General features: G+C 47.6%; 1 protein-coding gene and 1 long non-coding RNA gene across 6 annotated transcripts; both read right to left on the minus strand.

Moving 5' to 3' along the window:
- Positions 1–8933: 8933 nt before the first annotated feature.
- CAB39 (calcium binding protein 39) lies at positions 8934–80957 on the minus strand. 2 transcript variants are annotated; one of them, XM_037063558.1, is made up of 9 exons: positions 80582–80957; positions 52310–52465; positions 31631–31795; positions 29407–29525; positions 23928–24096; positions 16722–16781; positions 12857–12922; positions 12015–12158; positions 8934–11448 (listed from the first exon to the last, which is right to left on the minus strand). In XM_037063558.1, the coding sequence occupies exons 2-9, from the start codon at positions 52421–52423 to the stop codon at positions 11260–11262; spliced, it is 1026 nt and encodes a 341-aa protein (XP_036919453.1). In that variant the 5' UTR covers positions 52424–52465; positions 80582–80957; the 3' UTR covers positions 8934–11259. The 2 variants fall into 2 exon arrangements, with proteins under 2 accessions (XP_036919453.1, XP_036919454.1); XM_037063559.1 differs by lacking the exons at positions 52310–52465; positions 80582–80957 and adding an exon at positions 38549–38662.
- A 20406-nt stretch (positions 80958–101363) lies between these two features.
- On the minus strand, positions 101364–103475 carry LOC118999175 (uncharacterized). 4 transcript variants are annotated; one of them, XR_005069053.1, is made up of 4 exons: positions 103316–103475; positions 102726–102876; positions 102304–102537; positions 101364–101485 (listed from the first exon to the last, which is right to left on the minus strand). It is a non-coding gene; the product is annotated as an uncharacterized LOC118999175 (long non-coding RNA). The 4 variants fall into 4 exon arrangements; XR_005069052.1 differs by adding an exon at positions 103017–103051 and having other exon boundaries at positions 101364–102537; XR_005069054.1 differs by lacking the exon at positions 102304–102537.
- Between the last annotated feature and the right edge of the window lie 40704 nt (positions 103476–144179).

Consider the following 144179-nt stretch of genomic DNA (forward strand, 5'->3'; position numbering starts at 1 on the left):
AACAAATCAAAGCTATAGAAGAAATGTAGCTAAGCAATGAAGAGAGAGCTAACCTATCAGATGCACAGTTCAAAACAGTGGTAATCAGAATGCTCACAGAATTAGTGAATATGTGTGGGGGCGATTTTCCTCGCAAGTCCCCCCAGCCACCAGGGATGAGAGTAATCATGACTGAGAAATGATGTGATCTGCCTGGGGAGGATAATTGGCCATTTTCCCAAAGGAGAAAGGTTGTGACCAGTGGCCAATTTCTCAGGGGAAAAAGGCCTCAAGCCCCTTCCTCCAGGGGCTTTTATTGGGTTGTAATACACAGGAATACAGGGCGGCAAGGATCAAACAGTAGATAACATTTCAAAGAAATCTGAGGGCTTAGTCTGAGTCAGAGTCTGTCAGGAAGAGTTTCAGGGTTTCTTGCTCAAACCCTTAACATATGAATGAAAGCACTCTTAGCAGAGCAGAGTTCACAGGTTTATCAGGAGGTCTTTGTGGTGCCAGATTTTTCCCCAGGACATGCCCTAGCAAGGCAAGGAGCTGCATCTTTCCCCAACAGGTATTCAGGCTCAAGGGAATTAGAGCCAGGAAGCACTTCTCCTAGAGAACATGGGGACTCGGGCTATGCCAAAGCCGGGGGGCGAGAGTCCATTGCACCCTCCTTGTTGCAGCCCCCCGAGTCTTTCCATGAAGGCCTCCCAAGTGATTGAGTCTGGCTTAGGTTGCACCCCACTGTGAGGGGTCTTACCCGTCATTGACTTCCGACCAAGCTTTGGGAGCAGAGAGAGGAAACTGAGGCAGCCTTTGCTACCAGAGACAAGCTTTGTCTTCTGCGGCTTGCATTCCAGAGGTTGTCCCTCACCCTTAGCCACAAGGGGTCGAGATACAGTTCCTAGAACCAGGCAGAGCGGTCTACAGTATGGTTGCAAATTAGAGGAAAAAATAAAGGCAATGCTAAGCAAAATAAAGGAAAATGTACAGGGAACCAACAGTGATGGGAAGGAAACCAAGATTCAGATCAACAGTGGGGGCCAGAAGGAAGAAAGAAACATTCAATTATAACAGAATGAAGAAAAAAGAATTCCAAAACATGAGAAGAGGCTTAGGAACACCTGAGACAACTTTAAACGTTCCAACATCTGAATCATAGAGGTGCCAGAAGGAGAAGAGGAAGAACAAGAAATTGAAAACTTATTTCAAAAAATAATGAAGGAGAACTTCCCCAATCTGGCAAAGGAAATAGACCTCCAGGAAGTCCAGGAAGCTCAGAGAGTCCCAAAGAAGGTGGACCCAAGGAAGCACACACCAAGGCACATCATCATTACATTACCAAAGATTTAAGATAAAGAGAGAATCTTAAAAGCAGCAAGAGAAAAGGAGATAGTTACCTACAAAGGAGTTCCCATCAGACTGTCAGCTGACTTCTCAAAAGAGGCCTTACAGGCAAGAAGGGGCTGGAAAGAAGTATTCAAAGTCACGAAAGGCAAGGACCTACATCCAAGATTAGTCTATCCAGGAAAGCTATAATTTAGAATGGAAGGGCAGATAAACTGCTTCCAAAATAAGGTCAAGTTCAAGAAGTTCATCATCATCCAGCTCTTATCATAGGAAGTGTTAAAATGACTTATCTAAGAAAAAAAAGATGAACAGTAAAATGACAACAAACTCATAGGTATTAACAACTGAACCTAAAAAAATGAACTAGAACAGGAAGAGAATCACAGAGATGGAGGAAAAGGTACGTAGGTAGATAGACAGGGGGAGTTAAGAACAGTATAGGAAATGGAGAAGCCAAAGAATTTATATGTACGACCCATGGACATGAACTAAACAGGGGGAATGTGGGTGGGAGGTGGTGTGCAGGGTAGAGGGGAATAAAGGGGGGAAATGGGACAACTGTAATAGTATAATCAAGAAAATATATTTAGAAAAAGAGATTAAGACACAGACACGTACAGAGAGAAGTCCACATGAGGACACGGGGAGAAGTGGCCACCTGTGAGTCCGGGTCTTTGGCGACACCAATGTCGCTGACTTGATCTTGGACTTGCAGCCTCCAGAACTGTGAGAAAACAAGGTTCTGTTCCAGTAAAGCTCGTCTGTGAGACTTGTTGTGGCAACTAACATGCTTCTGCGCATGCTGTCTTTAGAATAACTCCCAGACATCCAAGTGTCACGGCTGAAGTAAATGCCTTAGGGTAAGAACTGTTTGTCATCATGGGTTCAGAAGGTTGGGGAGCACCCTGCTAGAGCCCGGGCATGAAATTGGAATGTGGTGAGACCCCAGCAAGCTGGGACCTAAGCACTCCTGCTGCGCCTGCTGTTAGTGGGAAGGAGGCAGACCACAGAGATAAAATCCCATTTGATATCGAATACCGTCAGCCTGACTTATCCCTGTGGATGTTGACCTTGATCATCTGGCTGAGACAATGTTCATCAATGTTCCTGGACATCCTGGATTTTTATCCGGCAGCCCTCCCTAGCTGTCCTCTTGGCTTCTGCAGATGGCCTTTGGGGACACCCAGCCTCTAAAATGAATCTTCACAATATTGAAATCCTTCCTCAGTAATTTTTGTCTGCTGTAAGAATATTCTTTTCTTGAGTTCTCAAGGTCGCGCTCCGCCCGCAGAGCTCTCAGCCCACTGTCACGAGGTGCTTCTCACAGGAGAGGGCACCTGGCTTCTGCCAGAGCTCACGATTCTCTGGGATTTTCCTGACGGAATTTTTGGCTTGTGCTCCGCGGGTGTCCAGCCTGGCTGGTCCGGCCATCTGCTTCGGGAAGCGTCTCCCTTGACTTAAAGGGCACATCCTCTCCAGATCCGACACTTGGCGAGTGCTCATTTATTTTTCATGCCGCTATTCCGGAAGGACTTGCAGTCACGCTGGTGCTGTGACCTCTCCCTTGCTGCATGTTTTTCTAACTTCAGTGCAGCTTTCTTGGTTTGAAGACTTCAGATGTGAGCGTACTGATCATTTCATCCTCCTCAGCTAATTTAACGTGCATTCGATTTCTTATACAGGGTTTAAAAATAACCCTTTGAGTGACATCAGTGTATTCACAAGTCCTGATTAATCTGGAAAGTCTATTTTCTGGTGCACGCGTTACATCCACCCCCAAGTTCCTGTCATCTTGTGGTCTCCCCCCAGGAAGGCCAGCCAGTGGCTCCTCTTCAGCAAATGGCCACCTAGAGGTTTGAGCTGATTTTCTTCTGGGTTTCTCCCTTTTGGCCTCTTGTGCAAGCTGCTTCATGCACCCCCAAAGATCACCATTTTCATCCAAAGCATCTTCTGGTCTTGTCTGAAGTGTTCCCCGCCCCCTCCTCTCCTGATGTATTTCCATGGCTGTTCCAAGGGCAGGTAGATATGGGACGTGTTTTGATGTGTCTTCTAGAAACGAGATGTTTCTGGTGACGTCAGCCTTCTGCAAAGCTCGTCCTGGGTGTTTAGGTTTCTTTTTGAAACATCCTTTTCTAAAAGCCTCTATTTTAAGCTCAAGGAAAGAGTGGGTGGTTTCCAGCTTTTTATTAATGGTCTCCAGTTTTTAAGATTAAATTTTTTCCTTAGAGGTAGCTTTAGGCATTTCAATATACTTCTTATCACAGTTTACTTTGGATTGATACTAACTCAATTCTGGTAAACCACAGAAATTTTATTTCACTGTAGTTCACTTCTACCCCTCCCTTTTTTTGGGCTAATGTCATAGATACTCATCCATCACTTGGATGAGTATAATTGATAACTATCAATTATCCAGCTATCTATCCATCCATCCTATCTATTCTTTTTAAAATAAAGCTTTTATTTATTTATTTTCAGAAAAGGAAGGGAGGAAGAGAGGGAAACATCAATGTGAGGTTGCCTCTTGTGCGCCCCCCACTGGGGACCTGGCCTGCAACCCAAGCATGTGCCCTCGACCGGCAACCCTTTCACAGGCTGGCACTCAGCCCACTGAGCCAGAACATTCTATTCATCTGTCTATCCCATCTTTCTGTCATAAACACGACAGCTCAGTGTCATATGTATCACCTGCATCAAGTGCAGGACACAACAAGATTACTGCCACCACATCAGCCACTGAGGCTTTCACCAGGCAGACTCAAAGTGGCAGCTTGTGAGTGTCCTCCTCACATGCCCGGTCCCCCTGGGCAAGGATGGGCCTCCACCGTGCCGCCTGCGAAGGCGAAACACTGGTGCCAGCCTTGTCTCTCCTCTTGGGCGTTCAGTGCACACGTTGATCGTAGCGGGCAGGATTCTGGGACTCCCTTTGCCACTGCTCACTGCGCCTCGAGTATCTACTCTCGGCAATTTTGGAGGAAGGCAAGCACGTGGAGGAGTGTGTGCAGACCACTGGAGTAAAGAGAAGGGATGCTGCCTCCCGAGTCCCCTAAAGGCTCTGCCCCTGCCGCTGCGTGGCTTGCCGAGTGCCTTAACCTCTCTGAACCCTCTTCGGCGGAACCGGACTACAGGACAGATCCATGCCAGTCTCATGAGGACCAAGTCAGCTCTTGTAATGCGCTGGGCAATCACTGAACCCACACTGAGGCTTACTGGCAGTGAACAGAGAACCTTGAAAGGAGGAGAACGCCCTGACGCGGGTGTGTGAGGTGGACTTGGATGGAGAAGGTTAGCGAATATTTCCCTTCCAGCTGCCACAAAATAGAAATGTAATCGATACTTGTTCTGCACTGTATCATCATACGATGGAATTTCTAATTGCTTCCTAAGAAGGGAAAAGAGCTTTCTTACCATTTTAGAAGGCTTGTTGTAACTGCTCCAAGGAGATCTGACCTGCAACCTTGAGACTGAAGGGTCATCCTGAGGTGGGACAAACGAGATTTGCCGTGGGCTGGATGAGGGAGGAGGTGGATGCCGAGGTGGGGACTCAAGGATGACCGTTGACATAAGGAACTAGAGGCCTAAGCTTGGAGGGCCCGGAGGTGGGCCTGTGGTCAGTCCCTGTTCAGACGTAGGGATTCTGGGGCTACTGGCCATCCCCGGGCAGGGGTCCCCGGGCAGCCAGAGAGTGAACCCTGAAGGGACGGGATGTGCCACCTGGCCCCCCCCCCCAGCCTGGAAACCTTCTGCCCGGTACTCGGTGGCGTGCTGGGTGCATACCCTCCCGCACTCTGCTCCTGCAGCCATTTTTTAATCACTTGTTTTGTTTCCACCATTTTATTATAAAACATTTTAAGCATACAGAAAATTGAATTTTACAGGGGAAGATGATATAATGGGGGAGAAGAGATAAACCTCCCGTGCAGAAAAGTCCAAGTAACTGATGTAGATAATCGCTCTCAAGGAGGTAGAGCCCCCCCACTCCCCTGCCCCCTACTTCTGGAGGGTGAGCGCCTGTAGAGACATCTTTGCCAGCCAGAGGACAGTGGCCAACACCCACGGGGTGCGGTGCTGGGCACCCTGGTGGGATGTAATGACCATGGCACTTGACCTTTGTGCTCAAAGCCCACCTTGTTCTAATCATGAACAAGTCCCAGCCTGACCAGTACACCTGGAGCTGATGTCGAATCCGAGGACAGTCGGAGAACGCACAGCCAGAGGAGCCGAAGGAGACACGGTGACTAGTGTTACATGGGGTCGTTGCCCAGAAAGGGACACTAGGAGAACACTAGGGAAAACCAAATATAGACTTTAATAACAATAACTCACCAATAGGGGTCCACTGATTATGGCAAAAGTACCAAGCTAACTTAAGATGTCAATAAAAGGAGAAGCAGGTGTGGTTTACTGGAACACTTGGTACTATCTTTGCCATTTTCCTGTAAACCTAAAGTTCTTCTAAAAAACAAATAAACCACCTCTCCACTATCTACTTTTGCTCAAGAAGATTCTCAGGAAGCCTGGCAGCCTAGCCCCCAGCCCCCAGAGCGTCTCTGGTCTTTTCGAACTTGTCCCTGGGTTGTACTAGGAATGCCAATGCCCCGAGGCTCGGCGGCGGCTGGAAAGAAGCTCTGCTGCCACCCAGCGGCCCTTTTAAATCAAAGAGTTGAGCCTGGCTGGTGTAGCTCAGTGGATTGAGCGTGAGCCTGTGAACCACAGGATCGTGGTTTGATTCCCAGTCAGGGCACGTGTTGGGTTGCAGGCCAGTTCCTGGCAGGGGACTCATGAGAGGCAACCATATGTTGATGTTTCTCTCCTTCCCTTCCTCTCGAGATAAATAAATAAAATCTTTAAAAAAATCAAAGAGTTGAGTGTGTCTGAGCCCAGGCTGCCCTTGAACCCAGCCCCTCCCCCATGAACACCCCATCCAATGCTGGGCTTTTCCTAACTGCCCCAATTCCCAACTGTGGAGTCACGTCCGTGCAGCAGGCGTAGCCTGTCCAGTTGCCTTTGAAATATGAATATGAGAGTCTGGAGGCTTCCGCTGACTGGACCTTGGGGGTGGGGGCCAGTGGACCTGGGCCTGGGGCCTCTGGCGGGCGGCCGGAGCAGTGATCCTGAGCTGCCTTGGTGTGTGCTAGGCCACAGGGTGCCTGTGGTCAGTCAGGCTTTGATGCGCACACCGAGGCCAAAGGTGAGAGGGACAGGAAGCGTGCTTCCCGAAGGGCAGTCACAGCGTTTCACCTCCAAGGCCTCATCCATTGGAGGGGGGGGGGTGCGTAGGCATGGTTGTTCGTGCCTCTGGGTGAGAAGGCACAAAAGGAGCGCGTCTAGCTCAGGTTTGCCCAGAAGCTGAGCCTGGGATAAGGGTTTGGTCCCAGGAACCCTTGGCACAGAGTGAGACAGGAGGGAGTCAGATAAAAGCTGTCAGTAAACCATTAATGGGGTGGCCCTGGGGATCAGTCCTGCTGGGGAGCACTCATTCCAGGTGCAGTACTAGGCCCTGGGGCTTGGGCTGCTTCTGGGGACATTAGCTTCACTTCTGATGTCCTGAGCCACAATAAGCAGCTTTCCAAGGCAGAAAAGGGTGCCCAGGGGGCGGGGGGCACTGCCAGGTCCTCTTATGGCATTCACTCACGTGATGCAGTTCCGCACCCACCTCATCCTCAGTGGAGGGAGGTCCAGGGGCGGGGAAGAGTGCAAGGCCACTGGGAGATTCGGTGGAGCACAGGGCGCTGTACGGGTCAGGAGTGGGCCCTTGTCGCCTCCTGTGCGTGGGTGAGGCTTTCTCAGGTGGGGAGATGCAAAGGCCTTTGGAATGCGGAGGGAGCAGGCCTGCTGGGAGCAGCCTGGCGGGAGCCGGCCTCTGGCACCGTGCACTGCTCCGGTCAGACCCCCACCAAACCGAAGAACCAGCTCTTGTCCACTGGAGCAGGACCGCGTTATTTCCTCGGATCACCGAGTATGTAGGTGAGAAAAACGTATTACCAAGAACAGTCCTGACGAGCTGAAGCTCATGTTGTGAGGACTGTTGGAACTAGACCTTCCCCCCCAAATCTCCCCCGAATCTCCACCGTGTCCCTGGAGCACCACCCCACCAAGGATGTGCTCTCGCTCAGAGGAACCCGGAGTCGCCACCTGGACGACCTAGATCCCCGGGAGGGGCCAGCACCCTCAGCCAGAGGACCCCGCAGGGAACCAAACATCCCAAGGCCCCTGTGGGCAAACAGCGTGGAAGCCTCCTGCCAGCTGTGGGGGGCCACACCCTCATGCAGCCATCACTGTCGTCTTGTCAGCGTCTGCTCCGGGGTGGGGAGGGCGGAAGTCCCCGGGAGGAGGGTTGAGGGCTCTTGTCCCTATTACCCATGTCTTGGTGGAGGAATGCGGGTGGACCAGGAGTGAAGGGTTGGCAGGCAAAATCCCCAGTCCTCAGTGGAGAACTGAGGTGCTGTGTTTAGACTGCTCCTGGGGGAGGTCCCCCCGAAGGCTGGCTTTGGGAGCCAGCCAAGATCACGTTCAACTTGTGGTGTGAGGGGAACTTACCTTGTCCTTTACGCTTTCTGGAAACCAGATGGCCAGAGAGGCCACCAGGCTCTGGAAGATGTGGTAAGGACACAGACATGGCCGGGAATAGCCCCTATAAACCCAGAAGTAGCTGAAGGCGCAGTGCGTCCGGGCCCCTGTCCTCTGTCCTCCAATTCGCAGGCATTCCTGCGAATTCTCAGGTGGGACTGCTCCGAGCCTCCAGAACACACAGCTGGGGAGCACTGCAGCCTCTGAGGGCCGTCATGGCCACCACCTCGTTCCACCCTTACCCCTACGGCGGGCGGGGAAGTAACCACACTACAGGGAGCAGCCTGAGGCTCAATTTCCTTTCTTTTTTTGGTGGTGGGGGGACACCTGATTGGTGACCAGTAGGAAGTGGAACTTGCGCTAAAGCATGATGCAGCCCCCCATGTGGCCACTTCCTGTCTGAAGTATGACTCTTGGTTCCCACTCACAGAAGGGCAGGGTCACCAGTTCTGACCTAAGGGGACCCTGCCGTCTTGGAGAACTGTGACATACAAGTAGAGTGAACCACCTAGAAGAAACGGCAACAAATAAGATGTCATTCTGACAAAGTGTTCTTGCCAAGAGCACATTGCTACTGTCACCCGAGAATAGGGACCCTGCTCACGGACAAGGGCTGATGCAGGAGCCGAGGATGGGTGGTGTGCCCAGGGGCCACGGACTCCCATGCCTGCGGTGCCCTCACCCTCGCTGTTGTTCCCCCCCGTGACTTCCCACACTCCTGCCAGGGGCCCTAGTTCCACTGCGTGTGAATAACGGGGGGCCACAGAAGCGAGGAGGGAGGGCCTGCTCCCCGAGCGCAAGCGCACTTGGCTGAGAAAGGAAGGGTGAGGTAGCAACCAGCCCTGGGAGGCGAGTGAGAAGCATGTGTGACACCCAAGACAAAGCCCCGAACAGAACAGAAAGGCCTCGGGAGGTGTGCGCGGGTGCGGCCTTTCTGGTGTGGCGTTTCTGGGACAGCAGCCCCGGTCTCACGCTGGGGCTGCTCGGAGGGACGCGGACACGGGGCTCTGCCAGACTTCTGACAACACAAGCAGTGGTGTTTCTCCAAAATTTTATTCGAATTTAAATTACAGGGCCAGACAGTCGGACAAGAAGTTTACTTTCCCTCGGGAGAAAGGAATGCCCTCACGACACTGCCAACAACTGCGTACATCTCCACCTTCGTTTTCTTACGGGTTAAAAGTCACACGGAGTAACTGACTCATGTAAAATCAAACCTCTGTAACACAAAGAGAAACCACTTCCAGTATGACAGTTTTGGTAATATGAATATATTAAATGGTCATAACTTCAAATGCAACTTTTCAACCTTGAATGTTTTCACATTTTCGTTAAAAGCAAACAAACAAACAAACAAAGAACCCTAAACCGTAACTCCCTCCAGACTCCTGGGCACACTGTGCCCTCACCGCCCCCACACCGAGCGCTGTGATGGCAACCCCCGAGTGGAAGCTGCTGCGTGTCTCAAGTTCTAAGAACCAGCCCGGCAGGGAGACCTTTCTTCCACTTGGTGTGACGTTCTCACGTGAGACCCTGACACCGGCCCTAGAGCACGAGGACCAGGGAGTGCGTCACAGCCAAGCCTGCCGTCCTCGACACCTTGGTGTTTTCATTTCGAGGAGCTGAGGTCGCTTTCCCTACTGCCAAGGGGACACATGAAAGATTTCACCCAGACGATGGTCAAGACAGCCTCGGAAAACCAATCTTAATGCAGGCTGCCATGCAATTAAATAGAATGAACTACATCTGTGTTTTCCATAGCTGTTTTTTTAACTGGTGTTTTTACAACCTGCTGGAACATCACTTGGGAGTCTCATTTTACTGGCCGATAAATAATTCAATTAGTAAGAGAAGCTAGCAAAGAATAATCATATAAAGTTCCTAGTCAGCCACAGCCATGCCGATTCGAACTGGCAAACTCTGATCTGTAGGTTGTTAGTTGCGGTCTTTGCATCGCTAAGATGAACAGACATCATTCTAATAACTTCGAAGAGATATATTTTAGGAGACACTGCTCTGCTGTGGTCACAGTAACAAAAAAGTGGTGCAAAATCAGTTACTTTATAAATACTGATAATTTGCAGCATTAAGGAACAGGACATTAAAAAAAATACATTTCCCCATAGAACACCTATGACTAGGAACTCTTCCTAAGAGAAGCCGAAGTCTTAGCTACTCAGTTTCACAACCATGGTACTGGGTTCCTCACTCTAAAGGAGAAGAGGTGCTCTACAGGCTTCCCCCCCACACAGAGATCAGCGTTAACTCAGCACAGTCGGTATCATCCCCAGATCTAGCAAACTCATGACTCCTTCTACACGGATAAGGCCAGTGTTATGCAGGAAAGTGGAGCTGAGTTCCGAGTCTGTATCGTACCCTACTGATGGCACCCCATTAGATAACTGAATACGAAGGACTGGTTTACTTTTTCCTTTTAATGCTGTGATACTTAAATGTTAAATCAGCATTTTCATGTGATCTGAAATATTTCAATTACATATAAGCATTCATTTTTTGCAAAAACTCAACATTAGGTAATAGTTACATACTAATACAATAACATTCCTCTGCTGTACAAATTAAATCATTTAAAAGAAATGAGCATTCTAAGAATTATGTACAAAAGAAACCTATAAGCATCATTGAAATGATATGCAAGGTGTCGTTGCTAGCTCTACTGTTTGAAAAGACCTTCCAAAAGGGAAATTAACAAACACCTTCCAACATATCCAGGTTTACAAGTCTTAAGAAAATCAAATGTCAAAAAATTCTAGAAAGCTGTGAAAAGCATATATACATTTTCCTCATGACCTTATGAAGCTTCACACTTTTAAGAAGTTGCTAAGTTTCAGTATCAAGTTATTCTCATGTCAATTTTATCCACCCCAAAGCTCCCATCGTGGGTGCGGACCCCCGATTCCAAACGCAGCACCATCTTCCTCTGGTGAAGGCGACCTTTGCACCAAGAACCCACGCCCCGCTCTTACGAAGACCAATGCAAACCCGTAGGTCAGTCTGGCCCCATCGACGCCTTCCGCCCCTCCGCCACACACCTTCTGCCCTCAGGAACCTAGCCGTGTCCACGGCTCCTACAGCAAACAGGGTCTCTGAATCCTGAAATGACACAAAGATCAAGAAAAGTCCACGTGTGCTCTAGTGTGCAAGAAAGCAGCAGCTACCTTCTCCAGGTTCGACTAAAACAAAACAAAACAAAACAAAACAAGGTAAAATGAAAAACCGTTCACTTAACAGCAGATGAGCAGTATTGTTCCTCATGAATCGGAAAGAGTGCCTGATGCTGAAGAGCTAACAGCAAGTGCTGGGTTTGGGTTTACTAGTTTGGATGTTTACGGGGGGCAGTTAGGCCTCTTGCTGAGCTGGTCTCTTCAAGTCCCTGATCTGTTTGACCAAGTAGGTCTTCTCGTCATTAAACTGCTCGTCCTCGGTCCTGTCGTTCTGAAACTTGCTGAGGAACTCGATGAGTTTGGTCTGGTTCTTGAGCAGGATGTCTAGGATGGGCTGAGTCTTGTTAGGGTTGGCAACGAACACCTGCAGGACAGAAGCCACCTTCAGCTGCGGGAAGGAACAAGAGGCACACGCAGGACGAACCCAAGGGCTTCCCTCCCGGGGCACGAGGTGGAACGAGGTGGCACAGTCTATCACTCCATCAGAGGGCTGTGCTCTGGAAAATCGTATTTTGCCATTTGAAAATTTAAAAAAATCTTATGTGTTTTAGCACAATAAGGACTGGCATGTTCATTCATGCTCTGAAACTTGGTAGTTGGCACTAAATACAGTTGCCGATTTTAGGATAAAATGGGCAGAAATCATTTCTGGGCACAAGAGATCAGAATGGATTGTGAGAATAAACCCCCCACGGAAAGCATTAAGACACAGATTAAGCCTAATCTGGTGACTGATACCCTTACGGTAAAGACAGATGGCACCCCTCTGCAAATAAACTTGTTGTCAAACCTAAATGGTCTTCCCTGTTTCTGGATCCATTTTTGTTTAAATGTTGTACCTCATTTAGACAGAGAACATGAAAACTGCCTGAACTGAATCGCATTACTTAGCTTATCACACTGAGGCCAGCAATGGTTTCAGTACTCTACCTTGAAAACGTGAAAGGCCTCAAACTGGATGTTGCGGCTTTTGTCTCGTAGGAGATTCATCATTAGTTTGAGGTTCTCGGGTTTACTGATGTATTTTGTCATGATTGTGAAGTTGTGTCGGTCTAGTAACAGCTCACCAAGAAGCTGAGAAGACAGGTAAAGAATTACTCTAAGATCCGAAGAAAAACCAAAGTTAAAACAACTCACTCAATGATCACCGTCCTTAGGCACAGAGTATCACTAGCTGTTCTGAAGACACATACACTACACGGTGAACTAGACCATGAACTAGACCTCGGCCTAGACCCCTGGGCACCAGGCTGACTGTGTTAGAGTCCCGGCTCCCTGCTCCTCATGAGCTACTCGACCTTGAACATGCTATTTAACTTCCAGTGGAATTATTCATAACCTATTTCGATACAAGCAGCCAAACCTGTCTACGGTCCCCAGTTTCACTGCTCACACCATGTTCCCTCCCCACCCCCAGCAAATAAGTCCCTGCATTTGGGCACCATCCTGGGGAGATAACACCTGTCATGTCTTCATCTAGTTGATACAGTTCTAAGTTTTTAAAATATGCTTCAAAATCTAAAGTGCTGCATTATTAAGAGATAAAGTCCTCTTGAAAATTCTGTATATTGCACTTCGGTATTTCTACGTTACAGGAGGTGGGCAGGTGCCTCGTGCAGACCACTGATGAACCCATCCACACCACCTGACCATGGACAAGTGTATTTCCCCCTGAAGGCCCAACACCCACATGCTAGGGTAGTTCCCTTTTCCCCCAGATCAAACACAGGGTGAAGAGAAATGAAGTACATCAAATAAATAACCTGTCATACCTTGAGTGACTGTCTTTTTGTCACATAGTTTTCTGAATGAAGTAACTTCTCATATTCACTGAAGAACTAAGACAAAAGATATATATCAGAGTTAGTTAGTTTTTGAAGACTGGCAGATAATGCTATAAAGCTTGAGCAGAAACCTCTAACCCCACGGAGGCCCAACGAGGCCCAACACTGCCCAGGCCAGCCTCCTCCCATCTGTTCCGCACTTCCTGACGGCTCGGGAGCCCTTGGGGCAGGGGGCGGGGGGCAGGGGGTGGGGGGTGCCTGCTGAACACGTCTATGAAGAGCACTCCTGGAATGACCCCTTCCCAGCTCTGCATAGGTCCATGTGTAGCTTAAGTCTGGTCCTCTTCTGCTCCCAAACTCCACGTGCATGACACAGAACTCCTGTCCCATTTCCTCACTGTTGAGTCAGCTATCATTTCGTGGTGTTATATCAGAAGAGTCATATTCTTTACAGATGAGAACTCAACAAGCTCAAAGCACAACCACAAAGAAAAAAAGCTACCTATTCTTTCTACGCATCAAACAGAGGAAACATTCAGCACTGTGTGGAATCTGCAGACATCCGAGAGAGAGCAGGATTTCAGCTCAAACTTGAATAATGGGAGAGATTTCATTTAGAAATGGGGGGGGGATTCTTGGGGGATAAAAGGGAAGGACCCAGCATGAGTAGAGGCCCGGAGAATACAAAATGCTATGGGCATAAGGATTGACAAGCATCTGCCAGACTTACAAGATGGTGCCCCTGAACAAGAACAGCACCACCAGAATGGTGGGCAGGGAGGTGGGAAATGAGGGGCCTCCCGGGGCCAATGCTACATGTTGAGAAAATGAGGACAGAAGGCCAGCCAGCTTTCACACACACGCACACAGGCGCACACACTAGCTTTCACACACACGCACACAGGCACACACACTTGCTTTAACACACACACACAGGCACATACACTTGCTTTAACACACACAGGCACACACACTAGCTTTCACACACACGCACACAGGCACATACACTTGCTTTAACACACACGCACACAGGCACACACACTAGCTTTCACACACACGCACACAGGCACACACACTTGCTTTCACACACTCGCACACAGGCACACACACTAGCTTTCACACACACAGGCACACACAGCTTTGACTGTAGCAGGTTTATTTAAAAGTCCCACGACCGTATGCCACCAGCATGACTGACGGAGAGCAGCACCGTCCGGAGGCTGTCCTGGTTGCAGTGGGTGGCAGAGGACGCTGCTTTGGGATGTGTCCCCCCCCCCGCCAATTGCCTGTTCCTGTGCTCTATGCCAGGTCTTTGGTGGCCACTCAGCTGTGGGTTAGAGGAGGGGTAGGCAAACTACAGCTTACAGGCCAAATCCTGCTCACTGACTATTTTTATACAGAAAGCTTTATTAGGGCATAGCCATGCCCACTCATTTATTGTAAACAAGTTTGTTTATGCATTTTTATTTCCGTTTTTGCAGCATAACAGACAAGAGAGCTGACTGAGACCGCGGGGCCAGGAAGCCTCAACTATTTACTGTCTGGCCCTTTCTGGGAGAGGTTTTCCGGCCTTGCTTCGGAGCTGCCTGTGCGGTGTTTCTTTTAATGATGCGCAGCCTCTAGGAAGAAGTGGGATGGCCCCCTACTTACTTAGGTAAGCGAGTCAGACATGTATTTCCAGAGAGGGCTGTTAACCCTACCTTCTCAAGTGATCCTCACACTGACGGTGAGAACACTGGAACCGCCTTTCATTAGTAACACGGAACATGTGCACCTCAAGTTCTTAACAGAAAAGCCAAGTCAAGATACTTCTGCTACCTAATGCTCAGTTGCAAGGAATCACTCTCACGTATTCCCCAAGATGCGTTAGGCTCCATCCTGGATCGGGGCAGAGCGAGGACAGGCGCTGACTGGGCTCCCCAAAGACCTGCTCTAAGGGAACCGCATTTTCGTCCAGCGTCTTCTTCACTGGCGAGTCTCCTTGAGGGCTGGTCTGCTATGCGACACTGTCATTTAATTCCCCTTGAGGAGTGCCAACACTCGTTTCAGGTCTCAGTGCTGGAAAAGGCTGTTGTGAGCAACAGGCATCTCTTTTGCTTTACACAGACTGGGACCCTTTCATTGACTTTGGTTCTTACAAAGCTCAGGGCCATGATGTCTAGGATTCTAGAGCACATATTTTGTGCAACAAACTACCTCTGGCTTGATGTAACTTGCCCACCCCCCACTCTCCTTCTTCCTCCGTCAGCTCTGCCTGCGCTGCACACATTTCTGCTAGCTGCCTCACCTGAGTCTTTCTAAAACCCTGTTAACTAATGTCACGCATTAATAACACACAGGGACATCTCTTACTGCAAAATTAAAGTGATGCCACTGACTGTAGTCAAGTTCTTGGACACTGGTCACCATTAGCTTTGGTGGGCTTTAAGATACTGGCATGTTGAAAGCTGTTACCACACCCTCTGAGGCCATGTGGTAACAGGCATGGCGCAGCAGCATGCCTCGCACTTGACACACACTCTCTTTTAGCCTCCTGACAGCGCTGCAGGCAGGTGCTGGTAGGAGCCCCGTGTAAGGCTGAAGGCCCTGGAGGCAAAGAGGGTGAATGAAGGCCATGCCCACGGGCTGGGGGCACACGGTGGGGTTGGGACTTGAAGCCAGACTCCTGGAAGTCTGGTGCCAAGGCCCACGTTCCTGACTACTGTAAAAAGGCACCGATGAGATGACCATGCTGCCACGTTAGGCCAACAAACAGAAGAAGAAACACATTCACATCCAAAACACACAGGCAGAAGCAAAGCTGAACGCCTCGCCGCCGCACTCACACCCTCTCTGGGGCTGTCCGAGAGGGACTTCCTAGGTGCCGTGCGTGGTGTTAGGAGGGTTCTGGGAGTGGGGGGGAAACACGGGGAAAGGGAACATGAAAGAACTAGCACAGATTTTGATTATTTTAAGATTTCTATAAAGACTTTACAAGAATCTTAATTTAGTTGAAGAACAAAGTGAACAATGAAGACTAACAGTACCCAGAATTTCAAAAATGCAAATGACTAGTGGAAGAATGACACCTAAGCCAAATCCTGCGAGATGAACAGAAACCGTCAGCGGACTGTTGTTATCGGAGGCCTCCCGGAGCACCTGTGGGATCTTCAGTGTGGGAGTTAAACTCGGGTGGCACCTGCAGGTGCTTGTGGGTCTTGTGGAGAGCAGAGCCTCGAGGGGTGGAAAAGAACACCTGGGCTGGGGCCTGAAGGCTGCCGTGACAGTCAAGGTCAGCTTATTAGCACGCTCAGAACCATGGACAAACCTTGGGGGCTCTATTACCAGGAAGTCAGGGGCCTCACTGCTGGGCTAGTCCAGTGTCCTCACTTAACAAATAAGGATGGACTTCTGAGTCCTCTAGCGCTAATGGCTTTGGTGGGGACAGGAGTCGGCCGAGGAGCAGGGCAGAAGCAGGCCCTGCCTCCCTTGGGCTGGAGCTTTTGCTGCCGTGTCCTCCCTCTCGAGCCAGTGCCAGCCCCTGACGAGCCCGACGGAAGGGAGTGTGAGGAGGTCAGAAGCTTCCCCTTTTACCTCAGCCGTGTATTACATGCCACTCGGCACAAAGCACTTTCTTCTCTGATTCTAAAGCAAGAAAAGATTCAAAGGGCAGTGTATTGATCAGAAAGATCAGTCTGCTACTGACCAAATAAAGCTCCTTACCCCACACTTTAGTAGAGAAATGATTACATCACCATCTTATAACTTCACAGACACAAACCAAACATTCTGGTACAAAATATAACATAAACCTTTTAATCCTGGGAATAAAACTTAAAATTTGCTATTTTAGGATAGTATTTCACATACTTACTCTATCATAATGCTGTTCCAAAAATTCTGCACTGAGCAATTTATGTCTTGTGAGCAAATCCTAGAAAAAGAAAACATAGTCAAAAAGCTGTTCTGCATTCAAGTTAATTTAGAAAAGAAAATCCTGAAACACTCCACACCATTTTAGCGAATATGAACTGTTGTAAAACTACTGTACTTAAAACACATTTGAGCACGAATTGTACGGGAAATACTGATTCTGAATACAAGTATATAAAATCAGTATTTTGAAATCATGATTTTTTAGTGATTATGATTAATCACACATCTATAGCTCTTAGAAGAAAAAATTTAAAAACAAATATGTAAGGCAATGAAAATATACACCCAAAGAGAATGAAGAACTGCTGTGAAATAAAAGTAAATAATTGTGATAAAATTTCAAACAGAATAATGCCCCGGTGGAAAAAGAGGACATTCCTTTAATTAGAAAAAGTATCAGAGGCTCCATCTCCTTCCTCCTAAGTTCAACTGCACTCAGTTTTACACCGAATTCAATCTTTGGCAGAGGTAGAATGCTTTTTAAAAGCCTTGTCATTTTATAAACATTAGCTCCTAAGTAAGCAGAATAATGCTGCACACATGTACAACAGAAAATTATTAAGATCCTGCATCTAATTCTGCATTACCACAAAATACAGCCTATGCTTCACACCCCATGAATTTCCCTGGGAAAAAAAGTCAAGGATCGTGCATTCAGAAAATATCTACTACGTGCCAGGTAAAGCTCCAGGTGCCAGGGTTACAAAGAAAGGCGATGTGGCCCATGCCTTCAAAGACATGGAAGTCGGCAATGACTAGCCAGGTGGGAAAAAATGGGCACATGTGATGGCAGGACTGGCCAGTCGCTGTTCGGGGAATGAAGGAATTAAGTTCCTGTGCAGCCCCTACTGGAGAGGTTGGTGCCAATAACCCCCCTTTCTCAGACCAACTTCCCTTAACTTGCGCTCTCTGCTCTTTATGTTGGAGTTCCCTAGGTGACACCAAACTGGTGTTTCCTGAGATGTCCAAGTCCCACGGAAATGGGAAATGCCCTTAGAAAAGGTCCACGGTCACACCGACGTGGAAGGCGCTGCAGCACTGGCACCTCTGTGGGCTCCAGCAGCGGGGGGGTTCGCAGGGAGCTGTCTGCTGCCTGTGTGCTAGGGCCCTGCCCTGACCGGCCTCCAGGCACAGGCGCCCCCCCCCCCCCCCAGGAACCTACTGCCTTTGGTCCTCAACACGAGCACCACTTCCACGGGGAACCCTTCCCAACTGGTCACCAGCACGAAAGCATGGTCACAGGTGACTCCACACCTGGGGGATTACTCAATGAATGTCTCAGGTGAGACTGTACATTCTATAAACACAAGGGTCGAGTCTATTTTCACTAATCTCTGAATCCCCAGCACATACGCAGTGCCCAGCACATAGTAAGAACTTAACATCCAATGAAGGAACCAACCAAATCAGGGAACGTTGGAGAAAATGTCTCATTAAGCAAGGTTCAAAGTATGCTTTTAAGAAGGCTTCTAATTCCATCCCAAAGATTTACAGGTGTTTAAACTGCTGGATAGAATATATATTATATGCCTATGAAAGACCTACCCAATTTATTCTAAATCCCCCTTAGGGATTAAAGAGGCCAAATTAGGAAACCTGGAGTTTATTTTGAATACTGGTACCTGAGGAGTCACATAAGAAATGCTAGGAGGCGCCTGACCCCATGTAGGGGAGGAGGAAATGGAGGGGTAGGAGAACTGATATTGTCTCAGTGTTATCTTGGGGCCAGAGGTAAGGAAGAGAGAAACAAGAGAACTTAAGTTATGGGCATATATACCAAACATGCTCGTTAAGAGCACTTCCCTCCTTCTCGTGTGCTGCGGTGGCCTGTTCACAGTGGCCTCCGTGTGCAGGGGCCACACAGGCAGGACTCTGTCTGCACGGGGCCTGTGGAGCCCCACACCTGGAGAACAGGGCCCAACACGGCAGGCACCGAGACTCTCGGAATGAACGGAATGAACAAACGAGTGAGTGAGTGAAGGGATTAATGAGTTGGGATCTGCAACTTCTACTTTTTTGTGGTACATCACTCTAGACCCCAGGGCTCACTGCTCTGCCATAAGCTGAGAACGGAGAAGGCCAGAGGGAGGTGTCCGAGAGACGGCAGCCCTCCGCGGGGGCCGGGTTCTTAGGAGCAGGCAGGTGGAAAGCACTGCTTTGCAAAGCAAAGGTCCTAAGCGTGTTGTACCGCAGACCTGACTGCAGGTCTGAGGAAGGGGCTGTTCTGCTCTGAGGCTGTATCTCAAGTGGGGGCAAGAGACTCACAGTGGGGCCACACAGGAAAAGAGGGATCGCCAGCATCTCCCCATCTAGGGGTGTCTACTTGTTATCACCTTGTTTAAAGAGATGAAACTCAGAAGACCGCTGACAATCTAGGAATCAAATCCCAATAGCCTTGGGGTAGGAAAGACAGAGGGGTGCTCTGAGATGACTCAAGTAGGAGCTGAGCCCTGGGGCCCCACCTGATGGAAGTCTTTAGTTAAGAAGGGCCATGCCAGGGCAGGTCCTGGAGGGGACAGTCACACATGGGTAGGAAAGGAGCAACTGCTGAGAGCCAGCACAGAGTCAAAGGGCTGATACTAAGCTGGGAAATGAGGAGATGGGACTTAGGCTGTGCCTCTGTCTCCTGAGAGATGAGAGGGAACCTCACCTTAGGACTGGAGCCCAGAGCTTTGGACAGCTCGAACCAGGGTGTGAGGACAGAAACCAACAGAACAGAGGCTGAAGGGAAATGGTATTGCAGTCGGTACCTGGTCAGCACCCTGCACAGTTTACAGAGTTGCTGGCTGGCCGCCAGGGGGAGAAAGGGATCGCTTGTTTCCCACCTGTCTAAATTCCAGTGCATCCAAGGCCCTGGTATAACTTGGAGAAAGGTCAGGACTCATATCCCAAGTCCAGCAGAATAAGCAGCCCACTTTTAGGATAGGTTGAATTTAAAAAGATGTCTAAAAACTAGCCCTGGCTGGTGTAGCTCAGTGGATTGAGCGTGGGCCTGAGAACCACAGGATTGTGGTTTGATTCCCAGTCAGGGCACAAGCCTGGGTTGCAGGCCAGTTCCCAGCAGGGGACACACGAGAGGCAACCATACACTGATATTTCTCTCCCTCTCTCCTTCCCTTCCCCTCTGAAGATAAATAAATAAAATCTAAAAAAAAAATCAATTCACCACAAAAAAAAACCACAACAAACTATGTTTAAGTTTGGGCCCCAAATTTCACACAATAAAGACAGCCCTGGAATCCCGGGGGGAATGGTGCTGGGCCGGGGCCCGGTCCTTACGGAGCCCTGGCAAGCCACTTGGCCCGACTTCGTACCTGATGCTTGAGTGTGTGTCCAAGGGCAAGAAACTCAATTCTGCTAACTGCACGGTCCCCCTGGAGCTCTCAGAGTCTGTATGTTTTTCCTGTGCTACAGCAGAGCCTATGCCCGGTTACTTCCAGAAATAGGTTCGGTCCGCTGTCTAGAGCCCCCCACCCCCACCCCAGCGGTGCTCTCATGGCGGGTCCCTGCCGAGCCTTCTCTTCTCCAGGCTAAATACATCCAGCTGCTGAATGCCCCTCACCATCTAATGACTCCTGAAAGTCATCCACTGGTCTGTGTGCCTCTCAAGGCGTTGCGCCTGGAACGGAACACATGCACGCTCTGTTACCGGTAAGCTTAGAGTGGACCAAGACCACCGACAGCTCCTTAGGCCACACACTGTGTGGCCACACATTGCTTGGGGGCAGTACCATCAGACTGTTTAATTTTAATGGATGTGTGCAGAATTTTGTTTACTCGTAGTAGGCTCTGTCGTCAGTCAGACTGCCTGGATTCAAATTCTGGCTTCCCCATTTATTCTCCGACTTCACTCAACACCCCCGAGGCTTCGGTGTCCTTAGCTGCACAGGAGGTAACAACAGTGCCTCCTTCACAGGGTTGTGTGAGTATGAGGAGAAGTTACCTACATGTTAGTAGTTGTTACCTAAGGTTCGGTGTTAACTATTATTCTCATGCCCAGACCCCGACCTCCATCCCATATTACTCAGCATGCAGTTGGGCCATCAGGCAGAGAGACCCCACTGTGTGTACTTCATTTCATCCTGTGACATGCTGGCCTCGCTGGGTCTCAGGAAGCCTTATTTGAGGCTCACAGTCATTATCTTTCCCATCATGGCTGTCACCTACGCATCTGCTAAGTGTGTCTTGTCACCCTAAGTCATTTAATAATGACCGACCTGGCCGGGCGCAGAGCCAGTGGAAGTCTCCCTCTAGGATGACGGCAATCCCTTGTCCAGCACCTTCTGGACACAGCACCCAGTGAGTCCCAGACCACCACACCGAAATCCCACCCAGCTTCTCATCTTTTCATTGTCCACATGACAACAGGCCTGTACACGATTCACCATCTGGGGTACACTCACTGTCAGAAAGGAACCCTAACAGCTGCTGTCTACAGCACAAATACTGTGTGGGGACACGATAAGCTGACATACTAGTATTAGACCCTCATTTCGGCAGATGAAGACACCCCTTCAATCAGCAGCAGAGCTGGGAACTGAACCCAGGCAGCCATGCCCTTAAGCCCCCGGGTCTACTGGCATCAATGAGATCAGTCGGACTGAGCTTACTCTCAGTGAACCCATGCTGCCTGTGGGCACTCGGTTTCCTTTCCAAAATGCTCTGATACCATCTCCTTAGAAATGCTCTCTAGAACCTTACACGGTAGAGCACCAAGCTCCACGCTCCACCAGCCACTCTGGGGGATCTACCTTCTTTTACTCTGGGAAATTGGAAATATATTTGTTGGCTTTCTGATGCCCCTCCCAATCTTCTAATTCCTTAAAAAAATCACTAATGAATATTTGGTCTCTGATTTAACTATCTCAGTATGGTTCATTCAACCTACAAAACTCGGACACATTTACAGCAGGTAGTTTTAATCTCCTCCCGACTCGGCCCCTCCCAGAGGCCTCAGCTCCAGGGTGAAGGACGAGAGGCATCTGCCTGAAGTTTTTCTGTGCAGACCGCCTTTTCTGGGGGAGCTGCTTTGATCACAGTCTCAAAGGACAGCATGAGCCATGGGTCTGTCCTCCTTTTCCTTACAAAAACATGCTCTGCCAAGAGGACACCAGTAAAGCTGGAGGCAGGTGCCCCCCGCCCCCACTGCCAGCAACTGCTGGGTGCGGCAGACATGGCCACTGCTGGTCTTCCCGCTGTGCCAACTCTGGGGGGCTTCCTCCGGCTGGTGGGAGGGGGCTGCAGTCTGTTTGCTAGGCTATGGCTGCCTCTGTTATCCTGGGTTTGGCCTCTCGTCCATTTTGCTTCCAGGAGGGCTCCGTCTAACCAGCTCGCCACTTTCCATGCTCTCGGGAGCAGCTGAGCTGTGCAGTCCCCACCAGCTGCTCAGTGTGTGCCCTTCTCCGCTCGTCCCTAGACTCCTATGTGGTTCTGAAGTTTCCCCTCTTCAGGCAGAGACCACCGCCTGGCTGTGCCCAACCGTGCCCTCTGTGGCACCAAGACCTGGCAGGGTTGCTGTTCCCACAGTGATTCCACCACCCAGTGTGAATTTAACTCACAGAAGCAATCCTAACTGAGGTGACATTATCAGCAACGCCAATCAAGACTTAGTCAGATACCGGGACTCACATTTCTGGCTTACAGTCAGCACACCTGTCTCACCTGTTGGTCACTTTTGCCACCTGTGCCAGGTGGGTGGTTGGGTGGTCTGGCTGCATTCCCCACGCCTCTGCTGCCCCTCTCTGTCTCTCCCTCATCCTCCTGCTCCACAGAGTTGCCACTCTGGGGCTCACAGCTTTCTTTCCACACAGGAGTATCTTCTCTTCTTGACACGTGGTGCTGCTACACCTCCCTCCACAATGGGCCTGTGGCTGCCCAATGGTGCACACCCTCCCTCCTAAGCATGAGTCCTACCCCACCAAGGGTGCCAATACCTAACGCATCGTCACATGTACTGTTACCATCCTAAATTCACTCCATCTGGCTTTGCACACTGACATATAAACATCTGAGGTCTTACTTAAAGCTTCTGACATCCTCTTTAATGGTTTCAGGGACATAAATCCCTGGGCACCTCTCACACTATTATTTTATTCTTATTCAGTGTGAAATTCTGAAGACCAGATCGCCAGGCTTTCATCCTATTTCAAGGGTGTTCATTTGCTCTGAGGGACATATCTACCCAGAAACCAAGGCCTGTGTTCATCTCAGGGGCTCTTTATAATCATAAAACAGCCCTTATAAGAAAACTGGCTACTTCTTATTGTAACAGTGTTCATGGTTTCTAAGCACAGCAGCCTGCAGGTTAGTATACTGAATTCTGATTTTATTAAAATAGCAGTCTTACAAGGTCACATATTTACATAAGGGAACGCAACACAGAAAGACTTGCTCTCACTGTGAAAACCACTGACAAAGATTACTGTTTTATTTACACACCTTAACAGTGCGGGACGCTGCAACCCCAAACAAAAACGTGCACGCTGCGTAGCGGTACCCCACCACGCATGCACTGCGTTCAGACGAATACACAGCAGGGAGGTACGGTGGATGGGGAGGGAGGCTACACAGTAGCCTGCACAGCGCAGGTGACTCTGTCTGCCCCACCCTCTGCACTGAGCAAATGACGTCTGGCATGAGCGTGAAGTGGGAGGGCTAAGTCCACTGTTCTCGGGGGCCCAAACAGAAGCCAGCTCCTTCATCTGGTGCTTAACCAAAGACACTGCAACAGTATGTCCAACACAGGAGAAAATCCTGGTTGTTACAGCTATATACTGTGCTTGATGGGTAATTTAGCAGGAAAAGATACTTCTGTCCTTTAGAAAGACAAAAAAGCATCTAATTTTTCTACCCTCTTAAAGCTATGACTCTACTCATACACTTAAGTCATACAGACATATATGGGGGAGGGGAAAAGTAAGGTTTACAGTTGTTTGTATGGAAAATAATACAATAATTAATAAATAGTAATATAAGAATAAACTGTTTCATGGGCTCACTAAAGGAAACCTACTTTTCCCTACGCTGTACATAAACTGTCTTCTCTCTTCCCACTAGGGGGCAGCAGTGTATAGGTTTGGGAATCGGCATACCTGTATATCTGACTTCTAAGTACATATAAAATTCTCTGGTTTCTATATGTTACCTTGAATGTGGCAAATGCATCTGAAGCTATGTCAAATGTTGACATTTCAACATATCGGAAGAAATCATAAAACTGTTCTGACCACAGAATAATTTTTGCAAGTGGTTCATGTCTGATGCACTCTCGTAACATTATTCCACAATTTAGAGCTATTTCCGGAGATTCATACCTGCAAAAAGAAAAAACAAATGTGACTGCTCTTTTAAAACTCCAACACTGAACAGTTCACAGTTTCAGACCAGGCAGTGTTAGACGTGTCCTAACCGAGGGGCACAGCAGGTGACACGCAGCGCCTGGTAGGTCGCGCACACACACCAGCCGGTGGTGACCGCTCTGACCCAAAGAAAAATCAGAGGCCGAGAGTGATCGTGTGACTAAAAGTTCATTATTTAAGCTAAAAACTTTGAGGAGAAAGAAGTATTTAGGGCCACACCTCCCAACAGGGGTTAGTTTTACATGTGGGATGCTTTCAACACTTTAGAAAACCCAAAAGCTGACTCAAAAAACTGTATGAAACAAACAGAAGAGTCTCCTGAACCCACAGTGTCTGAACAGCTCTATCCCACACACAGCACTGACACTTCCCTTCCAGTTCGGCACTCACAACAGTCCTTTCAAGACTCTCGGTGGTACTTAAAACCCCTCAGACCTGGAAGCCCGGTCCTGAGATGTCACAGTCCACGAGAGCCCTCAGGACACCCCCAGGCAGCCCTCCTCTACCCCCCTCAGCGGCTCCTGTGTCTTCCTCCCCCAGGCTCAGAAAGATCACCTCCTTTGTCCTCAGCCCAGCAGCCCTGTCCCTGCTGCTGTGCACCAAGCCCCTCGGACCGGCTCTGGCCCGGGCCTTCTGCCCAAACACAGTGTCCTCTTCCTCCACCTCCTTTCAAGCTGCACACACAGATTTAATATCTTTCCCACTCGCTCAGTCTCCTCCAGTCTCTCGTAATCAAATCCCACTTCCCAACTTTCTACCAGCAAAGACCTCTTAGACAATTCAGCCTTTTCTCCTAACAGATTCTACCACCTTGTGTCCTGCCAGCGCTGGCCTTTGCATCTCTCTCTCAAAGAAAAAAAAACCAGTTTTCCTTTCTACCTCTGACTGTTCTCATTTTCTGTCTGGCTGAGGTTTCTCCTCGATTTCTGCCGGCTGCTAGTGGACACCTGTACACTCTCCCAGCCACCAAGACCCCACCCCGTCTCCCACTCAGGTCCACACCTGAGCTATGCTTGGGCACTTTCTGTGGTCTCTGGACGACTTCAGTTAAAGGTCTGCCACAAACTCCACATGCCTAAAATCAAATCTCATCTCCCTCCACGACACAGGCCACCACCCCAGCCTCCTCGTCTGTGAGCTGGCACCACTGTTCTGTTTCAGACACGCGAGCCTCAGACAGGTCTGAGAGAACGCTCTGTGATGACGGAACTGCTTTCTATGAACTGTGCTGTCCAGGATGGTAGCTGCTGCCACAGGTGGCCGCCGAGCACTTGCGATTTCGCTTAAAATAACAAAGGGATTAAAATTTAAATATTATCTCATTTAAACTAATTTGAAATTAAATAGTTCCATGCGGTTAGTAGGTACTGTATTGGACAGCACAATTCCAACCTCACTCTCTTCATCTGCTCCTAATTTCTCCATCTCCAAGGTACCAGTCCTTCCCAAATGCTGCTTGGGGATACCTCGGTTTCCGTTCCTGTTCCTGCTCCCACCACTGCACTGACCCACACCTAGAGCAATGCAGTGCCCTACCCGGCACCTGTGGTACAGCTCTGTGTTACCACAACTACCCAACACACAGGTGTATCAACAGCACCTCCAGCCTGGGAGTTCACAACGATTTCTTCTTGCTAATCAAATAAAGACAAGGGTAAGACGGTTTGGTTCCACAAGTTGGGCAGGTTTTGATGGTGGTTAGTCAAGCTTATCTTACTCCATTAAACCATAAGCCAATGATTACAAGGCAAACAGTTATGCTGTACAACCTGTTAGCACTAGAGTGGAGAGCACATTAACATGTAAATCGCCAGCGCAAACACTGTCTCCAGATGCAGCCTGGCACCAGCAACAAGAGTATTTGCGAATGCAAACCGAAGGCGGCAGCATAATTCCCCGAGTATCTGCCATCAGAGTACTCGGTAAGAGCAGGGCAGATGATCACACGGTGTGAAAGTAGTTTAAGCTCATGACCAACAAAAGGACAGAAACCTTAAAAGGTAGTGGATAGGGTTCCTTGAAGAAATGGCTATTCGCAGGTCTGAGGAAGGAACCCATACAAAATAAGCAAAGGGGCATCTTGTGTCAGAAAGCACAGGACTGGTCAAAGACCAACGTGGTCTGGCTAAGAGGACAGAGGAGCTCCCAATGGGCCAAGGTGGGGCAGTTTGGACATTCAATTTGAACATGATAACTGGAATGGATTGAAACACATTAAATACATTTTTAAAAACCCAAATCCTTGAGTTGTTCATAGATGCCAGGGATGCACATGCACAGAGCAAAGCCCACGTGAGTCCACACAGCAGGAAGGTGGACACCTGCAAGCCCAGGAGAGCAGCCTCAGAAGAAACCAAACCTGCCGACACCGGGTCTTGGACTCCCCGTGATCCAGGACTGAGAAAATAAATGTGTTTTTAAGCCACCCAGTCCGTGGTATGGTGTCACGGCTTCCCCACCAGCGAATGCTCTGAGTGCGTGACATGAGTAAGCATGGGTCTCCTTACCGTCCTGAGCTCCCGCTTCCCCATGTGCAGAACGAGGCTGTTCACAGCCTTAACCACAAATTTCAAGGATGGAATCAGACTGTCATTATCACAGAGCCTGCCCCGTAGTAAGAGCTAAATGCTAGTTATTATTACTATTGCTCTAATGATAATAATGATCATTGTTGTTATTAGTGTCTCCAGAGGGAAAGTCATCAGGTCCCTTCTCTATATGGCTGAAAAGTCAGCAATATTGTTACCTCCTCAAAATGTTGTATCTTTCTGTAATCACAAGCCTGCTTTAAAAAAAATCCTCACTGCCTACTCCCCCCCCCCCCCTAAATCTTCACTTGAGAGCATTTTTCCATTGCTTTTAGAGAAAGAGGAAGGGAAACAGAGGGACTCTAATGCAAGAGAGAAGCATCACACAGCTGCCTCCCATCACATGCACGGGGCTGGGGAACAAACCCCTAACCCGGGTATGTGTCCCGACTGGGAATGGAGCCCATGACCCTTCAGTCATGGGTTTCATCCACTGAGCCCTGCTGGCCAGGGCTGCCAGTCTGTTTTTATAGATAAGGAAATCTTTTAAAAGATTTTTGGGGTCTGGTAAGAAGGCTTGAATATAAAAAACCTCAAAGAACTATGACTATAAGACATAAAAGACAAACAAACAATCCCTTGAGATCATAATGCCCTGATCACCAATTTAAGAGAAGAGAGGGAAAGAACATGTAAGTGAAATTATAAGGATGCATATCTAAAATACGTGATTTTTCCACACACACACAAAATGATCCAGTTGCTTCAACAAATAAATGGAGTATTTTTAAAAAGGGGACCAGAACTATTACACATTAAAAGAGAGTTAAGAATCATATCAACTGCCCTGGCCAGGTAACTCAGTTGGCTAGAATGTCGACCTGATACACTGAGGTTGCGGGTTTGATCCCCAGTCAGGGCGCACACAGGAGTCAACCGCTGACTGCACGGTAAGTGGGACAACAAATCAATGTTTGTTTCTCTCTCTCTCTCTCTCTCAAATCAATTTTTTAAAAAAGAATCACATCAACCAAATTTAGTTTTTGGGCTTTGTCTGAAACCTGATTTAAACCCCCCCCCCAAAAGGCTTTTTTTGGGTCAAAATAAAGGAGATCTGAACACAGACCATTAGATAGTGTTAGGTTTGTAAATGGTATTGTGACTGCGCAGAAAAAGTCCTGAGGTGCATCACCTACTTACTAGGGTCACAAACCAAAGCGATGCCGCGTCAGGAGGAAGAAGGAACGCAGAGTGCAGTAACAACCAGTGACGCTGGGTGATGGGGAGGGGAGGGTCTGTCTATCACTCTCTCCGCTCTGACGCACCTGTGCGCAGTAAAGGCTACAAGGGGTGGGGGGGGGGGGTTCTGTTGGGTCCCGACACCAATATCATTCTCCATGCACCTCCTCTCTTTTCCAGCTCAAGTTTTTCTGCTTTGGCTGGCTCAGATGGATGGACGAACAAGAGCTTTAAACTTTTTCTTTAAATTGTATCTTCATATTCTTACTTACATGATGTTTAACATGGTTCCTATCATACCCCTGGCTACTCTAAAGCGAAAATGCAGGCAGAGGTAACTATTTTTTAGATTTTATTAATGATGGCTTTCCATGGAAAAGGAATTATCGGATTTAAAAATACACAAAGCTCTTGTGAGTTGCTTGCAGAACACCAAAATTTCAGACTACTCCCTTCATGTTACACACACAAGTCTTGGGTTGACACAACAGCAAAAAATTAGATGCCAGTAGTTCTGTGTGGCAACATCTGAAGAAGCAACACACAGACAGTCAGCAACAGAGAAAAGGAAACAGAACGCTGGCACCCACCGCAGGCACTGACTCACGCTCTGTCTGAGCAAGTCTGCACTCGGGGCGAGGGTTACACCAGAGACAGGAACCGGAGTGGGCATGCGGTGAAGGCAGGGGCAGCGGAGCAAGCTGATTCGTACCAACAGTCATGCCAGTGACAGGTCTGGCTGCCAGTCTAACAGAGCGCCACCAATGCTGGGACACACGATGCACACCGAGGCCAGAGGGGACAGGCAGCTCTGGTGCGGGACCACGGGAGGTTACCTTGCCAATCAGGGAGGCTCAACGATGAGGAAGGGGATTTGTTCTGTTTTGCAGTTTAAGTATTTAGGCTTTTTTGATTTTTTTTTAAACCAACAAACTATCCAAACATAGATGCCCACTTAGTCTAGCAGTAATTCTGGGAAGTTGCACCAAATCACCAAATTGAGTTGGCTAGAAGAGTGGGTACACAGGTGAAAAAGCCAAGGGTACTATTTCATGGACAAGTCCTTTGTAGACCGACCAAAGTCAGGCTCTGTAACATCCATGCTCCATCCACTAGGCAGCTTTTACTGCCTGACAGTGTGTGTGTCCATCCAATGATGTCTTTAAATATGCAATTTAACTGACTTCCACACTCTTGAACTTTTTAAATCGCAGATAACAGAAACAGGGTCACAGAGGACTTTTTTCTTCAGTCATGTATGATTTAAAAATTTAATGGCGTATGATTCACCTACCTTTATGCTCGCACGGGCATTTTCAAATTCAATTTGGCTTACAGGCTGAATTTTAAGGAGGGAAATTTGTTCAAGAGCTACCAAAAAATGAGCCAAGTGAACCACAGAGAATGCTTCCCCATATTCAACACACTGTCTTGCCCAAGACCATCTTTCCTTTTTACTTTTGAACTGAGAATATACATTTTATTACATTGTACATACCCTTTCAGTAACATGAACAAAATGTTCTGTTGGGTGCAGATGTATTCAACAGTAGGAGTCCTTGTACCAATTTGTCTTCTGAGAATATTGTTGAAAATTTGAGCCACATCTTTTTTGCCCTATTAGGAAGAGAATCATTAAGATATTTACCTGACTAACCATCAAAGAGCCCAGCCACCCTCCCCGTTACACTTAAATCAAGGCACTGCATACTTATAATTATGACTAAATATATAAGCTTAAAACATTCACAGACATTGAATTTCTTATTTCTTTGTAATTTCACATTCTCAGTTTTAATGCTATTTTTAACTCAAGTAGTGTGTTGACAAATTGAAATCTCACTACATATAATTTTAGCCATTCCCAACCCTCAGAATCATGCTGACTCATCACGAAGAGCAAAACCTTGCTATGTGTTTACAATGTTCAGAGATCTAATTCCCACTCAAATGGAACAGGGAGGCTAAACAGGATGCCTGTGCTATAGACACTACATGTACTCTTCTCTTTTACAGTGGTGGAAGGAGGAACTATAAGCTATTAATGATGACAATGAAAGAATTTCATAAGAAGCTGAGCTTCCATGGTACGTGGACATGTGCCCGATTAAACTAGGCCTACTTGGGAAGGACTTCACATACATTAATAATGAAGGTGTCAAGTGTCTCGTGATGCAGTAGTTCAGACCAGAATTACGCCACTATATTTGACTAAACAAAATAGAGGGACATTGCCACTCTACAGTGAACTTTACAAATTTTCTAAGAAAGTAACAAATATAGCATTGGATGCCAAGAGATGCTTCAGAATGGCTACTTGTTCATAGGCTCACAGAGGCCTTCAGGAGACTGAGCGAACAATCACTTTCCATCACCAGAGACCATCCCGGGCTTGTGCTGGTCAGAAGTTGTAATAGCAATCTCTAAGAACCCATCTCAAGGGTGTACACTTCTTTCAAATATATGTCTCTGAAGTGTCGAGTGAATGTTAAGTTGAGTGACCAGGTTGAGGAATGGGATGGATGGACAAAGGAAAGACCTGGATGTCCACTGCATTCCCAACACTGCAGAGAAAATAAAACTGCTGTTGTTGAAAGCTGATACCCTATTAAAAAAAGATGAAATCAGCTATATAAATGGGAAATGGTTCTACTTGTTCTATGGGGCAGAAGTCCATTTCTATTCTCTTCTCTCATCAATATTATATTTGAGTAAACTATGAACCCCACCCTCAAATCCCTCTCCAAAACTGAACCTGGCACTACGCCTGCCATTTTCTCCCTGGTTTTTCAGGTGCCTGCACAGACATCAAATCACTGATGATGACAGTCCCTGGGGCTTAAAGCAAAGCACACCCATAATAAAGAGTCAAAGGACCTTGACCATGCCAGAGCCCCCATTAGCATATGTGTATTTATTTCTTAGACGGGTATCAAGGACCATTATTCTCACTGTTACACTAAATAAATATTTAACAAGACCCGATCTGGCTGCATAAGCTCGGGAACCGATCTCATCCACCCACCAGAGCGGGGTAGGAGGTGCAAATGGGCAAAGTAGGCCCGAAGGCGGAAAAGCAGGCTGAGCTGGCTGCCGTACACCCAACTGTCACCTCCTGGGTCAGCTGGGAGACCACGGAGGACTACAGGCTGAATGTTACCAGAGCCAATATTTTCAAGAGAGACCAGAAATCCAAAATTGTGTATAAAATATCCTACTTTTGAAACGACATCCTAATTTCAACATTTATAAGCAGTGTTAAGCAGAACACATATTATCTCTGCTGTAATGAATTCTCAATAGGTAAAAACAAAAACCAAACAAACAAAAAAACCCCTGGATGTTCTTGGAGGTATCACCTACCTCTACCACTCTCATGTTCTTTGGGTGCCTTTAGTGTTTATTCCTTGAGAACCAAAGCCCGGTGAGTTACGTAAAGCGGCATCTGTTTACTAAACATAGCCTACACGGGAGGAGGACATGACGAACACCTAATCAACCTCCTGCATGATGTGGTGAAAGAAGGGGAGAAAACTTGGCCCACGCCCAGGAGGCTCTGAGCTCCTGCCCTGGCTCTGCTACCGAGCAGGCAGCCTGGCCCGGGCATGCTCACAGTCTGCCGCCCGAGCCAAGAGCTAGGCAGCACCTTTGGCTGTTCCGGGGGAGGGAAAAGGACTAGGAAGAGGGTGCCGCTGGTGAGAAATAAGAGGCTGACTCGTCACCTCGAAGTCGATGAGCTGCAGGTCCGCCACCAGGGTGCTCAGGAGCCCGCTGTTATACAGCTCTTGAGCCAGCTGCGCCACTGCCTCCGTCTGCGGCTCCTTCTCGTTGGTGCCATAGAGAATTTCCTTCATGGCAACCAGATTTTTGGAAACTTCCTCTGTGGCCTGATTATGGGAGAAGGGGAAAAATTCATTTTAACAAACATATTTAATAAACACCTATATCTGTTAAATAGCTTCTCTGTGTATTATAAACCCATGGGCCTATGTACAAGACACAAAGGTGGACAAACCCCAAAGCTGCCCTCGGTAGCTAACAATGTGCATGTGAGTGCACACACACACATGAACCAACACACGCGCTTGGCCAGGAAGACAGCAGATCCCCAGCACGTGCACCTGAACCCTGAAAACAGTGTGATGGCAGAAACAGAACGGGGAGAAAAGGTTCTATTCTGCCTCAAATGGGAGGAAAACAACATGGAAGAGGCACCTGAGCTGACCCCAGAGACTGGGAAGCTGAGAAGCAAGACGTGGGGGAAGGGGGGTCGAGGAGCAAGAACTGGCAAGAGCCAGGAATGAGGGGGAGGGGGAAGTACAGGGTCTGTCCAGAAAAGGTGTAGAGGGAATAAGGCGGTGACAGCAGAAGATGAAGCTGAAAGAGGCTTTGAATGCAGAGGTAAAATTCTCAGCGATAAATAAAATGTCACTGAAGAGCTTCCACTTCTGGACAAGATATGGAGGAACAGGGGCCAGATTTTACCTTTCCCCATGAAAAAAGGGCTAAAGAATGGAAGAACATTATGAAAGGACAAATCTTAAACACTGAACTTCAGGCAGCATAGGACAGCGATCCCTGAGAGAAGGCGCACAGGAAGTGAACTTCCCAGGCAGAAGAGGCGGCCTTTGTGAACTGAGCTGAGCCGCCAGAGCTGGGCACCTGCGGAGGCCAAGGGGACCAGCCTTTGCAGCAGGGCCGAGCCTGGGAGGACAGAATGCAGGGAGGTGAGGGGGAGAGCTGCCAGGCAGCTCACTGCCTCAGCCGATCACTGCCCGAGAGGCACATGGTGTGATGGAAGCGCCCGAGGCCAGGGAGGAGGGGCTCACACGGGCGGGACACAACTCCGGTCCCTGCCAACCTGAGGAAAAGCTCGGTTCACAGGGTACAGAGCAGGGATTTCAAAGGGCTTCATCTCAGTCAATGAGGAGGAGGAAAAGCAATCAACTGCAACAGCCCTGCAAGTGATGTGGTGACCGAATTAATAAACAAGGACATTCGAAGTTACTGCAACTACCGTCAGTATGTTCAGGAAAAACTGACCCGGTTAGGTCGTTTTTTCACCTAGAAATAAACTACACTTAGAAATAAATCAACACCTAGAAATAAAACTGCCATGTCTGAAATAAAAATTACACTGGATAGAATTAAAAGTGGATTAGACACCGCAAAAGAAACAGTAAATATAAAAACAGAGCAATAAAAAGCACCCCCAGTGGAACCCAGAGAGAGGGGAACAACAGCATACCCCAGTGAGCTGGAGGGGACAGAAAGCAGTGGAGTGTGTGTTTGACGATCCCCGGTGGGAGGAGGGGGGGGGAAGGCAAGATAAATGAAGACATAATGGCTAAAAATTTACCAAATTTGACGAAAATGATAATCCCATGGAGCCAATAAATTTTTTAAAAAACTAAGAATAAAAAATAGAAAGAAAACTACATCAAGGCATGGAATAATAAAATGGTTTTAATTCAGTGAAAAAAAATTTAAAAGCAACAAGAGGGTAAAAATATTGCCCCCAAAATCAAAGAATTACACGGTTCTTGATAAAAATGAAGTAAAAAATAACAGAGGAACATCACTAATGTTATGGAAAAAGACAAGGTAACTGTCCTCTGAGAATTCTGTACCTACAGAAAAGATCGCTCCAAAAACAGAGCTCACGAAAGTTGTTGAGACACAGAAAAGCTGGAAGATTTTGTCACCAGGAGACTTGCACTTTTGGAAACTGCTTAAGGAAGTCCTACAGGCAGAAGGAAAATAAAATTTGAGATGAAAATCTGCACGTACACAAAGGAATGAGGATCACTGCGACAGCAAAGTGGGTAAATACAAACGACTTCCCACTCATCATGAAAAAAAGTCTTTAAAAGACATTTGGTTATTTAAAGCATAAACACCACTGTACTCTGAGCTTATGATACATGCAGAAAATATGTGACAACCACAATCAAAGGTGGGTGGGTGATAGAATGTAGTGAGGTTCTTACACGGGCAGCAGAATAGTTTCTGAGACTGCGGTAAGTTGGAGTCATATACTGTAAGTCCTAAAGGAACCACTAAAAAACAAAACAAGACTTACAGCTAATAACAAAGGAGACTCAAGTAGGGCACCAAAGGTATGTGAAGAACAGAAAGGCTATACAAAGCTATATAAACCCAAGTATTTGTGAACAGAAATCAACTTCATGGAGATTATTAATAAGCATTTCGTGGCACCTGAAGAATCACCTAGTCCCAGGGTACTCCCCGCTACAACCTCCTATCCTTCTTACTACACGATCACCTGCTTCACTTAAGTAGTTGTAGCATCTGCAGGGTCTGCAGAGTTCAGAACCAGGGAGCTAGCTGCTAGGATATTTCAGGAGACAACCGTTCCTCATTCTAGTGTCTGCCGCCCTGGAGCTGCCCTGCAGACCCGCAGCACCCTGCCTTCTCTTCCACAGAAAAAGGCTTCCCGTGAAGGCAGCCTGCCGTCTTCCCTGAATAGTCTTCCCCATCCTTCCAAGGAAGACGGGGCTCACATTCCAACCCTATTCAAAGTGGAATGATGCAGAAGATAGCAGACCCTGCTTTCCTACAGATGCCCCAAATGCTAAAGTAGCCCAAGGCTATCTTTAAGAATTTTTGCAATTATAGCACACAACTCATTTAAAGCCAGATCTCTGAATGACAGTGCAATGAAGGCTTTAACTCATCCCACTGTTTAATCTAATCTCATCAACAGCCCACCGTCCCACACCGTGGAGGTACTTCTGGACTTGGAAGGACATCCATTACACCAGCTGTCCCTCTCCTGTCTGTACCATCCGAAAATCTGACAGGTGTGCTTCCCGTGGCCTCCATCATTAGCCAAAATGCTAAACAGGAAGTAACCAGCAGGGAGTCTATCATCCTGCCTTTGAATCACCATGTTCTTTCCAGTAACAATCTACTCACTAAACATCTCTGGGCACGGCCGCACAACCACTTATACATCACAGTTATTTTCAAATCGCATTCAAGTGGCTTTTGGTTAAATACTTTGGTCAAATAATATCCATTTCCTCCACATATCGTGAGCATAAGAAAATGAAATAAAGCTAATTTGGGAAGACCTTTTTATGAAGCCTATGCTGAGTTCTACTGACTATTACTTTCTATTCTAAGTGCTTACAAACCATCCTCCTAATATAATAACCCCATTATGAAACCACACTCAGTATCAATGTTAAAGTGACCCTGATTGTGCTTTTTCTGGTCCAGTAAATGTTCTCTTAAAACCTAATTACGTGGGTTGCTTTTTCAATTTTATTTTATTAATTTTCATTCTTTAGATGATTCTCTTCGACAGGGCAGCATCTGACATCTAGTGGGCCTTCCGAGTCTACTGCCTGTTGAGTTTATGCCCATGAGCCCCAGCAGTGGGCCTCAGCCCCCTTTGCTTCTCTGGCGAGATCAAAGTTCTGAGGCACATAGTAATCCTTCAATGCCAAGTTTACATGCTTCTTTGAAATCTGATATGATTTAAATCTGAATTGAGACCACTCTCTGCTCTCTTCTGATGGCAAAAGATGAATAAGGAGGCGGGGAAGGTGACAGCTAAGAGGTAGGGGGTTTCTTTTTCAGGTGATGAAATGTTCTAAACTGACTGTGCTTATGGCTGCACATTACCTGCAAGTAAGTGGGAAAACCACTGAATTATATACATTTTAAATGGGTGAACTGTATGAAGTATGCCTCAATAAAGCTGTTTTAAAAAGCAGGGAGAAGTAATGAAATAAAAAGCTAACTATTGTAATTCTGAGAAGAAAAGCCACCTGGATTCACATGCAAAGTCCTCTTCTTCCCTTCCCGAAGACGACACAGTCACCTACACTACAGGTGTGTGTGTGTGGGGTCACAGGTAGGATTCCCTCATCTGCTACCATCTTTTTGACCCACGTTGAGCCTCCCTGCTTCTGGCCTCCAGCCACCTCCTGCCAGCTCAGGAGCTCCCCCCGTCTGTTATCTCCTCTTCTAATATAGTCAACTCCCCTCCCCTGCATTTTTCCCCATCCGTATTTAAATATGATCAAGATTCCCATGAACAAAATAAAAAAAAACCTCTCCCGCCCTGGCTGGTGTAGCTCAGTGGATTGAGTGCAGGCCTGTGAACCAGAGGATCGTGGTTCGATACCCAGTCAGGGCACATGCCCGGGTTGCAGGCTAGTTCCCAGCGGGGGATGCATGAGAGGTCAACCATACATTGATATTTCTCTCCCTCTCTCCTTCCCTTCCCCTCTAAAGATAGATAGATACATACATACATACATACATACATACATACATAAATAAATAAAAACTCTCCCTTGACTCCATAACCTTCTCCCAGCCACTGCCCACCATAATCAAACGTCTCAGAACATCTGCTTGGGCCCTGGCTGGTGTGGCTCAGTGCACTGAGCATCATCCTGCGAACTGAGAGGTCGCAGGTTCGATTCTCAGTCAGGGTACATGTCTGGGTTGTGGGCCAGGCCCACAGTTGGGGGCATGTGAGAGGTAATTGATCACTGTATAGCTCACACATTGAATGTTTCTCTCCAGCTTTCTCCCTCCCTTTTCCCTCTCTAAAAGTAAATAAATTAAAATCTTTAAAAAACAGTAATATCTCCATGAGCAAAACAAAACAATAACAAAAAAACTACATCTGCTTGGGTTTGCTTTAGTCCGCCTCTCTTTCCTGGTCACTCTTCAGCCCAGTCATATGTGGCTTCTACACCTAGCACTCTACAGTGTTTAGCAACCACCAATAAACTGCCTGCCATTAAACACAGCCGTCAGCCTTCACTCCACGTGAGCTCTCGGCAGCACTGCGGTTGTTGATTACACCCTTCTTTTAAAACCGCTCCACCCTCATCTTCTGCTACTCATCACCACCCTCATTTTTTCCGTCCTGTTTTCCTGGTTGCTCCTCCTGTCTCCCTTTCAGCTCATCCTCCTGGACAAGGCCATTTAAATCTAGGAATTCCTCAAGACAGGGCAAAGGCCCTCTTCTCAGTCTCTCATCTCCCCCTTAGGTGACCTCACCCACACCCACAGCTTTAATTAACACCTCAGTGCAGACGCCTCACAGATCCCTATCTCTAACCAGCTCTCTCACTAGTGCATCCATCAGCCTCCACGCAATGCCTCCACCTGGATGTCTCGAGGTACCTCGAACCTCACACATCTGAAACAACTCATGTTCTTGCTCCAGTGCCTGGCACTCTTCCCTTGTTCCCTATTTCAAGGAATGATACCACTACTGATGCTCATATACTGGGTTAGCCAAAAAGTTTGTATTTTCCAAAAGATGGATCTAGTAGTGCTTAGTTGTCTTTAACTTCACTCGAAACAATTTTGTTAGACTGTACTGTGACAGCTGTCCTATCAATGTGCATTAAAGCAACAACAACAACAACACAAAACATCGCCCTGGTTGGTGTGACTCAGTGGATTGCGCACCAGCCTGCGAACTGAGAGTTCACCAGTTCGCTTCTTGGTCGGGGCACATGCCTGGGCTGTGGGCCAGGTCCCCAGTTTGGGGTGTAAGAGAGGCAACCGATCCAGGTTTCTCTTACACACCCATGGTGCTTCTCTCTCTTCCCCCCTCCCTTCCCCTCATTCTAAAAGTAAATAAAATCTTTAAAAAATCAAATTTGGTGAATTTCTGTGTAGCCATTGAAAGGTAAAAATGCAACTGAAACACAAAAAAAGATGTGTGCAGTGTATGGAGAAGATGCTGTGACTGATGGAACATGTCAAAAGTGGTTTGCAAAGTTTCATGCTGGAGATTTCTCAATGGACGATGTTCTACTGTTGGGTAGACCAGTTGAAGTCCACAGCAATCCAATCAAGACATTAACTGAGATCAATCAATGTTCTACTACCATGTGGGAGAAGCCGACATACTCAAAATATCCAAGTCAATAAAGTTATTGGTGAAAATAAAAAATGTGTTTTATTTAACAGAAAAAAACCATATGGACTTTTTGCCCAACCCAATACATGTCAGAAACTCTGGAATTATCCTTCATTCTTTTTTACCCTGCCCCAATATCCAAGTCATTACCAAATCTCTCTAATCCATCTATTCGTCCCCTGCTGACCCCACCATCACTACTTCAAGTCAGAGTTGCCGCAACTACTACTCACCTGGTCTAAGGAGCCTATTGACTGTCTCCTTGAATCCCCTAAAACCATTCTCCACACCAAACCTACAATGACCTTTTTATAACACAAATATGATTGTCATTCCCTCTGCTGTAATGCTTCAATTACTGACTATTCTTAGGGCGGAAAAAATTCCTTCTGAACATGGCCCATTGAAGCACTCATGGTCTGACCCTGTCTTTCTGCTCTTAGCCTGCACTACAATTTCTCCCCCTGTATCTATACGCTAATGTCCTGGTCACACTGGTCTCCTTTCTAAATCTGTGCACACATGGTTTCCCATGCTTGCAATGTGCTTTGTGCCCATACCCTGTGCCACCTACTGACCAAGTCCTATTCCTCCTTCACTGCTCAGCTCAATGATCACTTCCCCAGAGAAGTCTTTCCAGGTAAATTCTATCACACATTCTCCCACCACGATGTACTTCTTCATGGTGTTTGTCCGGTTTTACGTAATGCTGCTTCACCTTCTGATTTCCAATTAATGCCTGTTTCCCTGTGCATTGTACTAGGAGCCCAGCGCTGCTGGCGCTCCACACATGCAGATGAACGGTTGAAGGCAGCATCCTTGATCACTGGGACATAAAATCTAGACAGAAACTGGATGTAAAGACATGTGCGACACCATAAGGTCAAGGATCCCCCCCTCAAAATGTAGTGCTGACACAAGGTTCTGAAGGAAGGACACCTTGCACTCCCTCACCAGGAAAGTTAATGGAGTGTACCTGAAAGAGTTAAACGGCGAGCAAGGAACCTCTTTTTCTACCTATGGGGAGAGTAAGAAGAATACCTACATTTTTCACTTCCTATATTTCAGATTCGTTTGTGTGCTAAGCAATTCACATTTTCCTTTTTTAAAGTGCAAAATAATAAAGAGAATGAGGATAACTAGATCCAACTGTCCACTATGTTGTAGTAACCTTCTCGTTTCTGCTTGTTTCATCCCTGCAAGACAGCTCCCCCTGCCAAATTTTAAGATTTCTAAGAAGTAACTAAGTATATGTCTATATACATAAGTTAAGTCTACCAACCACTCCTTAAAAAAGAGTGCCACAAACAATGTGGAATGAAAAGCTCAAGGCTGGAATGGGTCTTAACACAGGGAAGTGCCTGACCCCAACTATTCAGAAGCAGTAGGTGACAGCACTGGGGACAAGGGACTTCCAAACCCGGGCATCTCCATGGTCAGTTACTGTCCACATGGAGAAATCAGCAGCACAGAAGAAAAGAAAAACTAAAATTCATCTGCTTGATTTTTAGCAGTCTTGACAAGAGACTAAATTCGCATTTCACATGACTTTCAAGTTTATGCATATTTCAATAATTTCTGTTGCACATTACATGAATAATTACAAGTTGATTAAACAAAGCTTTAAAAACTGTCCAAGTATTACTAAAAAGTGATTGGAAAAGCTTAGGAAGTCAAGTATTCCACCAGAGAAGGCAATGCTGTAAGTTCTCACGGAGGGAGGACGCCACGTACAGAAGGAATAAACCTAACCTTCAGGTTCCAGACTGGATTTGGTTCCCCTTCACCAGCATTCACATTAGGGACCCTGCCCAGCCCCCTGGCTCTGGCCTGCTTACATCATGTCAGTACGTTCTCTGCCTCTCTGACCACATCTTCCTGATCTGTCACCTCCCTGTCTGTCCCCTCCCACCTACTGAGTCAGCTATTCACAACTAGAGCTCCTCTAAACACTGTACCCTTTTCAAGCTGCTGAGATCATCAAGTCACCTAATCCACCGGGTTCCTAAGACCATGTTACCTGTCCTGCTAAGACTGCAGATTTCAGTGCTGCCCATGCTCACAGCTGCAGGTCCCCTTCTCCCTGAAATCAACGTCGGTGTCCTCTGCTGATACCCTTCTCTACCTGGGCTCCCAGGGTTCTGAGCCCTGTGGACAAAGTGGCCTGCACAGGCACACCTGGTTGACTGAAACGCCTTCTGTTCGAGTGCCTTCCACCCAGTCAGAAACATTCCTTCACACTGGCTTGATTTAAAACCAGTAACTCTAGTAGCAAATATTTCAAAGTTGCTCTACTTCCCTCAGGACACTTTAGTTTCTTCCTCTCTCTCTCTGCTCTGTATCAGAACATCTACCTTTACTCCTTCCACATCGACACAGATGTTCTAATGAAAACATTCTCAGCTTCCTCCATCCATCTTGATGCATTTCTGTCTCTCTCAATCCCGGAGATTCTAAGAAGCAAACAGACACAGACTACTGACCTCACATGCCTCCTGACACAGGGCATGGCATCACCTCCATGGTTTTCTTGCCAAGAAGGCATCATCACCTGCATTGAAACATCAGCCTAATGCAAATTAAGGGACACTCTACAAAATAACTGGCCAGTACTTTTCAAACATATTAAGGGTATGAAAGGCAAAGACTGAGAAACTGATCCAGATTAAAGGAGATTAAGAGGGTGTTAAAACTAAATGCAATGTGCTGTCCTGAATTGATCCTGGTCCAGAAAAAGCACATTGGTAGGAAAATTGCTGAAATCTGAAAAAAGGTCTGTGGCTTAGTTAATCGTATTACGCCAATGTTTTTCCTGATTTTGATCATTTCACTGTGATTATAAAAAATAGTAACATTTGGAGAAAATGGGTGCAGAGCACCCATTTTCCAATCATTTCCTGAGTCTACATAAAGTTAACCAATCCTCATAATTCATTTTTTTCCTCCACAGGGAAGAAGCATCCCCCCTGAGTTGCAAGGGTGGCAACTCTATGTGCTCGGGCTGGAGCAGGAGCCCCCGAAGTGGGAGGATCGCTTTGCCCTGGCCCCCCACTCCAGGCACCGTTTCACCAGCTGTATGGCCTCCTGGAAGGTTGCTGGGCCTTCTAATGCCTGCTGAGACCGGTTCTAATTCTTAAGATCTCAAATTCTAAATGAAGGTTCTCCCAGTTCTCTCTTGCCCTGGACATCTTTGTCTGTCCTCAAGCAACCCTGAAAGCCCGATGCTCACCCTCCTCCTCCTCCACTCTCAGAGCCCCCGGTGTCCAGGAGCCCTCCCCTCCCTCCTAACCCTGCTCCTCAGACACCAGCGTGGCTGTGACCTTGTTTTAGCCCCTGGCCTTGTAGTTCTGCATCTTCTCATCTGCACCTCTCATTTTCCCAGGATGTATATTCAAGGGCTTTGCAAAGGGCTTGCTTACCCCTCCTTGTACCCGCCTCATTCCAGTGTCTAAGGTGGTGATTCACACACGGTCTGACTCCATGATCTCGGTGACTGAACTGTCCAGGACACTTCAACAGTCAAACATGGTGTTCTGAGACCCAGATGCTGGCTAGCCTCGTGTGGTCAGGGAGACTCACATCACGTTCCATGGGCATAGGCTACTAACAGCGGCTAACTGCTTTATAACAACATGGCCATGGAGAGACGCACGAAAGAGAGGAGCCCCTCACGACAAGCTGGCCCTGGAGACTGGCGTGCAGCATGCCTCACCAGCTCGCTCACTGCTGAATCCCCACGTGAGTGGCTTCTGAGACGTGGTTAACCTTGTGTGATTATACTGAATAGCCAGACACGGTGGGAGTGTGGGGACACCAAATAGAGGACAGTGACAGAGAAAAGAGTCTGGGCTCAGCAGAACTTCTGAGTCGAGGCTCCACATGGAGAAGCCTCGTCTCTAAATGCCAGGGGCCGGGTGTATTAGTCCTATGCCACAAAGCCTCACTGACTTCCACATACCACCGACTGTTCACAACTTTGTTTTTTATTTACTATCTTTTAAAACTACTTTTAAATTTAACTATTTAAGTTACAGGATCAACTTAAGCAGTAACAAATATTCCAAAAGTCACAATTATACTTACCACACTACAGTAACAATATCAGAACTATACTTCTTTTACTCCCAGGACAAGGAGACAAGTCATCACTTCCAGTTTTTAAGGGTGTGTCCATGACAATTTCCTCAACTAGAACTGAAGCTGTGACTTTCCACTGCGGGCTTTCCCATTAAAAAAATATGATGAGGTGGAAAAATAAGTAATTAGCAAGCCAAACACTGGTACGAATGGCCTATTTCAAGACTTCTAAAAATTCATGTTTCGTACTAAATCTCTCACCTTAAACCCAATGTTCTCACAGTACCCATCACTGTATTATTGTACCGTTATCAGTGGCAACTGCTTGGACACAAAGTAGTGACACAAAAACAATTTCAGAGGACTAGAGGAGACTCTCACTTCCCCATTAGTGCTTCCAGGCAACGTCCCTGAAGGGCCCACCGCCCTTCTCACCTGCCCCTCCTCTGGCCCCAACCATTACCCGCTGCCCAGTGGGTCCCCAAGCGATAGGTGACAAGGCAGCTGCTCAGACGCAGGTGCAGGGTTAAGTCTGGCATGAGACTGGGCCCGCCCACTCCCTCACCCCCGACTTTTAATAGGCACAATAACTGGTAATGCCTAACCTTAATATTGTAAGGTTAAAGATAACTTAAAGATAAACAAGAGTAAAATGGTTAAAGTGTAGATATGACTAATTCAGGATTTAAAAGGCAAATATATAACCTTAAAAATGATGTTCTTACTTCATAATAATAAACTTAAAATGATAGAACATTTTTTCCCTTCTATCAGAGGCAAAGACTTCTAAAAGATACACACTGGTGGCAAAAAAATAAATTGATACAACTTTACTGTAATTTGGCAAAATATTTTTAAAAAGAGCTTTAAAAAAAGTGATCCCACTGACCTGGTTAAACCAAGGGGGTACCCATAGAATGGAAGACAGTAGCAAGGTTTAAAGAAACAATTAGGTGGATCTACACTGATATGCAAAGATGTTAACATTAAAATGAAAAAGCCCTGACTGGTGTGGCTCACTGGGTTGGGTACTGTCCTGCAAACTGGAAGGCTGCCGGTTTGGTTCCTTGGTACCCGGTCAGGGCACACGTCTGAGTTGTGGGCCAGGTGGTGGTGGGTGGGTGGGGGCGGGGGGGGGGGGGGGGACAAGAGGCAACTGACTGATCTTTCTCTCACACATTGATATTTCTTTCCCTCTCTTGCTTCCATTTCTCCCTCTAAATATAATTAAATAAAATCTTTTAAAAAGTTTAAAAACAAACCAGGTTGTAGAACAGCATGACCCCATGTTCATGCAGTTATCTGCCCCGAGGAGAAAGGAGGAGAGAGAGTGAACGAGGCCCCATACGGACATCTCGCCGTGGTAACAGCAGTCATCTCATATGGTGTCAGAATTAAGACGAGCTGTGTATTTCCTTTATACTCAGTTGTGTTTTCTGAATTTTTTAGATCGATAAATACAGAAATCAACTACGACCATTAGGCTTATGAAGGAAGCACAGATCTCACGTGCACACCACCGCCCCCCCACCATCCCACATTACCCAGAGTGCTTAGGGAAGAGAGAGAGAGGGAGAGGTTGCAAATTTCAGCCTCCTCTCCCCACATCAAGTGATTCCAAATAAACAGAACTTTGACAAACAGATGCTGAAGTAAGGGAGAAAGAATCTGATGACTCTAAGGTTTCAAGCCAGAGATATAAAGACAACCAGTCAGTTTCTTAAACCAGTCAGTCAGGAAGAGAAAGACCAATTCTGGGGCAGAGAAAATAAATTTGGAATTGAAATATTAAGTTAGAAATGATGCCACAGTATGGAACCACAGCATCTTAAGTATTGAAAGAGGTGTCAGAGGTCATCTAGATCAGCAATTTTTAAATGCTTTTGGGGCCACTGATATCCTACACCCGCCTGCCCCCATTTTTTAAAACTAAGAATCTTATGCAGAATTCTAATATACAAATTAGAATAAAGTAAAAATTAAAAAGTGATTGAAGGGAAGAAGAGCACATGATACCATCCATGTTCTACCTGCTTCTCCACTCTGCACAGAACTGGAACATTAAGTTTAAAAGCAAAACACATACTTTCTCCGCTCCCCTCCTCCCTTGATGCTATCTACCTCATCAGAAGCATCAAGTCCTCCAGATAAGCAGGGAGCAAGCTTTTCGTGGGTCATACGGCCCCTGCCACAACCACTCAACGCTGCCACCGTGGCAGGAAAGCAGCCACGGACCACAGGGCAGTCAATGGGCTGTGTTCCAGTCAAACTCTATTTACAAAGCCAGGTAATGGGCTGCCCTGGGCCACAGTTCATGGACTCATGCTCTGGGAAATATTTGGTGGGTAGAGAAAGTAGGCCAAAGGGTGAACCTGGAGTTAATTGTAGACAGCCATCAAATTCTTTCAATTCTCCCTTAGAAATCCACTCTCTCTAATTTGCTTCTCCTCCTTACCCTCAAGTTTCCTTGTCATCAGAGTTCTCTTAACAAGTTCATCTCCCGCCATTACAGCCATCTTCCCAAACACACTTCCAATCTCATCCCGTCTCAAATGCTGAAACACCTCTAGTGGGGGTACAAGGGTGGCACAGCAACTCTAGAAGAGTCTGGTGGTTTCTGATAAAATGAAACATTTGCTCACCATATGACTCAAGAGAACATTCTTGGGCGTGTGTTCGAGAGAAAGGAAAACTCAGTTTGCACAAAACTGGCATAAAAATGTTCACGGCAGCCTTATCTGCAACAGCCCCAAACTAGAAGTGGCCCAGATGTCCTTCGCGGGGACAACGGTTGGACACACTGTGGTGCGCGCCCGGGAGCAGGGTGGAGCACTGCTCGGACCCCACAGGAGTTCTGCCACTCTGCTCGCATGCGTCTCATGGGAATTAAGCTGAGTGAAAACAGCCAATCTCAAAAGGTTATCTACTCTATATGGTTCTATTTATAAAACATTCTTGAAATAACAAAATTACAGATTTAGAGAACAGATCAGTGGCTGCTGGTCAGGGTTAGGAGTCGGGGAGAGGAGACAGGCTTGGCTATGAGGGGCGGAGAGAGGGGCCTATGATGACACAACAGCTGTGGATCTTGACTGTGGTGGTGGTTACAGAGAAGCCACACAACTACACGTGTGTAAAACTGCGAAGAGCCACCCCCCTCACACTCACACACAATAAAACTAGCGAAATATGGGTAAGGCCCGAGGGCTGTGCCCACATCGACTCCCTGGTCTTGCTGTGTGGGTAGTCATGTGAGAGGTTCCCACTGAGGGAGACTGGGGAGAAGGGCTGCACAGGGTCTCCCTGTGCACTTGTGTCCATCTTCCCGTGAATTAATAATTACTTAAAAATAAAGATTTAAAGCAAAACAAAACAGCAACAGCTGTCTTTAAGTGTATCTGTAGGTTGTATGCAAGGCTCTTTTCATCCACCACAACCGACAGTTCTAGCCTGATTTCCTACCACTCGCTCACATCTAATCACCCCTAGATGCCACTCTGAACTTGTCGTGTTTTTCTGAACACACCAGACTTGATGCGGGGGTCTCATTCTATCTCCTCTCATTCTTTGCCTGCTAAACACCTTAAAAAACAGTCCAAATGTCACTTCAAACTTAAGGCTAGCTCTGAAGAGGTACTAACTGCTTCATCCTTTTGGGCCCACAGAATTTCACTGATACTTCCAAGATCCTCTACAGTATATTTTATTACTTACATACTGATTTCATCTCCTAAATTATAAACTCCTTAAAAACAGAAAGAAAAAAAAACTGATCCATGTGCCTGCCCAGTTAGTACCCAAATACGAGGGCACTCAAATGTTTGTGGATTTAATTAATCAAGTTGAGAATCTTTTGCAAAAGATGACAATAAAATTGCTTCCATCGTCATCTTCTGCAAAAACTACCCTGCTATGCGCTGCACACACAAAACTCGGCACAACAAAATTCCCATAACTGAGATAGGCATCCTGTTTTTAAAGTTGTCCTTTTTAGAAACAATTTTGAAATGACCTATAAGCAGAATTTTTCATGTTTTTATTCATTAGTTTACACAACTGAATTTATCAGAATTTACATGTAAGTAGTTATTACTGAGAAATCTCTCAAAGGACCCATATATTTTTTTGGGGGGGGGTTAAGTTCATTTATTATTTTGTGTTATATTTTACTTCTGAGTTTATTCATACCTATGTCTTAGCAACAGACTCACTTTGAACAAGAGCTCTCTGTTCAATCTAATCTAATCTCAGATTAGATTATATACTAATCTGTATGTATTGTCTTAAATAGCAATTCTTCCTCAAAAAGCTATTAGATGACCTCACTGAAACAGGTTCTTAAATCAAAGTAAATTAAGACAAAGAATGTGAGATGGAATCTCAAAGTAACCCGAGAGATATTATTGGTGCCAACTTTTTCCTAATGAGAGCAATTCTGTTATCACCCTAATTCCCGTGCTGATTTAAAAGGAAAAACCCTTCATGCACACATGTGCAACACCATCAAAGAAAATGTTGGAATATTATCCTAAACTGAAAGATCATGGATAAAGAAAAACTATTAATAACCTTCTGGTGTCAAAGATTACTCTAAACCAGTTTAGTAACCAAGAGTCACTGTTAAACGGCCAGGCTATGGAAAGACTCCCTCCCCCACCCCACCCCAGCCTGCCAGCAAACTTACTCCTCTCCTGAAATGAGTGAATGCAGCCATTCAACACTGTGAACACACTCGTTCATGGTGATGAAGGGAACCAAGTGTATGCTGAGCGAGGCAGCCATACCTTCTTTATATAGCATGTAGTGGGCAAAAAGTGTATAAATAGTCACTTCGTACACCAGACCTATGTGGCTGTCAGCAGTGAAAGAACAAATTCCAACCTCGCCCTACTCCATTCCCATGCCCAGTTACCTAAAAATAAGAATGCTAAGATAAACCATTTTCCCCCCTAAAGGTATAAGGGAAGTAGTTTTCAAATTCTTTTTAAAAGGTGTGGCATAATTCTTAAGGAATAATCTCTTTGGGTTACATACAATTCTTAATATGGCAACTGTTCACCATATAAAACAAATAAAAGTACCAACATATTACAAATAAAGGAATAAGCTGTTTTATTTATCATTTGTCCACCACATCACGGGAAATGAATGAGAAAATGACCATGGATATAATGCATAAAGCAGAATAGGCATTATTTTTACTATGGGTTTGGCAGTTAGGAACGAACACCATCTCTGACTCTAATATGATTTACCTGGGGAAAAAGCTTTCTTGATGTGGATTGAGAGGAACAGGAAATCATTCTTCCTCAAAATAAGATGGAGGCACCTTGCAAAATACAGTGTTGTATCAATGTCAGGATGAATCAGCCGTGAAAGCTTGAATTCCACCTATTATTTTTCCTCATATCAAGACGAAATTGGACTCCCTGCTTTACTTCCGATCACAGGTCTTAATTCTATCTCTTATCACCATCTGCAACCTTTCCTTTCCTCTTTTTAGATGATCCCCTAAATACATTTCGCTAAGAGGTCTAAAGCTCAGTTTTCGTTCTTCTCTAATTCATATCTCCAGTTCTTTCAACTATTTCCCATGGCAGACCTTTGAATTTCCGTCAGCTTGGTCACATCCTCCTCAACACACTCTAGTTTCCCCAAACCACCAGGTATGGGCTTGTCCACACAGAGAAGACGGCCACTTTGAACTGAAGGAGCGTATTCTATTATACCCACCTCGGCCTTCAGTAGTCTTTCTGGGGGCTTCATGACACGATCTATTCTCAGGGCCAATACCTGTGCTTTCCAAGCCACCATTATCTCAGTTAGTACATGGGTAGTCTCTTCTTACTCTCTTTATTGAGGTGTGATTGACATAAAACAAGCCACGCATAGTGAAAGAGTACATTTTGACGGGTTGGGCTTATTTACACACCCATGACCTATCGAGACAGTGAATGCAGCCATCACCACCAGAGTCCTCCGCAGTCCACTTACCCCACCAAGTCTGCTCGAATCCTTCACGGCCCTGCCAAACCCAAAGCGATTATTGATCTGTTTCTGTTACAGTGGTTTCCACACAGTTTTGTATAAATGGAACCATACACTATATTTCCTTTATAGTCTAGCTTCTTTCACACAACATTTAATTATTTGGAGTCCATCCGTGCTGCTGTGTACAGCAGTAGTCGGTGCTTTTTATTGCTGAGCAGTATTCTGAACTACCAGGGCACTCCAACGGATTTATTTACACACCTGGGCTCTTTCCTGTTTCGGACTATTGCCAATCAAATTGCTATGAACACTTATGCACAAGTCTCTGTACGGACATTATTTCTCATTCTGTTGGGTAAATACCTAGGAATGAAATGGCTAGATACAAGTTTAGCCTTTTAAGAAAGTGTCAAACTTTCCCCCAAGTGGCTGTATCATCTCACCCCCCCACCAGCAGTCCCAGTTGCACAATCACCAGTCAGTGACTGCACAATCGGTACAGTCAGTATTGTCAATTTCAGCCATTCTACTGGTGTGTAGTGGTAACTCATCACATTCGTACTTGGCAGGTAGCAGGGCTGACAGAGCAGACCTCTCAAAAAGGGTCATTTAGGTCACTGCTTCTGTGGGTGGCAGTACTAAAACGGAATGTGACACTTGGCCACTATCACAAAATTCAGAATTATACCTGGCCATGATACCCTCTTATTAGTCACAAAACTCAACATACAAATTGTTCCAGCATTCTGTTTTATCCTATTTGGTAGAAATTAAGAGTTCAGAAGAATCCCAAGGTGACAGGTGGCAGTGTTTCATTTTAACTCTGATGTGTACCCCATTTTCAATAAATGGTTATTGAGCCCTGTCTTTGGAGGGCTTATATTCTAACAGGTGGAGGAAATATGGAACAAATACTACTGAGTATATAAAAAATGTTAACTGCCACACAGGAAAACACCACAGAACAAGATCAGGGGAGTAGGGAAGCCGGGGGGCAGGGGTGCATTTCAAACAGCGGTGGTTGGGTCAAGAAAGACACTGAACAAACACTTGAACACAATAAGGGAATAAGCTAAGCTGAGGGAAGAACATTCTAGGCAAAGGGAACTGTCAAATGCACAAACCTAAAGATAAGGGTGTGACTGGAGTGTGGGGGGAAAAGCAAGCCTATGTGGGGGGTACACTAAGAGAAGGAACCGTGGAGGCCATGGGTTGGCACCTATTTTTCGGAAAAAGGCCAGACAGTAAATAGTGTACACTTTTTAGGCCACATAAAGTTGCATATTCTTCTTTGCTTTTTAAACCAACCTTTTAAAAACGTAAAAACCATTCCTAGCTTATGAGCCTTACAAAAACAGGCGTGGGCAGGATTTGGGCTGTAGACTTAGTTCAAGGCCCTGTAAGAACTTTGACTTCTACATGGAGGAAAATAACATCTGATTCGTGTTTTTTTTTTTTTTTTTTAAGATTTTATTTAGTTAGTTACCTTTAGAGGGGAAGGGGAGAGGGAGAGAAACATCAATGTATGGTTGCCTTTTGTGTGTCCCCTGCTGTGAGTTGGCCTGCAGGGAACTGGCCTGTAACCCAGGCATGTGCCCTGACTGGGAATCAAACCACAATCCTCTGGTTCGCAGGCCTGTGCTCAATCCACTGAGCTACACTAGCCAGGGCTCTGATTCGTGTTTTAAAAGAACCACTATGGCCCTGGCTGGTGTAGCTCAGTGGATTGAGCACAGGCCTGCGAACCACATGATTGCGGTTCGATTCCTAGTCAGGGCACACGCCTGGGTTGCAGGCCAGTTCCCAGCAGGGGACTCATGAGAGGCAACCATACATTGATATTTCTCTCCTTCCCTTCCCCTCTAAAGATAAATAGATAAAATTATTTTTAAAAAAAACTAAAAAGAACCACTATGGTTGTAGGGGGACGAGGGTGACAGACCCACCAGAAGGTCACTGTAGTAATGCAGAGCAAAGAAAAGGAGAGCCCAGATCAGGCTGCTAATTAAGAAAATGGAGAGAATGGTTAGGTCCTGGCTTTCTCCCCCCACCCCAGAGGACGGATTTGCTCATAACTGGACTTGGGAAGTGTGGAAAGGGTCACAGATGACTTAAGACTTTGGCCTGAACAACCAGAGGGATGGAGTTACATTAACCATTATGGGGAGGGCAATGAGAAGACGAATAAGGGACGTGTTTCGCTTCAAAACAAAGCAGAATTCATATTCCTTAGATCTTGCTACAACTTTACGCTATTTTACTTATTCTCCCAGAACTTCAGAATCACTTTTTTGTCAAGTTACAAAAAGACCCTGTGTGATTTGAATAAAATTGCTTTAAGCATAAAAATTAATTTGAGGAGCAACGGATCTTAACTATGTTCCATTTGATAACACGTACCAGGTATTCCATTGTGCCTCTGAGTAAAGTTTTACAATTTTTTCATATACAATAGGTTCTTGCATACTTCCTGATGAAAGTATTCTCAGACATCTAATATTTTTTTGTTACTATTGTAAATGAAATACTTTTTAAAAACTTACAATTTCTAGACGGTTTTGACTGGTATTTATAAAAGCTATGAATTTCCTATTTATTTAGCTGCCCTAGTGAACTCTCATTTTTGCACTCATTCTCTTGTGTCTTGCAAAGATATATGAATATCCCAACATTGTAATTTTCTCTTTATTTGCAAAAACTTTTATTTCTAAACTATTTCTTTATACACTGGGTAGAATTTCAAGAGCAACGCCAAGAAACAAATGCAAACACTCTAGTTTTAATAAAACTACCTTTGGCTTTTCAGTCTTTAGTGTGATATCAAAGTGGTTTTTTAATGGCTTTTAATTTAGTGATTAGATTTTTATCATTCCATTGTTTTTGGATCACAGTTCCCTCTCATTACCATCTGAACTGGTTACTACTTCTAGGGCTGTGGGCCAGGTCCCCAGCTGGGGACATGTGACCTTTCTGTTCCTCTTTCTCCCTGCCTTCCCCCCTCTTTAAAATTAAATAAAATTTAAAATAAGAAATTTCATTTTTAAAAAACTCCATTATTTTTCTTTGCTTTGTTTATCCTAATAGCAGGAGATATATGTGTGCTTCGGTTTATAGCAGGAGTTCCTGACATTCTGGGTCAGATAATTTGGGGGTGGAGTCGGGGGGTGGAGCCAGACTGTCCCAAGTTCAGCAGCATGTCTGGCCTGTACTAACTAGATGCCGGTAGCAGCCTCCCTGTGTCATAAGCAACAATGTCTCCAAGCATTCTCAAATGTCCCTGTGGAGGGCAAAACTGCCCCTGGCTGAGAGCCACTGATGTTAGTCAAGCAGATGCTACGAACACCATCAGAGACTAAGCCCGCTTCCTGTCATCACAGATTCATGCCCAGTGCCACTTCCTCAGTAAGCCTTCCCCCATACAACCCATCTAAACAAAGATACCCCCCTACCCAATACCACCCCCCACACCTTTCATTAACTACTACAGTGGACTTCAAAGTGTGGACTCCTTGGGGTCCCCAAGACCCCTTCAAAGGGTCTGTGGGGTCAAAACTGTTTTCACGTCACAGCGACACATTCTTTGCCCCTTTCCACTATACTGCCATTTGTACTGACAGTAGGGACCACTTAGCCAGGCAAGGCAGCGACACCAACTATACTAGCCATCACTGTAGTTTTTATCACCATGCAGTTTATAAAAAACAAACAAAATAAAAAGGCATGAACAAGAGTAGAGCTGATTACTTGCTTTCAGTGAACAGGGGCAGGTTGAGATGTCATAACATAAAGAACAAAGGGTGGAAATTCACCCAAAGAGGCAGACATCAGGTCACAAAGGGTCTCAGGTGCCACTCAAGGCGCGTGCGAGGAAAGCTGAAGGCAAGGGAGAGACCTGATAGACAAGAAAGGTCAAGAGAGCCTTTATAAAGGAGGAATGGAAGTCAGAACCCAATTACAAGCCCCTCGGGAGGCAGGGCTCCTGCAGTGCAGTGAGACACAGCACCTTGGGGAAGAGCGGGACACACGGTGGGGACGAAGGCAGGTGTGGGGCTGTGTTGGGTGGGGAGAAAGGTGCCTGTCACAGGCCCAGAGACCCGGAGAGGTGCCTCCCCAGAGAGACTGCTCGTTGAAACACTGACTTTAGGACTTGGGTAAATTATTGTAACAATGAAAAAACAAAGTTTAAACAAACTTGAGAACCTTAAATGAAAAATGGAGAAAAAAGTTAGAAATATGTTTGGTAGGCAGCAGTACAGGAGAAAATGTGGTGTTTAAGCAGAAGCAAACGTCACTTTAGAATTGTAAAAAACCAAATTGGGATTGATTAATTTTTCAAAATCACACCATAATTTGTTTTATATTTGCTCCTGATCAAAAAACTGAAAAATATAAAACGGTGCCCAGTACATACCTTTTCTGCCTTTTTGTCGGAAATGTCTTGCTTTTCCAGAACAGCCATGCTCTCCTTCAGGTTCTTCACAATGTCTGCTGGAGATTTGTGGGACTTCCCAAAGGGGAACGGCATGGCGGCCGCGACAGATGCCTCACTGCGCTCTGTCTGCTTTACCTGGGGACACAGTGCGAGGCATAAGTGAGAAAAGAGTGGTGTCAACAGAGAACATACTTACATCCTAATCCGGGAAGAAAACCAGTGTTTGAGAAAGTGGTTTTACATGACTTTCAAAACCAGTAGGAACTGGGAAACCTGGCAGTATACGGGAGAAGTGATAGCACAGAATGATGCATCGAACTGTAGAAAGCTCTCACCTTCCAAAAGCCTTTCTACCACCTGCTCCTCCAACCACCCAAGTGAGGAGGGCCGTGCAGGTGCGGACAACGTAGGGGCTGCAGCTATCGCTCACAAGGCAACTAGCTCTGCCAGGTCTGTTCTGAACCAAAGTGTCCTTCATCAATACACTGTCCCTCCAGTGAACAGGTATCTCCATTTTACAGTTGAGGAAACTGAGGCACAAGGTAGATAAGGAGCTTATTATAATGCCAAACAGCACTAGCAATAGGCCCATTCTCTCTCTGGGTCTCTCCAGAAGCTTCTCTTCTAGTGTTCAAGCTGCTCCCTCTAAGCACACTGGGGAGCACACACTTCCAGGGCCCATCCACCTTCCTCTTCATTCACTCACAGGGTCTCAGAGCTGGAGAGAACCTTGGGTAGCGCCTTGGCCACCCCTCCCATCTGACCCTCCAATCCTTTAAGAGCCACTTTCAATGTGGACTCTTTCTACTTGGATATAACCAGCTCCTGTGAAGGAACTCACTGCATAACACCCTGCAGATAATAAACTTCTAGAAGTTTGTAATTTTTTGTGGGTAGCAGACAACAAATTTCTACCACACAAACCACAATATTACATCATGCAAAAGGAGACCAACTCTTCCAAGAACTCACCATGAAAAAACAAAGTTAACAAGACGATGTAAGTAACTTGGGGAACATGTCAGAACTTACAATTCTGTTCACTAAATAAACTAAAATAAGTTATATTCATAGGCATTAAACCTCATATAAGATGCCAAAATACAACACTTTTGAGAAGAACCTTACACATAACTTATATCAGTGGTTTTTAAACTGAGTTCCAAACTCCTGTGTTTAACTGCCCCTGGCACTGACGCCCACCTTTGCCAAATTAAAGAGGCAAATCTCAGGTACCTCAACCCTAACTTGCTTGCCCCATGCGAATATAAAATATCTCTACTGCGTAGTGTTATACTTCTTTTGAACTTTGCCTAAGACTGCATTTGAAGAAAGTATTTGAATGTTTTCTCCCAAGTTTGAGATACAAGTGACCTACATATCAGGTTACAAATAAACATTTGGGGGGGGAGTATGGAAATAAATGCTAATATTAAACCTACAATTAAAATCATGAATGGCCAGGTGACTCTGTGGCGTGTTCTGACGAGATCTGAGCACTCTCTTCACCCAAGTATCACCTACTGCTCACCTGCTCCCAGCTTGTAAACCTTTTCTGGTTTAAATTAAACCACATCTTCATTAACCAAAGGGAAACATCCTCACAGGTTCTCAAAATTCAAAGGGCAGAAACTTAATTCTGTACATCTTTGCTATAACAAGAAGTTGGGGTCTGTCACAGGTGAGTCACTCCCACATGACTGTCACATTCTCTCTCCAATTATCTGGCTAGATACAAACCCTGGATCATTGTTTTCCACTACATCTTTCTTTTTAACTTTTTTTTGAGGCGGCCGAGGGGCAATGCAGGTTGATTCTCCATAAACACAGTGGATTCACACAACAAGCTCTCCGAAAATACCCCCCTTCTAGCTGTGCTCCGCGCCCAGCGGCAGTGCTGGGCGGAGGGTGGGAATGCAGTGGTATTTTGCAGGAAGTGTTATGGTGCTATGCAACGGAGATATTTTCAGCTCTGGCTCAATGGTGGAAGGAGTGACTTTCCAGGCCAAGGGGGTTTAAAAAAGTCCTACCACACACCAAATGCTGGTCACAGGAGAGAAGAATTGAGCTGCCAAAGAGAACACAGATAAGGAGACGCACGACACAATCATTCCTTGTAATTAGCACACCAGGCAGCCAAGATTCTGCAGAACATATAAGCTAGTAAGGTTGTACTTTCAGGAAATACAGTTAGTAATAAGTACCCAAAACAAGAAGTGGCCACTTCTCTGCAGGATCCAGTCATAGTGGTGACGCCATTCATGACACGCTCATATTTGCTCTCTCCCCAGCCCCTCCCTCTCTCACATTCCCACACCTCTTATATTCTTTTATGGTTTATTGTTTTAAAAGTATAGTTAAAGTATACAGTGTAATTATTAAGTAAAAGAGTAAATAGAAATAATATAAACAATTTTATTATAAAACTTGTATATAAAAACTACATAGGTCTTATTTTATGGTATGACTATATAATAAACAAATCCTTTACTTTCATTTAAAGTCTTCAATTCACCAATTCTTACACAACTCAACTGTAAAGATTCTGCAGGACAAAGGCAGGGAAATAACATCCCTCAAAACTTCTGCCTTAGAATTTGGTTCCTGTGTCGGGGTTTGCTACTGCAGTAAGCTTAAGTATCGTATGCTAGCGTATGCCACTCGGTGATACCACGTTAGGAACACCTGGCAACACTGGGAAGTCTGAAGTTAATGAGCGGCTGCCAAGTGGTGGCCAAGCAGGTAACAATACAGGTGCCTGGCACTTAAAAGCGTAAGAGTAAAGCTTTAAGAAATAAAGCTCTTCGTAAAGATGTTAGATTAATATGCACAGAGCTACTGAGTGTTGATCGTTACTGAATTTACCGGTGTAATAAAGGAAAACAGAAGCTACTGGAAGCAAACGTGAGGCGTGACACAGTGAAATGGGTGGGTGTGTTGTGAAAGTACGCTCCGTAGAGCGGTGGAGACCGGTACCAAAAACAGTCCAGAGCTGAAAGTGTACACTTCTAGGGTAAAGAAAAAGGGCAAACTGGTATTTTTTTCTTACAAGCCATTTTTGTAACTACTTGCCTCCTTCAATTATACACATGTATAACTTTGATGAACATAAAAGCTAAGTTTAAAGAAATCAATGGTTAATATAAAACAATCCATCATTACTAACATAAAAAGTACTCTCCATAAGACAACTGAACGACAGAGCTAATTTTTACTCAACCTCTCTGTATGTGCAAATATTTTCCATAATGGTGTTTTAAAACTGCCCAAACTATGTTTTGGACATAACTGAAGTTTATTTAGAAAATGGACAAAAATGTATATTATAAATGGGGAGGCAGGGGCAGAGAGTAATTTAACATATTACTTTTACATTGAAATAGACATTTACGGAGTTGCACGCTAAGTCAGCATGAAGGAATTTGCGTGACTATTTAGCACTGTACACCTCTTAGCTTTCATGCACTGCTTGCCTCTAACCGTTTTCCTGGCTCTCCAAATGCTCTTTCTGCATTTAATTCAATGACTCATCTTCATGTCCTTCAAGGTTCCACCCTTGGCTGTCTTTTTACCCTATATTCTCTGAGAGATCTCATCTACCCATGGTTTCAGCAGCTTGAAATCTACTTCCTGCCCCAGCCAATGAGCCTACATTTCCGACTACTACTACTTACAGATGTCCTCAAGGGAACTCGGACCTCACCCCAAACCCTGTTTCTATGTTCTCCTTCAGAATGAAGGGATCCAGTGCTCACCCCATCACAAACTTTGGTCATTATACTAGACTCTTTACATGTCAACTCTTCCATGTATAATCCGTTCACAATTTTAGTCAACTCTATTTTCTAAATCTCTCTATCCCTACAAATGGCAAGTGTGCAGTCCTTCATTATTCTCCACATAGGGCAGCGGTTGTTGTCAATGGGGTCAGTGTCATCTCTAAGGGGTGTTTGGAAAGTTTGGTTGTCAATGACTGTCGCATCCACTGACCACTGAAATCATGATCTCCCCCTGCCCCCCCAAAAAGCATTGCTTTTTGTGCTGTTGTTCATACAAGCACAATCTTCTGCTAACTTCTATATCCTTGGGGGCAGAGGGGTTGGGTTCAGGGTCAGAATAATGAAAGGCCGTCCAGTCCTGCATCTGTGTTTATCAATGAGAGTTGAACTTCTCACTTTTAAAAAATGGTTATGTTGTGTATTATGCAAAACTCAAACATTAAAGGTCTATGCAAGATAGAAAGTGAAAATCACCTTGAAAGCCTATGGAGACAACTGGTATTAATGGTTGGGTATGTGTTTTTCTTTTTATTATTCACACTCAGTATTTGTGGTCTTCTGCACTGCCAGTCTACCACTCTCTCCAAAACAGACGAAGAGCAGATGGTATTAGAAATGGTCACTTTCATCTTGGAAAGCACAAAAATTTCAAGTCACTGCTCTGTTATGTTAATACTCCTAAGAGTACAAGTAGCTCCACCCAAGAAAGTGCCCAAGAACATTCAGAAAACACACTGGGAAATGCAATGTCCCACACCATTAGAATTAGGACGGTAGGCACTGCCCTTCATAGCCAATTTGATTGCTTTTAGCTTGTGCAACATACTCCTAACGCTAACTCTATTCAACTGTATGTTGACAAATACTGAAAAGTAGTCAAATGGTCAATAAGCCATTCGCCAGGACATTCATTCAAATACCAACTATGCCCTCACTCTATGCTGCCAATCAAGGCAGCGAGAAGTACCTGCTCTAAAGAAGAAACCTCCTGGTGTGTGTGGAGTGGGTGCACTTAGAGGCAATAGTGAAAAACTGCTGAATGAGAATACATTCCTGGACAGTTGAGTTCATAGGCCTCGACATTAACATGTGCTAAATCTGACTCCAACTTGGTGGTCAAATGCAAAAACTGCAGACAAATTAGAAAACCCACATACAAAAAGAATGTTGCATACAAGGAGTATTAAGGTACTTAATCAAGAAGACACAGAAAGTGTGCAACTTCAAATGAATGCCGAGTGTCTACACCACGCCAGATGTGGTACCAGGTACACCAGACCAGCCACGCGGTGCAGGGCAATTACACAAAGCAGAGTAGGTGATCACCTGGGCTCGAATCCCGCCTCACCCATGCCACAGCTGACTTACATTCTTCTAAGCCCCTCTTTGTCATCTCTAATGGGAACAAAGGCTACCTTACTACTTAGTATAAGAATTATATATGTTAATAGTGCATAAATAAATCTGAATCAATAATAGTAAAGGACAGATATGTGGCATTTTTTCCCTTCTAAAATCTGATTTATGACTATTATTTCCAGAACCAAACTGGGGTTAAAAAAAAAAGGTATCTACACAGACTGAATAACAATGTAAAAGGTTTTTGTATGGTTAGGATATATGCTCTTCTGAGCTGCAAATAAGATGTAATGACTTAGCTCCATTAAAATAAACCATGAGTAGCTTCAAGAAGCAGCTGACTCTGGTTAATTACCAAAACTGCCAAACACATAGCTCATCAACTATGTCAAAACCAAAATTAAGTGTTTGAGAGCACGCAAGACTGTGGAGTATGTTTCCAATGAATGTATCTCGACCAGACTTTCTGAGGCCGCTGACACCCAACACTGGGTGCCATGCAGGAATCTCACTGCCAGCCTCGTACAGCCCGGGGGCAGCAGCACTGGAAACGGTGTGCGGCCTCGCACACGCCCCTCCACGGAGCGCCGCCCCTTCTCTGCTCAACCCCTCCCCCAACGACTCTCCACCCCACTTAAAGAAGTGGGCTTAGAAAGCAGGATGTTTAGAAATAATTTCACTTTGTGTTCTTCTAAAATAGGCTTTCTGTTAACCCTTAAGCTTTTTTTACTCACATTAAAATGGAAATGTCAAATTACAAATATTTATGAAATGTGTTCTAGTGGTAAAATTCATTCTTTATCTGAGCAACAAAGCAAGAGAGATACCTGTTTATAGGAGAGAAGGGTTTTGTTTTCAATAGCTGATTTTTAGTTACTAAAATCATGTAAAGACATTTTACATGATTCACATCAGTTCTTGTAAGAAAAAAAACCCTGTGTTAATTTCACAAACAGGAATCTAATGTTAAACATCAAACACTTACAGAGAAAATCATACTACAACTGTCAAATTACACTGTGGTAATTTCAGTATACCATGTAGTTACATGGACAAAAGTTATGCTAATTAAGGACAGGAGAATATTTCAAGCTGCCTCAAATCCTTCCAGTATAAACATCCACTTGAACAGTTCTAGAATTTAATTAAAGATATGATTGTAAGTATTGACCAAACTGAACATGGCTAAGTTTAACTCTTAGAAGTTAAGAATGTATCATATACCAGAGTTCTGTGACTTCATTCCTACAAGTTCAAACAACCTTTAAAAACTATTTCTTCATAGCTGAAATTATTGGATCAATACTCTTCGGAGTCAGCAGGGGGTTGCTGGAGCATGTCAGACTGTTTTGTAACTATTTCAGCAAAAACAATCAGGTCACGTTGGGTCTTTACTCATGTCCCTTTCCTTCTGCACCGTACCTGCCCAACTTTACTATGTCTTAAGGAACCAGGCCCGTTGCCCTGAAAAATGGGGTAAAATGGGGTAAGTGTAAAATGGGGTAAGTGTAAAGAAACTCATCTTTCTCGCCACTATCTGACTCAGGACAGTCACTGAGCAGGTGTCAGTTCTCCATCTTTATGAAAATCGAAGAAACGATGCCAGACCTGCCTACCTCAGAAAGCAGTTTTCATGAACAGTGACTACACAGAGGACTGCCCTGGCCACAGACAAGGCCACACGGTGTTCTGTGCAGCTCTGTGTACCAGGTACCGGGGTAACAGACGCCAAGACGATTCCAAGTGACTCGGTGTGAGAGTCAAAACAAGAAGAGGAGCCTGTACCCAAGGCTTATGCCGATTCACACTGTGCGTGCAGGCAGCCATTTCCTCATCAGCTAACACTAGGCACTGTCGATCCTTTCTTTTGATTTTTACTGATCTATTCGATTAATGAAAAAAAATGCTACTTTCTTCACCTTCACCTCTTCCCACCCTGCCATCAATTCTCTTGATTTGATCACTGATGACAAAATACAGCTTCGTGCCTATTACTCATTTGTATTTCCTTAGTAAAATTACCCATACGCCTGTACTGTCAGTCTGCCAGGTTTGGAATCGTCTTCTTATAAAATTGGATGTAGGATATTGTATAATTGCGAATATCATCCCTTTAGCTGTTATTTTTTTCAAATATGCTCTCCCCGCCCTGGCTGGTGGCTCACTTGGTTGGAGTGTTGCCCCCTCACACCAGCTGCAGGTTTGATTCCCAGTGTGGCACACACACCCAGGCTGCAGGCTTGACCCCCATACAGTCGGGGCACAAATGATAGGCAACAGATTGACGCTGCTCACTGGTGTTTCTCTCTTTCCCTCTCTCGCCAAAAATGTATCCTCAGGTGAGGATTAAAAAAACATGTGCTCCTAGCTAGTCATCTGCATTTCGACTATGTCACTTAATATATAAAGTTTTCATTTTCGTACGGTTTTATCTGTAGCCTTTCTTTATGAATTTGAGATCTCCTATCAGGCTTTAACTGCATGTTGAGTGTGAATGCAATATTTCCTATTTATAGACATCAGACATTTATAATTAAATAACGGTATCCTTTTCTGAAACAAGCTTTAATAGAATCTAATTTAACAAACTTCACTATACTATGCAGTTTGACTAAGTATGGCAATTCTCACGCTAGCACTGCTCGGTTGTGGGATGAAGTCAATCCAGAAATCACTGTAGCATGAATTCGTGAGCATTCTCTAGTTAGCCAGCAAATAATTTAAGCTACTGGGTGGGGGCAGTATATATTCTTTATATGTGGTAACTCTACTTAAATACATGTTAAATATAATGTTAAATAAACATCTGATACATTTTTCAGAAATAGAGGTCTGTACTTTGAGAACATTGAACAAACGAATTTATAGACAAGCCTTTTAGAATGGATTCCAACTGGTAATGTGACCGAGTTCCCATTCCTAGGTTCCATCTCAGTCCAAGCCAAGCCAGAGGCGAACACTAGACTGGGAAGCTGACAGAATACACCACTAATCCCGGGCGGCGACTTCAGTGGGCAGCAGGTAGCATGTTGTGCAGTAGACCCGCAGCCTCATGTCCTAAGCACTGAGGCAACCAGGACTGGAGTGAACTGAAAGTGAGAGGCGTGCGTAAAAAGAACTCAAAGCACTCTGGACAGCCTAATCAAATTTGTTAATACATACACTGCCAGCACACTGGCCTGTGAACTGTTTGGGGCAAGAGCCATGTATTCATGTTCAATCTGTACTATACTCAGCACAGGTGGCGATCACAGGGTCCCCTCAGGTACCCTACAGGCACTCCAGCTTGTCACCATTCCTCTTCAAACTGGACCCTGTACCCCATATGTGGTCTGACCAGCCAAGACTCCCCATCCCTGTATTTCATGAATGCAGTCTTAAACTTTGTCAATAGTTCTGACAGCCACACTGTGTGGCTGCTTTCTAGCCAACAACTTAATTGACTGAAGTCTTCTCCGCGTATTCCATAGTGAGCCACACCTTCACCCATTGTTTCCCATTGCACTTTGGGACATGGCTGCAGGACTGAACAATTATTCCTATTAAATTCCTTCTGGTTTAGGCTCAATATACAGTATGACACAATTGTTTTCTTGGATCCTGACTCTGTTGTCCGGTGTATTATTAGCTTTCCCTACCAGATTCCTGTCAACTATAAATCCGATCAGCAGGTACACAGGCCTCCCTTTGCTCCCTGTTAAAAGCACAAATACAGAAGCTTTCCAGCTCAAGTCCACCACGCCTCTCTGGGGGTACAGTCGTGTACACACCCACAAGGCCACCGAGCCACTCAGCTGCATTATCACGAGCAGCGATGGCTTACAGATATGTGACCTCGTGACACACATATTCAGACATAAACAGTAAGCATCCTCCCCTACACAAAGCACCGCCAAGCTTACCCTTACTACGTAAAATTACACCGACGTTCCCTGTTCTGTGCCAGTCCGTCCCAGGAAGGGTGCGAGGCCGTCCCTCACACCCTTCCCCCCTTTAAAAATACAGGTCACAGCCCACTAGGCTGATTTCACAATCAACTGACAGGATGGCACCTGCAGTTCGTAAAACAGATTTAAAATTAATTTGAGTAGTTCTTTTATTATTGACAGTTATCTTATTCACAATGTGGAACTTCTCAAAATATTACAAGGCAAAAAGATTTCAGCACATGACTTAAGACTTAAAATCACAGTTACATATTACAAAGCAGTATTTAGAAACATCTGTGATACATAACTAATTAGCTGGCTTCCATGAGTATTTTAAAGGTCTTTTACCTCTATGGATCTGCCATCTTTAGTTTTAGATGCACTGATTCATTCAGATAATCTAACGAATTAAGAGTTACATTATCATAGTTTAAGAATTAGTTTTGAAACATGTGAACTTCAACTACTTCTTTACAAATCAACACTGTATTTTAACACTAGGAAAGGTTCACCAGTGTCCATATTTTAAAATGTGAAAACGTCAATCTTCAAGGATGAAATTTTAAATTCATTTTTCTTTCTTATTTTACTACTTACTTTGCCACAAGGCTGTGTAAACATAGCCCATATGATAGAGAGTGAACATCACAGCCTCCCTTGTGTTTCGGTAAATAGGAAAAGCAAATAGCCAACTCAGCTCTTTAAAAAAGATAATTCCTTAAGATTACATAGTCCACACCTGAACTGTAAACAAATAAAAAATTTGAAACAAAGTTCAGACATGAAATAAGGCCTTTCAGAAAATTATTTCTGGTGTCCAACAAGACAGATGCTGTGGTTCTAAAAGTTATACCTGAGAGAGGTGAAGTGATTTTTTTCCCTTCTAGTCACTCTGATGAACTCCACACTATTCTGAAAACCAGTTCTTTTCTAAGTTTACCACTGTGACACTTCTGGAGGATCCGATGTAAACCTGGAAAATCACTCTCCTTCAAGGCCCAAGCACTGCTATTTTCGTTCTGGCCAAATGCCCACAAAAGCACCAACATGCCGCAAAACCAGTCGGAGCTAAAGCACCATAGTTGGAGATCTGAAGGTTTGTTTTCTTTTTGAACTGCTCAAAGGCCACCTTGTGGTGGTATTTAGTGTAAACAGACTTTTTCCAGCCGAAGTGTTTAGAGTCACAGAATAAACAATTACATGGCCCTGTGGAGGATCACGTGGAACATTCTACCCAGGGACGAGCTCCCCGAGACTTCTCTTAAACAGTCAGTATACCCTTTCCACCCCTCAATGTCCACACACTAACTGCCATGTGCAGTCTTGGTGCTGGGTGGAGAGAAAAATTCTAGATGAAATTAATGAGGCTATGAAACATCTCATTTCAGAGGAAGTAACTGAAGTTCATTTGTCAAATGGTTGGCATGATTAAACAGAAAATCTCTTGCTTGCGCTTTTGGAGGGAAAAATTCCCAATTCTATAGCCAAAACAGCTTGTGGACCAGAAGAAGGGGCCATGCCTCATCTGTGGAGCACATTCACCAGGAGTTATTCCAGCCTCAGGACGCAGCTGTGAGACAAGGCACACACAGGAAGGGTGAAGTCTGCAGAAGGCTAAAACACGCCACCAGGCTGTGTGCAAGGAACAGGAAAAAAGTGGTCTGGACAGCAAGTTCAGAGGACAGACCGAGCACTCCGTACTGAAGGTCCCAGACGTCAATGAAGGAGATGCTTCTTGAACTTGTGTTTTGTGAGNCCAGGAGTTATTCCAGCCTCAGGACGCAGCTGTGAGACAAGGCACACACAGGAAGGGTGAAGTCTGCAGAAGGCTAAAACACGCTACCAGGCTGTGTGCAAGGAACAGGAAAAAAGTGGTCTGGACAGCAAGTTCAGAGGACAGACCGAGCACTCCGTACTGAAGGTCCCAGACGTCAATGAAGGAGATGCTTCTTGAACTTGTGTTTTGTGAGAGTCAGAAAATGTATTACAATTGACTAGAGAGCTTTATGCAACAATCTCAACAATCATAAGGAAACAAAAATTATTTTGTAGTTTCACCAAGCGTTGGTGGGTAATGAAGTATTCAGCAAAATGGAAGCCAGAAAGTGAAAAACTCACCATAAACCCAAGTTCTGTTTACAGAATAGCCACGTGCCTTCATTTATTGCTCCAAGAACATTCCACACTTTGTGGAGTGGTGCTTTTCCAGGTGAGTGTTGACATCACAGCACAGTCACAAGGGGAAACTCTCTCTGTAATCTGAAAGCTCTATCTCAAATGCACATCAAACACATCCTACAGCCAAGGAAGTGTGAAAAGTTTAAGTTTTAGGTGCAGGCCCCAAAACATTCAGAAGAGCTACAACAGATACATTTACTTACATTAAAAACTTATTTCCTTCTACAAAAATGATGAACATGACGTTTCATTTTCCCTTTACTATTGCAGCAGAAGAGTGCTACTAACTCAAGTGAATAAAATAACTGAACAAAATATTTGTGAAAGTGTTTTGTAATCTGAAAAAAAAAAAAAGCACACAAATAGGCATCATTTGTGCGCCAGCCTCAAAAACCTACCTTTTGGTTTTTAATTTGGTCTCCCAAATGTTGCGGTGATTGATAACCATATTGCCAACCTGTCAAAATCTCACTAGTTCAAACAGGAAGTTAATTAAAAGTAGGTTGTCTATAGGCCTTTTTGGGAATGGTGGAGTACATAGACTGAGCTTGTTCCTTAGAAGTGGGAGATCAGTGATTTTGAAATTTTTCTGGAGTAAACAGTCACGAATGGGAGGGTGACTTCCACACCTTCTTCTATGGTCTGGGGCAGATGACGGTTCCTCTCCTCTCCAGTTCAAACACTTCACTTCTACCAGCTTTTTATATTTGGGCTTCTGTATCAGACATTAAACAAATTTTAAATACTATTGCTTTGTGATATAATAAACTGCCCATTAAATATGTCTGCACGGTAAACACAGTATTATTTTCTGAAGGACACGCAACAACCAGGCCTTCAAGTCAACTTACAACAACTAGATTAAAAATGAAGTCCATTTTCAAAGGCAAATACTACAGTGCTACCCACCAACTCAGCTAATTGTTAAAGCAGAGTGGTTACCTGGACTTCTCTGGTACCAGTTTTATTTTACTTATTTATTTCCTAAAGACTGTATTTACTTTTTAGTAAGGGGGAAGGGGGGAAGGGGGGAAGGGGGGAAGGGGGGAAGGGAGGGGGAGGGGGAGGGGGAGGGGGAGGAACATCACTGTGTGGTTGCCTTTTGCACACCTTCCACTGGGGACCTGGACCAAAACCCAGGCATGTGCCCTGACTGGGAATTGAACCAGAGACCCTTTGGTTCTCAGGCCCACACTCAACCACTGAGCCACACCAACCAGGGCTCTGCTACCAATTTTAATAAAAAGTTCAGTGGTATGAATAATTACAAAACATCAGAAAACAATGATTTAATTGCACTGTGGCCTCATATTATTCCTTACATCCTGCACTAAAATGCCTTAAACCTGAACTCAGGTACTTCACACCCTTGCAGACCCTGCAGAGAACTGAGACACATGTACTAACAGCCCAGAGCCTGCATTACAAAGGATCTACAGGGTCCCAACTCCTGGAAAAATTATGCTTCTTCTAAGTGGCTGGTTTGTTTTTTAACTCATGAATAGAGTCTTGGAATTGATCTTGCTTTTTTCTCTGTCCTGGCTACTCAAAGCCAAATGTGTGGTCCTCACCTAGCCAATGTAAAAGACATGAATTTACTTGTATATTAATCCTGCCCCAGGGTTAGTACACAAATAAATTTTGCTCCTTATCTAATTCTTTGGGGTAAGAGGAAGAATGGGACAGTGAGGAAAAAAAAAGAAATCATACTCCTAATTCTTTCCACTTCCCAAAAATGGAAGGCAAGGAACATTAAAAAACAAGTAGCTAATTTTAGCATGAGACTGGCTTTTAACCTTACTACCATGATAAATTGTTAAATACTGCAAGATCTAATGTGTCCATCTTCTTGCTCAAGTGGAAACAGGTAACAGAGCTAAGGAGACACCGGTCTGGGCAAAAGGTCACTAAAGTCAGTCAAACAGCAGAAGTAGGTCAGGGCAGTGACCATGTACAGTGGACTGGAAGGTAAGGTGCCCCCACCGTCTGCTGGCAGTTAGTTCACTGTCAGAGTTAACTAACCACTGTCTGTGGCTCCGGGGCCCGGGGCCCGGGGCCCAGGCCCATTGTGGTGGGAGGTGACATGGGAGGTGACTCAAGGTGACAGCCCAGCTCTCCCTCTCCCAAAGAGCTCCTCCTACAGCTCAAAATGCCTGATCAGTCCCTTCCTTCTCCTTTCTGGTAAGTAAACATAAATGAAAATATTTCCAAGTTTACTCAAGCCCTTATCACATGTGAAGCATTACAAACGTTAAGGTCTAAATGGCTGCCTTTATAGAAAAATTTTTTTTTACCAGTTATAGAAATTGTATTCTATTCAACTAGTGTAAAAAATACCATTCAAAAATCAATAGTTGAACTGCACGTTCAAACCTATTTTTTATATGCTGCTGAATTTCTCCGAGGGAACAAGGGAAACCAAGACTATGACGGTGGGTGAGAGCAGCAGAGGGAGGCAACGGGCAAAGGGCACGATGGAAACAGAAGAGAAGCTAAACCAGAACGCTGCCCGGCCAACAAGCACGGGTAGTTTAGACTGACAGCAGATCAACTGAAGAACAAGGTCCCAGCCTTGGGTGGCAAACGTTTCCACCCCTCCTTCTGGATTTCTGGGGTTGCTGAGTAGATCCAAGTGTGCTGGCTTTTTAGTTAGGGGTGAATTCCTTTGGGGTCCTGGGTCCTAGCCCTTTACAGAACCCTAAGGGCCTTGAGGACAGCAGTGGCCAGAGAAGCTAGAATGGGGCCTGTTTTTAAGGCTAAAGTGACAAAATAAGAAGAGGAAGAAATGTGTCCTCGAAGTTCATCAGACGCAGATCATGGGCACCTAAACAAATCAGGTAGGAGGATGGGAACCCCAACAAACCTCACAGGTGGGAAGGTCATGGGGTCACTTTATATTGCTTCCAGAACCACCACCTTCTGGCGCCTGCCCCACTCCAACCCCCCCCCTCCCCGCGCCGCCCCCCGCCCCCCCACAGCTCCAAAGGGAGGGGCACAGTCCTGGGAGAACTATATACACCCCTGCTGGGCCTAGCAAAGTGACACTTCCCAGGGAGGGGCAGGCAGACCTCCCTTACTGAGGGGCTGAAGCTCCATGAAAGAATGCTTAAGGGACGCATTAGAGCCTAGCAGGCTGGCGAAAGCTGGTCTGCACAGGAGGATGTGGTAGGCAAGCAGACACAGCAGCAACTGGCTAGTCATAAAGGAGTTTGTGTTTCTGGTTCCATCTGTGGTGAGACCCAGGTGTGTTCCTGCCTTTTCCCACACCTTGAGAGTTTGACTTTTCCCTGAGGTAAACTTTCACTAAATCCCTGCCTTGTTGACAGAAACAAGAGAGTTCCAAGTAACACGGGGACCAGCCCCTGCCTAGGCCCCAGAAAGGCAGCTGCGAAAGGGCAGGCCCAGTCCTTGTGACCTTTCAGAGCACCGAGCTGGCCCAGCAAAGCCTGGGTGTGGCTCCCTCCACTATTCTCCCGCCTACTCTGCACACCTACTGTGGGGGGTTGGAGGTGTGCAATGTGTCATTGTAGGACCTAGGGAGAGACACACACAAAAAACACCCAAAACTATGAAAACAGATATGTATGTTTATTCTCACAAATTGAGAATAAAGTTCAAGATCATATAAACAAATAAAAATTAAATGCAACCCCCCTCCCCCCCAACATCCTAAACTGAACTCTCAAGACGATCCTGTGAAACTCCTGATTGCTCTCTTGGACACAGCTGCTCTACAACTGGGAAGAAACAGGAAAACTAAGCATAAAGAATCGAAGATAACATAAATATGTAAGTGTGTAAATATAGGCATGCATACCACCTCCCCAAACAGTCCCTTCTGAGAGTTACATGTATCTCACAACAACCCTCTGGGAACCAGAACCCCTAACTCTTCCTCCTCCAGTGGCTCCTGAGAAGCTACCTGGGAGTGGAGGAAGAGGGAACTCGGGTGAAAACAAGGTGTTTACATTCAGAATCTCTCCTTGTCTGATGTGAGGCAAAGCAGAACATTTCAGAGTTAGGACACCACAGTTCTCAGAGAGAAAAGTCAAAGCAATCTACTGAAAACACTTTTGGTTCCAAAGAAGGACAAGCTGGCCGCTTGGCTGCAATAACTAGCGCCTCAAAACCAAGCAACCTGAGGGAGAGACACCTACATCTGCCACATAGCCTTGTGCCCTACGCATCAGAAAATGAGAGGAGGGGGTATCAAGAAACAGTTTTGCAATTGCTAAATGTTAGTGAATATAATTTGCCACCCAAACCAGAACAATCTGGGAATGAAGAGGAACGCGATGAGTAGTCACGTGGGGACAACGGGCATAAGCCCAGGGTCTCCCTGGCAAACCAGGGCATTCGGTCACTGGTAATAAACTGGCTACCTTGCCTCCCCTACAACCAGCCAACTTCTCTGTGCATGCAAACTCTTTTGTTTCCCTTTTCTAGCAAGGGCAGAGCTCACTCCACCCACAGCAGAGCCCAGCAGGGTCACCTGCATATAAATACTTGTTAGTGATAATGAAAACTGAGTCTTCTGGGCAATATTTGGTATTCCAAATCAGTAAACATCTATAATTCACTAGCGTTATGAAGGAGTATGCCCATGTCATGGAGTAACTGTAACTCTTCAACCTCCCACCAACTACTGTGCTCCAGGTCAGGGGTCAAGGAGTTGCCACTCCACCTATAAGCACATATCATACTTAGATAGCAGCCCGATTCATCCTATCCAGCTCACTGCGGAAGGGATCAGGACAGGCTTATCTAATTTCCCCACAGCCAAGATCTCAGTGTGAGCACTCCCCGCCCCACCCCCCACCACTGAACCCTGACTTATGCATTCTTGCATTTATTTGAAAATCACAAAAACACATTTTCATGGACACCCCTGGAAAGTACACGAGCTGGAGTGCTGAAAGAAAACCGACAGCGAGGGAGCGCATCTGAGTCTCAAGTGAAGGTGAGGTGCTGGGTGGCTCCTGAAACTCAAGCACGTGGTCTCAAGACTGACTCTGATAAACGCGAAACTATGAGCCGCCCAGCACCCTGCTGCCAGATGACTTCGCTGGGCCAGCAGCAGCTCTCCGAACACCAGGATGTTCTTGGCACTGACTCCACCTTCTGTAGGTTCCTGACGCTGCATCAAATGGGGTGCATGGCATCAAAGCAGTACAGCACTGATGGGAAAAATCTAACTTCCCTGAACATCTTTAACAATTCAATGACTCAAGAAGCAAATTTTCATCTTCCTCCTCCCAACAGCTAATACAGCTAGCTATTTTAAAGTAACAGCTTTATTTACATAAAATTTACATACCATTCAATTCACCTATTTAAAGCATACCCTTCAATAGGTTTTAGTATATTCAAGTTGTGCAGTCACCACCATAATTAATAACACAGCTAGATTTAGTTTTTAGAGATACTGGATGTCACTCACAAAGCATGAAAAATAGACGTTATTTTATTTTTCCCTGCCTTACACGAAATGAACATCTTAAGACTCTCTACGTACACTGGACTCAAAAAGTTCCCAGAAAGGCCCACTGGGCAGTGTATGATGAGACTGCCTTATCTCAAGCCTCAAAGCATCCCTACAAGCCTAGGCATTAGCACTTAAAGAAATATTTAACGGCCTCCATGCATTTCTTTTATTTGGCCAGATGTGACTTACCCAGTGTTTTATCCTTCACTTTGTTTGAAAAACAGTGTGCTTTTTGGGTTAGGAGCAGAAGCTGCCATCAGACCACAGTTTGAATCCCAGTTCTGCGCTTTAGTAGTGGTGTGTGCCAAAACCCTGGGGCAAAACATTTACCTTCTGGGTCTCAATTATTTATAAAATGACAGGAATACTGATAAAATTTTAGCACAAATAAAATGTCCATGGCAGAAACGTAAGAAAAGCTTACTAATAAATGGCAGTTACCAGTTTGTGTGAGCTGTTTCTACTCTGAGTAAATACTGACCCTTTATCTAGCATCATGTAAAATCTTTCCACATATTTATCTTGGCTTTTTTCTTTCAGTCACTTGCCTTTTCATCCTAAGGTCTGACAAATATTCGTAAGTGTTCTTCTTCTTTCTACTTTGTAATTGTAACATTTTTATGTCATTCTTGCACCAGATTTATTTTCATAAAGGGTAGCTTAATTATCAAAATTGGTTTTCCCAAAGAATAACCAATTGTCTAAACATCTTTGGCTCAATAATCCTTCCTCCTTCCAAAGAAGGCATACAGATGGTAAAGAGGCACAAGAAAAGATGTGCAACATCACTAGTATTAGGGAAATGCAAATCAAAACCATGAGAATGGCTATCACCAAAAAGGAAAACACATCCTGGAGAGGATGCAGAGAAAAAAGGAACCCTTGAATAATGTAGGTGGGAAAGTAAATTAAGGCAGGCACTATGGAAAACAGTGTAGAGAGTCCTTGACCAAAGAATACAAAAACACTAGTTCAAAAAGGTAACTGCACACCTATGTTCACTGCCACACTATTTACAACATCCAAGATATAAAAATAACCTAGATGTTCATTCCTCCCTCCCCTTTAAGTTTTTAAGTTCTATGAGGAAGGAATGCACTCTCCTACCATCTGGCCCTCTTCCCATCAACTTAGCTTCCAATCACTCACTACCTAGTTTTCAGGAACAAGAGTAAGACTAGCTCTTGAGTAGATAAATGGGTTATAACCAGTCTTAAAGAACAGGAGCAAACGATTTTTAACAATATAGGACAGGAAGTACTGACTCTGCTGTGTGCACATACAGGAAGATGTTACCAGTTCTAGTTCCTTCTTGCTCCAGAAGGCAAGGCCCTGTAAGGCAAGGCACAGGGCCGTGTGCCAGTGTCTCGGGCTGGGCCATGCAGAGTTTAGGAAAAGTCTCCCACAGAGCTATAAGCTAATACAACGTACGTAAGATTACCTTGTAAAAACTGTTAAAATGACTTTTAAGTCCTGATAACAATCAACTTAAATTATACAATTTAACATTTTTCAGACAGTCTCACCTAAGAAGAAACTATGAATCCCTGCAGGTATCCATTTGCTGCTTGACCCCGCTAGGAAAGGAAACAGTAACGGATGCAGCTTGCAGAAGTCAACATTGTGCTAAGGGCTCATTCCCTTCTGGAATCTGTCCAGTAATCAATATCAAGTCCAGTTTTTATGATTTATAGATTTCACTTTTTTTTTTTTTGAAAAACAGTACGTTAGCTTCTCTAACCTTCCTGCATAGGTTCCTGTATTCACGGCTCTACTCAGTAACGTGAAAGTTCTCTGCGTCCCAGGATACCACACATTCTTACCAGAAGACTTGACACCCTCTGTTCTGTAACAGAAATTTCGTATGTTCCAGGATGATTCTATATTCTTTTACCATGTGGTTGGAAGCAACAGAGTATGATGAGTTACAAGCGTACACTCTGGGACCAGGGTTTTAAACCTTGACCTTTGTCTAGGTGTATGTCACCTAGACAAAGGTGACATACACAAGTGGCAAACACAAGGCCTTCGGGCTGAATCTGGCCCTCCACCTTGTTTCATCTGGCCCAGCACCTTGTTTCTACCCGGTGGCAGTGCCAGGCTCTTGCTTAAGTGTTAGGGAGCACTTACATGTATACAGTCCCAACATTACATTTCGGCCCTTTGAAGGCAACGTGAGGCTGATGTGGCCCCCAGTGAACACGAGTTTGACACCCCTGGTGTAAATCTTCAGACAGATTACTTAGCTTCTTTTTCTCTGTTTACTCACTTAAATATATAGGGGTGAAAATTGGGTTACTATAAGATTAAATGAGGTATATATAGGAGATCTTAAATTTTATACCAGCAGACAACATATATGTACTATGTTAGCAATGACAAGGGTCAGCAAGAGTAGGTTAATAATAATAAACACAGTAACAAATAATAAGACAGAAATAAGCTCTGTGTTTCGCATACTCACAACTGAAACCTACTTTTGTCCCATCCTGTGTGTATTCTTTTTACTTCCTTTTGCTTACACAAATAAAGAATCTTTATGCTACTTTCATACTGAACTGGCACACCTCAATGATGCTGACTGGAAGCTCTCATTTCAGCAATGTCAGGGCACACTGAGGACAAATGGGCAATAAAAGAATCAAATAGAGAAACATTTAATCAGGGCTAGACAACACTAAATGCCTCGGTCGGTGACATAAATGTCGGTGACATAAAAGGTAGCCAGTTATGTTCAGGACAACAGAGAACAGTCTACAGTCTGAATTTGGCCCCCACCATCTTAATCTCCTCTAACTGACCCTTTTCTACAAAATTAAAGCCCCAAAAGAAATATAAAATGAGGGAAACAAATAACTGCAGAAACGAGTACAAAACATAAAATAGCAACTTTTACTTTGTTCCTTTAATGAATTAAAACTGTAAGAATGCTAAATTAATCATTGGTATAGTTATGTACATATTTGTGTTTAATTACATGCTATAAAAGATTATTTTAAAAAGAATACTTTAAATTATATAAAATAATACAAGCATAAAGTTCAGCACCTAAGAGGCAGATCAACGTCAAGCAGGCACGTTTGGCTGTCTTCAAACCTGCTACTGCAGAAGGCTGGCGTCACAGCAAACGGCACACGCAGCTACAGGGCAGAGTCCAGGCTCGCTGAAGTCCGCTTTAACGCTTTCAAAGTCTTCAAACATTTTTGAAAGTGTGTACACGGTGCAGCAGAAAGAGCTTTCCAGCTTCAGGTATCACAAAGGCTACAATGTACTGGGAACTTAGAGAATATCAGACACATTGTGCAAAGCATTTCTTACTGAATCCTCACAACTACTTTATGTGTAAGTTCTATTCTGGAGGCAAAATGGGCTTTTAAAACCGGCTTTTAAAACTGGCCAAGGAAATACAACCAGAAACTAAATCCAGGAATTCTAAGATGAGAGCCCCCTCCTCTCCTCTCTAGGTTGAGCCGTAGTTTTCTCACTCACTACAAAGGCCTGGGGATTGTTTCATGAAACTTTGGTTTTGACAGCATGTTAACGTATGTGCCGGGTCACTGATCAAAAATGTAGTTTCTCCCTGTGGGATGAAGTTAAGGAAAAAAAGGGGGATTGAAAAGCTACTCACCTAAGGTGTTCATTCTTTTACTTAATGAAACCAAAAATAACTTATTCTAATCTTAGCTGGAGTCCAAACCTGAGAGATGTAATCATTCTAATCAAAAAGTAAATGCTTTAATTCCATACTAATAAGTATGCAAACAAGAAAGTTTCCAAAATCGTGTTCCAATAGAACCTTTCTTCAAGATGTTTGTGGGTATTTTCCAGGGGAGAGACGTGTTTTCCTGACAAAATAAATTTGGCAAATTGGGAAACACTGTACATTATATTTCCTTCCTGGACAGTCACATTGCACATTATTAAAAACCCTGCCCTGGCCAGTGTGGCTTGGTTGGTTGGAGTGTTTGTACTATAAACCGAAAGGTTGTGAGTTCAATTCCTGATCAGGCACATGCCTAGGTTGTGGGTGTGTGGTCCCTGGTCCGGACAAGAGGCAACTAATCGGGGCTTCTTTCTCACATAGATGTCTCTCCCCCTCTCTCCCTTCCTTCCCCTCTCTCTAAGCATGTCCTCAGGAGAGGATTAAAAAAAATAAAGTAGCAGACTTGCTTTAAAAAAACAAAAGAAAACAAACAAACAAACCCCTGACAAGCTCTGCAGAAAAACAATCATGTAACTACTATCAAAATTAAAATTTGATTAACTGCTTTTAACTCAGTGTTTTCCCCACACAAAATTTCATTCTCTCTCACCAACAGCTACTTATAAGACTAGTGTTCTGCAAACACAAGTTGGGAAATACTTTTTATGTAAACTTAATGGGAAAAGGGTCTTAATAAGCTTCAGCTATTAAATACCAAGTAAGCCCAAATCTAGCAGAGATAAATAAAATTCACAGAAAATTGTAATTTAGCTAAGTAGTTCATCTCTGCTGAACAGTTTTATCAGAATATCACAAAGTTGTATCATTTAATAAATATGTACAGAAACAACGTGTTATATTGATACTCTAAAAACATGAATTGGGGAAGAAGAGAGCAAAAGATAGGAAAAAAGATTTAAAAAATCCCTGCAACTAAAATGTATTACAATCTACCATACAAAATTTACATACAGAGAAAAATCTACTAAGAGGAAACTTACATACAGAGGAACAAAGGCTGAACAGAGAATAAAAGCACTGTAGGCAGAGAGCCAAAAAGTCTGCAAAGCTCATCTTCATCTCTGTCTCCCTGTTAGAGGAGTCAGGAGTAAATGACCTGGCTGATAACACTCCATCAAAGATGGGAACAGTGGTTTTACCGAGACTAGGAACACTTTGGGACCAGCATATACAACAGGAACCAGCATATACAACAGGAACCAGCATAATGGGCAATACAAACTGCTTGTGGAACAAATTAATTCATAATAAATGTTTAAGGAGTTATGAACGCTCTGCAGTGGAGAACATCACCATTGTCTCTTATCAGTGACTGAACCCTGAGCTGGAAACAATCCTATGACCAAGGCCAGCAGACCTTGATGTTCATAGAGGCTTAGTACCAATTGTAGCCAAAGAATACTATCTCGTGCATGTTCTTCACATCCTCAAAATTGATTCTACATTTTTGGTCCTTTCTTTTCCATTCCCACTTTCCTAGTTAATGTTCCTCCTTTCCCAAAACAACGAGCTTACAGAACTTCATAGCATATAGTACTAAAAAGTTGACGGGAAAACATGACGTGAGGCTTGAGGATTCTGTTAATCACTAACTTGACTTACTAAAAGCTTGTACTTTACAACCGTGTAACATTTAGTTGTTAACCACTTATTCATAACTGCAAAAATAAAAAAAATATAAAGATACACATTTCCATGTTACACTTGCAGCAGAGAGCCATTCTGCCGTGACATACACCACCAGGCACCTGACCAGCCAGAAGGAAACAATGTTTCAGCGCGGTCACGCGTCGGAAAGCTCTCCTGGAGAAACTGACTTCAAGACCACAGTGAAAATGAGTGTCGCCCGTACAGGTAGAAAAGGCAAGGCAGAAAGCCTACACACAGAACCACTGAAAATAAGAGCAAGAGACTTGAAGGGTTTTCAGTCTGGTCCTTCTAGTACAATAATGGGATGACCAACGCCCAGACAGGTGGAGTGACTTGCCCAGAGTGACATAATTAGTCGTCCACTCAGGACCCAGATCTTCCAAGTCCCAGGCTTCTGCATTTCCCACTGTAATACCAGGCCTCCCACCTTCTCTACAAGACAAACATGGAAAGTAAACACTACCTACTGGCCTAACTCAAACTATAAACCACTGATCAAATTATGACTATACAACTAGAGCATTTAGAATAAACCACCGTATTTTGTGTTATGAATCGTGGTTACTGTCTAGAAACCCATTAAAACCCTCGTTAGGCTCTACAAACTTTCATTCTAAAGTACTAAATAAAAAATGATCAGCAAGAGACCAAAAACCTATGGGGGAAAACAAAACCATTTCATGAGAGAGTCACCCCCTATCTCAGGGAAGAAACATTCTGCAGTGAGGCAGGTCTGGGTTCAAATCCTAGCTTGACTGTACCATGTCTGCGCACTCTGGACAAGCCCCCACCACTTTGGCTTCCCATCTGCAATGATCCTGGGAGACAATACTACCGACCCCAGAGGTTTGCCCTACGTTCAGTGGTACCGAAGTGGTGATTTTTCTCCCTCAATCTACTTTTGTCGGTCTCCCTTGATTTTTGTCTATTTCAACTTTTACTTCATACAACCACCCCCCAAACACTTGCCAGCTATACCCTACATCAAAATTACAGACATTAGTATATTCAACATCTTAAAATAAGAATTATGTGACAAAGAGCACTTAGTAAATATTAGTGAAAAGGTTCAAAGAAGACATTACTACATAAAGTATAGAATGGTTTCTTTCAAGACAACTGGATAAAGAATGAAAACCAGGCTCTATTGAGATTAGTCCTGTGGCTAATAAGCTACACAAGCCTAAGCAAGTGATTCCACTTCGCAGAAAGCTCCACCGGTTAGTTACAGCTCAAAGCCACACACTGCTCGAGTTACCATAGGCCTAGGTGTTCCCAACTGCAGAAAGAGCCATTCTGACAGAGGGCTTCTGAAGTTCTCAGGTTTCTTCCACCTGAACAGCCTAGCACCAGCACCATCACAGAACTCACTGTGTCCTTGCACTTGGTATGTGCCTGGCCCTGTTGTAAGCAGATAGAGTAACATGTTGTAAAGTAAACAGGTTACTTTAGATGTAGTAGGCTATTTAAGCCCCCTACCACCTTTGCAGATATGGTCTACTCCTATCCGAGGAATCTAGGCTAGAGAGAAGTTCCAGAGCCCAAAGCAGGGTTCAGGGCTCAACAATCCTGGCGGGGTGTGTGTGTGTGTGTGGGGGGGGTGTGGGTGGTCCTGGCTGCACCAGTGCTTTTAACCACTGACTCTCAGAATTCTATAAATCCCAAAGTGGGCCTTAACTATAGACATGTAAACAAAACTCTGTCCATGCTAGTCCTTCCTTGTGACTAAATGCAGCTGACCTGTACTCTAAGGTGGAGGGAGAGAACAGTGACTGACTGCCACGTTAATAGCACCCTGTGAAAGAGCAGGCTACAGTTCATCAGACAAAGTTATACAGTAGCCACTTTAATCGAGATCAAGCTGCCACCCCTCGGCAATGACTGGGCAAGGGGACACTGGTGGTGTTGCTCTCATGTTAGTACAGCGCAAAGCAGACGTACAGTCTTTAGTTCATGCCCGTGGTGCTGGCCAGAGCGGGTTCATACCTGGGGCACATAATAAACAAACAAACAAACAAATGAATTTTTAAAAAGGTCAAGCTACAAAATGTATATGTTGTTTCTCTGACAAACCTTTTATCAAAACAAAGTGTTGTGAGATGACAACATTATATAACATTCTATTTCCTTGGTCATGAACAAGTTATCTGCTGGATAACGCTCCCAAGGAATAATTACAATAAACTCAGACTGTCACTAAACATTGGGTAACTAGATTTTGTCTTTGTAGCTATGCATATGAAAATGCACATATACATTAGACAAGCAAAAACCAACCAGCAACTAAAGACTGTGCTCGGAGTACCAAATCTCAAGTTGGACACATGTATTAAGGATTATGCAAATAGATATGGGCTAGACACTGCCAACATAAATGGCCAAGGAGGAGCTACCTCCCTCCTTTGGGGCCACTTCACACCTGACTGACCTCTTGCAATTCTCTGCATGCCATTCCTTCTTCCTCTGCCAGCTTAACATCACAGTTGCCAACAAACCACAATTCTGCCTTCATCACACCTCTTCTATCTCTGGCAAAAGAAAGCTAAAAGCACAGTGGAGGACAATGCACACACACGCACACCCTAAAACAAACGCTGACACCGTCAGTCTATCACCTGGGTCTCAGTCCTCCGATGACTCTTCCCATAACCTTGGGAGGCCTGAGAAACAGAAGCAGAACATTTAGCATTTGCTCTCAGAATGGTCTATTTTACAAATGCTGATGGTGGAGACATGCACCTGGCCCCCAGACTGTGGACGGATAAAGGCAATGATCACGGCCCAGTTGGATGGTCATCAGAGTGGTGAGACACTCAAAGAAAGAACTCTCATATAGCTCAATTCCTTCTTTAATTAGAGAAGGATCCAATACCAGCCCTCTTTCCAGTAAAACCTCAAATGTAGACTGATGACTAAATTGTCATGCAATTTTCAGGCTCCTTGGCTTCATTCGCATTCACACAAACACAAGATCTTTACACCTGAATAATTACACAGCAAAAAACAAACAAACAAAAAAAACTCACAAGCAATCTAAGTCAGAGGTTCAGAGATTTGATTGTCTTTCCCACAATCTTACCACATACCAAAGTTTTACCAACATTTTGCCATTATCCACACTAGCCCACCTATCACACTCCTATTTCTATGACACCAGACACCAAAATCAAATTCCTAATTACAAGGAGCCACGGAAAAAAAGAAAATACATTTTTAAAACAGAAACACCATCAGAAATGTAACCAAGACACACTACCTGAAATGAAATTCTACCCTGTATTGAATTTTACAGGGTAGAACTGTCCCCTACAGCATACTGTGGGGACAATTTGCATTTGTGTCTATTTTTATGGCAGATGGTGAAACTAAATGATCAATGATCAACCCCTCCTGGAAAAAACGGCTCTTGGAAAGTACGGCAGTAATTCACAGAAGTCCATAACCTATCAAAGATGATCTAAAGAAAAAATTTAGTAAATATTCAAAGTGATAAAGGATGTCTTGTGGCATATACATTTGCAATGTACAAATAAAAATTCAAATATAGCCAATTATAAAACCAAACCCCACACTTAAACTGAATTTTCTTAGCTATTCTTTTATATTGACTTTATGAGAATTTATGTGATCTAGCTGAGCATCTTGCTCAATATGCCATTAGAAACAGAAACAGAGACCTCATTAATACATTTTAGAATGTAAAGCACAAAGGGAAAACTGGTTTAAACAAGAATCTGCAGTTTAAGTGTTAATGAACTAAAGTGAACTGCCTTGAAATAAAACAAGCCCCTTTTGTTATATCGGCAAATCATTCCGTGACAAAACTGTATTTCCTGAAGAAATGCCAGTAGAAAACTAAATGCATCTAGCCTGAATCTTTGTAATGTCATGATCAAAAGTAGTTAGCCTATATGGATGGCCCCAGTAGAAATCCTATTTATGTGTGTGTGTGAAAGGCAGAAACAGGAGCTGCATTACACTCTATGGGAGGTACACCAGCTATGAAAGTAATCTTTCTATAATGCCTTTACAGATGCACACTCTCTCATATTGCAGAGATGTGTGATGTCTTCCACACCTGGTGACAAGATGCGACCCAAGTAAAATTTATTCAACAAACAAGAGGATCTAAATTGCAGAGATGTTAATAAAGATACTTCAAACAAGAAATCTTTTTTAGAAAAATTTGTCCATGGTAGCAGTTATTAAATAAAACACATGACTACTGCATTTTATTTGACGTAGGTAGATGCAACCTTGTCAGGAAAAAAAATATGTTTAAGAACACTTCCTTTACTTGGGTAAAAATATTTTTACATGAAGATATTTAATGACAAAAAAGCTTCATGAAAGTGTTACATATATGCAGTTTATTTCATTATGTAAAGAAAAAATAAACAAAAAAGACCAAAATGGTTATGCACTAAAATGTTAACAGTAACCAAATCTAAAGGTAAGATTACAGAAAATAATTTAAACAATTTTTCCAGTACTTTCTGCATCTTACAACTTTTTTTAAAGTGAAAAAAGTTGACATTCACTTGTCATATAAACAAACAACAAATAAGTGCTTTCAAAACTAACACAGGGTCTAGGCTGCTTCCACAGTTTCTAGACTTCAAATACAACTAATTACTTGCTAGTAATTTTTTAAAACATACAAAATAAAGCTAAAGACATTTGCTTCTGGCTCCCCTATAAAGATTTTCATACCTAAAGAAAATTTTACCTTTACATAAAAAGGTTCTGTGTCTAACTTTCTATCCCAGAATATAAGTGGTAATTTGATTTTTAAAAATCAATTTAGATTGCTTTACACAAATGCCATCTCAAAGAAGTTATATGCAGCTCAAAGTGTGGACACCTAAAACACAATGCCAGTTTTGAGGCATTTTAGTGAACTGCACCAACAGAAATGCCTTATGGAGATGAACTTATTTTAAACACATTATTTCCATTACCTTGTAAGAGCCTGACATCTATCTAATGAAGCTTTTTGCAAGAGATACTTTGCTTAGCCTGGACCTTTTTATTTGAATATCTGGGAAGCTGTCAAAGTCGATCTCAAACTGCATCATATTTACAGTACAGAATGTCAACTCTTCGCTGGGCCTCCTCGCCTTTCTTTCACAAGAGCGCCTTTAATATCTCTAACCCCAGCTTACATTTCCGGGCTCATGAGTCACTGAGCAATAAGCTCCAAGTTTCCTTTAGAATGTCACTCAAACAGCTCTTCTTCAGCATTCAGGGATCTGGCCCCCAAGTACCTCATTACCCCACCCCCACTTCCCACCGTGGTCCTGAGCAACAAAATGAACTATCCACTACTTCTAGACCATGTCTTTTTTTACCTTTGTCCTCTAGCTTTGCTGTCGCTCCACGTACTCTCTCTTCTGCAACCCTCCGCTCCCAAATCCTTTCAGGCCTTCCAGACCCCATAGGCACCGCCTCGCCCAGAAAGCCTTCCAGATTTTCGGCGAGGCGGAAGTCATCGATCGGTCCGGTCTTCCCTGGGTTCCTCCCTAGCACCTTGCAGTTCTTTCACAGGACTTTTATCTCCTCCTTCCTGGTATCGTGTTATCTGTGTACTAGTCTTATCACCCACACCAGAGCGCAAGCTGCTCGCGGGAGGAGACCGCGGGTCGGGGTTCACCTTTGAATCCCTCCGGCGCGGACGCCCAGGGCGCCTGCACGCAGTCAGCGCTCAAGCTGGTTCAACAGAAGCCGCGAACACTCCGGCCGCGCAATTCCTAACCAGAAATCAGTTAGGCATTTGCCGGACAGGGGCACCGCGAAGATGCTACCTGCCCCCGGATCACAGAAAGTTTACGGAGGGCCCGTGTTTGGTGGCAATGACAGTTGGCCGGGGCCGCACTTCCCTGCCCTCCGGACTACGGCCGGGGACACCCCAACGCCGCCAGCCCGGCCAGGGAACCGCGGAAGGGTGGCAGGCGAGCCCGGGGCTCCCAGACCCCGTCGCAGGCCCCTGGGCGCGGCGCCGGCGAGGGCCAGGAGGGAAGGCTCCGGCTCCGCAGCCGCCCGAGAAAATGGAGGCAGCCCCGGGGCCGGTGTCTGGCCGAGGCAGGGCAGGCGGAAGCGGGGCCGGCGTCCGCGCCGCGAGCAGGGCAGGGCCGGGGGGTCACTCACGGGGCTGGGCCGGGCGGCTTCCTCTCCGCCTCCGAGTCGTCGCCGTCCCCGTCCTCGGCCGCCTCCGCCGCCTCGGGCTGCTCGGTCGGTCCCCGCGGCGCGGCTCGGGCGCTCGGCCCCTCCGTTGTCTTCTGCCTGCTGCTGCTCCCGGTACCGAGTACCCTGGCGGCGGCTGCGCGGGCTGACGACGGCCCAGGGGCTCCCGCGGCGGCCGCCGCACTGCTGCGCTCGGTCGTCTGGGCTGCGGCTGCTGCTGCTGCGGGCCCCGGCACCGCCTTTGCCTTCGCCTTCACCCGGCTCCCGGAGCTTCAGTCTCTCCCAGGCCGCGCCGCTCCCCGTTCCCGGCCCGAGCCCGGCTTTGACGTGCGCACTGCGCAGACGTCGAGGGAGGGACGTCGGGCGGTGCCGCAACGCCCCCTTCGGCCTCGGTCGCCCCCTGGCGGCCGGGCGGACTGGGCGCCGGAGTCCACCCCCACCTACCCCCGCCCCCGAGGCCGAAGAGAGAGGGGAAGCAGGAAAAGCAGAAGCTGAGAAGAGAGTTCCTCTTCTTTCATCCGCCACTTAAATCTTGGTGCTCAGCCCCTTCTTTTCTGTCTAAGCACTCTTCCTGAAGTAATCTCACGCTCACTTTCCAGGACCACTTCCTCAGCTCTTAACAAAGATTTATGTCTGCTGAGACTAAAAGCCGACTTCCTGTAGACTGAATCTGTCATCCTCATTAGGAGCAGATCACTCCCATGTTAGCATCTTCAGAGAGAGCGCGGTGGACTGTCAGGGATGGAATGATCCAAATCGATAGGACCCAAGAGCCTGGATGGAAAGCCCAGCTCCAGCATTTAGTCTCCACGGGCTGTTTCCTGCCCCTGTGCCTGGGTCCCTACGCACACGCGCGATGCCAGGACCGCAGGCTAATGAGGATGGATGAGAAAACTCATCGCAAAGCCCAGAGAGCAGAATCTGAAGCATGAAATGCCCACGCGTACATTTTTTATTCTTTCTGTTGCTTTGTTTTTTTAATTTGTAATTGGACAGGGATTTTTGAGCACTACAGGGCGCAGTCACGGTTCTGGGTGGTGGGGCTGGAAACAATACCGTCCCTGCTCCTGAGACAAACAATTAACAAATAAACCAGCACACACGTGACATTGCATGGGTTGCAGTGCTATGGAGAAAAACATCACAGGCCAAGGAAGGGAGAGAGGGCAGGGTATTGTTATTTATAGCTCTCCCGTGCAGGTAGCAGCTACATGAAGAAAGAGCATGCTCTGACCTGTGTGCACGGAAAGGCAGAGGGAACAGCAGGGACCAAGGCCCTGAGGTGGGGCGCCATGGACCCCAGCGAGGCCAGATTCCTGAGGGAGGGAGGAGGGCCGAGGTGAGCAGAGAAAGGGGCCCTATAGGCTACAACGAAGCTTTTGGTTTTTACTCTGGGTGAGGTGGGAAGGTATTTGGAGGGTTTAAAGCAGAGGAAGGATGTGGTCTGACATTTTAAAAGGATCGCTCAGGTTGTGCTGTGAAGACCAGACAGAAGAGCAGGAGGCTTTCAGCTGGGAGACCAGTTAGAAAACTTCTGAAATAATCCGGTCAACGGAGACAGCCTTGGTTTAGGATGGGGGGAGTAGAGTGGTTGGGTTCTAGACATGGTTAAAAGGTAGGGCTGAGCCCTGGCCAGGTAGCTCAGTTGCTTAGAACATCGTTCCCATACACCAAAGTTGCAGGTTTGCACTCCAGTCGAGCTCTGGTCAGGGCACATAAGAGTCAACCAATGAATGCATAAAGAAGTGGAACAACAAATCCATGTATTCTTTCTCTCTGTCCCTCCCTCCCTCCCTCCTCTCTTTTGCTCCTTCCCTTCTTTCTCTAAAATCAATTTTTTTAAAAAAAGGTGGAGCTGAGAGGACTTTGATGACTTCTAAGGTTTTTTTCCCTCAAGCAGCTAGAAAATACAGTTTGGTAAAATGGAGACAACTTCAACAGAAGCAGATATGAAGAGAGGAACTCAGGGATGCATGTGGGGGCATATGAACTTTGAATTGCCTGTGTTAGACACCGAAGCAGGAAATGAATATAGAAGTCTGGAGTTTGGAGGACGGGTCTGGGCTGTGGAGAGAAGTCTGGGAGTCCTCAGAGTAATGAAACCTCAAGACCCAATGAGATCATTGGGGGAATGAGCATTAATAAAGGGCAAAGCTAAGGATGAGCGGGAAGCCTCCAACTCTTGAGAAGTCAGGGAGATGACAAAAGATTTCTGTGGACAGGAGCTGGGCAGCAGGAAGAGACCCAGGAGAGCTTCGCATGCTGGAAGACCAAAGGCTGGAGGATGGATCAATGCCACCAATACTGGCTAATAATTCAAGCAAGGCTGATGTTGGTGATTGGTCACTGGTGTCAGCACCGTAGAAGTAACTAGTGGCCTTAGTAGGAGCTATGTCAGTGGAGGTGAATGGAAAAGCCTCAGTGGAGTGGTCTCTAGAAGGAATGAGACCTAGAATGAGCCCTAGAAAGCCCGGGGCTCCGGGAAGAGAAAACACGAGTGCAGAGAACTGGTTCCTAATGTGTTATTCTAAAGAGGAGCAGAGAAAGGAGGTGGTAGCTGGAGGGGAATGTGGGCTCGAACAGATTTTTTGAAGTTTCTTTTTTGTTGTTTTTGTTTTTAGGACGGAAGCTATTACAGACAGCTTAAGTGCTGATGGGGATGATTCAGTGGTGAGGGAAAATTTGATGGGAGGTGTAGGGGGAGCATCTTCTAGAGAGCTGTCCTTGAGTGAGTGAGAAGAGGGTGTGCAGTGGACTGTCTGGCCTTGACACCAGCACAGGGACCTTCACTCACAGGGACAGAGGGCAGGGAGCTGGTGGATGAGATGCTAGAATCCATGGCCGCTCCCTTCTTAGGGCTTCTGTTTTCTCAGGAAAACTGGAAGCAAGGTCATAAGCAACAAGTGGGGAGGGGAAAGGAGGAGTAAAGTAGGACCAGTTAGCAAGGTTATTTGGTGTTTTTCACCGGCCACATGTTGCTGGGGAGGTGGGAAGCTGGATTCAACCAGGGTTATTCTTGTTAGGGAACACCGTGGAGAAAGAGCAAGGGAAGAACAGGGTGTACACAAGGAACTAATAATAACAATGGCCGACTGTTGAATCCAAGCCAGGTAGGAGGCTCTGAGGAAATGGGGGTGGAGGGTGGTGGGAGGGGAGACACCCTGTAGGAGTTGGTGGAGCGGTGGGTATGGGAAGTGAGCTGGAAAGAAGGAGGAGCTGGCTGGAGAGCCAAGCTGCTCACACTGAGATTAGGGAAGGAGTAGTTGTCAGTGAATGACGAGGCCTGGGGCAGCTTTTCAGACTTTAATGTACATTAAATGATGGGGGAATCTTGTTGAGATGCAGGTAAGTGGACTCCATGGGTCTGGGAAGAGGGTGGGAAGGTGGCATTATTCTTAATCTTGTTATAATCTCGATACCAAAACCTCAACAAATGTAACCCCCCCAAAACAAAACAAAACAAAACACTAGACTAATCTTGCTAGTGCCAATATAGGAGAAACCTAAATAAAAACAAATTTGGAATGTAAGTAAAATAGCAACATGTGAAAGGCAAAGTTTGCCTCAACCATTTATGTCAAGCCTATTAGGGGCTATTGGAAAGGCAGGAAGAAGTCAACTTGATGGCAAGTCCCGAGCCGGCGGTTCCCAGCTGCTCTGGGCGTCTCTCTGGCAGCTGTGGAAGGGGGTGCCAGGCCCTCCTGGGTGAGCAGGATGCCAGTTCCATCGGATTTTGGAACTTTGTTCAGTAAGGACTTACCCCGCGCCGCCCCTCCCCCCCCCCCCCCGCTTTCTTTCCCTCCCCCCTCCCAACCACCCTTTTTTCAGATGAGAGTTCTTTTTATTTTAGTCCCACAGGGAGGCCTTTGATCATGCTGACATCCCACAAAAACAAGGAAAGACCCAATTTCCCACAGAATGAAAGACCGCACAGGGGTGGATAATCGCATATGCGAGTTTTTGATGTCTTTGCTGTAAGGGTCAGAGCAGGATTCCAGCAGGAGGGGCAGAAATTTCTGGAGCAGGAGCAGGTTCTGAAGTCAGAGCAGAAACAGCCCTGCCATTCGACCACTTGGATTTACAACTTCTCCATCCTTCCACAGGGCTCTATGGGAAGCCTATTCTATTAATACATTTCTTTGTAGGCACAACCTCTTCTTGAGAAATTCCTCCACCTTTTCATCTTGAAACCCCCTTCGCAGAGGACCTCCCTCTCCAGGGCTGAGTTCATAGATCTCAGGGTCAGAAGGCACAGCCACCATTCTCCAAAGTCGCTGTTGGTCTCCTGTCGATCTCCCATCACTGTCATCTCCCTTCCTCTCCTCCACTGCAGCTGGGGGATGGGATGAAGGTGCCTCCCCACCTTAACCACACCAGCTGTGAAAGGCCTTTGGAGCCTGACTCACAGCTTCCCTTCCCACCCCACCCCATGCCTGATTTCTCCTGGGCAACATAAAGGCCACTCACCTAAGATGTTGGGTCTCTGTTCTCTCCCATTCTCAGTGACCTTCACTTCCACTCCACAGCAACAGCCACTCTCCCTTAGCCCCAGCCTGGTCTCTCAGGCACCACCACTCTACCTAGGAAACTTGACCTTTGTAACTTCCCTGCTTAATTGCTCCTCCTATCTAACCACCCTTCCCACAGCCCCAGACCCACCAAACCTGCTCTAAAGCTCATTGAAACTTTGTTTATTCAACAAATACTGAGAGCTTGTGATTACTGAGCCCTGGGCCTGGTAGTGGAACCTTGAGCCCTACATGGTCCCTGCTCTCAAGGAGCTTGCAGTTCAGGAGAGGCACACAGGTCCTCGGGCAGTTACAGCAGAGTGAGACTCCAAGCAGGAGTAAGATTTAGTCAGTTGGAGATGGGAGGAAACGCTCAAGGAAAATCATGCAAATAACACCAAAAGCCGGAAAGCACAGTGAATTTGGGGAAGTGCATATGAGGAGTTCAATCTATAGAATGTGGACCTTGAACTTGAGGAGGCGAATTTTTTATTGCTATTCCTCTCCCTCCCCCAGCTTCATTGAGATGTTATTAACATGTAACACGTGTACGTTTAAGGTGTACAATATGATGATTAGATATACGTTTACATGGCAAAATGATTGTCACAGTGAGGCTAGTCAACACCTTCATCTCCTGACATAATTACAATCTTGTGTGTCTGTGTGTGGTGGTATAATTTAAAACCTACTCTCCTAATAATTTTCAGTCTGTTATGTAGTGTTAATTGTAGTGACCAGGCTGTACATTAGGTCCCCTGACCTTGTTTACCTTCCAGCTGGGAGTTCGTACCCTTGGACCCGACGTCTCCCCATTGTCTCCACCTGCAGCCCCTGGCAACCCCCCCGCCCCCCCCCCCCCCGTGTAGAAGTTCGGCTCTTTCAGATTCTGCGTGTAAACAAGGACACGCAGTATTTGCCTTTCTCTGTGGAATGCATTTCACTCAGCAGAATGCCCTGGAGGTCCACCCGTGTGGCCACCAGTGGCAGGGTTGAGGAGGGGAGTTGGCATAGATAAGTAGGAGAGCTGAGCAAAGGTCCAGCAATGAAAGGCCATACTGTCCATGTTAGGAAGCCTGAGTTCCATGTGAAGGCGGGGGGCGGGGGGGGTAGGCTGGATGAAGTGGGCATTGACACTTTAAGCCGTGGAGTGACATGCTCAGACGTGTGTTCTCTAGATTTAGAAACGTCATCTGATCCTGCGTGCATGGCGGGTGAGGAGAAGGCCGGGTCAGAGGCAGCAAGGTCGGTCAGTCAGAGGCATTGTCAATGCTGGCATGAGACAATGGGGCCTGAGCTGGACTGAGCTAGACTGGGCAAGAGTGAATCAGCCCGGAAAAAATGATGTTTAGAAGGATACAGGTGGTAGGGGAGAAGGAGGACTAGGGGATGGAAACCTGGCTTTTGGATGGCAGGGCCAGTTAGTGAGATGGACACCCTCTAGGGGCGACTGGGAGATAAGAGGAAAACTGGGACCAGCACATGTCGAGAGAAAGAGCAGTTTTAGTGCTGCAGGAGGGTCGGGGACCGCGAGGTTGGAGGTCACTGATGGGATGCAGCAGCAGGAGGATTTGGGGACCCAGGAGGGAGCCGGACCAGTGGAGTGACGGGTGAAGAGGTGCTGGGGCAGCCGTGGGTGTAGGCTGTGAATGAAAGATATAGAAATAGAACCAATGAACAGGAAAGAGAAGGGATCCCAGAGTCCGGGAGTCCCTAGTGGGGGAGGGGGCTTCATGGGAACACAGGAGAAGGAAGAGGGCTCCCTCCTCGTAATGGCAAAGAAAGAGGAGGACAAACACCTGGGGAGCCGGCTGGCTGGGTGAAGTGGTGTGGTGGGCGGGTGAGGCAGGGAGGGAGTTCCTGGGAGTTGAGGTATGCAGGATGCGTTTTGTTAGGAAAAAAGACAGTCATTTCGCCCCAAGGTGAAATGGCTGCTTGTTACAGAATGAGAAAGAAGAGGGTGTAGGGCACCACCGGCAGGATACACAGAGTTGTGAGTTTCACTCTCCCTCACAGGAGCACGCCCATGCCTCTCTTCCCTCATGGGTGTGCATTTCCTAAACTCCAAGGCTCCCCACGAGACTTGCAACCCCGGGGAGAAATGGGCAGCGGCAGCTCGTCCCAGGCTCACCCCCTAAACCTGTCTCCAAGGGCCCCCTTTCTCTGACTTTTCAGTGAGCCAGTAGCAGCTCTGCCTGGGCTCTGTCCCGTTGCTTCTTCTATCCTAAGTCCTTCCTTGTTTCACTGTCTCCAACTTTAACACACATACTCTCAAGATAAAAATGGTAAGTTCTAGAAAAGGGAGTTTTATTTGTCCTGGTCGAAGCTGGCTAGGGCTTGATGGGTTTATTTATATGGTTTTCAAAAAAAAAAAGAAGCTTTAGTATCATATATACTTATGTGAAACTATCATTTGTTTTTGTCTCTCTTAAAATGCGAAAAGTATTGGTCTGCCCTTCATAAGAGCTTGTGGAAGATAGTAGAGCCCTAAAGATGGCCAAGGCCCAGTCCCCGGAACCTGCGAATTTGCTACTTTATTTGATCAAGGGAACTTTACAGATGTGATTAAGTCAGGATCCGAGATGGGAGAGATTATCCTGGACCGTCTGCTGGGTTCCAGGTAATCAGTCATGAGGGGCCCTAGAAGAGGGAGGAGGCAGGTGGTTCAGAACAAAACGAAGAGATTGGAATGTGTTCCCTGTTGGAGTTCAAGGGGCCGAGAGCCAGGAGTGAAAAGAGCCTGGGGAAGCTGGAAGAGGGAGGACCCTCTGGAAGCCTCCAGAAGGGATCTTCTTTGCTGACGCCTTAACTGGAACCTAGCGAGACTAATCTTGGATTTTTGATCTCTGACGCTAGATGACGATGCATCTGTTTCAAGCTCTGACACGTGTGGTGATTGGTTAGGGCAGGAGCAGGCAGTGCACACAAGATTGTCACAGGTTGTGATTCTTCTGTGCAGCCCGGATAACAAAGATTCCTCTCTGGTGTGTGCTGACGGTGCCACGACCTCGGTCATCCAAGAGAACCAGGTTTTCTCGCCTAGGAAAGAGCTGAGAGTACGATCATGGGACCGCCTCTGTTCATTGTAAAGAACTCTTTATTATCTATCACTTTAAGTGAGTGGCTGAGTATTATTTCTCAGGACCTCAAGATCCTACCTTATTCAGGTGTCCAAATCTCCTGACAACTTTTGATATTTTGCCTTCCCCAAACTGATCCTAAATGATACCTTTTGTACCCAAACTGTCTTTGAGATTTCGCAAAGGGTTTGTTCTTTCATCTTGTGAAAAGAGAAATGCCAGAAAGTGATCAGGTTTATTTGGTGATCACTATAGGAGAGCTGCAAGGGAGGCATTGTTAAATCAGTGGGCGTGCTGCTTAGGTCTGATCAGGTCTGATAAAACGCAACTGAAGTCAGTTTCAGGAACCACGCTGTGTGGAAATTCCTGGAGATTTGTGAGCACCTTCACCAGCCCTGCTGTTTCTCAGTGCTGCTGTACCTGAGAGTGGACAATCACAGGAGGTGTTGTCAGCCAGAATTTCCGCTATTTCTTTTTTAAAAAACTTCTATTGAATTTACTGGGGTGACATTGGTAAATAAAATTATATAGAATTATATGTAGTTTTCTATGACACACCATCTATTCATTGTGTGTTCACCACCGGAAGTTGCCTCCTCCCATCACCATTTACTCTGTTTTACTGTCTTCTACCTCCCCCACCCCCTTTTCTCTCCAGTAATCATCACACTGTTGTCTGTGTCTATGAGTTTTTTCAGCTATTTCTTTAAGAAAATTTTTTATTTATTGGTTGATTTTGAGAGATGGAGAAACATTGATTTGTTGTTCCACTTCTTTTTAAAATTTATGTGTGTATGTATTTCTTCATTTATTTTTAGAGAGAGGGGAAGGGAGGGAGACAGAGAGGGAGAGAATCAATGTGTGGTTGCCTCCCAACTGGGGACCTGGTCCAAAACCCAGGCCTGTGCCCTGACTTGGAATCGATCTGGTGACCCTTTGGTTCACAGGCCGGCGCTCAATCCACTGAGCCACACCAGCCAGGGCTGTTGTTCCACTTCTTCATTAATTCACTGGTTGCTTCTTGCATGTGCCCTGACCTGAGGATTGAACCCACGACCTTGGCATGTCGGAACAATGCTCTAACCAACTGAGCTACCCAACCAGGGCTTAGCTATTTCTTAAAATGGTAACTTGGTTACAACTTAAAAAAAACAACAACTTTATCCCCCTTCCTTTTTTTTAAAGAACTTTAAAATTTATTCTTCAGTTACAGTTTGCATTCACTATTATTTCATACTAGTTTCAGGTATACAGTATAGACAACTTTTTAAATTTGAATCTACATGGACTAGGGTGGCTGATTTCGGTTGGAAACTCACAGCATTTAGCCATTGAGTTATATTAATATGCAAGTATTTAGGACCAATTTCAGATTTATATAGTCTTTTTACTTAATATTTTTAGTGTATTCTAACTCTATGTTTAGTATATTCATAGAATATTATGGCAAGATTGTTATATCTGAAGATTTTTTTCTCTGTGAAGATTATGTTTCTCCATTTTTATCAATTAGATTTAATCCACTCTTACTCATCATGTTAATAGATAGTTGCCTAAAATGTTTTCTGAAGTGACCTTATTATTTTGGTTTATGTGCCACATAAGGAAGTCTCCAAAATTCAGAAACCCTTATGAGTGTTCTTAATTTCCTGACAATGTAATTACTTGCATACGTTCAATAAGAATCTGTCTTCCTTGCTAATAGGATGTGATTGGAAACATTGGTTACAAACCCAAGGCTTTGCCTGAAATACCATATTTGGGCATGATGCTCATTTAATCAGAAATGACCTGATACTTTGAAGGAACTCAGGTTGACTTTCTGGAGCCAATGGGAAACAGGTACCATCCCCATTGGGAGAACGGGCCTGGTACCTGGCTTACGAAGTTCTCAGCCTTACAAATGAGTCTAGGGTCACTTCCTGCCATGTCTATTAGCCTTGGGGCATTTGGGAAACCTTGAGGAAAGAGGAATTTGCTAACATTTATAATTACTGCAGGTGAGTTTGATGGCTTGGCTTCCTAGTCTCAAGATGCTTTCAAAAGTCTAATCTGAGATTCTTTACTAAAGCTTCCAGCAAAACAAAGTTAAGGCCCATGTGGTAAATAGTTAGTCTTGCTACATCCATGCAAACAGGCCACATTTAATGAGACCAGCCTTGATTTGCAATCAAGAAAAACCTTTCTTTGAGATTATCTTTGTAAATAGAGGGCGACTAAAAAGAGAAATTGTGTGTTTCAGTATGCAACACATGCTTCCAGGTTATCAGATTCCTGCCCTGCTCTTCACCTTGGAGATTTCTTGCACCTTGTTGTAAATTGCAGGTAGCTGATGACTGTGCAAACTGTCTGGTCTGATGAGATTTCACGGACTTCCTTCAGTCACCCTGGTGGGAAAACCAGTCTTGTTACCTCCCTTTATACTGGACTGGAGCTGTGGCCTTGTCCAGTGGTCAAGCCTCACCAAATTCTCAAGTCTTCCAGTTTTCTTCAATCCAACCATAGTCCTTCAAGGTAATGTTTCGGATTTTTCTGCCGCTTGCCTGATTCGGCATCACCAAGAACTCTGACTTGGCTGCTCAGATCCCTATCAGGCTTGAGGTTGCTTTGCAGGTGGCCTTTCCCTCAGAATCTGAAGAAGCCTTGTGAGCTGAAGCCCAGTGACTCAGCATTGACCTTGGCGGGACCAGCACCACAGCAGACCATGCACAGGGTTGGAATTCTCCCTGGAAAAGCTGCTGCTGGACCACTAAGGAAGTCCAACAAGATGGGTCACGCATGCCCTTGGATGAGAGGTAGCCAAGACTATGCACGGCATCACCGAGAACATAGACGTCTTACTTCCAGGAACTCAAGGAGGTTCCACAAGTATAAATTATATTGAGCTTCAAAGACTCAGTACCACAGCAAACAAACTAGTAAACAAACATAAAACAAGGAACTCATGGAGCGGTGTAACGCAGTTTTCCACTGCTGACCTCTGGTATCCGCTGGACCCGATAATTTCAAGGTTCCGCTCCTGGCTCTTGACTTTATTACAACTTTCATACTATTACTTCCCTATTTTAGGGTTCCTTCTTTTCAGATGTCTCATCCCCAGGACCCTAAAACAACTGACCTTTGCCACCACCTCTCAACAGGTGGATCAATAGTTTTTGTAGGAACAGCACCAGCAAGAACCCTGGAGAGACCGTTTCTCGGGCCCTGTGTCATCCTGCTGGGAGGTTGCTGCTCACCCGGAGTTGTTCAGTGACAAACAACATCCGTCTTAAACAACAGGGGGGACTGATGAGGTTGAACTTGACAGGAGCCCCGGGCAACTTCAGAGTGAAGGGTAAGAAGTCTCCCCACCCTTCTGTGCTCAGAAATGACAAACCAGCTAACCACAATGGAACACACTCTCCTTCTAGTTTCTGCAAGAAGTCTCCTCTCCATCCTTCCTTGAAATGCCTGGAAGTCCCTAAGATGACTCCCTTGTCTATCTGCTTCCATAAAACCCCAGTCTTCCTTTCTTTTCTTTGAGATGTTCCTCCTTAGTGAATGCTCTCCCCATTGCAATAGCCTGAATAAAACCATCTCCCTCATTATCCTGTGAAGATTGTCTGTCACAGCTCCAGAAAGGACCCCCCTCGGATGGCAGCCAGCAAGCCACCCCGACTGTCCTGCGGGTTTGTGTGAATATGCGGCAGAGTTGGATCCTGCTTTCCCTCTCCGACAGGTGTCTCCCATCTTGGTGGCCCCAGTGCTGATTCCCGGATGCCCTGTTTTAGCCGGAGCTCCCAGTTTTCCTTCACTACAGAGAAAGCAGTCCCAGTGGGTGTGGTCAACACTTTGCTGGCTCCCTGTAGTAAGTTTCCCCTGGTCTCGGATGGAAAACCTGAGCTTCCAAAGATGAATATGCTCACGGTGCCATGCTTCTGGCATGACCTGGTGGAGAACACCTACCTGGAGAGTGTTTGTTGCGGGAATAGGTAAGGCTCTGTGTCCAAATATTCAAGTAAGTCTGAGACCAAGGGTTTGCAGTTAGGTGGGGCCAGGAGCAGTGGGGCTTCTGGCAAGGGTTCCAGGGGAGGAGCTTGTGGGTACGCTCCTGGCAGCAGTGGGGCCCCCAATAGCAGGGGTTCCTCTGTGCTGTCTCTGTTCTGTCTGTATGGGTGTGGGCCAGAGCTCAGAAGGCTCTTTGACACCCTATAATTTGCCATGAAAAAGGTCCTATTTACCTGCAGTTCTACAGGTAGTTAGGTCCTCTGTGCCATTAGGTGTGTGTTGGGGGGGGGGTGCTGGGTCTCAGTTCCTGGGGGATGATGTCATTCTTAGGTCCTCGGAGGGGATGGCTGGAAGGGACATAGGCCAAGCTGAGCAATGTGCCGTGGTTCTCTTGGGTGGTTAGCCCCTTGGCTGGTGGGAGTGTGTGTGTGTGTGTATTGTGTACAGGTGAGTGGGTGTGTATGTGAGTGGGCACGAATGTGCAGAAATGTGAAGGGGCGCAGTGGGAGTCAGCCTGTAACACTTGTGTAGAAAGCTCTGGACCACCCCAGACAGTGCACGCCTGCCGGACTGGTCAGGAAGACAAGCAGACACAGAGCTCTATCAGTCTGGCATCTTCTGGCCAGTTCATTCCTTAACCCCCAAACTGGGTTGAGCCTGCCACGTGGGACAGGCTTCAATCCAGGCATACCTGATCTCTTACTGAAGGGCAACCCATGACCTCTGGCAGGATAAGCACGTGTTTACCTTCTGGAAGAAGGACTTAGGGGTCAGGGCCATCCAGGGAATGAGATGAGGCACCAGGACCACACTCCAGCCGTGGCCTTGGCCGGAATCCAGGTTTCTCAACACCTGCTGCAGTGGAAGAGAGCCCTGGGAAGCTGCCCCCACTGCTTCCAGAAAGGACTGTTCAGACCTAGATGGCACAGAAGGCGGGCTCTTGCGAGTCCAGGTGTGGTCCGGGTGACAGCATGCCATGACACATGCCCAGACTTGTGCAGCTAGGATGTAGGTGATGAACTTGGCCCTTGGCTGCCACTTGCCAGCAGGCAGGGCCCCCAAGCAGGAGCTGCAGAGTTTCCGGCTATCTTAGGATTAATGGAGAAGATGTTGTTTGTGTTGCCACAGTGTCCAGGGAACAGTACACGAGGTTTACAAAGTGTGCTGGAGAGGACCCAGGTCAAATTCATCCACTGGAACTTGACTCCTCTCAGGCCGAGGACCCGAGTGAATAGTCGCACTTTCAGAGAGATCCTGCAGACCCCGTGCCAGCAGCCATACTGATTGCCCATCTGCAGCACATGTTGCTAGCCACCACCAGAACCATTCAAGGAGATTTCCAGTTGCTCCTCCAGGGGCGCGCACAGGGGTAGGGACTGACTATGCTGTCAACAAAACAGGGGTAGGGACTGACTATGCTGTCAACAAAGTTTCAAGTTAAGGGATCAAAGTTACTTTTAAAATATATAAAATACAAACAAAGTAACATTTTTTTTGTTACAAGTGTCCATCCCGTAGTCTGCAGATCTGAGCTGATCACAGGGGTTCAGTGGCCCAAGGCTATTTTAGGGTCATCACAAGCACCCAGAGCACAGGCCTGGTTATGGGTGGATGAGGTTCCCCTAGAAACAAAATCCCACCCATTCACCAATAATCACTGCATGTTCCCCATTATAGAAAATTAACCCTAACACCATGGGATGTTTTTAATTAAAATTACATTACAACAGCCCAATTTCTGTGTTAGTGTTTGGAATGTAAGTCCCATCACTGATTGCTTTGACAAAAATCATCTCTGAAGAAGTCATCTTGATTAAATCAAGGGACAAATTACGTCATGGAAAATATTTAAAAACATTTTGCTATTTGCCAAGCTATCTTAACAATAAAAAACCCCCAAACACCTCAATTCTGCATTTTTGTGTGACCCATTGTTTTTTAATGTAAGTTTGCTATACAGCTTCATACATTCATTTGGCATAACCGGCCACACTTATCCCATTGTGTACAGAATTATATGCAACACTGAGCATTGTCACATTTGCTCTCTTCTGCCACAGAGGTAACATAACAATGGGCAATTCTACCCCTGAAGCAATTCATTAATAATTCTCTTCCCTGAAAGTAGTGAATGCCCTGAGTCACCACTTACCCAAGTTTCTTTGTAAGCTTATTTTTCAATGCCCTTCCCTGGTTCTTTTCATTGTGACCTGCGAACCATGAACATTTGATATCCTGCGGAACTCTCCAGATCAATACAGATGAAACCCTGATTTTACTTTAAATATTACCCCACTCTATTAAGAAATGAAATTCTTTTATAAAAAGCATTTCAAAAACCAAACTAAAATTTCAGGTGTTGAACTCACGTATTGTATAAATAGCTAGAGAGTCACACACTAAGACAATTCTAACAAAACTGATACAATTCAAAATGAACAAATAAATCCCTCATGGTGGTTGGGGGGGAGGTGAAGGTGGACAGGGAGCGGGAAGGGAGCTGGATTCTAAACCAGGGGTCAGTTTTGCCCTGGCTGGATAGCTTAATCAGCTTTGCACCCAACAAAGGTTTCCATCTTTCCAGTGGAAAAGAAAAAGCTTTATAGTATCAGCTCCCAACTTCACAATTCCAACCTTACAAAAATCAAAGTTCATGGCTTCTCAGCCCTTCCAGGGCTCTGGTTCTGTGGGCCCAAGGATTATTTGTTCTTCCGGATGTTCTTTGCTCCTCGCTGAGTCATTTGGGCTCTCTGCCCTCCCCGGCTGGGAGCCAGCATCTCTCACAGTCCAGTTGCGACTGTACAGTTCCAATGAGGTCATCGATTAATAAGGTGCCTCCAAGCTTCCTTCTCTCCCCCCCACCCCTCTGTGCCCCCCTCATCTAGCCTTTATTCTGGTCTCACCAGCAAAATAAGCACACGATACCTAACAAGTCTTGGAAGGGCCCTTCCTGGGGCCCATAATGACAATCTCAAAGAGTCTGAGGGTAGAAACCAAACAATTCGCAAAGATTTTGAAGATTGCTTTTTTATATCATGAAGTAATAAGTTTAAAATAGCCATTTTTTGGAGACTGTACATGTTCAGGTCCTGTTGCCAGAGGCTTTACCTATGTTAATAGCTGCTCCTAAAACAAAAGGGGAAGAAAATATTATTTTTCATCAAATGTAAGACATCTTGATTGGAAGACTCATCGTTACATATTATAACATTAAGAAAAAAACCCTATTAACTACATTGTAACCTGCCATTGATTGCAAATGGGAGATTCTCATTTCAGAGATGTTAAATGTGAAAAAAAAGTGCATCTTAGAATTGATGGTGAGGAATTAATGTTGCAGATGAGGATGCTGAAGTTCAGAGAAGCAGGGTACTGTGGCCAGACTGCAGAGCTAGCAAGAGGCAGAGCTGGGTGTCGGAAGCTCCCGGAGCCCAAGGCCTCGCTAAAAGTTTGAAGCCCTTTTTTGTCCTGAGTGGCTTCTTTCTCCTCGCCTGCCTGTTCACAGGAACCAGTTTCTAGGCTCTCTGTCCTGGAAAACAGGCCCTCCCCCATCAGATCCCAGTCAGCTAACAGAGCTAAAACAACTGCCTTTTTGAGCCTGCTCCCCCTCGTCAGGGCGCCTAATTATAGAGACTGTGCATTCTGCTGCGGCTGCATTATTTTTGGCGGTGGTAGGGTCAGAGGGGGAGGAGTGGGTGTTGGTGTGTTTGGCGATGGCCGGGCGACCTTCCCCTTCTCCCATAGCTCCTGCTTCCCTACTTCTCGCCCCATGGCAGCCCAGGGAGGGCCTCAGGGTTTGCAAGCGAGTGAATAAAAGCTGATTTAGTGAGCTCTGACTGGAGTGGCTCTGTGGGTTTGGTGTCATTCCATGGGGCAAAGGGTCACCAGTTTGATTCCCGGTCAGGGCACCTGCCTGGGCTGACAGTTTGGTCCCTGGTCAGGGTGTGTAGGGGAGAAGGTGGCTGACTGATGTTTCCTTCTCACTGCGAGGTTTCTCTCCCTCTTGTTCGCCCTCCCTTCCCCTCTCTCCAAAAATAAGTAAATAAAATATTTGTTTTAAATAAGCTGGTTTAGGGAGCCAGAAGCTGCTGGGAAGACCTGCCCAAACACCCTCTCCCATCAGATCTCCTTGCTCTTCTCCATCGAATGAGCTGCCCCTCTGATCGCTGAGTTAGCTTCATGCTTGAGAATGTGGAGTTTTGTCCTTTCTGAACAGACGTCCTCTGTCTCCAGGGGTGAGCTTCCAAGTGCTGAGCCCACCTGCCTGCTGGCTCAGTTCTTTCAGTGATTCAGTCAACATTTAGTGCCCACCTGCGGCACACGGGTCTTCTGCAGGTGACCAATAGACCAATACAGACATGGTGTCTGCCCTCATGGGGCTCACAGCCCAGGGAGAAGGACAGATGTCATCAAAGGAGTTTGTAAATAAGCATAAAACGACAATCGGGATAAGATGTTCTCAGGAAGAGCTGTGGCAGAGAAAGGTCACGTATTCTGTGCGCTTCCCTACACTTCCCACGCCCCCTTCCAGTTTAGGCTGGGGCCATGTGATTAATTTGGCCAAGGACCTCGCGTGGACGTGATGTGGGTCACCTCCGGGGAAAGACTGGAAGAGTCGCTGTGTCTCTTTCCACCCTCTGCCCTGCTTCCATGACCTTGGGCACCATGCAGATGGCGGGGCTGGGAGAGGAAGGAGGGCTGCCCAGCCCTCTCTGAACTTCACAGTCCCGGGAGATGAGCCTGTGGTGCTTGCTCACTGAGGCCTCGGGCTCGACTTGGTGGTTGTTGATAATTCCCTTAACTAATACAGAATTGCTTCTTCTGAGGGAAAACAGGAAAAGAACTGACCAGGCAAAGGGCCAGGAAAGGCATCCTCATCCTTAGAAAAAGGGAGGTTTCGGCCGGGTCCAAAGGAAGGATGGGAGTTAACCTGGAGAACAGTGTGGGTGGAGCAGTCGAGATAGACTGGCAGCTTGTGTAAAGGCCCTGTGGTTAGAGGGTGTGTGATGGAATGGACAAAGGGCAGAGGGACAGGAGGAGCTCAGTCACCTGCCGTCTGGTTGACCTGAGACAAAGCCTGACATCCAGGCTGCACACTGCCAAGCCCTCTGGATTGCCATGGGCTGCAAGATGGGCCATCTAGGCTTGAAATTGTGTCAACTTTGCCCTCCCATCTCCTCGGCCCCTCACAGCTGGCTGGTAGCCACCTGGGCAGTGTCTTGCCCGTGGCCAGCTCCTCCGTGTTGCCCTGTCNGGTTAGAGAGTGTGTGATGGAATGGACAAAGGGCAGAGGGACAGGAGGAGCTCAGTTCCCTGCCGTCTGGTTGACCTGAGACAAAGCCTGACATCCAGGCTGCACACTGCCAAGCCCTCTGGATTGCCATGGGCTGCAAGATGGGCCATCTAGGCTTGAAATTGTGTCAACTTTGCCCTCCCATCTCCTCGGCCCCTCACAGCCGGCTGGTAGCCACCTGGGCAGTGTCTTGCCCGTGGCCAGCTCCTCCGTGTTGCCCTGTCTATTGTGCTCATAGGACCAGAGGGCCCTGGGGAGGGATCGGGGCAGGAGTCCTGGGAAGCTCTCAGCCAGCATTGCTGGGGATAGAATCAGAATGCAGGGAAAGGAGCCTGAGGGTAGCTGGGCAAGAGGCTCAGCAGTGAGAGGACTGGGGTGAGGACAACAGAGTGGGGGAGAGGCTTGGGGGTGGGGGGCACTGAGGCCTGTGGAGCCCCCTCTCACGAGGTGCCACAGGACCACGCCTGCCTCTTGTGAACAGGTGCAGTAATGCAGCAGGCTGGATTGCCCAGCTCATGTTTCCAGGGTGCCCCAGAGGCCCCAAGGGGGTGTGGGGGGCTGGGCAGCCCCTGGTCCCACTCACACTGGTTCTGTGGTCCCCCCATGCTCCACCTTGTCTGACCAAGGCTGTGTCTGTCATCGCTCTGTCACAGCTCTCCCTGCCACATGCCTGCTTAAAACCCTGCTAACAGTCCCCCTTTGCACACAAAGTCAGGTCTAGATTCCCAGGGCCCCTAAGCTCTGGTCTCTGACCACCTTCCCTTTGTGTGCCTTCCTAACCCTGCCCTCAGCTGGACTGAGCAACTGTCCCATCCCTCAGTGGCCTGAGTCTCCGTCCCTTGGAGCAGCACTAGATTGCTCTCCTGGCACGGAGGACCCATTGCGGCAGATCCTGCCTCTGCCCCATCAAGGTTCCTCTTTCTTCCCTGGATCTGGCTCTACGGGGCAGTGAGCCCGAGCTCAGGGTTTAAACCCGTCATGGCAGCCCTGTCCTCAGCTCTCTGGCAGCCAGGAGAGGCCACGTGTCGTAGGTCCCTCGAGGAGAACGAAGTGGGAATCTGCTTGTTGGGGGGCAGGGGGGTGAGAGCATGTTTTCTAGAAAAGCTTGTCCTTTTCTGATACCAGGGGATGTACCTGGCTGGTGACACTTCCTTCCTTGAGTGTAGGTCGGTGGCTAGAGCAGGGGCGGTTATCTTTGTACTTTGAGGACACGGATGACAGTGGCCATCCTCTCTTTAAAGGGTTATTGAACTATTATCAGCATCTGTCCCCTCTTAGACTTCCTGTGACACGAGCCCCTTGCTCCTGAAAGCCCCCATGGTCGTTTTCTGCTGCTTGCGCCAAATGCGTTCTGACCTGATGCTCCTGCCCAGGAGCCTGGCCTCAGACTTCTTCGCTGTCCTCCGTCCCAGGCACCCCACCTCCTCTCCTTTTCCAGGCTGTGTCACGTTCCAACCTTAGACCCTGCTGTCACCTCGGCCTCTCCCACGCCTGGAACATCTGACGAAGCTGCAGATCCTCTGACCCCGACTCCGACTTACTCCTGGGTTGACTGTGAAAAACTGCTACTCGTTCAGAATTGGAGAGTCATTCTGGACTCTCTTTGGAAAGGGTCAGGATCTGCACGTCAGCTCTCGTCACTGTGTCTTTCCACTGTTCATCCTGGGGTGACCGCTGCTGTAGCTCCCATCACCCCGCGGTCCTGGTGTCTCACACAGACCCGCCCACCTTCTCTGTCTCCAAGGTGAGGCGTCCCTCCTCAGGGGCCAGTCAGCGCCTCCCGGGGCACTCGAGTACGTTCCCTCTGGTGCCTCCATGCCTGGCTCCACCTACCCACCTCTGTCTCCCTCTGGTATTTTCAACCTCTGCCCTGTCCCCTTCTCCTAGGAACATGCCCAAGCTTCCCCCGCACTCCCCACCAAAGCACCTTCCTCGGACCCTGTATTCTTCCCTGGCCATTCTCTCTCCTTTCCTTTGTCTGGAGCTTGGTAAAAGAGCCACCCTCACTGGGCAGTTCTAACCCCCACCATTGAATCGCTCCCCACCCCACAGTCTTCTGTCCCTGTTATTCCCCTGCAATGCGTAAGAAGGCTCTGTGGCTTCCAGCTCACTGGGTAAACTGGATACATTTCCGTCCTTATCTTTCTGGACCACTGCATTGACCAACTGCACTCTCTGTCTTCAGACTTTCCACTTCCCTGGCCCCCAAGACGGCCTCCCACCTGGAGCTGCTTTCACTCATCAGCCGATTCTCCTGAGACTCCCTGTTGGAGACTTGGGCTCTTGAGGTCCCAGTCTTGCTCCCTGGGGTTCGATGCTCAGCACAGCACTCTTGTCTGTCACCCTCTGTCTCATTTGTCATCCGTGTCAGCATTTCTATGACCTCTATGCTGCCAATGCTCTGATACATACCTTCAGCCCTGACATCTAAGGTGTAAAACGTTTTCTATTTATCTATGGATTTGATTGCATTTTGGCCGCTCCACGAACACCGCCACGTCTGAACAGCCACCAAGTCCAAGTTCCTCAGGATGACGCACGTGCCCTTGGGTCTTGGCTCCTGCTCTTCCCTGAGTCTTACTCCCTGTCTAGTCACCCCAGCCCGGCAGGACTTCCCAGGGCACGCGGCGATGCCTCACACCTCTCTGTCTTGTGATATGTGCAGCCTGGAATTCCCTTCCGCTCCTTGCTTCTCAGCTTCGTCTTACTCATCTGCAGTGCTCACCTTAGGCATCTTCTCCCTCTGCCAGGAAGCTTTACCTGTCTGCTATCATCCTCAGGCAGAGCCACACGCCCCCACCCCAGGTATGCTTCTACTACCACATGTATCTCACTCAGCACATTGTCTCAGATGGCCAGACCCAGCCAGTCTCTCTGTCTCTCCCTCTCCCCGCTCTGTCTCTCCATCAACACATCACACAGCCTCCACCCTCTGTCCTTTGCGCTCTGGCTCCACCGTCCCTTGACAGCCAGGGGAGCCTGCCTTGCATGGGCCCCTGACTCCAGATGCTTGTCTCCCTGCTGCGGTGCCCACAAGCCACTTCCAAGCAGGAGCAACACCTTTGAGACTCTGGGACTCGCATCCACCTCCCCAGGAGAAAGTGATCAGGCCAGGCCACCTTGGATCAGAGATGATCCCTGAGCAAATTGGGGAGAGGGTAGGAGAGGGATCCCTGGAACACAGGGCACCTCTCTGAGCTGAGGCCCGGAAGGAGACAACACCCTCCTCTGGTGCCACTGATGTGAAAAAGTGAATCATGAGAAGAAACTTCTAGAAAAACAGCACTAAAGCTAGGCCCTCTTTCCCGTGCCTAGAGTCAGCCTCTTTGAGCGGATTGCGGTTCTGACGAGGCTAGCTGGGCAGGACTGTCTTCCAGTGCATCCTGACTGCTGATGCTGCACTGAGATTCATAGGTCCACCAGAAATCAGAATCTTGTGTTCCTTATTTTTTTGCCCAAGTCCTGTTCTTCAAGGGCTCGCAGAAACAATATGGGCTCCATCCCCACCGAGGTTGGGTCCAAGAAGGCCTAACTGGGCAGGGATTGCTCGGGCAGTCCAGGCATCCTGTGGAAGTCCCACCTTGGCTTTCTTGGGCCCTCACTCCATGGAGACCAGCTGGGTGATCTGGGGAGGGGGAGGCAGGAGTTCGGACACCCAAGTGATCTCTGGGCTCTCAAGGGGCAAGAGGCTGTGCACGTCGCCACACTGGGGCAGAGGATCACTTGGTAGGGCACCAGCCAGTCCTGGGCCCAGAGAGAAACAACCCGATGCTGTCTCTCAGGAGCATGCAGCCAAAGAGACACACAGGGGAACGGTCTCCCCAGGCTTCATCGCCTTTGCTGCTTTGTTTACCTTCACAGAACTTCAAGTCGGACACGCCATGCAGTTTATTTCATTTATTTTGTCTCCCTTCCACACCTTGAGAATGCAGATTTCATAAGGACAGGGACTTTTTGTTTGTTTCTTTCTTTCTTTTGTTCCTTGCTGCATCCTCAGGACCTAGGACAGGTACATAGTAGGTACTTAAGTATTTGTTGAAGGAATGGATGAAATCCAGGAGTGAGGTCTGTGCAGGGCCCTGGAGAAATGCGGTCCACGCTAGAAAGTCAGCGATGGCTTTCTGCAGCCAGCGAGCCCGAGCTGTGTGTCTAAGCACCGGCCCGGTGGCCCCAGGTAGGAAGAGGAAAGACTCAAAAGGAAGGACCAGCCTGCTGCACCCTTGGACTGGCTGCCCTCGGTGCCCAGAGGCTTCTGGGTGTGAGTCAGCTCTGCGGCCGTGGGCGGGGCCCAGGCAGGCAAGTGCTGATCGGGTGAAAGTAAAGCCGAAGTCCCAGGCGTCCCTGTGTTGGGGATTCAGTGTAGGACCAAGAGGGGGACCGTGGTGTGTGATGGTCTCTCCCAGGATCTGAACAGCCAACCTCTTCTGCAGTCACTTGCACAAGACCAGGGAGGTGGGGACACGTTGGGACAGGGCTTAGGATCTTGCTCGGCAAAGGGACGGAAGGGGCCGGGCCCTGGTGATAAACACCCCAGCTGGCACAGGATCCCAAATGTCAGGGGGGCAGTGAATGGGTGGAGACTTCCATGGGACTCCTCATGCTGGCTGCTGTTGCTGCAGGACAGGCCCTGAGCAGAAGGTCTCCTTGTTCTCAGCGGGGCCCCACCCTGGGCCTCCCGAGGTCCAAATGCTCACTTTACAGTCTCTTGCTCAGCCGTACTCTCTGAAAGCCACTCTGGGAGAAGCTGGGTCAGTCCCCAGGCTGAGCCCCACACCCCAAGCTTTCCTGTTGAACCCGGATGCTGAGTCCAGTCACTACCTGTTCTCGAGGGTGAGTGTCCCTCGGAGGCCCTTCCTGCCACCAGTCCTCATTTGGAAGAGTCTCATTTCATCAGAGAGGCTCTTTTGATGCTGAAGGTCAAAGGCCTGGGGCCAGGGTGTGGGTTGCTGTTGTTCTGGGAGGCTACCTGGCCCCATTCAAATGCACCCACCTGTCCCTGGGTCAGCTCAGTAGAACCAGCAGACGGGGCAGTGACCTTGAACACTGTGGCAGCTGTACCCGGAGAGACCAATGCAGTGTCACACCACGGACTCACCCCTCCCTGCTCCCACTGGGGCAGAAGTGCCCCCTGAGGTCGGCCTGGAGCTGCACTTGGTCCCATCCATAGTGTTTGGCTTACAACCTCCACCCCCTTCCACACACACCCCCCTTTTCCCCCGATGCTCCCAATCTAGACTCACAGCTCCTTCCAGGTCTAGCGCATGATCGCAGAGACCAAGGGCAGCTCAGGCAGAGCTCAGACGTGGGGGCTTTGCCTCACCAAGATACCCCCTCGGGTTGGTGCGGACGTGTCTGCGTCTCGGGCAGGTGTAGATAACCTCTCCCAGAGGCCTGGGTAGGGAGTAGGGTGGGGTAAGAAGAGGTTAGGAGGAGAGAGCAGCCCTCCACTCCCACCTGCTCTTGCTTGTCCTGCCCGTCTCCTGCTAGTTGGGCTGCCCCTGGACTGCTTTGCACCCCCCACCTCTGTTCACCATTTCCTGGACTGGAGGGGCCAGCTCTCCCCTTGCTTCCAAAAGGATGGGGGAGAGAACATTTTGTTAAAAGTTAACTTGGAAGGGAGAGAGAGAGTAATTTAGAATATCTTTTTTAAGGTAATAGTCTGGCTTGCAAGGCTATTTTTTCCTCTCTGTAGAAGTTGAATAGCCCTAGCTTTTTTTCCCTTCTTCTTAATTTAACTTCTGTAATAAATCCTAAAATGTCCCCAGGCAGATAAATGGAGCACACACTAAGGCGGAAACTCAAGGTCTCCTTGCATACTTTTTCTACGTACCCATTTCTCATGCACAAAGTAAGTTCTCACTCTGAAAAAAAAAAAAAAGTTCAGTTTGGCTGTTTGAGGCAGAACCGAGCTCTCCTCTTTGTTCCCTTCTCTGTATTTCTGGATAGTGAATGAGTCAGACAACGGAGGAATCTGTCGGGGGCAGCCCTTTGTCCTCTTCTCTCAAGTTCCGTCCTCCCCGTTCCATTTCTGGCCCCCTTGGGTCCCACACAGCTGTCCTACATATCACAGAAGAATGTGGGGTATTCACCTCGGGTCGTCCGCTGTGGAAAACCCTTCTCCCGGGAGGCGATGCCAGGGTCTCAGACGCAGCCCGAACAGCGGGAAACCTGCTCCCCACCATTGTCAAGGGGACACAGACGGGTGGGGCTCCATCCTCCCCTGCCCTCTGCCATCTGGACATTTGCTCTTGGGAGATGACACCGGAGAAATAAGGCACATTTCCACATGCCTGCTGTGTTCGCTGAGTGTTTCTGGAGCTCCTGCTCTGTGACAGCCAGGGAGAAGCCTGGAGGGGACAGGCGAGTCCCTCGCTCTGTGGAATGCCCTGTGAAGGAGCAGGCGAAGCTTGCCCCTGGAGTCGAACCACTGCCGTGCGGGCACAGTGCTCCACCCACCACCCTCCACATCGTGTGTGGGACCCCACTCGGGCCCCTTGCCTGTCTCTGGCTTGTAACTGTAAAAAACCTGGGGCAGAACCTTTCAGGTCCTGCATCTGTTTTACTTACTAGTTGTGCTACTTTTGTTCATCTGTCTGAGCCTCAGCGTCCTTACCTACAAAGTGAGGATTGCAGTAGTACTCCCACCACGGGGTTTGGTGAAAGGTGGACGCGATGGTGTTTGGAGGGGTTGAACTCAACATCCGCCTCCGCAGGAGTCAGGGATTCTGTGGGGAATCTGGCCCCAAGCCCGAAACAAACTGGCCGTGAGCTCTGAGCTGCAGGGCAAAGAGGCGGAAGGTCTTGGGCTCTGGTTGGGAAACAAGACCAACCCCCAGGGAGAAAACAGAGGACAAAGGAAGAGCCAAACTAGGATCCTGGTCACAAATATATTAGGGATTTGTATAAGAAGAAAAGCTGGGAGGACTCTGAGCAGCTGTGGCTGGTGCCGGACGGGACCAGAGAGACCGCCTGTGATTAAGGGCCATTCTCGGGAGGCCAAGTTAGGGCAGATTCATGCTGAGCCCCGCACAGGCCCAGGTGATGGGCTCTGAAGACTTCCTATGGCCTCACGGCAGACTGCCCTCGGATTTGTGAAGCACCTACTATGAACCGAGCATGCAGTTCCAGAACAGCTCCAGCTTCACAGGACACCGTTTTGGGGAAGAATAAACATAAGACTCGGAGACTTGCTGTTAAATATCCTCCTAGAGGCTCCCTGGGGAAGTGTCTGGCAGAGCTGAAAAGCCCTCTTGTCTCTCTGTGATGAGAACCCAATTTAGAAGTTTTTCAGAACAAATCTAGGCTTGGTTTGGTATGGCTGTCCTCTAAACTCCGTCCCTCCCTTATTTTTCTGGTCTAGCAAATCTTCTTTATTTAGAAAAATATATTAGCTACAGCTTTTTAAAAGAAAAAATTCAAATACCCATCAAAGCTGGTGTGTAGGAGAAGAGATCGTCCTTGGAGACAGAGCCCAAGCCTTTGGCACTGATGTCTCGTGACGTCTAGACTCGCTGGCAGGTGTCTGTCTCACACACCAGGACCCAGAGAAGGAGGCCAGACGTGGACCATGGTGGAACCTAGATGGAGGGTCTGCGGGTGGCGGGTGTCCTGTTCTCCTCGTTTCCCTCTCTGTTTGCAGATGGTCACAGGGAAAGGTGAGGAAGACTCCTCGAACTACGAGAGAAAAAGTGAGGCAAGAAGAGCCTTCTGTTCCTCTCGGGCGGGTTTTGGCCCTCGCCAGGGCGCTTCCCTTTCCCTGCCGGGACGTGGGGAGTTCTCCTCGCCACACGTCTGAGTTCTTCCCTATGGGCCTTCCGCTGCGGACCTCTGACGTCTGCTTCGGCCACGGGGCCACCTCTCTGCCTCTGGCTGGCTCTGTCCTCAGCCTGCTGGACACTCCAAGGACCCCCAGACCCTGCCCTGACTGCTGTGGCAACAGAGAAGCAGCCCCCAGACGAGGCTGAGAGGGGATGGAGGGCCTCTTACCTTTAAAGTTTCTAGATACGGGTTCTTTCAGAAATAGGTTGCAGAAGCCTGGAGAATGCCTGAGTCAGCACCTGTCAGCCCCAAGTCTTGGGCAGGGAGCTGGGGAGCTGGGGCAGAGGACAGGGTCCCTGCCCTCGGTTGCTGGGCTTGGGGGCAGGCGTTGAGGAGGCAGGGCTTGCAGAGGAGATGTGGTTGCATTGGACTTACTGAGAGGTTTGTGCCTTGTTGATGGAGTTTCAGGGGTGACTTGGCCCTTTTGACCTTACTGGCTAACTTTAGACCTATCCTCTATGGAGCATGTGATGGTAGCATGTAATAAAGTGCTCATTCATTCGTTCCCTCATTCATCCACTCGTCCCATACTGACTGCCCGCTAATTGTGGTCCCTGTGGTGGGGACACAGAGCTCCATTGTGCCTTCTTCAGTTGCCCCAGACACTGAGGGGTGGAAATGAGACAGAGAAAGGTGCTCTCTTAGAGCATAGGGGTGGGGACACTGTGAGTGAAGGCACCATCAGATCAGGGAGCCTTCTCTGGGTGGGGGAAGATTAGTAGGCCTTGGTCAAGCTGGGAGAAACCTAAAATTAGCCCCACCAGCTGGGCCTGGGCTGTGTGCGACTCCTCCTTTCCCCACCGGCCTCCTCGGGTTTCGGAAAGCATGAGAGTGTCCAGGGACAGCGCGCCTTGCCCAGGTCACAGCAGGCAGAACAGGGCGCCCGGGGCCAGGCCAGGCCAGGCAGGGGTGCAGCTCCTGGCTGAACGTGGTCTTCCGTGGGGGTGCTCTCCAAGGCTGCAGGGCCTGGCAAGAGGGAAGGGGGTGTCCCTCTCCTTCCCCTCTTCCTGACACTGCTTCCTCTTTCACTGTCCCATTCCCCTTCCAGATACACAGGCCCTGGTGTGCGGCCAGGGGCAGAGGCCTAGACAGGCAGCCCTCTGGGGCCCTGGCAGAGGGGCCAGGACACCTCATCCTCACCCACCGTGCCCTGTGCCAGCCTCCTGTCTGACCTTGCCTGAAATTCCCTCCATTAGTCACCACCAGCAAAGAGTGGGTGCTGCTGTTTTGAGAGGCTAATCTGGCCTAGAAGGTGCTGGAGCTGATCTGGGCAGATAAGCGGCAGCCTGTGGCATGGCTTGAGCAGGGGTGGGGGTGGGAAGTTGAAGGTCCGGTCTGGTGGTGGTGGCAGGAGTGGGGGCTGGGTAGCTGAGCAACCTTTTCAGCGTCTCCACCGCTTTCCCACTCGGTGCCCCTCCCCACATCGGACCCCCACAACGTGATTCCTGCCCCCACCCCAGTTCATCTGTGGAAGTCCTAACCTACAGTACCTTGGAATGTGACCGTGTTTGGAGATAAATTACCTTTAAAAAAATAATCACCTTACAAATGAGGCTGGGCTCTAACCCAGTGTGACTGGTGTCCTTGTAAGGCGAGGAGATTAGGAAACAGACACACACAGAGGGACGACCCCTCGAAGACACAGGGAGAAGACACCATCTGCAAACACCAAGGAGAGGGGCCGCAGAAGAAACCAACCCTGACCACTTGACCTTGGACTTGTAGCTTCCAGGATTGCGGTGCTTGTATCAGGGGCCCGGCCCACGAACACAGTCCCTGTCCCCAGAGCGTCCTGCCTGGTGCCCTGTGTCTTCTCATCTCCCTCCATTCGGGGGCCTTCTCTCCTGGGGGACCGACTCCTGCTTTCTCTTGGCTCTCAATTTGCCAACACCACCCCTGGTCGCAAAGGGTCCTTATCTGCAGCTCTGATGGACACTCCCGGAGAATGAAGCGCTACTGAGCATCAGCAGGAGGGCCTGGGAAGGCTTCCTAAGAAGGTGTGAGGAGAGCAAACCTCTCAGGCTTTCTCACAAGTCCCCGGCCCTGAGGGAACAGAAGCAATAGCCATTCTTTAGATTAGTCCGCACGTCCCACCTCCCCTGTGCCCCAGCCAGCACAGCACCACCATTCATTGAAACGTCAACTTGGGGTTCCTCCTTTCACAAGCCTGCCTTCACTCACTTCCCAGCACAGCCCCAGGCTTTGTGTGACCTGGCCTGGGGACCTGGTGGCGTCTGGCGTGGCCTGCCTACCAAGACCTCAGAGCACGGCGCACTTGCCCCAGGTGGGCTACAGTCGCATTCTCTTGGGGCCACACCGGATTTTCACATTTGTCGAATTGCCAACACTTGAAATTGGGAGACTTTACATAAACTTAGAATTTCTGACCTCTCTCAAACTATTAAAAGAGAGGGCCTCCGTGTAGCCTGCCGACCATGCCAGGGGGCCTGGCATTCTCCCAGTTCCGGCACTTTCTGCTCTTCTGGGCTCCAGAACTGCAAGACCGCAGGTTTGCATTGTGGTGCTTTGCTGGGGCAGCCCCCCCTCACTCACCCGGCCCCCTCTTCCCTTGAGTTTGTGGTTCAGACACTGGGCCCAGCCCCCTGGGGACACTTGTGTTCTTATCTGCAGTAAGTCGCCCAGGAGTCAAGCCAGCTGTTCATAGATCACTCCAGCGGCCCCGGGAGGGGCAGGAGGGAGGCTGGGGGGGTGCAGCCCAGGCCCTGGTCCAGTCCTCGGGTGCATGGTGTTGGGGGTCTCTGAGCAGCAGGGACCCCTGTATCCCAGAGCAGCCAGAAGAAGTGGCCATACCTGGTGTGGGGCCCCAGGTGGGGCCCCTGGGCTGGCACCAGGTACCCTGCTTGCCAAAGATTCCTCCACCCTGAAGGGACACTGAGCATTGGAGATGGATGGACCCCAAAGAAGCTAGGGGTGACCTTGATGTACAAAAGCCACAGGTGTCAGCAAGCCACCCGGGTTCTCATGAGAGGAAGTGGAGGCCCCAGGGCACCTGGAGATGCAAATCTAGGCCAGCCCTTCAAAACAGGGTCAGTCTCAAAATTCACTGGAGGGAAGGGCAGTAATGAGAGTGTGTTATTCATCTCCCCATCCTACAGATAAGGAAACTGAGGGTCCGAACAGTTCAGTCTCCCAAGCTCACACCTACGGGAATTAGCAGAACCAAAGCCCCACAGCCTGGGCCACTGGCGTGGCTGTTTCAACGGGTTTGCCCAGCTCTCCCCAGCCAGGCCCCTGTGAGCCTGCTGGGGTCTGTCAGCCCCCACTGTCCCTGTCTCCTCCACCCTCCTCATTCTCCCCCTGTGCTTTAGGTTGAAGCTTTCACTCTGATTCTGTTTCCCAAGGTGATTTTATAACAGAAAGTCTGAGGGTGTGCCCAGTTATTAGTGCAGAGGCTAGAAAGATCATGATCCCAGGCCCATTCCTGAGGCCTCATATCCAACCATCCATCCGTCCATCCGTCCATCCATCCACCCTGTGTATTCACACAGCATGTGCTGGTTGAGCACTGGTTCTAGGCACAGAGGGTATAGCAGTGAGGAAAGCAGATCTGGTCCTTCCTCCGGGAGCTGGTAACAGTTTCTGGCAGTGAGCCTTTCTGTGGCGAAGAGAAAGCAGGCTGGGGTTAGCGTCTGCGCACACTGCAGGTCAGAGAGAACCTCTCGGGTCCCTGTTCCTGAGGCCTGGGGTGGGGGGCGGGGAGGCAGTCGCTTGGTGCTTGGGGCAGGTTTCAGGGGTGAAGGTGCAGAGAGTGCACAGGCCCCAAGGCTGCAGCCCACCCCCCCGGGGGGCAGGGGACTGGTGTGGCCCTGAAGTGCACTGGAGTCAGGTGGCAGCCGTGCAGCCAGGAGGAGCCTTCGGTTTCAGCTGNAGAACCTCTCGGGTCCCTGTTCCTGAGGCCTGGGGTGGGGGGCGGGGAGGCAGTCACCTGGTGCTTGGGGCAGGTTTCAGGGGTGAAGGTGCAGAGAGTGCACAGGCCCCAAGGCTGCAGCCCACCCCCCCGGGGGGCAGGGGACTGGTGTGGCCCTGAAGTGCACTGGAGTCAGGTGGCAGCCGTGCAGCCAGGAGGAGCCTTCGGCTTCAGCTGGCAAAGAGGGACGCCTAAGGAAGATGACAGGGAGGGTGTGAGGGGAAGCGGGAGAGGAACGGGCGGTGAGGAGGCCTCCTCAGTTGTGGTGTGGCCCACGTGCAGGATGTCCGAGCAGCAGGCCCACAGGGGCGGGCGAGCTGGGAGGGGCAGGTCCCCCTGCGGTAGAGCAGAGTTTGCTTTGGGATGTGCTACATGCAGACACCCGTTAGGCATGCAGGTGGAAGCTTCGAGGGGCGGGGAGGACACCCCCAACTCCAGTTCCCGTCTTTGGCTCGTCTGGTCACTCTGCCGTGACAGGGAGGGCAGGCGTTTTGACCTCCTGTTCTGCTTTTTGCTTTAGCTCTCACGTTTACTTGCTTTAGCTCACTGGCTTGGAGGACTCCCAGGACGGTCCAGGTCCCACGTGTCGATCCTGAGGTGGGGGTCAGGGTAGGGGGCGGCAGGACCTGAAGCACAGTTGTTCTTAGCACACAACCAGTGCCTGGGTTCACTTCTCTTCTTTGGTGGAGGGTGCATGCGTGTGTGTGGGGGACCAAGAAGCAGTGATGAGGGGCAGTTGCCCTCCCCTGCCCCCATGGTACCCTGCTCAGAGGGCCAGAGAGACTCAAGGCCAAGTGGGTGAGATAGATAAGGGCAGCGGAGTCTCTATGGAAACAGAGGCTGCGAGACGCTAGTGCACAGAGGCCCCGTGTGTGTGAGTGAGACAGGAAACAAATCCACCCACTGCCGGCTGGCCTGCCCCAGGCAGGCCCCCCAGGCCCGAGGCCCAGGCTCTGCCTCTTTGTGCTGTGGACCCACCTGCCAGTGCCAGGGCCCCTGCTGCTGGTGTGAGGCCAAAGCGCCTGGCTCTGACCCCAGCGCTGGCCGCACTGGGGGTCTGAGCTTCACCCACTCTCGTTATACTGAGCTCTGCTGAGAGCAGTATGCTAGGCACCTTCCCAATGTCTAGTTTTCCCTTCATCCTATCAGCAGGGCCCACTCTTGGGGGCAGGGCAATGTGCCCAGCTTCCTAGGATCCTTCGTAGCTCACATTGGCCTAGTTGATCCAGTTCTGCCCGATGAAATAAGAGAGGAAGTCCGTGGGTAGATACTGAAAAAGGAACTGACTCAACTGGCATGTTCACCAGCCCTTTCTCTCTGATTGCTGGCCTCACCCTTTCCTCTCGCTCCCTTCCCGGAAGACAGTTTGGACGCCTGGAGGTGCAGCAGCCACCTTTCAACCGAGAGGATAAAAGGCAGCTGCAGAGGGTGCTGGAAGAAGAAGATGGAAGGAGTCTGGATCTCGGCCGACACCCATTAGTGGAAGCACCAGTCCTTGACTGCCTACGCTGAGCTTGCTTTACTGTGTGAGAGAGAAAAAATTCCTTCTCTGATTGAGCCCCCACTGAACTCCAGTTTGCGGTGGAACGTAGTCCTAACTGATACACAGCCTACCCTACACAGACTCGGGCAGCTCGTTCTGAGATCCTTGCACCTACCCCAGACGCCTTAGAGCAGCCCTGCCTGTGCACAGCCATGCCTGTACTGGGACCTCACCACACAGAGTGATGGCCCAGAGGACTGACTGCAGGGTGGGGAAGCACAGGCACAGAGAGGGTAGGTGACTTGCCCCACATCACACAGCCGGTGAACAGATTGTCAAAGTCAGATCAATTGTCAAAGTCAGATCAATTGTCAAAGTCAGATCTTCTGTCTCAGAGGCACCATTTCTCCTCTGACACTAGAGTGGGTGGGGGTTGGCAGAGATGTAGGGGTTCAGAACCCTAAGAATCTGACGTGGTTCCCTAGGAATAATAACAATGAACAATAGACCACCTTGTTGAAGGCTTTGTCAAATGTGGCCTCAATGAGGCCCACTCTGATTGCCCTATCCGAAATTTCTCCCCCATCTTCTAGACTCCCCTTATTTTTCTGCCTTTTTCTCGCATAGAACTGATCACCTTCTAGCACACTGTGTGATTATGTCATTGTGTGACCTGTCTGTCACCCTTCTCCCCACCCCCAGAGTAAGCTCCACGGGGACAAGGCCCTGGGTCTGCTTTGTTTATTTGTTTATCTGTTTTGAACACATTCTAAGGGACTAGAATATAATGTGGGCACAGGGAAGGCATTTGTTGAGTTGAACTAAATGAGGATGTTTTCTGAGCACCGATGGTTATGGGCCGAACCGTGTGCTCCCAAAACTCGTATGTGGAAGCTCGAAGCCCCAGCACCTCAGTACCGTACTTGGAGCAAGGCCGTTAAAGAGGTGATCACGTTAAAATGAGCTCATTGGGACAGGCCCCAACCTGCTCTGACTGGTGTCTCGATGAGAAGAGATTAGGACACAGACACACACAGAGAGATGGCCGTGTGAGGGACGTGTGAAGACACACGGCCGACTGCAAGCTCAGGGGTGATAGGCCTCAGAAGAAGTCCGCTCTGCCAACACTTGGAGTTCAGACTTCCTGCCTCCAGAACCATGAGAAAGTAAATTTCTAGGGTTGCAGCCACCCATGCCTCGGTCTTTTGCTATGACAGCCCCAGTGGACAAACGCAGCAACTATGGTCAGCTCTGTGGGGAGGGCTTGGCATGGGCTGTCTCATTCGATCTTAACCACAGAGCTAAGTTACATCTCAGATGCGGAAACTGAGGCCCAGGAAGCGATGATGAGGGGGCCTGGGAAGGCTATATCCTGCGGTGCCAGGGCTCCTGGGGTTGGGGGTTGGGGAGCTTCAGCGGCTGACCCACCAGAGACGCCTCTTTACCTGGAGTTCCATGGGCAATCAGGCCTGACCCTGACCCTGCCCGCTCACACCCCACCCCTACCTGGTCCTGTGCTGGACTCTAGTTCTTCAGCCACCACTCATAGTCAGGACAACAGCAGAGACTCATACTTCCTGAGATCCTACCAGGTGCCAAGCCTTGTCCCAAGTGTGTTATATCCTCCTCTGGGCAGCCCTGCGGGATGGACACTGATATTATCACCATTTTACAAATGGGGAAACTGAGGCTTAGAGAGCTCAAGTGATCTGACCATTTGGCTAGAAAGTGGTGACTCCAAGCCCAGTGCTGGTCCTCTTCACCCTTAACAGACACCGACTGCATACCCTGCCTCCTGTTACCTATAGTTGGGCAATAGTTGGCTATATAGTTGGTTGGGCTTGTTCCCCACGCCCCTTGTGCTGGGAGGGAAGGAGGAAGGAAGCTGCCAACCAGCATGACAAAGATCTGAACTGCTGAATATGTGGCCAGTTACCTCCCCTGCTCGTTCTCCCTCCCCCACCGGCCACCTCTTCCCAGGATCTGAGACTGTCCCCTTTGTCTGAGTTTCCCCCTTCAAGGCCACCCCCTGTTCATCTCAGCCAGGTTCACGGGAGAAGGTGCTCCCTGACCCCTGCTCTTTGTCACTGGGAGCTGGTTATGAGACACCCTGGTGGGGCCCCAGTAGAGGAGGGAGAGGAAAATTCTCAGGCTGGAGTGGTCCAGGTCTTTCCTGGAAGAACACAGGCCTGGGCACCGTCTGATGCATGGCCTGTGGGCACTGGGTGGCCAATTGCCTGAGCTCTGTCTGCCCTTGGGACCACTATCCTCTGGCCACCAGGGCTCACTTCCTTTCCTCGTTAGCACCAGCGTGAGACTATTTCCCCTTTGTGATGAAAACCCCCGAGGAGGCATCATGGGACCAGCCACCTGGCTTTGGGAGCCTCTTCCTTCCCCTGCTGCTGGCCTCACAGCCCCAAGGCCCTCTGCAGGACAGAATCCAGATGAAGGTGAGCCAGCAGGCCCGTCTCCACTCCCTCCCCAGGCCCACCTATCCCCTATGTGAGTGTGGCCAATCCAGGCAGGGTGGCATGCCCCCCATGTCTGATGTGTCCTCTGTGTGGGGGGGTGCAGGTGTGTGTGTGTGAGGGGGAGTACACGTGCCCTGAGCACCGCCTGCCCCTGTTAGCGAGTCTTCCCTGCCCCTCCCCATCAGAGTCCCCAGGTGGCCGGCAGGAAGGTGGTTGGCATAGGAAGAGGCTAGTGATGTCAATAGGCTGGGACCCAGAGGCAGGTGGGCTGGGAGGCCTGGAGGGGGGGTTGCCAGAGGGCAGGAGGAGGCTGCCCAAGGCCACACCCACTCACGGGGTGAGGAAGTAAGTGGCAGGGCCCCAGCTCCAGAGCTCACCGACCACAGCCAGGCCAAGGCCTCTGGCTGCACATCCGGGGGCCCCTTGCACTGTGGCCCACGAGGCCTGGGCTTGGCACCGGCCGATGGAGGAGGGTCATGTGGAGGGGGTGTCCCTGGTACGCTCTCCTGGCAAAGCTCTCACCTCCCGCCCACACTTATCCTACTTTGTGGTCTGGTTTCTGGGCTCCTCTGAAGAAAAATTCATGTGACTGCCTCCCCTGCTGTTCCTCCCCCACCCCCGCCGGCCTGCAACCCCCTCTAAACCCTATCTTCACTTATCAGACACCCGACACCTTGTTTCCCATTCTCTGAATGACTCTGCAGTTCTAGAAACTGGAGCCTGCTGTGTTCTGAGAAGGTGCTTTCTGTCGCCCCTGGGAAGTGGGTGACACAGACCTCGTGACTGTGGGACACCTCTGGCAACCTGTAGCTGAAAGGGGCAGAATGAGAGGACCCAAGGCCTAAGTAGATTGGCTCTGCAGGTTGGGGTTTACTGACACTGTGGCACTTTGAGAAAGCTGGGTGGGCAGGTGGTGCATGGATGGCGGGGGAGTGGGAAGAGTCTGGGAGGGGACCTGCCAGGTGGGGAGGTCCCCTCCCCAGGTGCTTCCTCCCCAGGTGGGGGGAGTGGTAGAAGAGAGATGGGAAACCAGGAGCAGGTGGGCGGGCTTCCAGGGAGGGCAGCGGAGGCCTGGCTAAAGATGCGGGGGACACACCAGGCCAGGCAGAGCTGGTCTCAATGGGAGCTGGAGACGGGGGCAGGTTTCCAAGGCGTGGCTGTGGTCCCTGGGACCATGGCCAAGGCTCTCGGGGGCATACCTGTGACAGCCTCTGAAAGGCCTGCTCTGTGCAGCTGCTGTTTGCTCCACATCCAGGCTGGTGAGGGATCACTGGAGGCCTGGGAGGAAGCAGGTGACCTGAGGTTCTCCCTGCCAAGCAGGTGTGCAGGTCAGGTGTGCAGGTCACAGAAGGGTCAGAGAGAGGAGGAGGCACTTCTTTTGGAAGAGGCTGAAGGGGACATTGCTTTTTTCGGGGGCCCTGAGGCTGTGATGGGAGGTATACCTGGAGGGGGTCTGGTGGCTGAGGGAGAGATGACCAGCAAGTCCTGGAAAGGGTCTTTGTGGGGCATCTCTTCTGGTCACCACAGGGCTGTGGCAGAGAACTGTGCTTTGGGCACAAAGGCCACTGCGAGGACAGCTTCCCCAGTGTGGGGAGCAGAGGCTACCACTCCCCCACTTCTCCCTTTTGGGGGCCTCCTGACTTCGTCCCTTCATGGAGTGGCTCCTTCCAGAGGCCCCACCAGAGCCTGCCCTGGGCAGGAGGGGAAGGTGCACCAGGCAGAGCCCTGTCTCCACTCTAACAAGAGCAGAAAGGCCCTTGCACCCAAAGAAGCCATGATAGAGTAGGGGCCCTGTAGTCCTCAGCGCGAGTGGCCCTGAGCTGGGCTGTAAGAGCCACTGACAGGGAGATGGGCGGGGCAGGGGTGGGGCAGAGTGAAAATGACAACAGCTAGTAGTAATTAGGGGCTAATAACTGCACTCTGGTCACTGTGGGGGTGAAGCAGGACGCTGGGAGGAGTTGGCTCTGTCCTGGCACTGGGCCGGGAGCTGCCATCACCTTGGAAGTGGGCCTGTCGCAGGCTGTGGCAGGGGCTCTGAGGGTTGAGTGTCAGCCTATTTTGGAGCCGATCTAGATGGCTTTTTGTGCCCTTTCTGCTCCCATCCCTTCCCTGTCCCCCCTGGTGCCCAGTGGGCCCAGCCCTCTGTAGCCCCTTGTCCAGAGCCAGGACCCTGGGTGAGGGCCGGGCAGGTCCACTGCCTTGCACTCCGTGCCCCACGAATGCCACCGAGTTGGCCCTGCCCAGCCACAGTGGATTCAGACAGATTTTCAACCTGTCTGTCCGGGTGTTTCCACCGGGGAGAGACCAGGAGATTGTGGTCTGGGACACAACTTTCCTGGAAACCTGGGGGCCACCCTGGTGGGAGGCCTGTCACAGGCCTGTCACAGGGCCTGTCGGTAGGGGACCCCAGGGTCAGTGCAGATGCTCAATGGTGCCCCGGGCGCTTTGGAGAGCCTTCCAGGTTCCTTACCATTCCTGAGCAAACCGGCCTTTCACCGGGGCTCAGCTGGCCCCCGCCCCCACCTGTCCACCTCTCCGACCTCAGGGTCCAGGCCCTTGGGAGGCTCCACCCTACAGCCTTGGACTTTGCTTCCTTGGAACCCCACACCTTTGCACCTGCTCTTTCTCCCTGGAACCCTTCCTGCCTCACACCTTTTTCCCTCCTAACTTCTACTCCACCTGGGTTTTTTCAATGGTTATGCTACTCACTGTCTTCTAGTTTCCTTTTCCCTCCTTCCCTCCTTTGCTTCTTTCCTCCCTCCCTCTGTCTCTCTCTCTCTGGAAATGGTTATTGGGTTTGCTGCACAGGGTCACACCCTGGGGATACCTCCCGTGACGCCCCGCGGGGAACCTTTGCATCCGCCTGTCACTGTGAGTATCCGTCCGTGTCTCAGTGTTTTATCTTCAGTACCCAGCAGTTCCTGAATTACATTAGGGACTTAATAAAGATGAATTAACATATCTTTAATTGGTAGAGCAGCAAACTCTATCTCAAAGCTAGATTCCAGTGTGTGAACCAAGAAGGGGTTTAATAATTCTACAACTCAGCCTCTGTCTCGAGCTCCCTTTCTGCCTCACGGCAGACACCTCGGCAATTCCAGGAAATCCACCATCACGGTGACCTCCCTCTACCACGGTCCAGTTCATGTTTGACTCATTCTGTTTTCCTCCTCCTCACTTCTCTAGAAGCATCAGAGTTGCTGTGCCTCTCTGAAGGGTCCAGACACTGGGAGGAGAGGCAGATCCTTGAGGGGACATCCACTCTGTCCTTGGGCAGTCAGCAGCTGACCTCAGCCTTTGCTGAGATGCATTCTGAGCCTGTCACAGAAGGTAGAAGGGGACAGCCATTGAGTGTGTGTGGGGGGGCTGGTGGCTTCAGTCATATTAAAGTCACTTCCTCCTTGTAAAAGGCAAACCTCGAGATCCTATCTAGAGAACCAGGGCCTTACAGGAGAAAGGGTGGGCATGTGGTCATGTATCTGCCCACCCCCCACCTCCTTCCTCAAAAGCAGAGAAGGGCCAGAAGAGAGGGCACACTTGGCTTGGATAACACACCCCTTCACTGGAAGAGCACAGCAAAGGGTCTTTGAATATGCAAAGCAGGTCCGTGGTAGGAAGTAAAGCTTGGGATTGAGCTGCATAATCAAGTGGGGGAAATATTTCTGGCGGTGGGGGTGGATCAGAGCACCAGCGAAGCGGGCGAGGGGCAAGTCCAGAGTGACTGCTGGCTGAATGGCCAAGGAACTCTCTAAGAACAGGGATGCCTACTTTGTCACTGTGGTAGGGTGGGCCACCTGTCTTCTCAAACTCTCAGTGAAGTAGGCTGAACCCAAATCAGAGTGTTCACCCTGGACAAGGCAGGGACGTTCCTTTATTCCCAAGTTCACCCCCCTCACCCTTCGAGAGGCCCTGGGGGAGGTAGTCACACTGACCCCGAGTCTTCCATCCTGGTGTGACCGAAGGCGACCAGTGGCCCCAGTGAGGCAGAAAGTTCTGGGAGAGGGGTCATGCAGACAAACCTGGGGTGTGGAGGGAGTCGCCTCCGCACCCTCCTCTGTGATCTTTATGGATGCCAACAGTCTGTGAAAGAAAAATTGTTACCGGACTGGTCTGGGACAGAACTATTTTTGGGTGATGCAATTAACGACTTCCTTCTCAGGAGAGACCAGCATTCCTGACAAAATGCATAAGCACGTTTCTGATGAGCTTTTAATGGAATTAAGATCCGTGGGAAACTGGTGTCTGGCCCACCCAGCTGCCCCGTAAAAAGGAGCAGCGGCCATGTGTGTGTTTACGAGAGGAGCTGTGGGAAGGCCCCCTTCCCTGCCCCTTCCACAAAGAGAGACTGTAACACAGAAAAATGCTCTAAAATAAGTCAGATACATGGTGGAGGGTCCGCTTGAGTCTAAACTGGGCCTCTGACAGAAGTGGACTCCTCATGACCTGTAAGGTCAGACGGGCCTTAGGAGGGAGCTGGACACCAGGCATGTGGCCCTTGGTGTCCTTGTTCACACACTGGATAACTCCCCTGTGCCCCTCGAAGGCTGCACTCTCCAATGAGATTAGGAAAAGTAGAAACCAGCTTGCAAGTTAGGCGTGGCTGTTACCACCATTCGATTCAGAGAATCTGCCTCGGGCCAGAAAAACTGGGGAGGCAGTTAGGGCAGGAAAGCTCAGGAGGCAATTTCTGTGCCGGACACTCTAACACAGGCCTTCTTTTTAATGGCACTTTTCCAATCACCCACCTTCAACACGCACCTTGCCCTCCACATTTTCTCTAATTATGATCGCTTTTTTGAAGCCCCGAGAAGGGCATGGCTTCCTTCCTCCCTGCTACCGCTTCCTGACTCTCCTTGGGGGCCTCCTCTCCAGACTCCCCCACATTTAAACCAGCATGGGTGCTCCGTTTTCAGCAAAGCCAAGGCTGTCGGAGCTGGTGGTAGGAGAAAAGAGTTAGTTACCTTCCCAGCCCGTGGCTGTCCCTACCCAGCCTCTCCCAGCCTGTCCCCACCCCCAGCACAGGCACCATGACGCCTGCCCCTCTGCTGATTATGAGAGAGCTCATGGCTGTTAGATCTGCTTGAATAAGCTCTTTTGTCCCAAAGAATTTTCCCATGTCAAACATTTAGTCCGCTGTGCTATGGGTCAGTGAGCAGGGAGATAAGTCTGAATTCTTGAATGACCTTGTGGGCACATGACATCCACCCGAAAGGCAACCAGACAACATCTGTCCCATGGCCCCAAATTTCAACACCCCTCCTTTTAAAAAAATCATTATTTCATGTTTTATATCCTACAGAAATACAGTTTCTTTTACAAACTCAAATACTATGGACACATATACTTTGAAAGATGAAAGTGTCTCATAAATCTGCAACACCCCCCCTCCCCCAATGTGAGGAACTGTTGTTAACATGGTACTTTGGGGTGTTGCTCAGATTTTTTTCTCTGCGCCTGCTAACGTAGGTAATATTATCATCATCACTCTTATCACTGTTATTATAAATATTGTTTTGCAACTTGCTTTTCAAATGAAACATATCTTGAACTGGTTTCAATATTAGGGTCTAAGCAATTGTACAGTGTTCATTGTGTACGAGGTCTGTCTCGAAGGTATCCAGCCATGGAATATGAAAACCAGGGACATTTACTGAAGAACGTACAAGATACAAGAAACACCGTACGTAGGACAATGACACCTCAGTGCCCTTCAAAGTAGGCACCTCGGGACCTCACACAGTTCTTCCAATTGCTGTCAGTTGCCCCATCATATTTTTCTGAATCTCACTGATGGTCTGAAACCTCTTCCTTTTCAAAGATGATTTTCATTTTGGAAAAAGCCAGAAGTCCCAGGATGCCAAATCCAGGTTGTAGTAGGGCTGAGTCACCTGCGTGATTATATGTTTTGTCAAAATACTCCGCATGAGATGCGATACATGAGCAGAGGCATGTGATGAAGATGTCGTGATGAAGATGCCAACCACCAGCTGCCTACAGCTGCGGCGTCTGAATCATCGGAGTAGTTGTCATGGAGGAATGTTCAAGCTTAACACAAAATTTGATGCAGATTCATTGCTCTACTCGCTCAGTCATTTTGAATGTGACAGTCACACAGTGCACGTGCTCATTCAATGGTGTCTACTGCCCCTACTGACCAGTACAGTGAAGTCGTCACTGTTCATGCATGCACATTCCAGTCCACTGTCCTTGGCTGCCAGGTTACATCAGTGTCACACAAACCATTCTTGTTATATTAACAATGGCTGGACTTTCTCCAGACAGACCTAGTATATGAATAATCATTTATGTAATGAACTTCCTGTTTGCAGATACTTGGAATTCAGCCCCTTTCAACATTTTTTTTTGCTTTATATAAACAATACTGCAATGTATGTCCTTACACATATGTTTTTGTATACCTGTGAGTGTTTCTATGAGTATAGAAATAGAAATGCTGGGTCGAAGATATAGACACTTAACACTTAGTAGGCATTGCCAAACTGACTGAACCAAGCATTGTTATGCTTCAGTTGGTGCATTTCTTAAAGGTAGAAAATACCACTGGGCACAGAAGTGGCTGCTCATCTTGACTGTACCCAAGAGGGTGTTTCCCAACCTGCCTACAAGACTCGAGGCATCTTTGCAACACAAGGACTAACCAAGGAGAGGACAGAGGCATAAACTGTTGGCCTGGAAAGCACAGAAGTCATCAGTTGAGTGAATTCCAGGGAAGGAGGGGCCTGAGTGACACACACATGTATGAAATATCTGTCTACCGTCCTGCGTCTTTCGGACACAGCATATCCCTTTGGGAGAAAACTCTTCCCACTCCCCAACCCCAACTATGGGGTTCGTGTAGGAGCTACCTACCTATGGCTACTCTTTGCCTGCCTAGGCAAGGGTCAGTAAATACAGCCTCCAGCTGATTAGAAGCCTTGCCCAGCACTTTCTGAATGGGAAGTAAGGGAAGAGAGGTTTTGTTCCAGGTGAGTAGGTCGGAAATGTGTGTGTCCAGTGTGGGCCAGGGCTGTGATTTCTGTACGGTAGGGAAACCCTTTTGGAGAGACTACAGCTGACTTCTAAGTCGAAGCCGAGACAAGAGGCAGGAGAACCCCAGTGGTGCCCGAGGCCTGGTTCTTGCCATTCCCAAGGCCCAAGGGCTTCCAGTCCTTTCCCATACTTCTGATATGGGCCAAAAGATTCGTTTTGCCTATTTTTGACCTCTGCATAGATGGAATCATACAACTTGTAGTCATTTGTTGTGGTTTCTTCGATGCAACACTGTATTAGATTCACCCGTGTTGCAGACAGCAATAGATTTTCCCTTTCACATCACTACAGTAGCCCAATGATTTTGAATATGTACCCACGAGCAGAACTGTTGGACCACATGGTAACTCTATGTTAATGTTTTGAGGAACTGCCAAACTGTTTCCCAAAGCGATCGCACCATTTAAGTTCCCACCAGCAAAGTACGTGGGTTCCAGTTTCTCCACATCCACACCAGTACTTGCTATTGTCTGCCTTTTGGACCCCAGTCACCCTAGTGGGCACCAAGGGGCGTCCCATGGTGGATTTGCTTTGCTTTTCCCTGATGGCTGATGCAGTTGAGCATCTTTTCATGCGCTTGTTGGCCACTTGTAGTTCTTTGGAGAAAAGTCTACTTCCCGTTTTGAATTGGGTTGCCTTTCACCGATGAGTTGCAAGTGTTCTTTAAATATTTTGGATACTAGACCTTCATCACAGGAATGATTTGTAGGTGTTGTCTGCCATTCAGAAGGTCACTCTGGTTGCTATCTGGATGGCGGATGGTGGGCGTGGGGAGAGTTGGCCCTGGGAGAACAGAGAGGCAAGCGCACCACCCAGACAGGTGGGGGTGGTGGTTGAAACCCATGTGGCCTCTCAAAGGTATGAGGCAGACCCTTGTGTTGGCTCCCAAATCTCTGGTTCAGGTCTTGGCATTGCCCTTGGCTGTTTCTGGCCCTGGCCTGTTTTTCTGCCCAGTTTTGCTGACCCCTGCCTTATTTCAGTGTATGTCCATGCCCCATTTCCTTTCAATTTCCTTATAAATTAATTTCATCTTACCAAATTGTAGGCAGTTTTGTGAATTCCCCCACTTCCCCTTTGTACTGAGCACAAAACATGGAAGACCAAGAGGTGGTAGACAGGGAAATAGGTGCACAGACTCCTGGCTTCCATGCGCTCGTAGAAGCTGGCTCCAGTCCTGGCGCCTTTCCCCAGCTCTCTGACTCGGATTTCTGGTTCCACTTCCTGGATTCCCAGTTGCCCATGATGCACTGGGAGCCAGGTGAGTGACTCAGAAGGATGTAATAGGGAGCTCTGGGGGCCAGGGCATCGATCCCTGAAAACAGACACTCCATTCCTTTTTAGCCGGTGGGGCTGCACCTTCTGAATCTGCTTGTCGCTGAGCTTTCAAGCCATGGGTGTCCCACTCCCGTCTCTGGGAATTAAGAGACAGGCCTACAAGGCTTGCTGGATACAAGTCTGTATATGAGAATACACTGAATGTTTGTGCACTGGAAACAAATGAATATGAATAAAAAGTTTAGTATTATGTAGAACTGCCAGGGCTGGGGGTAGGGAGAGGCCAAATAAGTCCAGCACGCAGAATTTAAGGAAACATTCATTCACTCTCCCTCTCTCTTGCTTCAGTCTCGTCCTGGCTATAAGAAACTACCAGAAAATATCAAATAGCATGGAATACGGCTAATAAAAGATGTTAAGATTTCTACAGAGAAACACTGGATGTAGTTACTGAGAAAATTTAAAGAAAGCCAAAACAAGTGATGATCTCTACACGGTTTACAGGTTGAAAGACGAAATATTGTTATGAACTAAATGCCATTTCTTTTTAAATTAACCTGTACATTCAGGGCAATTCCAGTAAAAACCCCAGTTGGTTATTTTGTGATCACTGAGAAGATGATTCCGAAGTTTGTACAGAAATTCAAATGGTTTAGAACAGTCAAGGCCATTCTGAACGAGAACAAAGCGGGAAGACGTACACTTCCTGGTTTCCAGACCTAAAGCTACAGGAAGTGAGACAGCCTGGTAGTGGTACAAGAACAAACAAATGGACAGAGGGAACAGAAAAAAGAGTCAAGAAACTGTCCTCAAGTCAGTTAGGAACAATTTTTTTTTTTCCGGAGAGGATGTGGGTCAATCGAACATTCATATGGAAAGATTAACCTTGACTCCTACTTTACACAATATACATTAATTAACCTGAGGCAAATCATCATCCTAAATGTGAAAGTTAAATCAGTAAGCATGATGGAGGGGAATTATCTTGGCTTTAGTGGTGGGTATGGGACTGTCTGAATGTGTTAGAAGTTGGTCTACTTGTGACAATCCATCCAGCTATAGATTTGTTTTATGCCCTTTAATGTAAAAGTTATACTTCACAATAAATTTATTTAAAAAGCAAAACAGCCCTGACTGGTGGCTCAGTTTGTTGGGCATTGGCCCGCAGAGCTAAAGGTCACCAGTTTGATTCTGGGTCAGGGCACATGCCTGGGCTGCAGGTTCAGTCCCTGGTCAAGGCACGTGCAGGAGGCAGCCGATTGATGTTTCTCTCTTGCATGGCTGTTGTTCTCCCTCTCTTCCTCCCTCCATTCCCCTTTCTCTAAAAATAAATAATAATAATAAATGCAAAACAAAAATGTCAGAACTGTACATGAAAATGATTGAATTTTACTGTATGTAAATTACACTTTCATAAGAAAATATAAAAACAAAGTAAGGCTACTGGGCCATTGGGAGCTAGCTACCCTGACACAGGTCAGCTACTGACCCCACTCTGTGAACTATGCACCATGCAACCTGTGCTCCTCTGTGCAATACATTCCAGCCCAAGGGTACCACAGGAGGAAGTGGAAATTTCAGTAGGCGGGAAGAAGTCAGAATAGTTGTGATAAGTATCTGACTCTCTTTAGATTTAGTTTCGAGATGTGATGAGCACACAGAAGCGGACGGAAAGCCCCGCTGTCTCCAGTCCCCAGGTTTTAGGCAGAAAACCGGTACGAGTAAAAACCAGAATGCCAGTGTGGGTCATGTACTGGATGAACAAGCAGGAAGAAACCAATTTTCTTCTGATGCCAGTTCCAACCTGCTCTTCGAAATCCACTTATCTTTTCCTGCTGTTTTGGTTTGGGTCTCGCCAGAAACGGACCCTGAGACATGAATTTGAGCACAAGCAGTTTATGTGGAGGCAATTCCAGTTCACACAGGTAGGGGGTGAGGAAGTGGGATGGGGAATGCAAGCCCGTATCCCGAGAAACCCAAAACGCTAGCTCAAAAGAATATATGCACGCCTACGTTCATTGCTGCACGATTTACAATAGCCAGCCGTGGAAGCAGCCCAAGTGCCCATCAATTGATGAGTAGATAAAAAAGCCGTGGTACATACACAGAGTGGAATACTACTGGGCCATAATAAAAGAATGAGATCTTACCATTTACAATAGCACAGATAGACCTAGAGGGTATTATGCTCAGTGAAGTAGTCAGTCAGAGAAAGACAAACATCGTGTGATTTCACTTATATGTGAAATCAACCTAAAGAACAAAACAAACCAAATAGAGAGAGACTCATAGATACAGAGAACAGACTGACGGTTGTCAGGGGAGGGGGGTGTGGATGGATGGGTGAAAAAACGTGAAGGGGGTGAGAAGTACAAACTGGTAGCTACAGAATAGTGACAAAGATGTAAAAATACAGCACAGGGAACATAGCCAATAAGACCATAACACTTGTGTTTCGGGCCAGGTGGCTACTTGAAAGAGGGGACCACTCTGTAAAAGCACCCGATCTTCTAACCACTATCCTGTACACCTGAATTTCATATAGCATAATATTGAATGTAAATTGTAATTGAAAAATATAAAAACACTTTAAGAAGAAAAGTGAGTTTTCAGTCATCGCAGAGCCATCCTCATGGGTGGCCAGGAAGCTGCGGCACTTACCCCCCACACAGCCTTCTGTGCCCCAGGGGTGGATGGCTGCTTCCCCACACCTGAGCTCTGCAGCCTGTTCCTTTGCCTTGTTCGAGATTGGGCACCCTCCCTGGCCAGATAAAAGCCTCAGCCAGAATCCCAGGTCCCCTCAAAGCACGGCCTCCGCGAGCATCAGCGCCAGGGGGCATGCGCCAGCCTTGGCTAAAACAGCTTCGGGTGCCGGGAAGGGCTCGGTTTTCCTGGCTCTTGTAGTCACAAGAAAAAGACTCCTTTTAGCAATCAGAAAAAGTCTCATCGGCTCTAATAAGTGATACGTTATTGTACTTAAATCCTTTCCCTGACTGCAGCTGGGGCCTGCCTTAGACTGGGGGTCATCAGGAGAACGGTCTGATTGATTCTCTTCTGCCTCAGCCTTTTTTCTCCTTGACTACTTGCTCTCTTTGGTCTCTTCAGGGCTAGACTGGTCAGAGAAGGGGAGGCAATTAGGGGCAGGAAAGGCATTGCTGGACCGATTGCATTCTCATTCGGCCTGGTGTTCTCTGCACAGGGCAGAAGTAGCTGCGTCATTTTCTCTGGGAACATGTTTGGAGCGGCTTCTCAGGGATTCTACCATGGCTAGGTTTCTGGCACCTACAGCTGCCTTGAAGCGGGCAATGACTCCCCCTGCTGGCCAACTAGTTACCAGCACAGGGCTCCCCCTTCTGCGTTGGTCCCTTCCCCTGCTGGACTTCCATGCGGTTCTCTGGGGCAGAGTCTCCCCCAGGATCTGTCCGGCTCCCTTCAGCAGGCCCGCTTCTGACCAGTGGGGGATGCCTATCCATTCTTGTCCCATGAGACTCTGGAAGTTGGCCATTCCCACTACAGTCATATCATTTCCTGAAGTTCCTAGGTTCCTAAAACTCACAGACTATAGATTCTCTGGCTGTGGTACCAGCCCCGTGTCCTTCATGTCTCATTTCCAAGGGGTTCTCTTCAAGCCCTTCTCATGGCTCAAGATGGTGCAAGGTGCCTTGTGACACCAGCTTGTCAGCTGGGAAGCTTTGGGTCACATGTGCTGCTCTGGCCCTCTGGAAATGTTAGAGGAAAGAAGTGAGCCACGTGGGGCTGCGAGGACTCATTGAGAGGTAAAAGTCAGAGACAGAAGGGAGACAGGACAGGGCTGCTGTTGGCTCACCGAAAACTCAGAGAAATGGGGGCCTTGGAGACAGGTTCGGAGGTGAGCCTGGGAGCCAGCTGCTGCTGCCCACCGCTCCCCTGGTTGCAAATCTTGTGGGGACCTTTGGAGTTTAGGAGAAATAGACCCAAAGTCGAGGAAAGGTAGAGACTTTAGGGGAGGTGCTAGGGGAGGATCTCAATAACGTATGCATTAGCTTTCCAGGTGTGCCCTGTAATATGCTGATTCATCAAAATGAGCGTATTCAAAGAATGCCACCAAAGAGGGACCAGGGCCTGGGTGGGTCTGCCCTGCATGGTCTGGAATGGGTAAGCCACGTGCTCCTAGGTGCCCTTGGTTAGGGAACATAAGACATCTCGATTTATTATCTGGCTGTAAATTGCTGGGCCAGTTTGTTTGGCTGTCTCAGTTTCCCCATTCCACTTGCCATGGAATTTTCCTAGCTGCTTACTGTCCTGCCTCATGTCCACAGTTCCTGTGCATCTAGGTTAATGCCTTCTAAATATCAGAAGTAACTAGTTCTCAAGAGAGTACGTAATCTTGTTAACTACCCAATCCCCACCTCGCTTTCTCCCACCTTTAGGTATGTTCCCTCCTCAATTTCAAAGGCATAAAAGAAGCTGCAAACTGTTACTCTCCAGAGCATTTGAGGCATTGCTCCCTGGGATATGTGTCAGTTTGGCTCAGGTAAACGCCTATAGAAATTCTCTCCAGGTTGGGACATTTCTTACATCGACAATGGCAGCCGAGAAGTCATGGCCCCTGCACCCCTGCAGGGCCCATTGCTTCTGCCCTGGGTTGTGATTCTCCACCATCATGCTGACAACATGGCTCAGACCTGCCAAGTGGGCAAGATACTTAAAGCAGTTGGCGTTAAGAGGTTATAGCTGACATTCTTTCTCAATAATAGAATACCTTTTTTAAACCCAACATATAAAGACAGAATCATATTTCAGAAGTCTCACTGCTGTGTAAGCTGGCAAGGACATGGCTTGAAGTCTCTAAAGGGTGGTGGCAGCGAGAACAGCAGTGATGGTGGGAGAGCAACAGACGCAAGAGAGAAGAAGGCAGAGAAGCAAATAAGGACAGTGCAGCGGCACAGATGGGGCGACTACGGGGCGCTCAGCAGAGGAAGTCCGATAGGAGACTTAAGGGAGAAGCTGAGGTTAAAGGGAGGCAAGGAAGAGCTGGGACAGAGCAAATGATCCTGGGGAAGAGGAGACGGGGGTCGGGGGTGGGTGGGGGGGGGTGGGGTCTGTGCTGCGTAGTTCCCAGCCCCCAGGAGCTGGCTGGGCTGCAAGCTGGAGGACTGGGATATAATCTGAGCAGACACACCCTCAGGGACAACCCAAGCAGGACAGATGTGGGTGAGCTCAGGGTGCTACCACCACCTCCCACCTCCAACGGACCTGCCCTGTTGGGCCAGTTCGGGAGCACCTAGCAGTCTCTCTGAGTTCCCATTAGGATGGGGCCCCAGAGGCTCACTCCCTCAGGAGCAGGCCATTTGTTGGCATTTTCTCCCTCCCCTGTCCCAGTGTGTGTCCAAGACCACCTCTCAGATCAATCCCCAAGTCCTGTCCCCAAGTCCTTGCCTCACTCCTGAGCAGGCAAAACCTTACTACCTTAGGTTTCAAACTGGGGCTCTTTAGCACCAGGTTAACGAGAGAGGAACACAAGTTGTTAACTCGTGCAGTGCATGTCATGGGGGAGAAATCTCAGCGAGAGGCAGCTGGAGCCGGTGGCTTAGAATCCTGGCTTATTAGCATCTTCAACAAAGAGCAAAATTCTGCAGAGAAAAGACAGGACCAGGGAGAGCAGTTTTCAGCTTCTGAGGGTGGAGCACTGTGGGGAGGTAAATATAAGGCAACGCAAGACCGAGGGAGGGAGGTTTGTTTGCAGAGTCCTGTGATGCAGTTAGGAGCCTGGGCTGATAAGAGTCTGTCTCCAGTACAAGAAGAATTTATAATCCTGTCTTTAGGCAAAAAAGGGGAGGGCAGACAGAACTTCTCCTGTGTCTGCTGCTGCTTAATGACCTTCAGCTCAAAATTGTTGTTGTGCCAAAGAGGTATAGGGGTTCAGAGTGAGTCACCTAAATTATGCCTCCGTGACACGTGGATAATTTTGAGTTAAATTAGACTGAGACCCTGTGGGCTCAAGACCCTCCTCCCTCCAATCCCCTTAACTACCTAGAAGAATTTAAATTAGGGGCCTCGCCCATAATTATAGTTATTATCAGAAATGACTTTTTATGACCTATTAGGGCAGGGAAAACTACTGACTGCTAAACGTTTGCTCTTCTTTTGCTCTTCTTATCACCCTGCAAGGTCCTTCCCCCCCCTCCCCCCCCCCCCACCCCNCCCCCCCCCCCCCCCCCCCCCCCCGAGGTCCCAAGGCAACTTCCCTCACCTGTGTCTGAATGTCACACACGCCTTGTGGATGAAAAGGGGGTTCTATGGAAAGTCACCTCACAGGGTGGTCTGATTATAAATTCCTGCCTGGGCAGTTCCTGGTTGGGAGTCATGCCCCAGGTATACACCTTCTTTAGTAAAAGGTTTGTCTTTGTCTTAATTTCAAATGCAAAAAGCACTCCCCCCCCCCCCCCCCAACACTCCCAAAACGGCTGTTCCTGGAAGCATTTACTTCAGTCTGGTGAGATCTCCATTCCAGGTATAATCTCTTTTTGGTTCAGATAAGTTTTTTACAATTTTCTACAGGTTTGGACATTCTTATATCGACATTCATTTTCTCTTTCTGTGTCAGAACCTGTCATGTGTGTGGGGTCTCTGTTTTAGGAATGTAATTAAATTTGCTAATTGCCTCTTGTTACTTTGTCTCATGCAGGTTTAATTTATCATGCAGAACCTGGGAAGGCAGAGGGCAGTTTCTCCCTCACAGCTGGGGCCGTGAGCAGGGCCCCTTACCAGCAAAGCCCTGCACCCCCTGAAGTCGGAGGATCCTGGGACCACTCACTTGAGCCAGCAAAAATGGCAATTTTTTAAAAAAAGATTTTGTATATTCATTTTCAGAGAGAGGGGAAAGGAGGAAGGGAGAGAAACGTCAACTGGTTGCCTGTCACATACCCCCAACTGGGGACCTGGCCCGAACCCTGGGCATGTGCCCTGAGAGGGAATGGAACCGGCGACCTTTCCGTTTGCAGAACCACGCCCAGTCCGCTGAGCTGCACCAATCAGGGCAAGATGGGAGTTTTTGACAAGTCACAGATTCTTGCATCTCCACCTGCAGAGTGTGCATGAGGCAGAGTGGTGAGAGTCCTTTTTAAAAAAAGTTTGGACTATGTGGGTGAAAAGAGGGCTCTGTAAAAAAGCTGTTGGAAAGTCCAGGGACAGAGAATGGTCTGATCATAGATTCCTAACTAGACAGGTCACGGTGGGTAGTGGTGCCCCAGGCGCACGCTTTTCAGTAAAAGGTTTGTCTTTGCCTTAAACAAGCCCTGTCCATTGTTCTTGTGCATCTGGGTGAACACCCATTGCAAATGCGCCGGTAATCCTCCTTTTGAAGCTTCAAGAGATCATTGACTAATTTTACAGCTGGCTTTTTTTTTTTTTTCTAATGGTCGGTGCAGAAGATGCATTTAGAAGTATCAAAGAATCCTCCTCTCAGCCAACTTAGTACAAATGGGAGGCTGTCCCTCCGGTGCTTGTCGCCTGAGGCACAACTTCCTGTGTGTTTGAGATCTCTAGAGTCTGTACAAACTTCGAGGGCAAACCAGCCTTTGTGTGCACGTCCCCGGATGGGCCAAAGGCCGTGGGAATCCGGTAGGATCCTTCATGCCCTAGAGGAGAGTTTTCCTCCAGCGACCCCTCAAAGGTTCTTAGTCATCTAAAAATGCCAGAGCAAGGGCTGGGAGAACTTACCGAAGCCACCGGAACCACGCCGCTCTCCAAGGCATGGCCCCCCTGCCCTTCTCAGAGACACCTCCCCCACTCTCACGGGGGCTCCCACTGGTTCTCGGGATTGGTTCCAGGACCTCCCAGGACGGCTCACAGAGCCCATCCCCCCCACTCCAGATTGGGGATCTGCGACCTCTATCGCCACCCCACTGACTGTTCGGGGTGGGGAAGCCAGTGTCCTTTTTTCTTTTGGAGCCAAAGAGATTCTGTCTCTCATTTAACCAGCAAGCATCTGTTCAGACTCTCAGTCGGCAGTCCAAGTAAACTGAAATGGAAAGTAGGCGTCCGTTTTTCTTGTCCTTTCCTCAGGGATTTTCTGTCCGTGGTGAAGTGGGGAGCTGGTGGGGCACGCTGGGCCCAGGCTGGTACCGAGGACCAGGTCCAGGCCCAGGTCTGGGTCTAGGCTCACGAGCTGGTCCCAGGTGGGCTGACTGATACAGGGTGCAGCCAAGGGGGGGGGGCCAAGAAAAGATTTGGAATGGTGCCCAGAACTCAAAGTGTATAGGAATATTGGAGGAAATATTATTAAGATGTCCTCACCCCACCCAGGTGTCAGTTGGGGGAAGGGACGAATGGAGCAGGGCCATTGAGAGCTGTTTTGCATAGTAACAGTTTTGCAGCTAACCTCTGGAATGGTCATTTAACATATCTATAACCTTTAACTGGTTTCATAGATATGTTAAATAGCTGTGGCCAAGTTTTGGGCCAGGGAGAAGTGAGTGGCGGCTACTCAGGAGGTAATTGGGGGCGGCTTCTCAAAGAGAGTGCCTGTGGGAGAGAGGCATGTGGCTTTAGCAGACTGAGGACCCCTTCTTGGCCAGGTGAGGGGGAGAGCCACACTGTTTTGGAAAGATGTAGACCCCTCCTATAGCCATTAGGAGGGAGAGCCACGTGGTCTCAGCAGAGTGCGGACCCCCTTTTGGCCAGGTGAAAGACCACGCTGCTTTGCCAGAATGGAGATCCCTGCGGCCAGGTGAAGAAGAAAGATGCGCTTTTGGTGGAGTGCGGCTTTGGTAGAAGAGGCCCACACGGCTCCGAGGTGCTCCCTTTGGCCGAGTGGCCTGGAAAGCAGGAGAGACTTTGACTGGAACTTGGTACAAAGAACTCTTGCCAGTGGAAGGTGCCGCATGACTTTGGATTAGTTGGAGATCCTGCCTGGACAGGCAACACAGCTCACAGTGCCAGCAACCTGAAAAAAACGGATGTGTGCTCTTTTCCTGATTTACGGTACCTGGAGTTGGGACAGTGGGAGAAGGGAGTGCTGTGTGTGTGTGTGTGTGTGTGTATACCCTTAAAGACTTTATTATTTTAAGGAGGGCATTAGGCCTGAATAGCATTAAATAAACATTTTGTTCCCTTTTCACAAATCTCTGACATTGAGAGATGTCTTTCCAATTGGCGGCGGACAGAAGAGCCCAATAGATATTAGTATACTGTCCTTGGGAGGGGCCCCTGTTTTCTGAAGCAGTTTTTGGCATCCCTCGGTGGGCCAAGGATTGCCCCCGACCTCGGACCCTTGTTTGGTAACATGACTACACCCAGTAAACGCTGGTGGTGGTGTTTTTCTCTGTCTGCCTGGTACTTCCCCTTTTGTCTTGTTATGTCCTGAGAGCTTGGTCCTTATGATCAAAACCCACTGCTGTCCAATGGAGGCTGTAGGGGAGCCTGAAAGAGTTGATGAAATTAAGATAAAAACCTATTTTAATAGGCTTTTCCTGAAGTGATTACATTTCTTCTACATTTGGAATAGACATTGTGGCTCACTGAGGGATGGCCCCTTGACTAATATTGTAAACAAGACGACCCGAATCCACCCTTCCTGTAATGTTCATTAGATACGCTAGATAAAAAACTGAATCACTTCGTTGAAATATAAAGGGTATCTAAGACAGATGACTCTAACCCTGATGACCTTCTCCTTCCAGGTGATTGTCCTGTGACGTCTCTCACTCCTTGGCCCCAGGCCTCCCTACGGGCAATAATTACAGGATTTCTTAAACCCGAGGAGGATTCTGCCTCCTCCCGAAAGGAAGTAAGACCGAATATCCAGAGGGAAAAAGGCCAGTTAGGGGTTGTGTAGTTAGGCAGGTCGGGCTGCGATAGCACTGAGTCACAAGCCAGGTTGGAGAGCAGCCGTTCCTATCTCACAAATCTTATCAAAACCAGAAACGAAGCCCTGGTAGTTCAAAGCCCTTCCTGCATCCTTATCATCTCCAGTTCCTAACACTAAAAAAGAAAAAAAAAAGAAGATAAGGATTATTTTGAAAGTACAAATTGCTTCTCTGGCTCCAAGGACAAATACCAATCTTAATGCTCTCTTCACAAATATTAATATAGAAAGGCCTTAACCATCTGAGTGACAACCTTAACTCTTCACCTGTCTCAGGGCAGCAGTTTTTGAGTGAAGACCAGGAGGTCCCCGTTTATGTTTGCATGTTCACATGTGTGGAGTATTTTCTGCCTCGGGATGACAGAGCTCACTGGTCGAAAAGCTCTATTCAGTCGACTGAAACAAGTGCATTAAAAAAACTCTAAAAAATATGGCAGAAACCAACCTAAATGCTTTTCAGGACCATGTGATCTGGGAAAAGGTTTGCTATTAAAGCTGGTTTGAGAATGGTTTGGTTAAATAGGCATGTCTTTAGAGTTACAAAAATTAAATGCAATACCTTTATTCTACCTGGTTTTATTGGTTACATAAATTCTTGTTATCTGCATTGCAAAATCTGTGAGCAGGAAAAAAAATACCTTGGCATAATAACTGACTTTGATGTTTCATGACATTTTTTAAAGTAATTTTTGAAATTTTTAGAAAGTAATCTGAACGTAATTGTTAAGAACTAATGAATTAGTAGATGTAAGTGGGATAAGAGTTTTTTAGGTGGACTCTTTAGCAAATTACATTTTATAATATTGTCACAGAACAGACAAAAGGGGGTGAATGATAGACTATCACCAAAAGGACCCCTCCTTTTCCTCTGGGGGTCCCCCCCCATACTAGGTTCACTTTGGCCGCCGCCAGAGGAAAGATGTTGTTACAGAACAGAGGTCCGGGAAGGGGGGGGCAATATTTGGCCCACCCAGGGATGCCAAAAACTGTTACAGAAAACGGGCTCCTCCCAAGGACGGTATACTAATACCTACTGGGCTCGTCTGTCTGCCGCCAGAGGAAAGACATCTCTCAATGCTAGAGATTTGTGAAAAGGAAAGGAAAGGTTTATTTAAAGCTGTACAGACTTAAAGTAGTGACCCAATGTCCCCATTAATATATCAAAGTCCTTTGGGATAACCATAGACACCCACAGTGCTTCCTTCCCCCCTGCCATAATTCGGGGTACCGTAACTCAGGAAAAGAAGCACACGTCCGTGTTTCAGGCCACTGTCACCATCAGCTGTGTCACCATCCAGGCAGGATCTCTAATTACTCCAAAGTCATGTGGCACCTTCTCATGGTTCACCAGCAAAGAGTCTTTTTACTCTTCTTCCAGGCAAAGTCTCTTCTGCTTCCCAGACCACGCGGCCAAAGGAAGAATCCCAACCCGTGTGGGCCTCTTCTACCAGAGCTGCAGGGGTCTGCACTCTGGCCAAAACCTCATGGTTCTTTCCTCCACCAGAGCTGCAAGAGGGCGTCCTAACTCTGCTATAACCGTGTGGCTCTCCCTTTCACCTGGGCAAGAAGGTGTCTGCACTCTGACAAAACTTAGTGGCTCTCTCTTTCACCTCACCAAGAGGGGGTCCTAACTCTGCCCAAAACCGCATGGCTCTCTCCCCAATGGCCACCACATCTGGGTTTAAATCCCCATGCCAATCTTCCTCTGTACCCCGATTTCCAACTTCTCCCATGATCAGTTACACCTGCCAGGACTCCCATATCCTCCCAGCTTTACTGGGCTCCCATCGTGAGTCTGGGCAGGTGTGGCCCCGTGGTGTGGAGCCAATCAACTCCAAGCTCTCACGCAGGCGCTGTAACTCACGGGACCAGCCCCCAGTTACATCCTGGGTAGAAGCCACTCCCTTCTCCCTGGCTCAAAGTATGGCCACAGCTATTTAACATACCTATGAAATCAGTTAAAGGTTATAGATATGTTAAATGACCATTCCAGAGGTTAGCTGCAAAGCCATTGCTGTACAAAACAGCTCTCAATGGCCCTGTTCCATTTGTCCCTTCCCCCTAGGGGGTGGGGGTGAGGACATCTTAATATTTCCTGGAAACCTTGAGTTCTGGACCCCATTCCAAATTCTTTTTTTTTTGGCCCCTCTCCTGACTGGGCCCTGTTACAATGTCTCTCAATGCCAGAGATTGGTGAAAAGGAAAGGAATTATTTATTTAAAGGTTATACAGACTTAGAGTAATGACTTAATGTCTTCGTTAAAATATTAGAGATTTTTAGAATACTCACAATGCACATAGTCTTTCCTTCTCCTCTCTGCTCAGTCCGGGGTGCTGTATCTCAAGAAAAGAAGTAGGAATCCCTGATTCGGGCTCCCAGCACCATAAGCTGTGTTGCTGCCACGATCTCCAGTTAATCCAAAGCCATGTGGCACCTTCTCACTACTCACCAGCTAGAGTCCTTTCACCCCTTTTCTTCCAGGCAAAGTCTCTCCTGCTCCTAAGCCACGTGGCAAAAGGGAGCACCCCAGAGCTGCGTGGTCCTAGCTCTCACCCAAGCCGCGTGGTGATTCCAGTCATGGCTGCCTCGCCTGGATTTAAATCCCCACGCCAATTTTCTTTGCAGCCCCATTTCCGACTCCTCCCACAATCAGTGACACCTGCCAGTGTTCCTGTACTCTTCCAGCTTTACTGGGCTGCCATAGTAAGTCTGGGCAGGCATGGCCCCATGGTGTGGAGCCAATCATCTCGAAGCTCTCTCGCAGGTGCTGTAACCAGGGGGAGTTGCTTCCTAGTTACATCCTGGGTTGAGGTCACTCCCATCCCCCTGGCTCAAAGTATGGCCACAGCTATTCAATATATCCATGAAACCAGTTAAAGGTTTATAGATATGTTAAATGACCATGCCAGAGGCTGTTGAAGGCAAAGGGGAACTAGCCAGAACATAGCTGTAAGGAAGCAAAAGGTGTTTTACTAACTAACGCAAAGAGGCTCCGGGACACACCCGAAGAGCAGGGTGTGTTCCAGGATGTGGTGTAAGAGCAACAAAGTTAGTCAGGCAGATAGCCATCTGGACAGTCACTAGGGAGGGAAATTTTGCCCCTGTACACGAGCTCAACTGACCAATCAAGTAAAGGAGCACGAGCCAGTGCACGAGTTAACTCACCAATAATCAGTGACCCTATTGTGCCCCTGAGCCAACCGCTAACCGCCACATCTGCTTCTGTATCCAGCTTGCTTGCGCGCCTCCTTAAAACCCTAAGCCTGTAAGCGTTTGGCGCTACTCTCATTTGCAGCCCTTGCGGGCACCGTGTCTCCGGACACTTTGGAGAGTTCGCCCCTGCTCAGGTTAAACTTGGCCAATAAAGTAACATCTTTGGAACCCTGAAAGTCTCCGACATTTGTTCTCGCGGTTGGTGAATGCAACAGAGGCTAGCTGCAAAGCTGTTGCTATGCAAAACAGCTCTCAGTGGCCCTGCTTCATGTGTCTCATCCCCCAGCTCAGACTGGTGGGGGGTGAGGACATCATATATATATGTACATATATATAATGTTATATATATGTACATATATATACATACGTCCAGAACTCAGGGTATCCAGGAAACATTACATATATATATATATGTAATGTTTCCTGGATACCCTGAGTTCTGGACCCCATTACAAACTCCCATTTGGGCCCCCCTCCTTGGCTTCACACTGTTACAATATGCATACTTAAAAATAATTTCCCAAATCTTTTGCTAAGCTGAAAACAGTTTTGCTAAGTTAAACGGTAGAAATTTATGAAATGCCTGGATCATTTTCTGATAAGAATAAATGAAATATTAATTATTAAATGCAAGTTTATTTTGTTTCCCTAATGCAGAAAAACTAAAAAGATACATTTGGATCTACTAGCAACCGTATTTTATACCTTGCTGAGAAATTGTCTATGCAAAAGCATTTGTTTGTAGCAATTATAAGTAGTGCTTATAAATTTGGTAAGGTAAAAGACAGTTCATAATTGTTTGTTCTTAGTTTTTACTAGAATCTAAGGTTTTTAAAGGTTAAAAACTCTAATATATTCTACTGAAAATAATAAAAGGGGGCAACCGCCTGCAAGGAGAGGTGGGTGTGTTTTTAGCTGAGACGAGGTGAGAGGAATGAAGATACATCCTTGCGAAGGGAAGTGAGAGCAATTTTGTTTAAACCAGAACTTCTGCTTCCAAAGGGCAGACTAAGGCCCCCAAAGAGTGGGAGAGAACGTTTGACCTCGGGCGATCGAGCTGACCGCAACCGAATCACTGCTATAAGAGATTAATCGCTAATGTCGATGGTGTGCTTGTGTAAAGCTAAAACTTGATTTTCTTTTATCTGCTAAAAGATTTTTCTTTTCTAGTTATCTGCTGAGAAAGCTATGATTTTGTGTTTTGGCAAAATACTTTTTTGTGTGTGTGTTTTGTATTGTCCTAATAGGTCCTTGATTACTTAAGAAAACTGAATCTCCTTAATAGTAAGAACTAAATTTTGCTAACAATTATGTGTTTGCCTTTGAAATCTTTTATTGTTATGCTGGTAAAATCAATAATTAAGTATTTTATAGTGACCTGATCCTATGCCATTGAATGTCCAAAACTTTTGAGGTATTTTGACCAGCTTCCACAAAATTCAAATTAGGAATAGAGTCTTTTCTTGGCCTGGAAATAATTCTGGAACACCTCAAAATATTCATTATTCTCTCCTTACCGAAGAGAAATAAAAAACTGATTAGGTTTGTTAGGTGTGTTAAATTGCATGGGAAGACTCGTCAAATCACTGGGGGCCGTCCAGAGCCGACAAACTCCTAGGGTGCACGGGGTGTGGCAAAAGTAGGCTCGCGGTTGTGCATACGGGAAATGATAACAATAACTAACCAATAACGGTACAAGAATGAGCTGGGAGTTTCACGTACTCGCGACTGTGAACCCACTTTCGCCCCACTCTGTACTGTGTGGGGAAACAATGGCTGTAAATTAAATGAATTGCTGGGGCAGAGGGAAACCCAAGGTGGCCATTGGCTTCTTCCAAGCTCCCTGGCAATCCTCCCCTTTTTTTCTGCGCCCCTTCATCTGCCATGGTGCATTTAAGCTGGAATCTGTTCAGCCGCCACTGGTTATCAGCACGCTCTCCTTGCTGCAGGCCTGCTTTCCGAATGGGTGGGAGCCTTCCTCTGCCACACGTGGGTGCCTCACGGTGACAAAGAAACTGGTGGAGGATGCGTTTCCCACTTGGGGTGTACCTTCTACCCTCCCAAGGGTGGAGGCCCCCAGCACACAGACCAAGTCACAGGAGCCCTGCAGACTTCTGGGGACTGTCACCAACACAGCTGAGAGAAGTAATAAGAAAAAGCTGGGTTAGAGGCAGTGGAGGGGAGCTCTCAGCCCCGACCCTGGGAGCAGCTGCCCATCTGTCCGGCACAGGCTCCCGCTGGCAGCGTTAGTGCTGTACTCCTTTCTTTTCTTCCCCATCAGCTGCGTCTTTAGAAACTCAGTGTTTTCCTCCAATTCAACTCTTTTCAGGCCCATTAGATTAAGCCTGCAGACCATCCTCCATGGCCAAACACTCATTAGTGTATTCCCTTCCCCAAAGGCTATCATCTCTATTCTGTGTCTAGCATCTTGGAGCACTGCGGCGCACCAGGAGAAACACTGCGCGCTTTCTTTTTATAATGGGCAGGGTCGAATTTGCTGGCAGGGCTGCCATTCCGGTCCCCGCCTCCTCACTCCTCCCCAACACCCTTACACATCTTAGAAGGCAAAAACGACTTCAGTGACGTTATTTTTTCCTTCGCTCTAACGAAAGTGTTTTCTCGCAGGAAGACAAAGTTGTACACGGGCAGGGGAAGACAATTGCAAAGCCATTCCTGTGGATCAGGCTGAAATGATTCTACAGTTTTGACTACATGTACGTGTCTCTGGTCAACATGGCTGTCTTAGAAATGACCCCGAGCCTTCCCTAACTCACGATTTCAGAATGACAACAAAAGAATTAACGGACATGGGGCAGCCCAAGATGAACTTCTGATTCCTCTCCTTGAGTGGAAACTTCCTTGAGCAGGGGCTCTTGCAATGGCTCATCTGTGGTCCCACCTGGATTTCTCTTTGGTTCTGTTCGGGTCAGGTGGTTCTCTGTGCTTCCTACCCGATTATTGTCCTGCTGGCTTTGCCCCATGCAGTAGCTGCTTCCTTCCACTGGGGGCTCCACTACTGAGTGGCAGGAAAGTCTGTCTGTACCAGCCTCCAAAGGGCAGGGAGATGAAGACTGTTTTGCTCCAGTGTGCTCTGCGAAAACACCAGTTATTTATAAATTTGAAATAATTTCTCCCTATTTATTCCTTTTTTGAAAACTATGATGTAAATGTTCACCTCTTCATGGACCGCTTTGGGGTCAGCTGGGCAGCGAGACACACAGGTGAAGAAGGTACGACCTAGTGACACCGGACACGGGGTGGGGAGGTGGGACACTCTTCATAAAGCGTGCTGATTTGGAAAGAGTGCTGATAAAACTCGTTTGGGAGTCACAGTGCTTGCCCAGGAGAACACGCATGATTCATAAAGAGTTGCCAGTGTCTGTGCGGGGCAGGAACGTATTAAGGATTCCTTAGTTTCTTGGGATTTCGGACTTGAGGACGTGCGCCATGAAGTTCTTTTCTTGGCGGGGCTGCGTTCTCCTCTCAAGGCAGGGGCAGCCGGTACTGTTGCGTCTGCTCCCAATGCCTGCTCGCCCCTGCGGGATGCTCCATGCAGATATTATTTCCTGGGGCCACAGCCGTCATGCCACCTTGGTTCTGGTTGTCAGCCCGACAAGAGCCACCTTGTTTTCTGTATGGGACCCTCACGACCACACAAAGTTTGGGTTCTGTACCCCAGCTGCTCTGTTTGCAGAGAGAGCTCCCACGGGTAAGGAGGGCCTGCTTTCTGTCCCCTCTGGTGGGGAGCCACTTCAGTACATGTCTTCTCCAGGGCCACGGTCGGCTGCTGGGCATTAACTCAGGCTAGAAAATAAGCCTTCGGGATGGTGCCCTGCCCATGGCGGTGGCCACTTACAATAGCCCGCCTCAGGTCTCTCCTTAGAGACTGCTGTCAGCTGTGGTCGTGCTCCCCTTAAGGCCCAGCTTGTCCTTGTCTGTTCAAGCCACCTTTCAGGAAGCTCTGGCAGAGCAGAGAATCTGTAGGGCAAGCCAGTGGAAGCCAGCAGGCCCTGTGCTCTGGGGAGGCTGTCCAGGCGGGTGTCCAGGGGCCTGCTCTGCAACCTTGGACACCTGCTGCCCTGCTGCGGGAGCCCTCTCGGGGGAGCTCACCCCCGCAGAGTACGCTAGCCAGTGGGGACATCCAGAGGGCGGGATGCTGTGTCCCCGCGGGACACCTAGGCCCAATGAAGGTCTCAGGAGCTCAGGAAGACGGACAGCTGAGAAAGGGGGTCGAGAGAGTCAAGGACATAGGGCTTCCCTCATGATTTGAACAAACTCCTCTCTAGGTCATAACTCCATTCTTGGGCATGCGAGCTGCCAAACGGGAAAACCATCTCACGTACCAATCGTTTATGTTACTTCACCCTTATTTAGAAGGAAATAATTGTACTTCAATCTTGATTTGGAACTACTTGGTTAGAAGGTTGAGAAGAGAGTTCTATTTCCCGGCCCTCCCCAAGACGGACAACAGGATGAACTCAGAGGAGAAAAGATGCAAAACATTCCGACAGGGGACTGTGCAGTAGCAACACGCTGCCACTGGAGGGCAGTGTAGACCATCGTAGAACCCGGAGAGGGGCCGGCGTTTCCTGTAGAAGCAGCCGTTAAAATGCAAATTTAAAATGAAGTTTCATCTGCTAAAATTAGAATACAAAATCAGGGGGTAGTCGAGTCTTTTCTTTCATTCTGCTCTGTGTGCTCCCGATGAGAACGGGCCCCTACGGAAGGTTGTTGGAGCCGGTTCCTGGGAGGACCGGTTCCTGGGAGGACCCAGCCACCAGGGGGCTGACAGCGTGGCCTGCGGGGTGCAGGGCCAGACAGAGGCGGGGGAGGGGTGCACGGCCCTCGAAGGGGCTCGGGGCAGCGGCTGTTCACCCACCGGGTCAAAAGCGTGTTCCTACTTTCGTGACGCACACGGCTTTTAGAGAGCCCTGGCTTAGGCCAGCCCACGAGGCGGGACGGTGGCCTGGCGCCCGGCCAGCTGACGCGGTGCCAGCCGCCCACTTCCAGTAAGAGCGCTTGTGCAACCGGGCGGGGGCTTCCCGGGCCCTGTTTACCGGGCCCGCCGCCCGCGGGCCTGACCTCGGTGGCCCGCTGTTCCAGTGGCTCCGCCAGGTCCTGGGCCGCGTCGCGATCCCTTCCCGTAAAGAAAAAAGCGAGGAGCCAGGGGCGGGAGTGTCTCTTCCTTCCCCGTCTGTTCACTGTTGTTCTCTTCGGACGCCGCTCAGTTTGCCAAGCCCGGTCCACGGCCGGATGGAGGCAGCCGAGAGGCGGGACCGGGCAGCCTGGCTTCACTCAAAGCGGGCGGCCAGGGCTTTGGGTCACCGTGTCCCTGCGCGGGGCGGGGGAAGGAGCTCCGATGTGCCGGAGAAGCTTCTGGTGTTTGTCGTGACCCCCGTTTTCCCCCAGCTCTCACTCTCCACGAAGCTGAGCGTTTCCCCCACCCCCACGACCGTCCTGTTCCCAAGTATGCTCCGCTCTCCAGAAAGCATTACGGGACAGCTGAGTTGGAATAGCGAACAAAAATCTACAAACCCAAATAAAGAGCCCTTCCCACGATCATTTGAAAAATTGGGGTAGAATATATATAACGGTATTTATCATTTTAATCATTTGTAAGTGGACAATTCAGTGGTGTTAAATATAGTCACGAGTCTGTGTAAACCTCACCACTATTAACAAACCTTTTTTGTCATTTCCAATATAAACTACCCGTTCAACAATAGCTCCCAGGTCACTCCAGTCCATGCCCCCTCACCCTTCCGTTCTGTTGGGCGTCCTGGAGTGTGTGTGGCGGGCCGGAGGGTGACCGTGATAGGGCTGGACTGAAACCCATACGCTTTGCAAATGCACAGCAACTTACGCAGTGTGACCAAATTACATACAATTAAAATAATTAAAATAATTGGGACAGTATTCCATTACAACACCCACGCATCTCAAATGAAATGCCCAGAGAATTTGTGCCATTGTAAATCAGATTTTGGCCTGGTAGCTGTCTCCGCCAGAGCGTTTAAATTTTATTAGGTGGTTCTGGAGCCTTGGAATTCGTTGGATTGGATTAGCGGGTCCTCCTTCGGGCACAGGGGAGGAAGCCAGCTCTTCAGCCTGCGGTTGTGCTTTTGTGCTCTTTGCAGCCGGGGCAGTACCATCTCGCTGCTTCCTGAAGCCTTCTGCGGATTGTTCACACCTGGGGTTGCTGTGTGGTCCACAGAATTACTATAAGGTCCATTCAGGATGAGAGTACAAAAGTCAAGAGCAAGGGCTCATTTGTGGTTTTAAGCTGTTGATCCAATATTTTAGTTCAAAAATGGTACATGAAAAGTTGTCATCTACACTGAGAAAGCAGAGTAGGTTTTCTATGCAATTACTTCCTTGATGTCTGTTTAACTTCTAAAACAATCACTTTATGTATTTTTCCCCATTGCACTTTTTAAAAGGAATCTCAGCGAGCCTGTGGAAACTTGGTTCCTGTAGGGAGAGCGGTGTATCACATTCTTTGCCACCTTGAGAAGACCTTTGAAAGGTCGCTCCCACATGCCCTGTTCCATCGGCTCATCTGAAGGAGTACCCTGGTTTAATCCAGGCACAGAGAAGCTTCGAAGGTGGTAGTCGATTTTCTGCCCTCCCTTTCGGGGTCCAAGTCTACTTTTAATACATTCGTTCCCTCAGTCACTCATTTCACAAGCATTTATGGAATGTTTACCATGTCCCGAGGCCTGCACTAGGCAGTGTGAGCAGAACTGATGTGCTGTCTGACTTCATCATTAAAATGATCTGCCAAATGACTACTGTGCTAGGGCCTAATTTGTGTTTAATTATGCCCTTTTTTCTTCTGGGAATATCTAGGTCTTTTACAAAGAAAATCCCTCCATTCTTGCCTAAGGTTTGTACAGTTTATAGGCACATTCTACTTATAAAATTTATATTGAGATGGCTTTCATTCCTCTCTGATCATCTTGTTGGGTGATTAATTACTTCTGTAACTTTTCTGCTTACTCCACCATCATTAAAACCCTAGAAGCTCATCGCCTGTGGAATTTTGGTGGTTTCTTTTTGTTTTTGTTTTTTCTTTTCTCTTCACTGTCTCAGGGAAAGGGACAAGCCACACTAAGTCAGGAGCCACTGAGATTCAGTGACCCAAGGGCCAGAAGTGCCCCCACTGAGGGACACAGATTCACGGGTGGCCTACATGTGTAATTATGAGGTGGTGTCCCTGATCACTTACCTGCAACCTCTAATACATTTGCCTCTTTTCAGTGATCCAAGACAAGTCTGTTTCCTGGGAAAATGACAGAGAAGTGACATACAAAATGGCCAGCACTCCGCCATGCTATGAACAAGGTAATCATGACAAGACACACACTTTGTTTGCTGCTTGCCAAGAGGACAAGTAGGCAAAGGAACCCAGAGGAGACCGTTGTGCGGGGGAAGGAATACCAGAGGAACATGGGGCGGGTAGATGAGCGTTGCTCTGAATCGATTCCACAGTGACCTGACTCTGTATGGAAGTCGAAAGCACTAGCGAGAAGTGGCAGAGAGACTCTGACCTGGAGGGTGGAATAAGACTGTAAGTGTAAATCATGAGTTTCCACAGGAGACCATCAGTGAGACTTTGTGATGGGCTAATGACTATGGGCCCAAGTTTAGCATCAAAGAGGAGACTCTTGATGATGGAAGAAAGGACTGATTTAAACGTGGGGCGTGTTGTTTAAGAGCAGAAACATCCGAGAAGAAAGGCAGTCGTAGAGAAAAAGAGTAGGAAGTGGTAGAGATGTGGGGAAAGGGGTGTGGGTTCTTTAAGAGAGAGAGAGGAAGGAGGAGGGGAAATAAAAGAGCAGAAAAGGGTCAAAAACACAATACAAACAATATTATTAAGAGCTCACTTGACTGAACATCTGGCAGTTATGGACTTAGTGCTCACAGCTGCACTTAGGGGTTAGTATCACTTATGTGCCCATTATGCAGAAAAGAAAACTGACATCTAGAGAGGCCATGTGTGTAGTTGGCCTGGGCTCAGATAAGTAGGATGAACCCAGACATTCTGAACCCAGAGCCTGTGTCCCCTTTTCTTTTTTAAATGGGGGGAAATTTACGCAACATAAAATGAACCGTTTAAAAATGCACAGTGTTGTGCAACTGCACCCTTTATCCAGTTCCAGAACAGTCTGAGCCCCTCAAAAGGAAATCCCACATCTTCACAGCCATCACTTCCCGTTCCCCTCTCCCCAGAAGACACTGATAGGACTAAAAACTGTATCTTTTAGTTTCTGTGGGTCCACTGGGGAAGTTCACAGGTAGAACAGGAGTGGGGCCTGGCACATAGGCTGGGGGAGGTGCAGGGGAAGAGAGCGGGGAAGGAAAATAGATGTTAAAGACTGAGCTAGAGAGCATCCTAGAAAGCAGAGAGACAGAAATATGGGACAGGAGAAGCCCGGGACCAGAGGCCAATGAAGTCCAGGAGGCAGAAATACCTCCCCAGGTGAGAAGCAGCAAGGCCCAGAGATTAGATCCTGGTAGAAAATTGAGAAGGGGAGAGAAGGAGAAGAAGGTCTAACAATGTGGAAAGAGGCAGAGCGTTTGAGGTGGGTGCTTGAAGCAGGAGTATTTCTTCACCAGGAGGAGTTGACTTTAGTTCCAGCCTCAGGGCTCACTATGGACACACATTTATGTTTCTCCTGGCCACTGGCTCTGGTCTCTTATTTCCTTTGATGTCTCTTTAGTGCCCAGTAAATCCAAAGCTCCTGGAATAAAAAAGGAGAGAGAATCAGAAGAGCTGCCCAGCCTACTGCTGAATGGTGAACAAGGTAACGGTGATTGAACCCTACATTTTAAATAACCAGTTACCTGGTTAGGTCATGTAGAGGAAGGAGGGGTCACGCACATGCGCATGTGCGCGCCCACACACACACACACACACACACACACACACACGTCCAGTGCCTGGCAACTTGCTAAGGTATGAAAGAGGCCAAGCAGGCTGGGGCATGTGAGAGGCTTAGGGTACAAATTTGTTTTAAATTAAGGAGATGATTTTGTTCCGGCTATTACAATGAGGAGACCATTCCTTAACGAGGAGCATCTCAAAGAAAAGGAAGAGATCCTGAGGTTTTATAGAGGCAGGTAAACAAAAGAATCATTCAGAGTCTTATGGGCATGATGAGGAAGGATGGAGAAGATACTTCTTGCAGAAACTAGAAGGAGAGTGTGTTCTGTTGTGGTTAGCTGGTTTGTCATTTCTGAGCACAGAAAAGGTGGGGAGACTTCTTACCCATCACTCTGAAGTTGCCCGGGGCTCCCGTCAAGTTCAACCTCATCAGTACCTCCTGTTGTTTAAGACGGATATTGTTTGTCACTGAACAACTCAGAGGTGAGCAGAAACCTCCCAGCAAGATGATGCAGGGCCCAAGAAATGGTCTTTCCAGGGTTCTTGCCAGTGTTGTTCCTATAAAACTAGTTGAACCACCTGTTGAGATGTGGTGGCAAAGGTCAGTTGTTTAAGGGTCCTGGAGATGAGACATTTTAAAAGAAGGAAGCCTAAAATAGGGAAGTAATAGTATGAAAGTACTTCCTCATCTAAGAGCCCAGAGGACATCTCTCGGGATATC

This window comes from Sturnira hondurensis, unplaced genomic scaffold (assembly GCF_014824575.4).
Source record: "Sturnira hondurensis isolate 20B ecotype Veracruz unplaced genomic scaffold, ASM1482457v3 Scaffold0014615, whole genome shotgun sequence".
NCBI classification, from domain to species: Eukaryota; Metazoa; Chordata; class Mammalia; order Chiroptera; family Phyllostomidae; genus Sturnira; species Sturnira hondurensis.

What these genes read in the sequence shown, in the direction of transcription:
- CAB39 (XM_037063558.1), bottom strand. Translation starts at nt 52,423, where the DNA reads ATGCCGTTCCCCTTTGGGAAGTCCCACAAATCTCCAGCAGACATTGTG. An exon ending in TGCAGCTCATCGACTTCGAG is followed by an intron (nt 29,526 to 31,630) that starts GTGACGAGTCAG and finishes TCTTCCTAATAG; the next exon opens with GGCAAAAAAGATGTGGCTCA. An exon ending in CAAAAAGACAGTCACTCAAG is followed by an intron (nt 12,159 to 12,856) that starts GTATGACAGGTT and finishes CTGTCTTCTCAG; the next exon opens with CTTCTTGGTGAGCTGTTACT.